At 38.0% G+C, this 115,698-nt stretch overlaps 1 protein-coding gene across 2 annotated transcripts; it reads left to right on the forward strand.

Moving 5' to 3' along the window:
- Nucleotides 1-4,921: 4,921 nt before the first annotated feature.
- On the forward strand, nt 4,922-93,091 carry yap1 (Yes1 associated transcriptional regulator). 2 transcript variants are annotated; one of them, XM_061877977.1, is made up of 8 exons: nt 4,922-5,605; nt 14,680-14,915; nt 40,293-40,411; nt 52,217-52,330; nt 74,660-74,814; nt 81,970-82,097; nt 82,326-82,438; nt 86,471-93,091. In XM_061877977.1, the coding sequence occupies exons 1-8, from the start codon at nt 5,405-5,407 to the stop codon at nt 86,704-86,706; spliced, it is 1,302 nt and encodes a 433-aa protein (XP_061733961.1). In that variant the 5' UTR covers nt 4,922-5,404; the 3' UTR covers nt 86,707-93,091. The 2 variants fall into 2 exon arrangements, with proteins under 2 accessions (XP_061733961.1, XP_061733962.1); XM_061877978.1 differs by lacking the exon at nt 52,217-52,330.
- Nucleotides 93,092-115,698: the final 22,607 nt, after the last annotated feature.

Consider the following 115,698-nt stretch of genomic DNA (forward strand, 5'->3'; position numbering starts at 1 on the left):
ACTTAAATCCATCGATTGGTAAGTGTTTGTTTGGCATTGAATGTGGATGAGGGAAAGGCTGGATGCAAATATAGCTACAAATGAGGCATAATGATGCAATATGTACATACAGCTAGCCTAAATAGCATGTTAGCATCGATTAGCTGGCAGTCATGCCACGACCAAATATATCTGATTAGCACATAAGTCAATAACATCAACAAAACTACCCTTTGTGATTTAGTTGACTTTATCGTTGGGAATGCATCTGCTTTGAGTGTCGCAGGATATCCAGACATTCTTGCCATCTCTGTGCCATCTCTGTTGTAGCATCGCCGGGAAAAACCAAACGAGGGTCTTTCGCATCTCTTGACACTGGAGCAACTTAAATCCATCGATTGGTAAGTGTTTGTTTGGCATTGAATGTGGATGAGGGAAAGGCTGGATGCAAATATAGCTACAAATGAGGCATAATGATGCAATATGTACATACAGCTAGCCTAAATAGCATGTTAGCATCGATTAGCTGGCAGTCATGCCACGACCAAATATATCTGATTAGCACATAAGTCAATAACATCAACAAAACTCACCTTTGTGATTTAGTTGACTTTATCGTTGGGAATGCATCTGCTTTGAGTGTCGCAGGATATCCAGACATTCTTGCCATCTCTGTGCCATCTCTGTTGTAGCATCGCCGGTAAAAACCAAACGAGGGTCTTTCGCATCTCTTGACACTGGAGCAACTTAAATCCATCGATTGGTAAGTGTTTGTTTGGCATTGAATGTGGATGAGGGAAAGGCTGGATGCAAATATAGCTACAAATGAGGCATAATGATGCAATATGTACATACAGCTAGCCTAAATAGCATGTTAGCATCGATTAGCTGGCAGTCATGCCACGACCAAATATGTTTGATTAGCACATAAGTCATTAACATCAACAAAACTCACCTTTGGGATTTCGTTGACTATATCGTTGGGAATGCATCTGCTTCGAGTGTCGCAGGATATCCAGACATTCTTGCCATCTCTGTGCCATCTCTGTCGTAACATCGCCGGTAAAAACCAAACGAGGGACTTTCGCATCTCTTGACAATGGATCACCTTAAATCCATCGATTGGTAAGTGTTTGTTTGGCATTAAATGTGGGTGGAGGGAAAGGCTGGATGCAAATATAGCTACAAATGACGCATAACGATGCAATATGTACATACAGCTAGCCTAAATAGCATGTTAGCATCGATTAGCTGGCAGTCATGCCGCGACCAAATATATCTGATTAGCACATAAGTCAATAACATCAACAAAACTCACCTTTGTGATTTAATTGACTTTATCGTGGGGAATGCATCTGCTTTGAGTGTCGCAGGATATCCAGACATTCTTGACATCTCTGTGCCATCTCTGTCGTAGCATCGCCGGTAAAAACCAAACGAGGGACTTTCGCATCTCTTGACACTGGAGCAACTTAAATCCGTCGATTGGTAAGGGTTTGTTTGGCATTAAATGTGGGTGGAGGGAAAGGCTGGATGCAAATATAGCTACAAATGAGGCATAACGATGGAATATGTACATACGGCTAGCCTAAATAGCATGTTAGCATAGATTAGCATGCCGTGCTAATCGATGCACATTCTACGTAAATCAACTTGAATCCGTCCCTGATCGTGTTGTTACACCCTCCGACAACACACCGACGAGGCATGATGTCTCCAAGGTACCGAAAAACAGTCGAAAAAACGGAAAATAACAGAGCTGATTTGACTTTGCATGTAATGTGGTGGAGAAAATGGCGTTGACTACCTAGGTGACGTCATGTTCTGACGTCATCGCTCCGAGAGCAAATAATAGAAAGGCGTTTAATTCGCCAAAATTCACCCATTTAGAGTTCGGAAATCGGTTAAAAAAATATATGGTCTTTTTTCTGCAACATCAAGGTATATATTGACGCTTACATAGGTCTGGTGATAATGTTCCCCTTTAAAGTACCAATGATTGTCACACACACACTAGGTGTGGTGAAATTTGTCCTCTGCATTCGACCCTTCCCCTTGATCACCCCCTGGGAAGTGAAGGGAGCAGTGGGCAGCAGCGATGCCGCGCCCGGGAATCATTTATGGTGATTTAACCCCCAATTCCAACCCTTGATGCTGAGTGCCAAGCAGGGAGGCAATGGGTCCCATTTTTTTAAATAGTCTTTGGTATGACTCGGCCGGGGTTTGAACTCCCAACCTACCGATCTCAGGGCGGACACTGTAACCACTAGGCCACTGAGTAAAGTGACCGGATAACATCTTTAATCAACTTTGTCTGCCGATTCTACTTTGAAATGTATATTTATTTAATAAACTCAGGAAATACGTCCCTGGACACATGAGGACTTTCAATAAGACCAATGTATGATCCTCTAACTCAGGGGTGTCAAACTCATTTTAGATCGGGGGCCGCATGAAGAAAAATCTACTCCGAAGTTGGCCAGACTGGTAAAATCATGGCACGATAACTTAAAAATAAAGACAACTTCAGATTGTTTTCTTTGTTTAAAAATAGAAAAAGCACATTCTGAAAATCTACAAATCATAATGTTGTTGGGGTTTTTTTTTACACGTACATGTTGTGGTTACTAGTATTCTATATACTTGTCATTATTTATACTTTCTGAATAAATGACGAGATAATGTTTATCACTCAGCTCATTGGTGTTCCTTTTTTAATCTATAAAGATAAAAAAAATAATTTCAAAATCAAATTACAGGATGTTATTTATGTACTTTGCTCATTTTCCTCAACTGGTGCACCAACATGTGGTTTATTTCTTTTTTACATATGTAGCATCATTTACAAAGATACAAAGAATTGCTATTGCGGCATCTAGTGGACAAATTTAGAACAGCAGTTTCTTTCATTAAAAAAATTCGGCTCATTTTTATACTTAGCAAACTCATCCCGCGGGCCGAATAAAACCTGCCGTACGTTTGACACCCCTGCTCTAACTATTTGGTATCGGATTGATACCGAAACGTGTGGTATCATCCAAAACTAATGTAAAGTATCAAAGAAGAGAAGAATAAGTGATTATTACATTTTAACAGAAGTGTAGATACAACATGTTAAAACTGAAAATAAGCAGTTATTAACAGTAAATGAACAAGTAAATTAATAATCCATTTTTACAGTTTGTCCCTCATAATGTAAACAAAATAATAGAATGATAAATGACACAATGTGTTTTTGCATACGTCAGCAGACTAATTAGGAGGCTTTGTTTGTTTACTTACTACTAAAAGACAAGTTGTCTAGTATGTTCACTACCGTATTTCCTTGAATAGCCTCCGGGGCGCGAATTAATCTAAAACCTCTTCTCACCCCTTCGCTTATTCAAGGCATGCAGTAAAAGTAAGCAGGCGCTAAAAATTTTAAAACCTCTTCTCACCCCTGCGCTTAGCAATGGAATGCAGTAAAAAAAAGAGAGTGACTTAAACTAAAATTAATTCAATTTCTTCGGTAGCCGCGGCCCGGTGGTTGGGGACCACTGTTCTACAACATGTCATTGCGCCCACCTCTGCACCATGATAGCTGCGTGCTGGTGCATACTTGCTCAACAGCCATACCGTTTACACTGATGGTTGTGATTCAAACAACTTTAAAACTCTTACTAATATGCGCCACACTCTGTGAACCCACACCAAACAAGAATAACAAACAGATTTCTGGAGAACATTGGCTCTGTAACAGATTATAAACGCAACATAAGATTTACCCAGAATTCCAACGCATCCATGACTGTTCAATCAATCAATCAAAGTTTATTTATATAGCCCTTAATCACAAGTGTCTCAAAGGGCTGCACAAGCCACAACAATATTCTCAGCTCATATCTTGTACAGGAGAAAATGATGTCCAAGTGTAAAGTTAGAAACGGAGGGGTCACCAGGTTTTAAAGACAAGGGGAGACTTCACTGGCAGGAAATGCACTGATAAAATGCAATCATAATAATATTTATTATGTGTGTATCAACTAATCTCTACTTTACAATCCAAAGTAAAGAAAAAGTTGAAAAGTTTATAATCATATCCAAGTGAATAATGACTGGATATACTGTATGCTCATTCAAATTCATAGTATGGCCATTTATCAATCAATCAATCAATCAATCAATGTTCATTTATATAGCCCTAAATCACTAGTGTCTCAAAGGGCTGCACAAACCACAACACAAACCACTATGACATCCTCGGTAGGCTATATTATACACGTGCCCCCAACCCCGCCCACCTCAACCGACACATGGAGAGGGGGGGGGGGGGGGCTTAGCGGGGTGTATAATATAGCCAAGAGTCATGGATGCATTGGAATTCTGGGTAATTCTTATGTTGCGTTTATAATGTGTTACAGAGCCAATGTTCTCCTGTTTGTTATTATTTTTTGGTTAGGGTTCACAGAGTGTGGCGCATATTAGTAAGAGTGTTAAAATTGTTTTATATCACAACCATTAGTGTGATCTGTATGGCTGCAAATTCAAACTACTCCTCCAGTGTGAAAATGACGTCAGGGAGAGCATCACTTGTGATGTCACGAATTTGACCTGGCGGTGCTAATAAATTTGGTGAGCGAATTTTACCCGGCAGTAATTCAAGGCAGGCGCATAATACATGCCCGGTGGCTATTCAAGGAAATACGGCATTTAATTTAAGGACTAAATTGCAATAACAAACATATATTTCATGTACCATAAGATTTTTTGTGAAAAAAAGCCAATAATGCCATTTTTTGTGGTGCCCTTTCTGTAGAAAAGAATGGAAATACATGAGACCAGTTGGTCAATAAAAACCTGAATGGTACTGTGTCTTTAAATGCCTCTGTCCCGGTTGGAAGCCTAGCCCCGCCCCCTGGATGAAGCCTAGCCCCGCCCCTGGAGACTGGAACTTTTTTTTTTTTTTTCCAAAGTTGACTAAAGTCGACAAAGTGAGCAGCAGAGATTTATTTCCCTCTGCCAACGATGCGCCAATAAGATTCGCTAAAGTGACCGAACAACATTTTTAATCGACTTTTTCCGCCGATTCTTGGACTTTTGTAAGTTGTTTTTTTTTCCCCACTTTTTTTTTTTTTTCCCCTGCGCCAAGTTCGCGTGCAGGAATATATATTTATATATTTATTTATATGTGCTCTTTGTTGCTGTGTGAGAATGCTGGCGACGAACCAAGCAAGACTTTTGACAGCCAAGAAACTTCTAGTGCGACTTTAGGATGAACCGGGAGGACTTTTGCTGACTGGCGTCGACTTTCGCGTTTCCTGCTGCGCCAAAAGTTCAGGACGAACACGCTCAAGTTCCACGCACTTTGCAACTTTTGCAACTTTTACCACCCCCCAAAGTTGGAGAAGGACTTTTTTTTTTTTTTTTTTTTCCCTCCTAGCGGACCATGGATCCGGGCCAGCACAACCCTCCCGTCGGACACCAGATCGTCCACGTCCGGGGCGACTCGGAGACCGATCTGGAGGCTCTGTTCAACGCCGTGATGAACCCCAAGACCGCCATCATGCCGCCCTGCGTTCCCATGAGGATGAGGAAGCTGCCGGACTCCTTCTTCAAGCCGCCGGAGCCCAAGTCGCACTCCAGACAAGTAAGTCCGCCTGCGGGCCTGGTCCGACCCGACCCAGACTGCAGGCCCGTCCTGTGGGGGGAAGGGGGAGGGGGATGCATGGGAGGGGGGGGGGGGGGGGCGGGCCTCTCCGCGTCCCATTATTTAACTTTATCAAACTTTATCAAACTTTATCAAACTTCATCAAACTTCATCAAACTTCATCAAACTTCATCCAACTTCATACAACTTCATCCAACTTGATCCAACTTGATCCAACTTGATCAAACTTCATCCAACTCGATCAAAGTCGATCCCACTGGTGAAAAAAAGTGACAGCTCCCACCTGTACACCAACTTGTTTTCCAGAGCGGAGGAAATGACGTCACGGTGAATCATTGTCTAATTGTCACCATTTAAGATGAGTCAGCGTCATTTCTCCTTCTGAACATTTTTGTCCCAAAACTTCGTGTTCCTTCTCCTCCCCCACCCTGCCAGCCACAAGTGCGCATGCTCGCACCCCCCCCCCACGCACACACACACTCCTCCCTCCCCCTGAAGCCTGCCTCCACAAGTCACACTGGGAGTGAAGAATGTGGAAAAGAAAAACAACACAAACTAAGTTCAATTTAAAGAACATTTACCTGACAGGGCCTATAAGGTAAAACTTGGTACAAATTGGTGTAAGACCCGTTCTGGACCCCGGGGGTTTCCTAAACGGACTCCGGGTACCTTTTTAAGCGGGCCAAGCATAAATGTCAGGCACCTTTGAGGGACCCCCCAAGTGACAAGTCTTTGGTCCCCAGAACGTCTGCTAAACATTTTACTGTGTTTCCATTGGCAAGAGCCACTATATTTATAAATTATGAACATATGTATATATGGATGAATCATATGTATGTGTATGTATATATATATATATATATATATATATATATATATATATATATATATATATACAGTATTTCCTTAAATTGCCGCCAGGGCGCTAATTAATTTAAAACCTCTTCTCACTCCTGCGCTTACCAAAGGCATGCGGTAAAAGAAAGCATGCGATAATTATTTTAAAACTTCTTCTCACTCCGGCACTTACCAAAGGTATGCAGTAAAAATTTGAGTGTGATGTAAGCTTGGACCTTAAATCCTACTGAATAGCTCTTAATCTTCTTCCCTTTATGCAATTTCAAATTACCGGTATTGAAATCAGCCTCCTCCATTTTGAAAATGATGACAGGGGAAGTGTCACGAGTTTGACCAGGCGGTAATACTAAGCATGCGCTAATTATTTTGGGAAGTGAGTTTGACCCGGCAGTAATTCAAGGCAGGCGCATACTATATGCCCTGCGGAAATTCCAGGAAATACTATATATATATATATATATGTATATATATATATATATATATATATATATATATATATATATATATATATATATATAGGCCCTGCGATGAGGTGGCGACTTGTCCAGGGTTTACACCGCCTTCCACCCGATTGTAGCTGAGATAGGCTCCAGCGCCCCCCGCGACCCGAAGGGAGTAAGCGGTAGAAAATGGACATATATATATATATACATATATATATATATATATATATATATATATATATATATATATATATATATATATATATATATATATATATATATATATATATATATATATATATATATATATATATATATATATATAAACCCCGTTTCCATAAGAGTTGGGAAATTGTGTTAGATGTAAATATAAACGGAATACAATGATTTGCAAATCCTTTTCAACCCATATTCAATTGAATGCACTACAAAGACAAGATATTTGATGGTCAAACTCATAAACCTTTTTTTTTTGCAAATAATAACTAACTTTGAATTTCTTGGCTGCAACACGTGCCAAAGTAGTTGGGAAAGGGCATGTTCACCACTGTGTTACGTCACCTTTTCTTTTAACAACACTCAATAAACGTTTGGGAACTGAGGAAACTAATTGTTGATGCTTTGAAAGTGGAATTCTTTCCCATTCTTCAGTCGTTCAACAGTCCGGGGTCTCCGCTGTCGTATTTCACGCTTCATAATGCATCACACATTTTCGATGGGAGACAGGTCTGGACTGCAGGCGGGCCAGGAAAGTACCTGCACTCTTGTTTTACGAAGCTACTCTGTTGTAACACATGTCTTGCTGAAATAAGCGGGGGCGTCCATGATAACGTTGCTTGGATGACAACATATGTTGCTCCAAAACCTGGATGTACCTTTCAGCATTAATGGTGCCTTCACAGATGTGTAAGTTACCCATGCCTTGGGCACTAATACACCCCCATACCATCACAGATGCTGGCTTTTGAACTTTGCGCCTATAACAATCAGAATGGTTATTTTCCTCTTTGTTCTGGAGGACACCACGTCCTCTGTTTCCAAATATAATTTGAAATGACCACAGAACACCTTTCACTTTGCATCAGTCCATTTAGGTGAGCCAGCTGCGTTTCAGGATTTTGTTGATAAACGGGTTTGGCTTTGCATAGTAGAGTTTTAACTTGCACTAACAAATGTAGTTACTGGCAGTGGTTTTATTTAGTGTTCCTGAGCCCATGTGGTGATATCCTTTACACACTGATGTCGGTTTTTGATGCAGTACCGCCTGAAGGGATCAAAAGTCCGTAATATCATAGCTTACGTGCAGTGATTTCTCCAGATTCTCTGAACTTTTTGAGGATTTTACGGACCGTAGATGATAAAATCCCTAAATTTCTTGCGATAGCTCGTTGAGAAATGTTGTTCTAAAACTGTTCGACAATTTGCTTACAAAGTGGTGACCCTCCCCCCATCCTTGTTTGTGAATTAATTAGCATTTCATGGAAGCTGCTTTTATACCCAATCATGGCACCCACCTGTTCCCAATTAGCCTGCACACCTGTGGGATGTTCCATATAAGTGTTTGATGAGCATTGCTCAAATTTATCAGTATTTATTAGATAGATAGATAGCTAGATAGATAGATAGATAGATAGATAGATAGATATTTAAATAAAAGTAAATCCATCCATCCATCCATCATCTTCCGCTTATCCGAGGTCGGGTCGCGGGGGCAACAGCCTAAGCAGGGAAACCCAGACTTCCCTCTCCCCAGCCACTTCGTCTAGCTCTTCCCGGGGGATCCCGAGGCGTTCCCAGGCCAGCCGGGAGACATAGTCTTAATGGGGGTTTAAATGGAAACAAAATAGAGAAATATTAAAATAAGAATAAAAACTAAAAAGCAACAATGGGAATAAAAATATAACAGTAAAATAAGAATATAACAAGACAAAGTAGGCAGTAGTGACCATGTTATGAAAACGTATCGCACCGTTATTGTTTTGCATCCCCTGTCATCCTAATACCCCCCGCCCCAGAAAGGAGTTGTACAGTCTAATGGCGTGTGGGACAAAGGAGTTTTTGAGTCTATTAGTCCTGCACTTGGGATGAAGCAGTCTAGCACTGAACAGGCTCCTCTGGCTACTGATAATGCCATGCAGAGGGTGACTGGCATCATCCAGGATGCTCTCTAGTTTGTCAATTATTATTATTACCACCTTTCCCAACTTGTTTGTCACGTGTTGCTGGCATCAAATTCTAAATTTAATGATTATTTGCAAAAAAAAAAAACGTTTATCAGTTTGAACATCAAATATGTTGTCTTTGTAGCATATTCAACTGAATATGGGTTGAAAATGATTTGCAAAAGGTAAATGGGTTGTATTTGTATAGCGCTTTTCTAGCTTCAAGGTACTCAAAGCGCTTTGACACTACTTCCACCTCATGCACCCATTCACACACACATTCACACACTGATGGAGGGAGCTGCCATGCAAGGCGCTAACCAGCACCCATCAGGAGCAAGGGTGAAGTGTCTTGCTCAGGACACAACAGACGTGACGAATGGGGATTGAACCAGGGACCCCCGGGTTGCGCACGGCCACTCTCCCAACTGCGCCACGCCGACCCATCGTATTCAGTTTATATTTACATCTAACACAATTTCCCAACTCATATAGAAACAGGGTTTGTGTATATGTATATATGTTTATATATATATGTATATATATATGTGTGTGTATGTATGTATATTATTTCTATTTATACATGTTTATTTCTATACATATTTATGTATAATATATATTTACTATGCATATTTATACATATGTATTCATATACATATTTGCATATAAATATGTATATATTTGAAAATGATGACAGTCCATGATCCCTTTTGTTTTGATTAAACAGTCGGATTCCCCTGGTCCGCACCAGTTCTAAGTCAGCTGACTTATTTATACACATGTATAAATACAAACAGATACATATATATATATATATATATATATATATATATATATATATTGGCCCTGCGATGAGGTGGCGACTTGTCCAGGGTGTACACTACCGCCTTCCGCCCGAATGCAGCTGAGATAGGTTCCAGCGACCTCAAAAGGGACAACTGGGAGAAAATGGATGGCTGGATGGATACATAAATTTATATAAATATATATATATATGGATGGATGGATATATATATACATACATATATACACAGAGATACTGTACATATATACCTAATACACATACATACTATTTACACTGTATCAAACACTAAATACATATAATCTAAATATTATCTCAAAAAGACAAAAAACTCTGAATGAATCGAATTATTTGATTTACATGATGTTTATATTATATATTATATGTATATGATTTACATGATGTTGTTTTGGTTAGTCGTTTAATGAGTGAAAGTAATCAAATTAAATGCATATTGTGGACTTAGTTTACACACCATCGTGTGTGGGTGTGTGTGTGTGTGCGTGCGTCTGTGTCTGTGTTTTTCTATATCTACCCTTCTTGAGACACCAATAGAAAAGTAGCTTCCATATGAGGAGGTTGTGAACAAGTGATGACAAACATCATGGTCCCAATACGGACAACCATTGCATCTGATAGATGTCTGTGAACATTGCTCCAAAGTCAGGATTTTTTTGTTGATTTAATGTGCATACAAAAGTAAAGATTGACAGGTGCAAAGGCAGCAATATATGATAAAACAAGACGGCAGCTAAAGAAGGACTTCACTATTCATCCCCGAAAAAAGGGCCAGGTGTACAGTTGATTTTACGACTTCTGGTTCTGACGTAAGACAACCCACATGTGACCATAGGATGAACAAATACACTACGGTACTAAGACTATAGTGGCCATTAACAGTTAGCTTCTTCAGCTGGGTTGCCCAGTGTGCGGCACAGGGGCCAACTGTGGTCCATCACTTCTTTGTCCTCGGCCTTAAGCACATTACAAAAACAAAAAAATAGAGATCTCATTTGCACCCCTGCTGGTGAAATCTATGATAATGAGGGTGGTCCCAAAAAAGGAGGATTTTTCAAATGGACTGTGTGTCGCTTTTAAAAGTGCTCCCTCCCTCTGGTCAACATATGAAATAACAAGTCCGTGTAAAAATGTTAATTGCTCCACCTCTGGCCAACATATGAAATAAAAAGTGTGTGTAAGAATTTGAAATGCGCCCCCTTTGGCCAAAATTAATGGAAAAATTTAAATATAAAAAAATATATAGAGACATACTGTAATAACTTGAAGTAAATAATGAAAATTAAAAACCAATTACAAAAAACAATAATTTACTAACAGCCTTACATTTTTTATATTTTCATAGTATGTATATATTATTAATGTGGTAAAAAACATCTCTTATTTATCTAGAAAGGGTGGTCCTTAAAGGGTAACATTATCACAATTTCAGAAGGGTTAAAACCAATAAAAATCAGTTCCCAGTGGCTTATTTCATTTTTCGAATTTTTTTTCCAAATTTTACCCATCACGCAATATCCCGAAAAGTGCTTCAAAGTGCCTGATTTTCACCATCGCTATATCCACCCGTCCATTTTCCTGTGACGTCACTACGAGATGCCAATACAAACAAACATGGCAAATAGAACAGAAAGATATAGCGACAATAGCTCGGATTCAGACGCGGATGTCAGCGGCTTAAGCGATTCAACAGATTACGCATGTATTGAAACAGATGGTTGAAGTACGGAGGCAGATGGCGAAAACGAAATTGAAGAAGAAACTGAAGCTATTGAGCCATATCTTGACGGACAACAGCAACGATGACGAATTCGGCGATCGCCTTCTAACCAACGATTGCATCTTTTGACAACTGCTGCAACTTGAATCCGTTGATTGGTATGTGTTTGTTTGGCATTAAATGTGGGTGGAGGGAAAGGCTGGAGGCAAATATAGCTACAAATGAGGCATAATGATGCAACATGTACATACAGCTAGCCTAAATAGCTGGCAGTCATGCCGTGAGCAAATATGTCTGATCAGCACATAAGTCAATAACATCAACAAAACTCACCTTCGTGATTTCGGTGACTTTATCGTTGGAAATGCATCTGCTTTGAGTGTCGCAGGATATCCACACATCTCTGTGCCATATCTGTCGTAGCATCGCTATCGTCGGTAGCGATGCTACGACAGAACAGAACAAACGAGGGACTTTCGCCTCTTTCGACAACTGGTGCAATTTGAATCCGTCGATTGGTATGTGTTTGTTTGGCACTAAATCTGGGTGGGTGGAGGGAAAGGCCGGATGCAAATATAGCTACAAAAGAGGCATAATAATGCAATATGTACATACAGCTAGCCTAAATAGCTGGCAGTCATGCCGTGAGCAAATATGTCTGATTAGCACATAAGTCAATAACAGCAACAGAACTCACCTTTGTGATTTTGTTGACTTTATCGTTGGAAATGCATCTGCTTTGAGTGTCGCAGGATATCCACACATCTCTGAGCCATCTCCGTCGTAGCATCGCTATCGTCGGTAGCGATGTTACGACAGAACAGAACAAACGAGGGACTTTCGCATCTTTTGACAACTGGTGCAACTTGAATCCGTCGATTGGTATGTGTTTGTTTGGCATTAAATGTGGGTGGAGGGAAAGGCTGGATGCAAATATAGCTACAAATGAGGCATAATGATCCAATATTTACATAGAGCTAGCCTAAATAGCATGTTAGCATCGATTAGCTTGCCGTGACCATTGATATATCTGATTAGCACACTCCACGTAAGTCAACTTGAATCTGTCCCTGATCGTGTTGTTACACCCTCCGACAACATGTTAGTGATTGTGTGTGTGTGTGTGTGTGTGTGTGTGTGTGTGTGTGTTTTGATGTTTTTTTAATGAATAGACACTTGATAAAAGTTTCAATGTTGATGATGTGTATTTAATAAATATCAAAGAAAGTTATAGTAGGCACAAACACTTGTTTTGATTCGATGTTCCCTAAAATCTACATTCAGGCTATAAATAGTATCATGTGTGTGTGAAACAATGTTGTAAGTACACCTCTGCACCACTCTGTGTCCTTGTCAACATTGACGGTAAGGTAAATAAGTTAGTTTTCAGTGTGGAACATAAATATTAATGTTCCCAAAATGAAATTCCTATTTTTTGACCGACTTCAACTATTTGATACTGACTAAATCATGAATCCACAACATTTGTATATAAAACACTTGAGGAAGTCAGGATTAATGTGCACCTGTTGTCTGCTTTTGGAGGCGGGGTTTGAAGGATGATACTGATGAAGTATATAATACTGCATGATACTGATCAAGCACATGGTACTGATAAAACACATGACACTAGATGATACCGATAACGCACATGATACCGAAAATACATGATACTGATAAAGAACATGATTCTGATAAAACATATGATACTGATAAAGCACCATGATACTGCATAATATTGATAAAGCACACAATACAGATAAAACACATGATACTGATAAAACAGATGATACTGCATGATATTGATAAAGCACATCATACTGTATAAAACTGATGAAGCACATGATACTGATAAAGCACATGATACTACATGATACTAAAAAAAACAGATGATACTGATTGATACTGATAAAATGCATGATATTCCATGATACTTATAAAGCACATGATACGGATAAAGCTCATTATACTGATAAATCACATGATTCTGCAGGATACTGATAAAGCACATGATACAATACGATACTGATAAAGCACATGATACTCAATGATAGTGATAAAGCATTATCATTGATACACAATACTGATGAAACACAAAATACTGATAAAGCACACGATTCTGATAAAGCACATGATACTACACGATACTGATGAAACACATAATACTGATAAAGCACATGATACGACACGGTACTAACAAAGCACACAATACTGATAAAGCACATGATACTGATAAAGCACATGATACTACACGATACTGATAATGCACACAATACTGATAAAGCACATGATAATACACAATACTGATAAAGCACATAATACTGATAAAGCACATGATACTACATGATACTGATGAAGCACATACTACTGATAAAACACATGATACTACACGATACGGATAATGCACATAATACTGATAAAGCACATGATAATACACAATATTGAAAAAGCACACGATACTCATAAAGCACATGATCCTGATAAATTACATGATACTACCCGATACTGATAGAGCACACGACACTGATAAAGCACATGATACTAATTAAGCACATGATACTACACAATACTGATAAAACACACGGTACTGCATGATACTGATAAATACATGATACTACATGATACTGATAAAACACACAATACTGATAAAGCACATGATCTACAAGAGAGTGATAAAGCACACAATACTGATAAAGCACACAATACTGATAAAGCACATGACACTACACGATACTGATGAAGCACATAATACTGATAAAGCACATAATACTGATAAAGCACATGATACTACACGATACTGAAAAAGCACATGATACTGATAAAGCCCATGATACTACCCAATACTGATAAAGCACACGATACTGATAAAGTGGAAGGATATAATGGACCGGTGACTCAAATGGTGTCGATCTGCCGTTGCTCCTTTCAGTCACTGTGGTACACCCGATTACTTTCCATCAGGGCGGAGCTTAACCCCCTGCCATCACAGGTGACTCAGGATGTGTCGTCATGACAATGTTAAAGTCAGACATGTTGTTTTTGTGCGGCAGGCGAGCACGGACGCAGGCGGCGGCGGCCCCCTCACCCCACACCACGTGCGCGCCCACTCCTCGCCCGCCTCCCTGCAGATGGGCGCCGTCTCGGGGGGCTCCCTGGCCGGCATGGGGCCACCCGGCACCTCCCCCCAGCACCCGCGCCAGTCCTCCTACGAGATCCCCGACGACGTGCCCTTGCCTCCGGGCTGGGAGATGGCCAAGACCGCCTCGGGCCAGAGATACTTCCTCAAGTAAGGCCACGCCTCCTCGCCACACCTGAAGGCAGCAGGTGTGGCGCCCTCACCTGCACGCTCCTCTTGTTAGCATGCTAGCAAATGTCTGGGAACTCTCCAGCCATTGGCCGCGTCTCCATGTTGGTCAAACACCTGTGCTGCCTCCAGGTGTGTGACACAAGTGTACCACACAGGTGTGTGCCACAGATGTTTGACACAGGTGTTTGACACAGTTGAGAGCCACAGGTGTGTGCCACAGGTGTTTGACACAGGTGAGTGATGTATCACAGGTGTTTGACACAGGTGTTTGACACAGGTGTTTGACACAGGTGTGTGACACAGGTGTGCGCCACAGGTGTATGACACAGGTGTGTGCCACAGGTCTGTGCCACAGGTGTGCGACACAAATGTGTGCCACAGGTCTGTGAAAAGTGTGTGCTACAGGTGTGTGACACGTGTGTGCCACAGGTGTGTGACACAGGTGTTAGACACAAGTCTGTGAAAAGTGTGTACTACGGGTGTGTGACAAGTGAGTGCTACAGGTGTGTGAAAGGTGTGTGACAAGTGAGTGTCACAGGTGTGTGACACATGTGTGTGCCACAGGTGTGTGACACAGTTGTATGGCACAGGTTTTGGACACAAGTGTATGACACAGGTGTTTGACACAGGTGTGTGACACAAGTGTACCACACAGGTGTGTGCCACAGATGTTTGACACAGTTGTGAGCCACAGGTGTGTGCCACAGGTGTTTGACACAGGTGTATGACACAAGTGTGTGCCACAAGTGTGGGCCACAAGTGTATGACACAGGTGTTTGACACAGGTGTATGACATAAGTGTGTGACACAGGTGTGTGCCACAAGTGTGTGCCACAAGTGCATGACACTGGTGTGTGCCACAGGTGTGTGACACAAATATGTGCCACAGGTGTGTGAAAAGTGTGTGCCACAAGTGTATGACACAGGTGTGTGCTAAAGGTGTGTGACACGTGAGTGCCACAGATGTGTGAAAAGTGTGTGCTACGGGTGTGTGACAAGTGAGTGCCACAGGTGTGTGACACATGTGTGTGCCACAGGTGTGTGAAAAGTGTTTGCTACAGGTGTGTGACAAGTGAGTGCCACAGGTGTGTGACACAGGTGTGTGAAAAGTGTTTGCTACAGGTTTGTGACAAGTGAGTGCCACAGGAGTGTGACACAGGTGTGTGTTTTGTGCCAGAAATGTGTCTGACACTTAGAAAAGAGCGACACCATGTGTTGTGTTTTTCATGAAGCCAAAAGCAGGCATCATTTCATCCTGGTGACATCACCATCTGTTTTTCACAATAACATGTTTTTTTGTTTTCTTCTTGGAGGCATTCAAGGGGCCAAATACTCAGAAGTATGCAGGGGCCAAAAACAGAAATATTTATCTATAGGTGACAAAGTATATTATTATTATTTTTTTCATTCCACTGGAAGTTGACGTACAAATTTAGGTGTTGAATTTTATATATATATATATATGTATGTGTGTGTGTGTGTGTGTGTGTGTATATATATATATATATATATATATACACACATATATATATGTATATGTATGTATGTATATATATATATATATACACACACACACACATATATATATATATATATATATATATATATATATATATATATATATATATATATATATATATATATATATATATGCTCAGAGAGTATCGGACTGTCTGATTGTGGCAGTCTGCTCCCTGTATGATCCGTGTCAGAGCTTGGTCCGCATTGGACCCGTTTCCAGTGAGGGTTGGATTCCGCCAAGGCTGCCCTTTGTCACCGATTCTGTTCATAACTTTTATGGACAGAATTTCTAGATGCAGTCAGGGTGTTGAGGGGATCCAGTTTGGCGGCTGCTGGATTAGGTCCCTGCATTTTGCAGTTGATGTGGTCCTGATAGCCTCATCTGGCCAAGATCTTCAGCTCTCACTGGATCAGGGTTGCAGCCGAGTGTGAAGCGACTGGGATGGGAATGAGCACCTCCAAGTCTGAGTCCATGGTTCTCGCCCGCAAAAGGGTGGCGTGCCATGTCCGGGTTGGGGAGGAGACCCTGCCCCAAGTGGAGGAGTTCAAGTACCTAGGAGTCTTGTTCACGAGTGAGGGAAGAGTGGATGTTGAGATCGACAGGCAGATCGGTGCGGCGTCTTCAGTAATGCGGACGTTGTATCGATCCGTTGTGGTGAAGAAGGAGCTAAGCCGGAAGGCAAAGCTCTCAATTTACCGGTCGATCTACGTTCCCATCCTCACCTATGGTCATGAGATTTGGGTTATGGCCGAAAAGACAAGATCACGGGTACAAGCGGCCTGAAATTAGTTTCCTCCACCACCCTCACGCTCTCTTTTAGAGATAAGGTGAGACGCTCTGTCATCTGGGAGGGGCTCAAAGTAAAGCCGCTGCTCCTCCACATCGAGAGGAGCCAGATGAGGTGGTTAGGGCATCTGGTCAGGGTGCCACCCGAACGCCTCCCTAGGACACGTTGGAAGACTATCTCTTCCCGGCTGGCCTCGGAACGCCTTGGGATCCCCCTGGATGGAGTGGTTGGAGATAGGGAAGTCTGGGCTTCCCTGCTTAGGCTGCTGCCCCCGCAACTTTGGATAAGTGGAAGAAGATGTATATATATATATATATATATATATATATATATATATATATATATATATATATATATATAATATAAAACTTTAGACTTGGACAGTATGACATCATGAGTTAAGAAGATCTCCTTAAAGTTGGCCTTTTTTTGTCTTTGGTGCAACAAACTTTATCAAAGTTGACTCCAGCAAACATCATATATTCACTTGGCAGTCAGAGAAACTACGTTTTCACTCCAGATGTTGGAAGGTTTCACATCTGGACCACATCTGTAGTGTTTCAAAGAAGTGTGTGTGTGTGTTTGTGTGTTTGCGTGTGTGTGCGTGTGTGTGTGTGTGTGTGTGTGTGTGTGTGTGTAAAAGGACAATGAGTTGAGTAAAAGTCAGACTTGTGTACTTATTTTAGTATTTCTGCGTGACTATTTTGCCCAAGAAGACAAAGAGCAGCCAAGGAGTGCACAAGTTTGTTGCAATCCCATTTTGGAATGTTTTTCTGCGTTCGCGTCTGATGTCGTCCGGGCGGAGTTCCCGTCCTGCAAAGCTGTCACCCAAGTGCAAGAAAAGATGTGCGGCAGAAGACACTCCCCTATTTATAAACATGTCACACGGGTGTGTGCAGGCGGGGTAGGGGAGGATCGGGTTTCACTCACTTGTTTTGAGCTCCGCATCACACCCGGCCAATGTTGTGCTGAGGAATTTCCCCCGCAGTTGTTTATTAGCATACTGTAGGATGGGGGCGGGGCCAAAGATGCAGACATCTCTGTCCCTTTAAGAATAGGCCATGTGGAGACGAGCAGAAGACTCCCTTTTGTGTCGCCACCAAACACCAAACTTGATTCGCACCGCAGTCTCCCAGAATAGTCTGAAGAAGAATTTGTGTAAATCCTACTCACTAATTACCTCCACCAAGACTTCACTAATTACCTCGACCAAGACATCCTGCTTTCATCTCGCTACACTCGTTAGCGAGCTAGCATCAGATATGACTCCATGAACAGAAACTACTAAGATACAGTATTCACATTATACATAAACAACTGAGATACAGAATTTACATTGAACATAAACTACTACTATATAGTATTCACATTGAACATATACAACTAGAATACAGTATTCACATTAAGCATAAACCACTAAGATACAGTATTCATGTTAAACATAAACAACTAAGATACATAATTTACATTGAACATAAACAACTAAGATACAGTATTCACATTGAAAAAAACAACAACAACTAAGATACAGAATTCACATTGAATGTAAACCACTAAGATACAGTATTCATATTAAACATAAACAACTCAGATAAATGATTTACATTGAACATAAACAACTAAGATACAGTATTCATATTGAAAAAAAAAACAACTAAGATACAGAATTCACATTGAATGTAAACTACTAAGATACAGTATTCACATTACACATAAACCACTAAGACACAGTATTCACATTAAACATAAACCACTAAGATAAATTATTTACATTGAACATAAACAACTAAGATACAGTATTCATAGTAAAAAACAACAACAACTAAGATACAGAATTCACATTGAATGTAAACTACTAAGATACAGTATTCACATTACACATAAACCACTAAGACACAGTATTCACATTAAACATAAACCACTAAGATACAGTATTCATGTTAAACATAAACAACTAAGATAAATTATTTACATTGAACATAAACAACTAAGATACAGTATTCATAGTAAAAAACAACAACAACTAAGATACAGAATTCACATTGAATGTAAACTACTAAGATACAGTATTCACATTAAACATAAACTACTAAGATACAGTATTCACATTGAACAAAAACTACTAAGATACAGTATTCACATTGAACATGTACAACTAAGAGACAGTATTCATATTGAACATAAGCTGTTAAGATACAGTATTTGCATTAAACATAAACTACTAAGATACAGTATTGAAATTAAACATAACAAACTAAAATACAGTATTCACATTGAACATAAACCACTAGGATACGGTATTCAGATTAAAAAAAACTACTAAGATACAGTATTCACATTGAACACAAAAAATTGAGATACAGAATTCACATTGAACATAAACTACTAAGCTACAGTATTCACATTGAACATGTACAACTAAGATACAGTATTCATATTGAACATAAACTGCTAAGATACAGTATTCACATTGAACATAAACTACTAAGACACAGTATTCATATTGAACACAAACAACTAAGATACAGTATTCACATTGAACATAAACTACTAAGATACAGTATTCACATTAAACATAAACTACTAAGATACAGTATTCACATTGAACATAAACTACTAAGATACAGTATTCACATTGAACATAATCTACTAAGATACAGTATTCACATTGAACAAAAACTACTAAGACACATTATTCACATTGAACATGTACAACTAAGATACATTATTCATATTGGACAAACTACAAAGATACAATATTCAGATTTAACATTTACTACTAAGATACAGTATTCACATTAAACATAAACAACTAAAATACAATATTCACATTGAACATGTACAACTAAGATGCAGTATCCATTAAGAGTTCTCCAATCTAAGATGGAGGCTCCATGAAGAGTTCTCAAACCAAAGAAGGAGGCTCCATGAAGAATTCCCTTACCAAAGAATGAGGCTCCTTGAAAAGTTCTCCAACCAAAGAAGGAGGCTCCATAAGAGTTCTCCAACCAAAGAAGGAGGCTCCATGAAGAGTTCTCCAACCAAAGAAGGGGGCTCCATGAAGAGTTCTCCAACCAAAGAAGAAGGCTCCATGAATAGTTCTCTAACCAAAGCTGAAGGCTCCATGAAGAGTTCTCCAACCAAAGAAGGAGGCTCCATGAAGAATTCTCCTACCAAAGAAGGAGGCTCCATGAACAGTTCTCCAACCAAAGCTGGAGGCTCCATGAAGTGTTCTCCAACCAAAGCTGGAGGCTCCATGAAGAGTTCTCCAACCAAAGAAGGAGGCTCCATGAAGAGTTCTCTAACCGCAGCTGAAGGCTCCATGAAGAGTTCTCTAACCGCAGCTGAAGGCTCCATGAAGAGTTCTCCAACCAAAGAAGGAGGCTCCATGACGAGTTCTCCTACCAAAGAAGGAGGCTCCATGAAGAGTTCTCCAACCAAAGCTGGAGGCTCCATGAGGAGTTCTCCGACCATAGAAGGAGGCTCCATGAAGAGTTCTCCGACCAAAGAAGGAGGCTCCATGAAGAGTTCTCCTACCAAAGAAGGAGGCTCCATGAAGAGTTATCCAACCGAAGAAGGAGGCTTCCTGAAGACTTCTCCAACCAAAGAAGGAGGCTCCATGAAGAGCTCTTCAACCAAAGATGGAGACTCCATGAAGAGTTCACCAATTAAAGATGGAGGCTCCATGAAGAGTTCTCCAACCAAAGAAGGAGGCTCCATGAAGAGTTCTCCAACCAAAGATGGAAGCTCCATAAAGAGTTCTCCAACCAAAGAAGGAGGCTCCTTAAGAGTTCTCCAACCAAAGAAGGAGGCTCCACGAATAATTTTCCACCCAAAGAAGGAGGCTCCATGAATAATTTTCCACCCAAAGAAGGAGGCTCCACGAATAATTTTCCACCCAAAGAAGGAGGCTCCACGAATAATTTTCCAAGCAAAGAAGGAGGCTGCATGTGCAGTTCTTCAACCAAAGTTGGAGACTCCGTTAAGATTTCTCCAATTAAAAATGGAGGATCCATGAAGAGTTCTCCACCCAAAGATGGAGACTCCATGAAGATTTCTCCAACTTAAAATGGAGGCTCCATGAAGAGTTCTCCAATTAAAAATGGAGACTCCATGAAGAGTTCTCCAACCAAAAATGGAGACTCTATGAAGATTTCTCCAACCAAAGATGGAGGCTCCCTGAAGAGTTCTCCAATTAAAAATAGAGACTCCATGAAGAGTTCTCCAACCAAAGCTAGAACTCCATGAAGAGTTCTCCAACCAAAGAAGGAGGCTCCATGAAGAGTTCTCCAACCAAAGAAGAAGGCTCCATGAATAGTTCTCCAACCAAAGCTGGAGGCTCCATGAAGAGATCAAGTTGCACAAGTGTTGCCTGAGAAGAAGAAAGGTCTCAGATTTAAAGAGTGCCCCAACGTCAACACAGTCTGTTGACCTTTCCTCCTCCTCCTGGCAGCACTTTGATTCATGGCAGCATGGGGGTTAGGTCACCTTGCTGGGGGGGCTGGGGGTGGGGGAGGGGGGCGGGGTCATAAACTAATGAAGCTTTCGGGTTTAGACACGGCGGCCGACTAGGCGCCGTAATCACTGTTTCCGGACGCTTATTAAACGCAGCTTTCAGTCCGTGGGAAGTCGGCCCTAAGCTGGGGGTCGGCTCTTGTGTGTGTGTGTGTGTGTGTGTGTGTGTTTGGGGCGGGGGGTACTTATTGTGGGCCCCCAGGGGCAGGTAGAGCTGTATGTTGACGGACCCTTTTGTCTCTTCCCAATTGGATAAAACACTCTAGGTGACTTGTTCCCGCGCCCACAATGGCTCAGTCGCTGTTTTTTAAAGGGAATGGGAGACATGAACATGTTTGTTTTTACCTTTTTATGCATTCTAAGTAGTGAAACACGGCAAGAAGAAGTGACTGACAGGACTACATTATTGTGTCCATAAAGTCCCCAGAAAACACCAACAGTACTCCATGTACATGTGGTGACCTGAATATCAACAAGTATTAGTGATATTGTTATTATAAGTGCTGACACAGAGGAACAAATTTTAGAGAGCTAACGAGCTTATGCTGCTATATTGACATATTGAGCTGCTGGATGGCCTCTGAGTTGGTGAAAGCTAATTCGAGATGGTAAATCATGTCTCTCACCTGGATAGTAGAAGGTTGAGGACATAAACCCACAAGTTGGTCAACTATGACATCCAAGTAGACCCGGAGATGGCCAGAAAGACACAAAAGTAAAACTCGTTTTTTGAGGATTATGAAGAATTGTTGATTTAAGGGGGAAGATACAACCATCCCATCAGTCTTTATCCCATGTTAATATGAATGTTACTACAATGTATGTATATATATATATATATATATATATATATATATATATATATATACATTTAAAAATATACATATTTGTATACATACATATATACATAGATGTGCATATATATATATATATATATACATACATACATCTATATATATATATATATACATATATATATTTATATAGATATATATATGTATATATATACATATACATATATATATATGTATATATATATATATGTATATGTATATATACATATATCTCTCTCTCTCTCGCTCTCTCTCTATATATATATATATATATATATATATATATATATATATATATATATATATATATATATATATGCATGTGCGTGCGTGTGTTTGCACAAGAGTGCACAATAAGCAACTAACATTTTGCATTAATATTACTGGGATAAAATATCCAATCATCCATTCTCTACTGCTTGTCCCTTTCGGGGTCGTGGGCAGGAGAGAAGCCATGATGTCCGTATCCAAACAGGGGTGGAGGATCGGGGGAGGCAGTCCAAAGTCCAGAGAGGAGTCGAGGCACAAAGCTGGATCGCAGGGAAGATGAATGACACTGCGGAAGACACAAGTGACATTAACTAGGGACACAAGGAAGGAACACTGAGAAAGTGAGCAAGGTACGAGAGCGGGTTGCCAGACGTGATGTTTACTGCGAAGATAGGCTACGTTCTGGCATAGGTTCCACGGGTCCGCTGGTCTTTGTGCCGCTCCCTGTCATTATTACCAGATGCGCTGATTCCTGATTGCCTGCAGCCTTGTCGCTGTGTGGGCGTGCTGCGCCCAGCGCAAGCAGGGGCGTGTCTGGGCGCGCTGACAGCGGATGGGAAAAGTCCGCGCTGTGACAGATTAATAGCTAAACTTTGATCATGTCTAGTGTGTGTGTGTGTGTGTGTGTGTGTGTGATAAAGAAAGATGACTAAATAAGAACAAGGAGAACGTAGACACCAGAGAAGCTGTCAAAGGTTTTCTTTTTATCGTTCTTCAAAAATGATGATAATGATAATAATAACAAATATAATAATGATAGTAATAATGACAATAACAATACCAATTATAATAATTATAATATTAACGATGATAATCAAATAGTAAAAATGATTGTAATAATAATTCAAATAATAATAATGATTAAAAATTATAATGATGACAATGATAATAATGATAATAATAATAATAATAATGATAACAATATTAATAATAATAATGACAATACCAATGACAATAATTATAATAATAATAATGATGATAATGATAGTAGTAATAATATTTGTAATAATAATAAAAGTAATAATAATGATAATAAAATAATAATAATGATAATTATAATAATAATAATGATGATAATGATAATAATAATAATGATGATGATAATAACAATAATATAATAATGATGATAATAATAATAATGGTAATAATGTAATAATAATAATAACAATAATAGTAGTAATAATAATAATAGTAATATAATAATAATGATGATAATAATAATAATGATGATAATAATGACAATATTGATAATGATAATATTTATAATGATGATAATGATAATAACAATAATAATAATAATAATAGTAATAATGACAATACAAATGATAATGATTATAATATTAATGATGATAATCGTCATAGTAATAATAATTGTCATGATAATAAAAAAAACTAATAAAGATAATATTAATGATGACAATGATAATAATAATAATAACAGTAATCATAATGATGATAATAATAATAATGATGATAGTAATAATAATGATAATAATGTAATAATAATAATAATAACGATAATGGTAATAGTTATAATGATTATACTAATAATGATGATAATGATAATAATTATAATAATGATGGTAATAATGACATTAATGATGATAATAATAATGATGATGATGATAATAATAATAATAATGGTGATAATAATCATAATAATAATAATAACAATAATACTACTAATAAAAACAATACCAATACTACTACTACTAATAATAATAACAATAATAATAAAAGTAAAAATTATAATAATAGTATTAATGATAATGATATGAGGTGGTGTACGCCGCCTTCCGCCCGAATGCAGCTGAGATAGGCTCCAATGAGCCCCCGCGATCCCAAAAGGGACAAGCGGTAGACAATGGATGGATAATGATAATAATAAAGGGCTGTGAATCTTTGGGCACCACACAGTTTGATTCTTGGGGGTAAATATTCGATTTAGAATCAAATCGATACTTTTCAATAACATCGGGTGCCAGTCCTAGGATGAACTACATCAAATATATGTGATACATTTCGATATGACTTCTAATAAAACTGTTATGATGAAAAACATTCTTACCAAACATTTAATAAAGTCAAACACAAATAGGGCAACAATGTTTGTATCTTCTCTTATGTAAAGTAAATGTATTCAGCTGATTTAGATCATCTACAGTTTGTACATCTACTAGCTACAAAATAATTAATTCAACTTAATAATACTTTGCAAGACTACAGAACTATAAATAACACAAAAATGGCCAACACACTGCAGTCCTGGGTTCAAATCCAGGCTCGGGATCTTTCTGTGTGGAGTTTGCATGTTCTCCCCGTGAATGCGTGGGTTCCGTCCGGGTACTCCGGCTTCCTCCCACTTCCAAAGACATGCACCTGGGGATAGGTTAATTGGCAACACTAAATTGGCCCTAGTGTGTGAATGTGAGTGTGAATGTTGTCTGTCTATCTGTGTTGGCCCTGGGATGAGGTGGCGACTTGTCCAGGGTGTACCCTGCCTTCCGCCCGATTGTAGCTGAGATAGGCGCCAGCGCCCCCCGCGACCCAGAAAGGGAATAAGCAGTAGAAAATGGATGGATGGATGGATGGCCAACACACTACGTTTACTATGTATTGTTGTACTTCATACATGCTAACATTACTGTCGTATAAACAACATTTATTAATGTGCTTTACACATTCTACATCGCTAGTTGTGAAGGTTGCAGAGCAAATACTTCCTTAGCGGCACTAACTACACATGGTTAATGCTAATGCTAACGACCGCGAGACCTTTGCTCCAAAGAAATGAAAAGTGTTGTCAGTGGTTTGGTTTTTTGGTAACAGACGTGGGACAATTGACTGCACATGATGATACTATGCATGATAATTACCATGCATGATGATACCAATCATGATGATAGCATTTATGATTACCATACATGATGGTACCATGCATGATGATACCATGTATGAATATACCATGCATGATGATACCATGCATGATGATACCACCCATGATGATGGCATCCATGCATGATGATTACCATGCGTGATGATACCATCCATGTATGATGATACCATGTATGATGATACCATTAATGATGATATAATTTATGATAACACATGCATGATGATATCATGAATGATGATAGCATCCATGTATGATGACACCATGTATAATGATACCATGTATGATGATACCGTGTATGGTAATACCATGCATGATGATACCATCCATGTATGATGATACTGTGCGTGATGATACCATCATTGAGATCATACATGATACCATCTATGAGAATGCCATGTATAATGGTATCATGCATGATGATACCATGTAAGATGATACTATGCATTATCATACCATGTATGATGATACTATGCATGATGATATTATGATGCTATGTATGATATCATGCATGATGATACCATGTATGAAGATACCATGTACGATGATTACATGTATGATGATACCATGTATGATGATACCATGCATGATGATACCATGTATGATGACTACATGTATGATGATTACCATGTATGATGATACCATGCATGATGATACCATGTATGAGATCAGGTGTTAGAGTCATGTTATAAAGTCTGTAAAGTTCTACTCAGGTGGGATTATCAGTAATAAGTGAACTGCAGACAAGTTCCCCCCCCTCACTACGGCACGGCCCGAGGGTCAAAAAGGAAGTGTTTAACGGTCAAACGAGTGCCCTTATTGAAATGTATATTTAAGAAATTGTGTTAGATGTAAATATAAACGGAATACAATGATTTGCAAATCTTTTTCAACCCATATTCAATTGAATGCACTACAAAGACAAGATATTTTATGTCTAAACTCATAAACTTAATTTTTTTTGCAAATAATAATTAACTTTGAATGTCATGGTTGCAACACGTGCCAAAGTAGTTGGGAAAGGAAATGTTCACCACTGTGTTACATCACCTTTTCTTTTTACAACACTCAATAAACGTTTGGGGACTGAAGAAACTAATTGTTGAAGCTTTGAAAGTGGAATTCTTTCCCATTCTTGTTTTATGTAGAGCTTCAGTCGTTCAACAGTCCGGTCGTATTTCACGCTTCATAATGCGCCACACATTTTCGATGGGAGACAGGTCTGGACTGCAGGCGGGCCAGAAAAGTACCCGCACTCTTTTTGTACGAAGCCACGCTGTTGTAACACTTGTCTTGCTGAAATAAACAGGGGCGTCCATGATAACGTTGCTTGGATGACAACATTGTTACGACTTGGAAATGAGAGGACCCAGATACAGAGAGGAAGTTTCCAAAAATAACAGCTTTTATTTTGAAATAACTTTTTAACCTCCGGTAAAAAAGTATTTCACCAAAATATATATAACGTACAGAAAATAAATCCGAGGATAAACACTAAACTCAAAAATCACTCCAAAAAATAAGGAGGAATACTACTTTAAGAAAATAACCTAACAAAATTAGAATATCAAGAAGAATGAACAAAAAGCACTCCAACAGGAGGAAAAATAACTCTAATGATATATACAAATACAATATCTATGAATAAACAAAAAATCACTCAATCAATGAGGAAATAAAACAAAATTTGGAATAACAAATAATTAGGTCGACGAAGGAAAACTAAGGACGCATGAAGGAGGAAAAAGTAAACTCAAAATTGCAGCAAAAAAAATAACTGCTTTGATCAAACATTAAGGAGAACAAGAAAAAACAGGAGCAAGGCAAGGAGGGAATCAAGGACATGGACTTGGACGCTAGAAGGCACGATAGACGAGACGATCTGGCAAAGGACAAACGGAGAAGTGAGCTTAAATAGGATGTGGGAGTGATGGGGAACAGGTGGAAACAATCAGGAATCAAGGATGACGTCAGACTGGGGACACAAGAGGAAGGACCCGTGATCTGAAACAAGAGGGTAGCTTTTCAAAATAAAATACATAGATCACAAGACAGAACCGCGGTGTGACAAACATATGTTGCTCCAAAACCTGTATGTACCTTTCAGCATTAATGGTGCCTTCACAGATGTGTAAGTTACCCATGCCTTGGGCACTAATACACCCCCATACCATCACAGATGCTGGCTTTTGAACTTTGCGCCTATAACAATCCGAATGGTTATTTTCCTCTTTGTTCTGGAGGACACCACATCCTCTGTTTCCAAATATAATATAAAATGTGGACTTGTCAGATCACAGAACACCTTTCCACTTTGCATCAGTCCATCTTAGGTGATCTCGGGCCCAGTCAAGCCAGCAGCATTTCAAGATATTGTTGATAAATGGGTTTGGCTTTGCATAGTAGAGTTTTAACCTGCACTTACAGATGTAGCGACCAACTGTAGTTACTGACAGTGGTTTTATTAAATGTTCCTGAGCCCATGTAATGATATCCTTGACACACTGATGTCGGTTTTTGATGCAGTACCGCCTGAGGGATCAAAAGTTTGTAATACCATCGCTTACGTGCAGTGATTTCTCCAAATTCTCTGAACTTTTTAATGATTTTACGGACCGTAGATGGTAAAATCCCTAAATTCCTTGCAATAGCTCGTTGAGAAATGTTGTTCTAAAACTGTTCGACAATTTGCTCACAAATTGGTGACCCTCACCCCATCCTTGTTTGTGAATTACTTAGCATTTCATGGAAGCTGCTTTTATACCCAATCATGGCACCCACCTGTTCCCAATTAGCCATATAAGTGTTTGATGAGCATTCCTCAACTTTAACAGTATTTATTGCCACCTTTCCCAACTTCTTTGTCTCATGTTGCTGGCATCAAATTCTAAAGTTAATGATTATTTGCACAAAAAAATTTTTTTTATGAGTTTGAACATCAAATATGTTGTCTTTGTAGTGCATTCAATTGAATGTGGGTTGAAAAGGATTCGCAAATCATTGTATTCTGTTTATATTTACATCTAACACAATTCTCCAACTCATATGGAAACAGGGTTTGTACTTGCCAACCCTCCCGATTTTCCCGGGAGACTCCCGAATTTTAGTGCCCCTGCCAAAAATCTCCCAGGGCAACCATTCTCCCGATTTCCACCCGGACAACAATATTGAGGGCGTGCCTTAAAGACCCTGCCTTTAGCGTCCTCTCTCACCTGAAAAGGAGACTATCACATATGTCTCCGTTATCCACGCGCAACATCCGGATTCCCATCATGCATTGCTTCAAAACTACGGCAAGTAGTTATGTCCAAAAACATAACAGAGACGAAGCAGAAGAACGAAGAAGAGACATGGCGACGGCAAGTAAGAAGAAGAAGTACGCTTGCAAGGTCCAAAATGGTTGGAAAAAATAATTACAGTTCATCCAGGACATCTCGAAGCAAATTTTGTCGATCAGACTTCTCCATTGAACACGGTGGACGAACGGTTATACTCATTCATGAACGGTATAAAAAATACTTGAAAATATATACTACTAAAGACAGGATATAAACTAACATACAACATTTAAAGGGGAACATTATCACCAGACCTATGTAAGCGTCAATATATACCTTGATGTTGCAGAAAAAAGACCATATGTTTTTTTAACCGATTTACGAACTCTAAATGGGTGATTTTGGCGATTTAAATGCCTTTCAATTGATAGCCTGTCAAGCAATGACCTTTGACCTGTGACGTCACAACGTGAAACGATCCGCCATTTTCTCAATCTTATTACACGCACCAAGTCAAATCAGCTCTGTTATTTTCCGTTTTTTCGACTGTTTTCCTGTACCTTGGAGACATCATGCCTCGTGGATATCCTGCGACACTCAAAGCAGATGCATTTCCAATGATAAAGTCAACAAAATCTGCAATATTGGAAAATAGACCACCACTGAATCTGCCCGAGTGCGAGCTATTCAGGCACGACGGCAGTCTCTTCCTGCAGACGAGCGAGGTAAACCCCCTGGATATGATTTATGCCACTTCTTTTTCTGTCTCATTTTGTCCACCAAACTTATAAGGTTGTGCATGAATGCATAAAGGTGAGTTTTGTTGATGTTATTGACTTATGCGGAGTGTGCTAATCAGACATATTTGATCACGGCATGACTGCAAGCTAATCGATGCTAACATGCTATTTAGGCTAGCTGTATGTACATATTGCATCGTTATGCCTCATCTGTAGCTATATTTGCATCCAGCCTTTCCCTCCACCCACATTTAATGCCAAACAAACACATACCAATCGTTGTTTAGAAGGCGATCGCCGAATTCGTCCTCGCTTCCTCCTGTGCCGCTGTCTGTCGTGATATGGCTCAATAGCTTCAGTTTCTTCTTCAATTTCGTTTTCGCTACCTGTCTCCATAATCCAACCATCCGTTTCAATACATGCGTAATCTGCTGAATCACTTACAGCGCTGAAATCCGAGTTTAAATCCGAGCTAATATCGCTATACCTTTGTGTGCTATCCGCCATGTTTGTTTCTGTGTGGTCACGCTGTGACGTCACAGGATAATGGACGGGTGGATATAACGACGGTTAAAATCAGGCACTTTGAAGCCGTTTTTTGTTATATTGCATGATGGGTAAAATTTTCAGAAAAACTTCGAAAAATAAAATAAGCCACTGGGAACTGATTTTTATTGGTTTTAACCCTTCAGAAATTGTGATAATGTTCCCTTTTAAGCTAACAGATCAAATTCAAGTCGCTGTCAGCTTGAACAAAGTCTAAGATAAGATTCAAGGTGAAGTAGAACAATTTGGCGTTTGGTGCCCCCGGGGGTACGGAGGTGGGGGTGTGGTGGGGATGTTGCGGTGGCACAGGCGGCTAACGACAACAGCGAGCAGTTGCGTCCACCGCGTCGGCTTTTTGTGGATCATCAGCAATTCCTCACGGCAACTGGTCCCCCTCCCCCCGCCTCCCCGCCCCCCCTCCATGACAGTTGTTTCATGTGGGGCCGACAGGAAGTGACCATATTGGGCGAGTGGATTATCTCTGACTCTCCAGCCTGCTGATCATCCACTTTGTCACAAAGTGGGAGGGGGGCGGGGCTTGGAGCAGCAGAGCAACTCGAGCGGCCAATCAGAGGGGAGCTTGTTTTTCTTTTTTTTCCTTTCACTTCTTTTCCCTCTTCCACACTTTTACCCCCCTGACCCCTCTTTCTCAAGGGGGGCCCCTCTAGTGTGTGTGTGTGGGCCACAAGGGGGAGGGGGACTTGGCAGCTCCTTTGATCAGCAAAGCATAAACAAGAGGGGGGCTTGAAAATAGCTTGCATTGTGGTGGTGGTGGGGGGGGGGGGGGGGGGGTACTGAGTCAGACTCTCTCTCTCTTTGGGATGAAGGGCGAGTGGCAGGTTGGGCCTAAAAACAAGACTTTGGTGCTCCGGGACCCAGTGAAGGTAGTTTTTTCGGCCATGTTGTAAACATAGGAGTGGCCCCCCCCTGACCCCCCCACATAAACAATGTGTTGTGTTGGAGACGAGGGCGTGAAGAAGAGAAGAAGAAGAGGTCTGAGGTCGTAGCTCAGTCTGCGCTTTTGTCCAGCAGGTGAAGGCTTTGTCAAAGTGGCGCCGGAGCAGCGACACCGTGCCCCAGGGGGGCCTGGGGGGACCCCTGTGTTGAGCCCTGGGACTGACCCTCCCTCAATAGAGAGGAGGTTTCCATCTTCATCTTGTTCAGCTGCACTATTACCTCCGTCAAGGCCCCAAAATGCACTTGCACAAACAGGAAGTTGTTTTGTTGACTCTCATTTTGCTGCAACACCAAACAGGAAGTAATTTTGTTGATTTTCATTTTGCTGCAACACCAAACAGGAAGTAGTTTTGTTAAATTTAATTTCGTTGGAACACCGAACAGGAAGTAGTTTTGTTGACTTTCACTTTGCTGCAACACCAAACAGGAAGTCGTTTTGTTGACTCATTTTGCTGCAACACCAAACAGGAAGTAGTTTTGTTGACTTAAATCTTGGTGCAACACAAAATATGAAGTAATATTTTCGACTTTCATTTTGCTACAACACCAAATAGGAAGTAGTTTTGTTGACTTTTATTTTGCTAGAACATTAAACAGGAAGTACTTTTGTTAACTCGCATTTTGCTGCAGCACCAAACAGGAAGTAGTTTTTTTGACTTGCATTTTGCTGCAACACCAAACAGGAAGTGGTTTTGTTGACTTTCATTTTTCTGCAACACCAGACAGGACGTACTTTTGTTGACTTGCGTTTTTCTGCAACACCAAACAGGATGTAGTTTTGTTGACTTTCATTTTGCTGCAACACCAAACAGGAAGTAGTTTTGTTGACTTTAAGGTTTTACTACTTACGTATAAAATACTACACGGTCTAGCTCCATCCTATCTTGCCGATTGTATTGTACCATATGTCCCGGCAAGAAATCTGCGTTCAAACGACTCCGGCTTATTAGTGATTCTCAAAGCCCAAAAAAAGTCTGCGGGCTATAGAGCGTTTTTCGTTCGGGCTCCAGTACTCTGGAATGCCCTCCCGGTAACAGTTCGAGATGCCACCTGTGTAGAAGCATTTAAGTCTCACCTTAAAACTCATTTGTATAGTCTAGCCTTTAAATAGACTCCCTTTTTAGACCAGTTGATCTGCCGTTTCTTTTCTTTTTCTCCTATGTCCCACTCTCCCTTGTAGAGGGGGTCCGGTCCGATCCGGTGGCCATGTATTGCTTGCCTGTGTATCGGCTGGGGACATCTCTGCGCTGCTGATCCGCCTCCGCTTGGGATGGTTTCCTGCTGGCTCCGCTGTGAACGGGACTCTCGCTGCTGTGTTGGATCCGCTTTGGACTGGACTCTCGCGACTGGACTCTCGCGACTGTGTTGGATCCATTGTGGATTGAACTTTCACAGTATCATGTTAGACCCGCTCGACATCCATTGCTTTCCTCCTCTTCAAGGTTCTCATAGTCATCATTGTCACCGACGTCCCACTGCGTGTGAGTTTTCCTTGCCCTTATGTGGTCCTACCGAGGATGTTGTAGTAGTTTGTGTTGTGGTTTGTGCAGCCCTTTGAGACACTAGTGATTTAGGGCTATATAAGTAAACATTGATTGATTGATTGATTGATTGACTTTCCTTTTGCTGCAACACCAAACAGGAAGTTGTTTTGTTAACTTGCATTTTTCTGCAACACCAAACAGGAAGTAGTTTTGTTGACTTTCATTTTTCTGCAACACCAAAAAGAAAGTGGTTTTGTTGACTCATTTTGTTGCAACATCAAACAGGAAGTACTTTTGTTGACTTCCATTTTTCTGCAACACTAAACAAGAAGTAGTTTTGTTGACTTTCATTTTGCTACAACACCAAACAGGAAGTAGTTGTGTTGACTCTCATTTTGCTGCAACACCAACAGGAAGTAGTTTTGTTAACTTTCATTTTGCTGCAACAACAAATACTTTCATTAGTGATGGCACATTTTACATTTCCACACATACATTACCAATAACCCATACCAATTTTTTATACTTTATTTTGTATTCATGCTAATTTGTTCAATAGTAAAATGTAGTGATTTTCCGGGACTGTGGAGCCACACCCACTAAATTTTGGAAGGAAAACAAATTGTTTCCATATATAAGTCGCACAGGACTATAAGTCACATAAATATACATAGTGAAATGAGTTATTTACACAGAAATATTTCTTCACATACCTAAATTGTTTCCAATCAGTGTCTGTAACAGGGCATTAAAACGGCTGATCAAACAAAACGTCGGTCATGGTCATGGACCCATGTCGTGAGTGTGTGTTTGTAACCATATGTGACGTCATGTGCGACAAAGGCATCAAAATATTGTTTTGTTTGATTCGATGCAAGTTGGTAACCGTTGGAGTTCGTTGGGTCAAAGGCAGTGGTTCTTAACCTTGTTGGAGGTACCGAACCCCACCAGTTTCATATGCGCAGTCACCGAACCCTTCTTTAGTGAAAAATAAATGGTTTTATTTTTTTTTCATATTCAAGAAAAAGCTATATTTTTTACTAGTGCACAAAATGAACCTTGCATGAACATCACCTTGTTCAAAGAACAAAACCAACACAGTGCATGAACTCACAACATTTTACACACCTTACACACATTTCCATGAATTGATTAACGTGGACCCCGATTGAAACAAGTTGAAAACTTATTTGGGTGTTACCATTTTAGTGGTCAATTGTATGGAATATGTACTGTACTGTGTAAACTGTACTGTTTCATATAATGTATTCTCTTCCTTTGCAATCTGCTAGTAAAAGTTTCAAATCGATCAATCAAACAACCTGCAAATCAGGTGGAAAATTTGAGGGAACATTGTTTGGGGGTATCCATAATACGCTGATAGGGAGAACTTTTTATTTACCCCTGAGGCCAACTCAACGAACCCCTAGAGTTCGATTGAACCCAGGTTAAGAACCACTGGGCTAAGGTCTTACATCAGGGGTCTTACATCAGGGGTCTCAAACCCGCGACCTGTGGGCCAACACAAGAAGAAACGCAAAGAGCAACTTCCTGTAAGCAAGCTGATGCGTCCGTGATGTTTTCCTGGGAACCCTACAAATATACGTGTTGTACCTTCTTGAAATATACCTTTATATAGGAATGGATTCTTGGTTCAAACCTACTTTTGATCCAGAATCGATTCTTGATCCAGTATCGATTTTTGATTCAGAATTGATTCTTGATTCAGGATGGATTCTTGATTTAGAATGGATTTTTGATTCAAACAGATTCCTGAATCGGATTTGATTGTTGATTCAGAATCGATCTTTGATTCATAATCAATTCTTTATTCAGAATCGATTCTTGATTCAGAATGGATTTTTGATTCAGAAGGGATTCTTAGATTTCAAAGAGATTTTTGATTCAGAATCGTTTCTTGATTCAAACTAATTCTTGTTCCAGAATTGATTCTTGATTCAAACAGATTCTTGATTCAGAATCGATTCCTAATTCAAACAGATTTTGACAATGTATTATTTGGTATAACAATTTTGATAACATTTTTTCAAACGCATGAAGATGGCCCAAAGCCGTCTTTTTAAAAATGAATTCTTAAAAAAAGTATTTTTTTTTTTATTTCAATCGATTTTTGGACCTTCTAATCAGGAGGAATAAGACTTGGCATTGGGAGGTGAAAGGATGAAGGATGGAGTCAGGTAGTGATAAGGTGATTTTGGAGTGAACACTGAGATGGAGAAAGTTGATTCTTCAAAGTAGTCCACACAAACATGTTGTGAGTCATATTGCACACCTGAGGAGATGTGTTATTTTAGTGGACTAATGAGGGTGAAGGTTGGCTCACAGCAAAGGTCACTCATTGACTGCCTTGTTGTCGGAGCGCACGCGTATGACTGCAGAAATGTTTGCTAACTGTGGTGAGGAAAACATCCTGACACTTGAGTTGCAGCAGACTGGTCACTTCCTGCTTGAATAAAGTCATTGTCTGCCACTTCCTGCTTGACTTAAGTCATTGTCTACTGCTCACTTCCTGTTTGACTAAAGTCAATGTCTTCTCACTTCTGTTTGATTTAAGTTATTGTCTGCTCACTTCCTTCTTGACTAAAGTCATTATCTGCTCACTCCCTGTGTGACTAAAGTAATTTTTCTCACTTACTGTATGACTAAAGTCATTGTCTGCTCACTTCCTGTTAGCCTAAAGTTATTGACTGCTCACTTCCTCCTTGACTAAAGTCATTTTCAGGTCACTTCCTGTTTGACTAAAGTTATTGACTTCTCACTTCTGTTTGACTTACGTTATTGTCTGCTCACTTCCTGTTTAATTAAGTCATTGTCTGCTCACTTCTTGCTTGACTAAAGTCATTGTCTGGTCACTTCCTGCTTGACTAAAGTGATTTCCTGCTCACTTCCTGCTTGATAACATATTTCTTCTCACTTCCTGTTTGACTAAAGTCATTATCTGCTCACTTCCTGCTTGGCTAAAGTCCTTCTTCTCACTTCCTGTATGACTAAAGTAATTGTTTGCTCACTTCCTGTTTGCCTAAAGTCATTGTCTGTTCACTTCCTACTTGACTAAAGTCATTGTCTGCTCACTTCTTGTTTGACTAAATTCATTTTCAGGTCACTTCCTACTTGAATAAAGACATTGTCTGCCACTTCCTGCTTGACTTAAGTCATTGTCTATTGCTCACTTCCTGTTTGACTAAAGTCATTGTCTGCGCACTTCCTGATTGACTAAAGTCATTGTCTGAGCACTTCCTGTTTGACTAAGGTCATTGTCTGCTCACTTCCTGCTTGACTAAAGCAATTATTTTTCATTTCCTGCCTGACTAAAGTCATTGTTTGCGCACTTCCTGTTTGACTAAAGTCATTGTCTGCGCACTTCCCGATTGACTAGAGTCATTGTCTGAGCACTTCCTGTTTGACTAATGTCATTGTCTGCTCACTTCCTGCTTGACTAAAGTAATTGTCTCCTCACTTCCTGTTTGAATTAAGTCATTGTCTTCTCACTTCCTGTTTGACTTAAGTTATTGTCTCCTCTCTTCCTGCTTGACTTACATCATTGTCTGCTCACTTCCTCTTTGACTTATGTCATTGTCTGCTCACTTCCTGTTTAAATAAAATCATTGTCTGCTCACTTCTTGCTTGACTAAAGTCATTGTCTGCTCACTTCCTCTTTGACTTATGTCATTGTCTGCTCACTTCCTGCTTGACAAAAGTCATTGTCTGCTCACTTCCTGTTCAAATTATCAATCAATCAATCAATCAATGTTTACTTATATAGCCCTAAATCACTAGTGTCTCAAAGGGCTGCACAAACCACCACGACATCCTCGGTAGGCCCACATAAGGGCAAGGAAAACTCACACCCAGTGGGACATCGGTGACAATAATGATCCAGTGGGACGTCTGTGACAATAATGATTATGAGAACCTTAGAGAGGAGGAAAGCAATGGATGTCGAGCGGGTCTAACATGATACTGTGAAAGTTCAATCCACAATGGATCCAACACAGTCGCGAGAGTCCAGTCCAAAGCGGGTCCAACTCAGCAGCGAGAGTCCCGTTCACAGCGGAGCCAGCAGGAAACCATCCCAAGCGGAGGCGGATCAGCAGCGCAGAGATGTCCCCAGCCGATACACAGGCAAGCAGTACATGGCCACCGGATCGGACCGGACCCCCTCCACAGGGGAGAGTGGGACATAGAAGAAAAAGAAAAGAAACAGCAGATCAACTGGTCTAAAAAGGGAGTCTATTTAAAGGCTACAGTATACAAATGAGTTTTAAGGTGAGACTTAAATGCTTCTACTGAGGTGGCATCTCGAACTGTTACCGGGAGGGCATTCCAGAGTACTGGAGCCCGAACGGAAAACGCTCTATAGCCCGCAGACTTTTTTTGGGCTTTGGGAATCACTAACAAGCCGGAATCCTTTGAACGCAGATTTCTTGCCGGGACATATGGTACAATACAATCGGCAAGATAGGATGGAGCTAGACCGTGTAGTATTTTATACGTAAGTAGTAAAACCTTAAAGTCACATCTTAAGTGCACAGGAAGCCAGTGCAGGTGAGCCAGTACAGGCGTAATGTGATCAAACTTTCTTGTTCTTGTCAAAAGTCTAGCAGCCGCATTTTGTACCAACTGTAATCTTTTAATGCTAGACATGGGGAGACCCGAAAATAATACGTTACAGTAGTCGAGGCGAGACGTAACAAACGCATGGATAATGATCTCAGCGTCCTTAGTGGACAGAATGGAGCGAATTTTAGCGATATTACGGAGATGAAAGAAGGCCGTTTTAGTAACGCTTTTAATGTGTGCCTCAAAGGAGAGAGTTGGGTCGAAGATAATACCCAGATTCTTTACCGTGTCGCCTTGTTTAATTGTTTGGTTGTCAAAGGTTAGAGTTGTATTATTAAATAGAGTTCGGTGTCTAGCAGGACCGATAATCAGCATTTCCGTTTTTTTGGCATTGAGTTGCAAAAAGTTAGCGGACATCCATTGTTTAATTTCATTAAGACACGCCTCCAGCTGACTACAATCCGGCGTGTTGGTCAGCTTTAGGGGCATGTAGAGTTGGGTGTCATCAGCATAACAGTGAAAGCTAACACCGTATTTGCGTATGATGTCACCTAGCGGCAGCATGTAGATGCTGAAGAGTGCAGGGCCAAGGACCGAACCCTGGGGAACTCCACACGTTACCTTAACGTAGTCCGAGGTCACATTGTTATGGGAGACACACTGCATCCTATCAGTAAGATAAGAGTTAAACCAAGACAGGGCTAAGTCTGACATACCAATTCGTGTTTTGATACGTTCTAATAAAATATTATGATCGACGGTATTGAAAGCAGCGCTAAGATCGAGGAGCAGCAACATAGATGACGCATCAGAATCCATCGTTAGCAATAGATCATTAGTCATTTTTGCGAGGGCTGTCTCCGTCGAGTGATTTGCCCTGAAACCGGATTGAAAGGTTTCACATAGATTGTTAGACGCTAAGTGTTCATTTAACTGCTCCGCAACAATTTTTTCGAGGATTTTTGAAATAAAGGGAAGGTGAGACACCGGTCGGTAGTTTACCATGAGGTCAGGATCAAGGTTAGGTCTTTAAAGAAGAGGATGAATAACCGCTTTTTTGAATGCTAGGGGAACAGTGCCCGAGGAAAGTGATAAGTTTATAATATTTAGCACTGATGGACCTAATAATACAAAGAGCTCCTTGATCAGTTTCCCAGGAAGAGGGTCAAGTAAACATGTTGTTTGTTTTATTCCATTTACACGTTGTAACAATTCCTCTAATGTTATTTCCTCAAAACGAGAGAAACTATTTTGGAGGGCAGTATCCGCCGTATATACAATCGTGTCAGTGTTAATAGAACCCCGTTGTAGCTGGGACGCATTGTCTTTAATCTCCTTTCTAATGACTTCAATTTTCTTACTAAAGAATTGCATAAAGTCATCAGCTGAGTGGGTGGAGCTACTGGAAGGAGTCCCTTGTTGGGTAAGCGATGCTACCGTACTAAACAAAAATTTAGGATCGTTTTTATTACGGTGGATGAGATTTGAGTAATAATTAGCTTTAGCTAAGGTAAGCATGCGTTTATAAGTTATTAAACCATCACTAAATGCTTGATGGTGCACCTCAAGTTTAGTCGTGCGCCATTTGCGTTCCAGCTTTCTGCATAATAATTTCTGAGCTCTAGTTTCTTCTGTAAACCACGGGGTGCGCTTTTTTGGAGCCTTTTTTAACTTTAGCGGTGCTATGTTATCAATGGTTTCGCGCAGGGCGTCGTTAAAGTTGTTAGTGAGGTTATCAATAGAGCCCACATACTTAGTCATTGTCTGCCACTTCCTGCTTGACTTAAGTCATTGTCTACTCACTTCCTGCTGGACAAAAGTCATTGTCTGCTCACTTCCTGCTTGACTAAAGTCATTCTCCTAATTTCCTGCTTGACTAAAGTTATTGTCAGCTCACTTCCTGCTTGACTAAAGTCATTGTCTCCTCACTTCCTGCTTGAATAAAGTCTTTGTCTCATCACTCCCTGTTTGACTAAAGTTGTGGTCTCTTCACTTTCCGCTTGACTAAAGTCATTGTCTGCTCACCTCCTGTTTGACTTACATCATTGTCTGCTCACTTCCCCTTTGACTTATGTCATTGTCTGCTCACTTCTTGTTTGAATAAAATCATTGTCTGCTCACTTCTTGCTTGACTAAAGTCATCTTCTGCTCACTTTCTGCTTGACTAAAGTCATTGTCTGCTCACTTCATGTTCGAATTAAGTCATTGTCTGCCACTTCCTGCTTGACTTAAGTCATTGTCTACTCACTTCCTCTTGGACGAAAGACATTGTCTGCTCACTTCCTGCTTGACTAAAGTCATTCTCCTAATTTCCTGTTTGACTAAAGTTATTTCCTCCTCACTTCCTGCTTGACTAACGTCATTGTCTCCTCACTTCCTGTTTGACTAAAGTCACTGTCAGGTCACTTCCTGTTTTACTAAAGTCATTGTCTGCTTACTTCCTGTTTGACTAAAGTCATTGTCTGCTCACTTCATGTTCTAATTAAGTCATTGTCTGCCACTTCCTGCTTGACTTAAGTCATTGTCTACTCACTTCCTGTTGGACGAAAGACATTGTGTGCTCACTTCCTGCTTGACTAAAGTCATTCTCCTAATTTCCTGTTTGACTAAAGTTATTTCCTCCTCACTTCCTGCTTGACTAACGTCATTGTCTCCTCACTTCCTGTTCGACTAAAGTCATTGTGTGCTCACTTCCTTCTTGACTAGTCATTCTCCTCATTTCCTGTTTGACTAAAGTCACTGTCAGGTCACTTCCTGTTTGACTAAAGTCACTGTCTGCTCACTTCCTGTTTGACTAAAGTCATTGTCTGCTAACTTCCTGCTTGACTAAAGTCATTGTCAGGTCACTTCCTGTTTGACTAAAGTCATTGTCTGCTTACTTCCTGTTTGAGTAAAGTCATTGTCTGCTTACTTCCTGTTTGATTAAAATGGTGGTCTCATCTCCCTGCAGCCACATTGACCAGACCACCACTTGGCAGGACCCCCGCAAGGCCCTCCTGCAGATGAACCAGGCCCCCCCGCCCAGCTCGGTGCCGGTCCAGCAGCAGAACCTGATGAACCCGGCCAGCGGTGCGTGTTTGCTCCTCTCCCATACTTGTGTCTGCTTGCTAGTCGTTGCACCTCAGCCAGGTTCCTCACTCTCGCGCCGCACTGCTGGAATTCACCCGGGGCGAGGTGAGACCGAGGCAGAACGTGACAAGTCCTGTCTAACATGTTTTGGACTCCCACACTTGGCACGTCATACATCTCCCTTTCACTCAGGAGCCACACTTTCATATTTGGGCGTTCAGCCTTCTTTACTTACTGGAAAGGAAGTGCTGCACAATGACCCACAGCAGTACAGTGGAACCTGCTGAAGTCCTGGAACATCTCCAAGTCCTGCTTCAGTGTATAAGCCACACCCACTACATCTCAGAAAGAAAAAAACATTGTTTTCCATATATAAGCCACAGGTATATACGTTATGGAATGACTTATTTACGCAGAAATATTTTTTAATATACTGTACCTGAATTGTTTTCAAACAGTGTCTGCAACACAGCAGTAAAACGGCTGATGAAACAAAACAGAAGTCATGGTCATGCGCAAGATAGCTCTCCAATCAGCTAAACCGACTCAATAACTCCACGGTGATGTTTTGGTGAATTTACTGAAGAATTTTTGAAAGTGAAACTATATAAAAAGTTAATAATACTAACACAGACACTCGTAGACCTGTTAGCATATGAGCTAATGCGAACGACGCTAGCTTTGTTAAATCATGATAGCAGGTACAAATATGCATGTAAACACACCTGCAGACATCACACATGGGACACTTTAGTCAGTAAGAATTGTTTTAGTTATATGGTAGAACTTGCTTGGGCCGATGAACGAAGAATCCATGCAAGTAGAAATGCAATTGACGACTCGAAGACCAAACAAAAATATAAAATCAATAATAGTAAGCAAATGCTGCTAAACAGACTCAATATTTCCACGGTGACGTTTTGGTTAAATTTACTGAGGAATTTGTGAAAGTGAAACAATACAAAAAGAATCTAAGTTAATAATACGAACACGGACACTTGTAAACCTGTTAGCATGTTAGCTAGCAAATACATTACGATAGCATGTACAAATATGCATGAAAACCCTCCTACAGACAAAGAATTGTTTTAGTTATATTGTAAAACTTGCTTGGACCGATGAATGAAAAATCCATACAGGTAGAAATGCAATGGACGACTCGAAGACCAGACAAAAATATAAAATCAATAATAGTAAGCAAATGCTGCTAAACTGACTCAATATTTCCACGGTGACATTTTGGTGAATTTACTGAAGAATTTGTGAAAGTGAAACAATACAAAAAGAATCTAAGTTAATAATACGAACACGGACACTTGTAAACCTGTTAGCATGTTAGCTAGCAAATACATTACGATAGCACATACAAAAATGCATGAAAACCATCCTACAGACAAAGAATTGTTGTAGTTGTATTGTAAAACTAGCTTGGACCGATGAACGAAGAATCCATATAAGTAGAAATGCAATGGATGACTCGAAGACCAAACAAAAATATAAAATCAATAATAGTAAGCAAATGCTGCTAAACAGACTCAATATTTCCACGGGGACGTTTTGGTGAATGTACTGAGGAATTTGTGAAAGTGAAACAATACAAAAGGAATCTAAGTTAATAATACAAACACGGACACTTGTAAACCTGTTAGCATGTTAGCTAGCAAATACATTACGATAGCACGTACAAAAATGCATGAAAACCATCCTACAGACAAAGAATTGTTTTAGTTGTATTGTAAAACTTGCTTGGACCGATGAACGAAGAATCCATATAAGTAGAAATGCAATGGACGACTCAAAGACCAAAGAAAAATATAAAATCAATAATAGTAAGCAAATGCTGCTAAACAGACTCAATATTTCCACGGGGACGTTTTGGTGAATGTACTGAGGAATTTGTGAAAGTGAAACAATACAAAAGGAATTTAAGTTAATAATACAAACACAGACACTTGCAAACCTGTTAGCATGTTAGCTAACAAATACATTACGATAGCACTTACAAATATGCATGAAAACCCTCCTACAGACAAAGAATTGTTTTAGTTATATTGTAAAACTTGCTTGGACTGATGAATGAAGAATCCATACAAGTAGAAATGCAATGGACGACTCGAAGACCAAACAAAAATATAAAATCAATAATAGTAAGCAAATGCTGCTCAACAGACTCAATATTTCCACGGTGACGTTTTGATTAATTTACTGAGGAATTTGTGACGGACAAAGAATTGTTTGTTATATTGTAAAACTTGCTTGGACTGATGAATGAAGAATCCAAACGAGTAGATTCGCTATTGACGGCTACTTCCAGTTTGAATCTTTAAACAGCGGGAATTCACATTCACCCAAAAAAGATGGCGCCATGTCCCAAACAATGACGCACTTCTTCAGTGTCTCTGCTTGTGTTTCATGACAACTATTTGCATTATGGTCGTCAGCAAAGAATAAGCCATAGATTAGCCGCAGAGCTCAAAGCGCAGGAAAAAAAGTAGCGTCTTATAGTCCGGAATTATTGTCACCAATGTCCCACTGGGTGTGAGTTTTCCTACCGAGGATGTCGTGGTGGTTTGTGCAGCCCTTTGAGACACTAGTGATTTAGGGCTATATAAGTAAACATTGATTGATTGATTGAATTTAGGGTAATGGGCATGAAGGTTTTAATAGGAGCGATGAATAATCGTAAAAGGTTGTTTCTTTTTCCTTCGCCCTCGCCGCCATTTGAGTGACAGACACCTTGATCCTGGCGTTTGTTTGTCTTCAAACAGGAAGACAGAGGTCTCACTCTGTGCATCGCTCCCAGCACCTTCATTTAAAAGTAAGATTAACTGAACGCAGTGAGCTCTCTTTTCACTCAATCTTCGTCTGAGTGGGTGGAGAGTGGGAGGGCCATCTTTACACAGACAGGAAGTACAGAAGGAGAACCTCTCTACAAGTCACCAAAATAAGAGACAGATGGTGATTACAAAGCAAAATGTCCCGTTGTGTAATATTTCATCTTCGGATCAGATAGGCAATATGAGCCCATCAACACGAATAAACCAGCAAGAATGCCGTGATTACGTGATGGAAATAAACAAAAAGACAATGTATGACCTTTATGTTCAATATTTATTTAAGTTAAAGCTTTGCTGACATAAATAAGTACATTTTATTTTAGTGTTTATTTATTTATTGAGGATTAAGTTATTTACCGTCCAATTACAGCACAAAGATAAACAATTCTACAGTAATAAAAAAAAATTAATGTATCGTTAATATCATACATTATGATTATCCATCCATCCATCCATCCATCCATTTTCTACCGCTTGTCCCCTTTTGGGGTCGCGGGGGGTACTGGAGCCTATCTCAGCTGCATTATATAACATTATAAACATTATTAATGTCATATATTATGATTATATGACATTATACATATTTTTAATATCACATATCATTATATTACATTATAAACATTAATAATGTCATACATTAGGATTATATTACATTATAAACACTATCATATATTTTGATTATATTACATTATAAACAATGTTATCATATATTATGATTATATTACATTATAAACATTATTAATATCATATATTATGATTATGTTACATTATAAACATTATTAATATTGTATATTATTACTATATTACATTGTAAACATTAAAATTTCATATATTATGATTATATTACAGTATAAATATTATCATATATTATGATTATATTACATTATAAACATTATTAATATCATATATTTTGATTATATTACATTATAAATATTATTGATATCATATATTATGAATAAATTACATTATAAACATTATCTTATATTTTGATTATATTACATTATAAACATTGTTATCATATATTATGATTATATTACATTATAAAAATGAATATCATACATTATGATTATATTACATTATAAACCATATTAATATCATATATTATGACTATATAACATTATAAATATTAAAATGTCAGATATTATTATCATAATATTACAGTATAAATGTGATCATATATTATGATTATATTACATTATAAACATTATTAATATCATATGTTATGATTATATTACATTGTAAACATTATTAATATCATATATTATAATTAAACTACATTATAAACATTATTAATACCATATATTATGATTAAATTGCATTATAAAGATTATCATATATTTTGATTATATTACATTATAAACATTGTTATCATATTTTAGGATTATATTACATTATAAACATTATTAATATCATATATTATGACTATATTACATTATAAACATTAAAATGTCATATATTATGATTGTATTACATTATAAACATTATTATTATCATATATCATGACTAAATTACATTATAAACATTAAAATGTCATATATTATGATTATATTACAGTATAAACATTATCATATATTATAATTATATCACAATATAAACATTATTAATATAATTTATTATGATTATATTACATTATAAACACTCAATCTGCACCATTTTGAGGAAAAACCTAATTGCTATTTTTCTCTCTAAAATTGCAATTGGGTCCGCGATTTTTATATTTTATAGATAAAAATGCATAAAAGTGTGGAAAAAAAGGAGAAAAGGAAGACATTTAGACTGTCAGTCAACTTAATCTTGTCTCAAGGTGCCACACATTACAACAATATGCAATCATTTACTTTCGTCATTCAGATGTTGCTTACGTCATGCTCTTATTCTGAAGAAATACTCTTTAACAACTATACAGTGTTTATAATATAATCATAATATATAATAATAATAATAATAATGCAAGTAACCATTTAAAAGGATGTAAACTTGTATTTCTCGTTACTGTAGAATTGTTCACCTTTGTGCTGTAATTGGAAGGTAAATAACTTTTATTTTGAAATAATAAACAAAAAATAAAATAGACTCTTATTTCTGTAAGCAAAGATACTATTTAACATCCTAACGTGAGTTTTTTTTCACAGTTAGAACAACTAGGTTGGACTTTTGTTTGTTGTCATCACGTGATCATGGCATTGCCGCTTGTTCGTTGATGGGCTCATATTGCCCATTGAAACGGAAGCTGTAATATTACCACCACGCTTTGTAATCGTGTTCCATTTTTCCTTCTTTGCAGTCCTCTCTGTCCGTACTTCCTGTGTGTGTCGGGCTAACGACAAAGATTGTGAATGAGTGAAAAGAGGGCTCACTGCATTCAGTTAATTATACCGCTGAATGAATGGTGCTGTGAGAGCGATGCACAGAGTGAGACCTCTGTCTTCCTGTTTGATTGCCACTTTTGCGATAACGTTATGGCACCCACTTAAAAGTACAAGTTGCCTCTGTATCAAAGATATTATTATATTTATCTCATTTATGACACCAAAAGATTGCAAATAAATAGATATGATCAAAATAGTATCAATCTTATGGAGATTCCCCAGCCATTTTGAGAGATGAGTAAGCACAGATCCCTTCCCCATCAACAACAATGCTAATCAAGCAGACTTTGTGGGATTACTTTGGAAGAAATGATGACCCAGAAACTTCTATTTTTGAGCCTGAATATAAGATGGATGACGTACAAGTTTTAAAGTGAAACACTAAGCATCATTTAGCAGTACTGCTAAGTGCGAAAAAAGAACGTAATACAACAACCACTTACTGTACAATGTCTGCTCTCACTAAGATACAGACTGATGGGATGTTTATATCTTTCCCTTTACATCAACAATTCAAAAGGGTTAACAAGGGGAAGTCTTCCTGCAGACTCTGTCTTGGGTTATTGTGTTTGTATCCTTCCCGAGTATCAACTGAGTGTCACAAATGATCAACTTGTAGATTTTTGTCTAAATCCTGCTAATATCCTGATGAGAGGCATGATTTATAATGTAGAATAATACAATCCACCGCTAAAAAAATTGTTAACGCTTATAGTAGCAACATTGCTAATATTTGGTTAATATTCAGGTCACGATATGTACATGGAGTATTGTTGGCGGGTTTTGAATTGTTATTTAGAGGGTTTTGTTGGCGAAATAGAGAGCCCCCATTGACCACATTATTGGCGGAGTTTTTACATATTTTATTTCTTTAGAATGCATACAAAAAATAAAACGTGTTCATGGCTTCTATAGAGATTGTGAATGATGGACATCACGTCTGTCTAATGTTTGCATATTTCCAGTGTGACTGATCAAATAACATGGTCAGGAATATTCAGAATGGCCGACTGAATTTGTGGCATTTTCTGATGGTTTGACGGTATTTTCACATACTTTGTGAATTGTAAATACATTTGGTTTAATAGACACAATGAAACACAATCAAGCATATATAGTCAACTTGTTTTTACACACTTTAAAATATGCACACATGCTCACTTTCTGCTCAGTGCAAATTCACCTTAAAAAAAGCATTTACCGACAGTAGTAGATTCGACTCCATCAACAAAATTCCTTCTATTTGACTAAAGCCGTTTGCAAAAGGTAAAAATGCCAAGCTATAGGCTACTAGGCGCTAGCAGCTACACAACAGCTGAGCACACAATAGCACACAAGCAAGCATAGGTAATAATCATTGAACAACAAAAGTTGACATTTGTCAATACAAACAAGTATCAAATAATTATATTTACATATTACTTACACATACAAAGTCTCCTAGGCAGTATTAGAACGTATCCAGTAACAAACGTGTCAGCATTTTCCCACTTACTGCTATTTCTTGGATTTGAACCCAGGACTGCAGGACCTTCGTATTGTGAGGCAGACACACTAACCCCTCTTCCACCGTGAAGCTCGGATCTTTCTGTGTGGAGTTTGCATGTTCTCCCCGTGAATGCGTGGGTTCCCTCCGGGTACTCCGGCTTCCTCCCACTTCCAAAGACATGCATCTGGGGATAGGTTGATTGGCAACACTAAATTGGCCCTAGTGTGTGAATGTTGTCTGTCTATCTGTGTTGGCCCTGCGATGAGGTGGCGACCTGTCCAGGGTGTACCTCGCCTTCTGCCCGATTGTAGCTGAGATAGGCGCCAGCGCCCCCCGCGACCCCAAAAGGGAATAAGCGGTAGAAAATGGATGGATGGATGGACTGCTATTTCTTCTATTTGATCAAAGCCATTTACAAAAGGCAAACATGCCAGGCTAAATAGGCGTCTAGGATCTAGCAGCTACACAACAGCTTAGCACACCATAGCACACAAGCTAGCACAGGTAATAGTCATTGAAAAATAAAAGGTGACAGTTGTCAATATAAACAAATATCAAATATTTATAGTTGTATATTACTTACACATACAACGTCTCCAAGTCATATTACAACATATCCAGTTACAGATGTCTGCGCATCTTTCCCCTTACTGCTTAACTTCATGAATTTCATCTATTTGACTAAAGCCATTTACAAAAGGTAAACATGCGAGGCTATAATGGCTACTAGGATCTAGCAGCTAAACAACAGCTAAGCACACAATAGCACACAAGCTAGCGTAGGTAATAATCATTGAACAATACAAGGTGACACTAGTCAATACAAACAAGAATCAAATAATTATAGTTACATATTACTTACACAATGCAGTATTAGTACGTATCCAGTAACAAATGTGTCTGCATCTTTCCACTTACTGCTTAACTTCATGAATTTCTTCTATTTGACTAAAGCCATTTACAAAAAGTAAACATGAGAGGATATATTGGCTAGTAGGCACTAGCAGCTACACAACAGCTGAGCAAACAATAGCACACAAGCTAGCGTAGGTAATAATCATTGATCAATAAAAGGTGACATTAGTATAAGGTGCTGGACATTGAGTCCGAGTGGACCTCTATTGTCGAGGCCGCTGATTGGAGCTGTGGCCGCAAGGTAGTTGGTGCCTGTCGTGGCGGTAATACTCGAACCCGTTGGTGGACACCGGCGGTAAGGGATGTCGTCAAGCTGAAGAAGGAGTCCTATCGGGTTCTTTTGGCTCATAGGACTCCGGAGGCAGTGGACAGGTACCGACAGGCCAAGCAAAAACTCGGACATGGGAAGAGTTTGGGGAAGCCATGGAAAACGACTTCTGGACGGCTTCGAAGCGATTCCGGACCACCATCCGCCGCCTCAGGAAGGGGAAGCAGTGCACTGTCAACACTGTGTATGGTGTGGATGGTGTTCTTTTGACCTCGACTGCGGATGTTGTGGATCGGTGGAAGGAATACTTCGAAGACCTCCTCAATCCTACCATCACGTCTTCCTATGAGGAAGCAGTGCCTGGGGAATCTGTGGTGGACTCTCCTATTTCTGGGGCTGAGGTTGCCGAGGTAGTTAAAAAGCTCCTCGTGGCAAGGTCCCGGGGGTGGATGAGATCCGCCCGGAGTTCCTTAAGGCTCTGGATGCTGTGGGGCTGTTTTGGTTGACAAAACTCTGCAGCATCGCGTGGACATCGGGGGCGGTACCTCTGGATTGGCAGACCGGGGTGGTGGTTCCTCTCTTTAAAAAGGGGAACCGGAGAGTGTGTTCCAACTATCGTGGGATCACACTCCTCAGCCTTCCCGGTAAGGTCTATTCAGGTTTACTGCAGAGGAGGCTACGCCGGATAGTCGAACCTCGGATTCAGGAGGAACAGTGTGGTTTTCGTCCTGGTCGTGGAACTGTGGACCAGCTCTGTACTCTCGGCAGGGTCCTTGAGGGTGCATGGGAGTTTGCCCTACCAGTCTACATGTGCTTTGTGGACTTGGAGAAGGCATTCGACCGTGTCCCTCGGGAAGTCCTGTGGGGAGTGCTCAGAGAGTATGGGGTATCGGACTGTCTGATTGTGGCGGTTCGCTCCCTGTACGATCAGTGTCAGAGCTTGGTCCGCTTTGCTGGCAGTAAGTCGGAAACGTTTCCAGTGAGAGTTGGACTCCGCCAAGGCTGTCCTTTGTCACCGATTCTTTTTAAAACATTTATGGACAGAATTTCTAGGCGCAGTCAAGGCGTTGAGGGGTTCCGGTTTGGTGGCCGCAGGATTAGGTCTCTGCTATTTGCAGATGATGTGGTCCTGATGGCTTCATCTGGCCGGGATCCTCAGCTCTCACTGGATCGGTTCGCAGCCCAGTGTGAAGCGACTGGGATGCTAATCAGCACCTCCAAGTCAGAGTCCATGGTTCTTGCCCCAAAAAGGGTGGAGTGCCATCTCCGGGTTGGGGAAGAGACCCTGCCCCAAGTGGGGGAGTTCAAGTACCTCAGAGTCTTGTTCACGAGTGAAGGAAGAGTGGATCGCGATATCGACAGGCAGATCGGTGCGGCGTATTCAGTAATGCGGACGCTGTATCGATCCGTTGTGGTGAAGAAAGAGCTGAGCCGGAAGGCAAAGCTCTCAATTTACCGGTCGATCTACGTTCCCATCCTCACCTATGGTCATGAGCTTTGGGTCATGACCGAAAGGACAAGCTCACGGGTAAGATCAAGGGTACAAGCGGCCGAAATTAGTTTCCTCCGCCGCGTGGCGGGGCTCTCCCTTAGAGATAGGGTGAGAAGCTCTGCCATCCAGGAGGAGCTCAAAGTAAAGCCGCTGCTCCTCCACATCGAGAGGAGCCAGATGAGGTGGTTCAGGCATCTGGTCCGGATGCCACCCGAACGCCTCCCTAGGGAGGTGTTTAGGGCACGTCCGACTGGTAAGAGGCGAAGGGAAAGACCCAGGACACGTTGGGAAGACTATGTCTCCCGGCTGGCCTGGGAACGCCTCGGGATCCCCCGGGAAGAGCTAGACGAAGTGGCTGGGGAGAGGGAAGTCTGGGCTTCCCTGCTTAGGCTGCTACCCCCGCGACCCGACTTCGGATAAGCGGAAGAAGATGGATGGATGGCTGTATGGACATTAGTCAATATACACAAGTATCAAATAATTATAGTTACATATTACTTACACAAGGCAGTATTAGTACGTATCCAGTTACAAACGTGTCCGCATCTTTCCACTTACTGCTTAAACGGGAACATTATCACAATTTCAGAAGGGTTAAAACCAATAAAAATCAGTTGACCGTGGCTGATTTTATTTTTCAAAGTTTTTTTAAAAAATTATACCCGTCCTGGAATACCCCTAAAAAAGAGCTTTAAAGTGCCTGATTTTCGCTATCTGCGAAGCCACTGTCCATTTCCCTGTGACGTCACATAGCGATGCGAATACAAACGGATGGTGGATAGCACAGCAAGATACAGCAACATTAGCTCGGATTCAGACTCAGATTTTAGCGGCTTAAGCGATTCAACAGATTACGCATGTATTGACACGGATGGTTGGAGTACGGAGGCAGATAGCGAAAACGAAATTGAAGAAGAAACTGAAGCTATTGAGCGAATAGCTATTGACACAATTCGGCCATGTTTGCCTTAGCATCGCCGGTAAAATGTGCAGACCAACGATTGGAAGTTTCGCATCTTATGACACTGGATCAACTTAAATCCGTCAATTGGGAAGTGTTTGTTTGGCATTAAATATGGGTGGAAGGAAACGCTGGATGCAAATACAGCTACAAATGTACATACAACTAGCCTAAATAGCATGTAAGCATCGATTAGCTGGCAGTCATGCCTCGACCAAATATGTCTGATTAGCACATAAGTCAATAACATCAACAAAACTCACCTTTGTGATTTAGTTGTCTTTATCGTTGGGAATGCATCTGCTTTGAGTGTCGCAGGATATCCAGACATTCTTGCAATTTCTGTGCCATCTCTGTCGTAGCATCGCCGGTAAAAACCAAACGAGGGACTTTCGCATTTTTTGACACTGGAGCAACTTAAATCCGTCGATTGGTAAGTGTTTGTTTGGCATTAAATGTGGATGGAGGGAAAGGCTGGATGCAAATATAGCTACAAATGAGGCATAACGATGCAATATGTACATACAGCTCGCCTAAATAGCATGTTAGCATGCCGTGCTAATCGATGCATCTGTTACACCCTCCGACAACACACGGACGAGGCAAGGTACCGCAAAACAGTAGAAAGAACGGAAAAATAACAGAGCTGATTTGACTTGCTGAGTGTAATGTGGTGGAGAAAATGGCGTTGACTACCTAGGTGACGTCACGTTCTGACGTCATCGCTCCGAGAGCGATAAATAGAAAGGCGTTTAATTCGCCAAAATTCACCCATTTAGAGTTCGGAAATCGGTTAAAAAATAATATGGTCCCTTTTCTGCAACATCAAGGTATATATTGACGCTTACATAGGTCTGGTGATAATGTTCCCCTTTAGCTTCATGCTTTTCTTCTATTTGATCAAAGCCATTTACAAAAGGCAAACATGCCATGCTAAATGGGCTTCTAGGATCTAGCAGCTACACAACAGCTTAGCACACCATAGCACACAAGCTAGCGCAGGTAATAATCATTGAAAAATAAACGGTGACATTTGTCAATATAAACAAGTATCAAATAATTATAGTTACATATTACTTACACATACAAAGTACCTGAGGCAGTATTAGAAAGTATACAGTAACAAATATGTCCGCATCTTTCCACTTACTGCTTAATATAATAATAATAAATAAGTTAGTTTTTTTTTTTATCACTACCATTGTTCTGTTTGACTCATTTCTAACATCCCACATAATTAGATAATACACCTATGTATGATTCCTGCTGATATCGCATCAGATCAGTATCGTATCGGCCATTACCCAAGAAAAAAGTGGAAGCGGACACCAATAATCATCACCCGATCTTATGTCGACGTGAGTCAACATAAGCTGGGCTCCAACCAGCCGTGCCAGCTCGTCGATGCTAAGTGTAGATCAGCGCCTATCATAGCAAGCATGAGAGAGTCACAGCCTGTCACTGTCCTCCTCAGGTCCTCTCCCTGAAAGCTGGGAACAAGCCATTACGTCCGAGGGTGAGGTCTACTACATCAACCACAAGAACAAAACCACTTCCTGGCTGGACCCACGACTCGACCCGCGTTTCGGTGCGTTGCCGCTCAGTCTCACTGTCAACAAAAACAAGGCTGTTGCCGTAGAAACGGCTCGGCAGAGCACGTTTACGTCTGCTTGCTTAAACTACCTCACCACTCTGTCGACCATTTTGGTGCTCAATCGACAGCTGAGGTGGCCATTAATGCTAACACACACATTATTGTACTTCTGAACTTCTGGGGACCTCTTTAGGGCCACCCTTTCGAGATATATAAAGATGTGTATTTACAACATTAATAACATATACATTTTATGCAAATATAAAAAGGTAAGCTTTTTTTGGAATTGTTTTTAATCTTCATTATTTACTTCAAGTTATTACAGAATGTCTCTATATCATATTTATTTAGATTTTTGTAATTAATTTTGGCCTAAGGGGGCCCTTTTCAATTTCTGACACACACTTGTTATTACATATGTTGACCAGAGGGGGAGCACTTTTAAAAGCGACACACAGTCAATTAGAAAAAAATCTCTACTTTTTGGGACCACCCTCGTTTTGATAGATTTCACCACCAGGGGTGCAAGTGAGATGCAAGAGTTTTCCATATTGGGACCATGATTTATGTCCTCACTTGTTCACACCTCCTCATATGGACGCTACTTTTACTTCCTGATGTCTCAAGAAGGGTATAAAAAACAAGAACACACACACACACACTTCACTTGTTTAACCAAGTGAAGTGTTGACATTTAGTCATTGTCTCTGAATGAAACTACGAGCAGGAGATAAGATCCTTGGTCATTGGTGCGTACAAATAAATAAATATAAGGTTTGTGCCGAGGTGAACACGACAGACTGGATTGTCAGTGCGCACACACAAACACACACGCGCACGCACACACACACGCACACACTGGGCATGATGAGATATTAGTTATTATCTTAACTATTACTGCATGTATATTTTATCACAATAACAATGCAAATTTTTTAGTGGCTTCTTGTGAACTTTCTTTGTGTATGTGCACGTGCCACCTGTGCGCATGTGTATCTACGTGTGCACATCTTACAGTGATGAGTGAAAAGCATTAACGTCAGACTACAGACTACTATTAGCGATAGATAGATAGATAGATAGATAGATAGATAGATAGATAGATAGATAGATAGATAGATAGATAGATAGATAGATAGATAGATAGATAGATAGATAGATGGATATATATATATACATAAATGTGTATGTATATATATATGTATATATATATACACATATATATATATATACATATGTATACACATATATATATAAACATACACATATGTGTATGTATATGTATATGAATATATACACATATATACGTGTACATATATATGTTTATATGAGTATATTTACACATATACACTGTATATTGAATTGCCGCAGGGCATATAGTATGCGCCTGCCTTGAATTACTGCCGGGTCAAACTCGCTTCCCAAAATAATTAGCGCATGCTTAGTATTACCGCCTGGTCAAACTCGTGACGTCACGAGTGACACTTCCCCCGTCATCATTTTCAAAATGGAGGAGGCCGATTTCAATACCGTTAATTTGAAATTGCATAAAGGGGAGAAGATTAAGAGCTATTCAGTAGGATTTAAGGTCCTAGCTTACATCACACTCAAATTTTTACCGCATACCTTTGGTAAGTGCTGGAGTGAGAAGAGGTTTTAAAATAATTAGCGCATGCTTACTTTTACCGCATGCCTTTGGTAAGCACAGGAGTGAGAAGAGGTTTTAAATTAATTTGCGCCCCGGTGGAAATTCAAGGAAATGCGGTATAGTATATGTATACATATATGTGTATGTGTATGGATATATATATATACATACATACATATATATATATATAAATATAAATAAATATATATATATATATACGTATACTGTACCTACACACATATGTACATACATGTACACATACAGTACACACCTATATAGTATACGTTCATATTCATACATACATACTTACATATGTATACATACACACACATATATACATACATATATATGTATGTATATATGTGTGTATACCCATACACATCTATATATACATATATATATATTAGGGCTGCGAATCTTTGGGTGTCCCACGATTCGATTAAATATCGATTCTTGGGGTCACGATTCAATTTAAAATCGATTTTTTTTTCAATTCAACACGATTCTCGTTTCAAAAACGATTTTTTCCCGATTTAAAAGGAGTCTGTATTCATTCAATACATAGGATTTCAGCAGGATCTACCCCAGTCTGCTGACAGGCAAGCAGAGTAGTAGATTGTTGTAAAAAGCTTTTATAATTATAAAGGACAATGTTTTATCAACTGATTGCAATAATGTAAATTTGTTATAAATATTATACGAACCAAAAATATGATTTATTTTATCTTTGTGAAAATATTGGACAAAGTGTGTTGTTAAGCTTATGAGGTGCGATGCAAGTGTAAGCCACTGTGACACTATTGTTCTTTTTTTCTTTTTATAAATGTCTAATGATAATGTTAATGAGGGATTTTTAATGACTGCTATGCTGAAATTATAACTAATATTGATACTGTTGTTGATAATATTCATTTTTGTTTCACTACTTTTGGTTTGTTCTGTGTCGTGTTCGTGTCTTCTCTCAATTGCTCTGTTGATTGCAGTTCTGAGTGTTGCTGGGTCAGGTTTGGTTTTGGAATTGGATTGCATTGTTATGATTGTAGCTGAGATAGGCGCCAGCGCCCCCCGCGACCCAAATAGGGAATAAGCCGTAGGAAATGGATGGATGGATGGATGGTATTGCTACTGTTTTGTTGGATTTATAAAAAAAAATTTTTTTTTTTAAATACATTTTTAAAAAATGAGAATCGATTTTGAATCGCACAACGTGAGTATCGCGATTCAAATCCAAATCAATTTTTTCGCACACCCCTAATATACATATATGCATATATATATATATATATATATATATATATATATATATATATATATATATATATATACATATATATATACATATATATATATATATATATATATATGTATATATATATATATATATGTATATATATATATACATATATGTATATATATATATATATATATGTATATATATATATATATATATATATATGTATATATATATATATATATATATATATGTATGTATATATATATATATATGCCCTTATGTGGGCCTACCGAGGATGTCGTGGTGGTTTGTGCAGCCCTTTGAGACACTAGTGATTTAGGGCTATATAAGTAAACATTGATTGATTGATTGATATTGATATATACATATATATATATACATATATATATATATATATATATATATATGTATATATATATGTATATATATATATATATATATATATATTGATATGTATATATATATATATATATATATATATATATATATATATATATATATATATATATATATGCATATATATATATATTGGTCTTGGATGTTTTTGTGGTTTAGTAGTTGTGTACTTGTTCACTTGGTCTTTGTTTTTGTTTCTGTTGTTTAGTAATTGTGTACTTGGTTGTTGTTTCTGTTGTTTAGTAATTGTGTACTTGTTTACTTGGTCTTGGTTGTTGTTTCTGTTGTTTAGTAGTCATGTACTTTTTTTACTTGCTTTTGGTTGTTGTTTTACTGTGGGTCACCTATGAATGTGTGTCAAATATTTGACTTTTATGTATTGATTTGATATCATTCACTCATTATACAGCCTGAAATTGATAATATTTGTCAGGACTGCCTAGTTTGTAGTACTTGGTACTCAGGAAGTACTCGTCAACATTTTGTCTCCCATCCGGTTCCTTGGCATCCCATCACATCCAGTTGTGTGTGTGTGTGTGTGTGTGTGTGTGTGTGTGTGTGTGTGTGTGTGTGTGTGTGTGTGTGTGCGCGTGTGTGTGTGTGTGTGTGTGTGTGTGTGTGTGTGTGTGTGTGTGTGTGTGTGTGTGTGTGTGTGTGTGTGTGTGTGTTGCGGCCGCAGACAGGCTTTGAGTGCGTGCCATCTTTTTATTGCTAATCTCTTGCAGACTTTTTCCTCTCCAACAAGTCCAGCCTGAGAGAGGGCGGGGCTAGGAGGCGGGGTTTAGGGAAGAAAGTAAAAGTGAGAGGATAAGCATGTGGTGTTTTAGTTCTTTGTCAGCGCCTACGTGTCACATGATGTGCCGCTTCTCCGTGATGTCATCCTCTAACTCTCTCTGGATTCTTTCTGTGGGGACTAACTTAGTCTTGGCAAGGACATATTCATCAACTTCATCCATCTTTCCTGTAATGTTGATCAAGGAGATCCATCTTTACTCAAACATTGATCAACGAGATCCATCTTTACTCAAACATTGATCAACTACATCCATCTTTACTCAAACATTGATCAACGACATCCATCTTTACTCAAATATTAATCAACTATATCCAACTTTACTCAAATATTGATCAACTACATCCATCTTTACTCAAACATTGATCAACTATATCCATCTTTACTCAAATATTGATCAATTATATCCATCTTTACTCAAATGATGTTCCACTACATCCATTGTTACTCAAATATTGATCAACTGTATCCATCTTTACTCAAACATTGATCAACGACATCCATCTTTACTCAAATATTAATCAACTACATCCATCTTTACTCAAATGATGTTCCACTACATCCATTGTTATTCAAATATTGATCAACTACATCCATCTTTACTCAAACATTGATAACTACTTCCATCTTTACTCAAATATTGATCAACTACATCCACCTTTACTCAAACATTGATCAATTACATCCATCTTTACTCAAACGTTGATCAACTACATCCATCTTTACTCAAATATTGATCAACAACATCCATCTTTACGCAAATATTGATCAACAACATCCATCTTTACTCAAATATTGATCCACTACATCCATCTTTACTCAAATATTGATCAACTACATCCATCTTTACTCAAACATTGATCAACTACATCCATCTTTACTCAAAATTTGATCCACTACATCCATCTTTACTCAAAAATTGATCAACTACATCCATCTTTACTCAAACGTTGATCAACTACATCCATCTGTACTCATATTGATCAAATACATCCACCTTCACTCAAATATTGATCAACTACATCCATCTTTACTCAAACATTGATCAACGACATCCATCTTTACTCAAATGTTAATCAACTACATCCATCTTTACTCAAATATTGATCAACTACATCCATCTTTACTCAAATGATGATCCACTACATCCATTGTTACTCAAATATTGATCAACTACATCCATCTTTACTCAAATATTAATCAACTACATCCATCTTTACTCAAACATTGATCCTCTACATCCATCTTTACTCAAATATTGATCAACGACATCCATCTTTACGCAAATCTTGATCAACAACATCCATCTTTACTCAAATATTGATCCACTACATCCATCTTTACTCAAACATTGATCAACTACATCCATCTTTACTCAAATATTGATCCACTACACCCATCTTTACTCAAACATTGATCAACTACATCCATCTTTACTCAAACGTTGATCAACTACATCCATCTTTACTCAAACATTGATCAACTACATCCATTTTTACTCAAATATTGATCAACTATATCCATCTTCACTCAAATATTGATCAACTACATCCATCTGTACTCAAATATTGATCAACTACATCCATTTTTACTGAAATATTGATCAACGACATCCATCTCTACGCAAATATTGATCAACAACATCCATCTTTACTCAAATATTGATCCACTACATCCATCTTTACTCAAATATTGATCCACTACATCCATTGTTACTCAAAAATGGATCAACTACATCCATCTTTACTCAAACGTTGATCAACTACATCCATCTTTACTCAAATATTGATCAACTACATCCATCTTTACTCAAACATTTATCAACGACATCCATCTTTACTCAAATATTAATCAACTACATCCATCTTTACTCAAATATTGATAAACTACATCCATCTTTACTGAAATGATGATCCACTGCATCCATTGTTACTCAAATATTGATCAACTACATCCACCTTTACTCAAATATTAATCAACTGCATCCATCTTTACTCAAACATTGATCCACTACATCCATCTTTACTCAAATATTAATCAACTACATCCATCTTTATTCAAATATTGATCAACTACATCCATCTTTACTCAAATATTGATCCACTACATCCATCTTTACTCAAATATTGATCAACTACATCCATTTTTACTGAAATATTGATCAACGACATCCATCTTTACGCAAATATTGATCAACAACATCCATGTTTACTCAAATATTGATCCATTACATCCATCTTTACTCAAATATTGATCCACTACATCCATCTTTACTCAAATATTGATCAACTACATCCATCTTTACTCAAACATTGATCAACTACATCCATCTTAACTCAAACGTTGATCAACTACATCCATCTTTACTCAAACATTGATCAACTACATCCATTTTTACTCAAATATTGATCAACTATATCCATTTTCACTGAAATATTGATCAACGACATCCATCTTTACGCAAATATTGATCAACAACATCCATCTTTACTCAAATATTGATCCACTACATCCATCTTTACTCAAATATTGATCAACTACATCCATCTTTACGCAAACATTGATCAACTACATCCATCTTTACTCAAATTTTGATCCACTACATCCATCTTTACTCAAACGTTGATCAACTACATCCATCTTTACTCAAACGTTGATCAACTACATCCATCTGTACTCATATTGATCAAATACATCCACCTTCACTCAAATATTGATCAACTACATCCATCTTTACTCAAACATTGATCAACGACATCCATCTTTACTCAAATATTAATCAACTACATCCATCTTTACACAAATATTGATCAACTACATCCATCTTTACTCAAATGATGATCCACTACATCCATTGTTACTCAAATATTGATCAACTACATCCATCTTTACTCAAACATTGATCCACTACATCCATCTTTACTCAAATATTGATAAACTACATCCATTTTTACTGAAATATTGATCAACAACATCCATCTTTACGCAAATATTGATCAACAACATCCACCTTTACTCAAATATTGATCCACTACATCCATCTTTACTCAAATATTGATCAACTACATGCATCTTTACTCAAACATTGATCAACTACATCCATCTTTACTCAAAATTTGATCCACTACATCCATCTTTACTCAAACATTGATCAACTACATCCATCTTTACTCAAGCGTTGATCAACTACATCCATCTGTACTCATATTGATCAAATACATCCACCTTCACTCAAATATTGATCAAATACATCCATCTTTACTCAAACATTGATCAACGACATCCATCTTTACTCAAATATTAATCAACTACATCCATCTTTACTCAAATATTGATCAACTACATCCATCTGTACTCAAATGATGATCCACTACATCCATTGTTACTCAAATATTGATCAACTACATCCATCTTTACTCAAATATTGATAACTACATCCATCTTTACTCAAATATTGCTCAACCACATCCATTTTTACTCAAATATAACTCAACTATATCCATCTTTACTCAAATATTGATAAACTACATCCATCGTTACTCAAACATTGATCAACTACATCCATCTTTACTCAAATATTGATCAATTATATCCATCTTTACTCTAATATTGATCAACTACATCCATCTTTTCTCAAATATTGATAAACTACATCCATTTTTACTCAAACATTGATCAACTACATCCATCTTTACTCAAATATTGATCAACTACATCCATCTTTACTCAAATATTGATCCACTAAACCCATCTTTACTCAAACATTGATCAACTACATCCACCTTTACTCAAACGTTGATCAACTACATCCATCTTTACTCAAATATTGATCAACTACATCCATCTTTACTCAAATATTGATCAACTACATCCATTTTTACTCAAATATTGATCCACTACACCCATCTATACTCAAATATTGATCCACTACACCCATCTATACTCAAACGTTGATCAACTACATCCATCTTTACTCAAACGTTGATCAACTACATCCATCTTTACTCAAACATTGATCAACTATATCCATCTTTACTCAAATATTGATCAACTACATCCATTTTTACTGAAATATTGATCAACGACATCCATCTTTACGCAAATATTGATCAACAACATCCATCTTTACTCAAATATTGATCCACTACATCCATCTTTACTCAAATATTGATCAGTTACATCCATCTTTACTCAAACATTGATCAACTACATCCATCTTTACTCAAATTTTGATCCACTACATCCATATTTACTCAAACATTGATCAACTACATCCATCTTTACTCAAACGTTGATCAACTACATCCATATTTACTCAAACATTCATTAACTACATCCATCTTTACTCAAACATTGATCAACGGTATCCATATTTACTCAAATATTGATCAACAACATCCTTCTTTACTCAAATATTGATCAACTGTATCCATCTTTACTCAAACATTGATCAACGACATCCATCTTTACTCAAATATTAATCAACTACATCCATCTTTACTCAAATATTGATCAACTACATCCATCTTTACTCAAACATTGATCAACTACATCCATCTTTACTCAAACATTGATCAGCTACATCCACCTTTACTCAAATATTTATCAACTACATCCATCTTTACTCAAACATTGATCAACTACATCCATCTTTACTCAAATATTGATCAACTACATCCATTTTTACTCAAATGTTGATCAACTACATCCATCTTTACTCAAATATTGATCCACTACATCCATCTTTACTCAAATATTGATCAACGACATCCATCTTTACTCAAACATTGATCAACTACATCCACCTTTACTCAAATATTTATCAACTACATCCATCTTTACTCAAACATTGATCAACTAAATCCATCTTTACTCAAATGTTGATCAACTACATCCATCTTTACTCAAATATTGATCAACTACATCCATCTTTACTCAAATGTTGATCAACTACATCCATCTTTACTCAAATATTGATCCACTACATCCATCTTTACTCAAATATTGATCAACGACATCCATCTTTACTCAAACATTGATCAACTACATCCACCTTTACTCAAATATTTATCAACTACATCCATCTTTACTCAAACATTGATCAACGACATCCATCTTTACTCAAATGTTGATCAACTACATCCATCTTTACTCAAATATTGATCCACTACATCCATCTTTACTCAAATATTGATCAACGACATCCATCTTTACTCAAACATTGATCAGCTACATCCACCTTTACTCAAATATTTATCAACTACATCCATCTTTACTCAAACATTGATAAACTACATCCATCTTTACTCAAATATTGATCAACTACATCCATCTTTACTCAAATGTTGATCAACTACATCCATCTTTACTCAAATATTGATCCACTACATCCATCTTTACTCAAATATTGATCAACGACATCCATCTTTACTCAAACATTGATCAACTACATCCACCTTTACTCAAATATTTATCAACTACATCCATCTTTACTCAAACATTGATCAACTAAATCCATCTTTACTCAAATGTTGATCAACTACATCCATCTTTACTCAAATATTGATCAACTACATCCATCTTTACTCAAATGTTGATCAACTACATCCATCTTTACTCAAATATTGATCCACTACATCCATCTTTACTCAAATATTGATCAACGACATCCATCTTTACTCAAACATTGATCAACTACATCCACCTTTACTCAAATATTTATCAACTACATCCATCTTTACTCAAACAGTGATCAACGACATCCATCTTTACTCAAATGTTGATCAACTACATCCATCTTTACTCAAATATTGATCCACTACATCCATCTTTACTCAAATATTGATCAACGACATCCATCTTTACTCAAACATTGATCAACTACATCCACCTTTACTCAAATATTTATCAACTACATCCATCTTTACTCAAATGTTGATCAACTACATCCATCTTTACTCAAATATTGATCAACTACATCCATCTTTACTCAAATGTTGATCAGCTACATCCATCTTTACTCTAATATTGATCCACTACATCCATCTTTACTCAAATATTGATCAACTACATACATCTTTACATCTTTACTCAATTTCTATATACAGTATGTATATATATTAGGGGTGTGGGAAAAATTGATTCTCATTTTTTAAAAAATCTATTCTTTTTTTAAAACTTTTTTTTTTTTATCAATCCAACAAAACAATGAAAGTGAAAGAATTATTATTTATTATTATTTTACTTTAACATTTTATAAAATGACATATTGTTTTACCTAAAAAAGTGTCTCATCAGGAGACCATCTTATTAACATTTGAAGTTTCCTAACCTGAACTACTTTAAATGTAATACAGTGTGTGTGTGTGTGTGTGTGTGTGTGTGTGTGTGTGTGTGTGTGTGTGTGTGTGTGTGTGTGTGTGTGTGTGTGTGTGTGTGTGTGTGTAGCATGATGGTCTGATAAGCGAGCGTGAAGAAGACAAAAGGCAGACGGCATTAACTTAGTTTCTTATCTCCTCCCTCAGACCAGCACCTCCAGCCGCCCTCATGTATGCTACACACCCACACACACACACACACACACACACACACACACACACTCCGCCTCCTTGTGTGCGCTATCAGGCTGGCCGTGAAATGAACCTGTCCTTGGTCTACTATCTCCTCCTCAGACCCAGCGTCCATGTTCCTCATTGTTAGCGCCCACTTGACTGTTTGGTCTAGCAGAAGCTGCGTTATTCCAATGTTATTCCATGACATGAAAAAAGTTAGCTTGCTAGCACGTTTGCATGCTACCAGTTAACAAGTGCCATGTACCAAGTCAAATGACTCTTGGGTAAACAGTTGCATATTTTGCTCAAAAAGTTTGATGTTAATTTTAGCATGCTAGCAATATAACTAGCATGCTATCAGTTAGCATGTGTCACATACCAAGTATGGCTATCTAATTAAAGAAATCAACGTAAAGTTAGCAAAAAGTTAGCATGTTAAAGTTAGTATGCTGGCATGCTTACATTAGCGTGCGAGCAGTTAGCATGTGTCACATAGCAGGTAATATGGCTGTAAGGTGTATGGCTGCAGAAGTAGAGAAAAAAATGACAAATAAGCCAAAAAAAGTTAACCGTTAAGCATGTGTCACATACCAAGTATGGCTGTCTAATTGGAGGAAACAACGTAAAGTTAGGAAAAAGTTAGCATGTTATGCTATCATGCTAACATTAGCATGTGAGCAGTTAACTAGTGTCCCATACCAAGTTATATGACTCTGGGGGAAATGGTTGCAAAATTACCTAAAAAAGCTAGCACTTTACTGTTAGCATTCTAACATAAACATGCTAACAGTTAGCATGTGTCACATACCAAGTTATCTGACTGTAAGTTGTATGTCTGTGTAGTTAGAGGGAAAAAAACGTAAAGTTAGCAAATAAGTGAGCATGTTAATATGCCAGCATGCTAACATTAAAATGCTATCAGTTAGCATATGTCACATACCAAGTAATATGGCTGCAGAAGTTAAGAAAAAAGTGAAAAATAAGGCAAAAAAAAGTTAACCGTTAAGCATGCGTCACATACCAAGTATGGCTGTCTAATTGGAGAAAACAACGTAAAGTTAGCAAAAAGTTAGCATGTGAAAGTTAGTATGCTAGCATGCCAACATTAGCATGCGAGCAGTTAACTAGTGTCACATACCAGGTTATATGACTCTAGGGTAAATAGTTACAAAATTAACTAAAAAAACTAGCACTTTACTGTTAAAATGCTAACGTAAAAATGCTAACACTTAACATGTGTCACATACCAAGTTATCTGAATGTAAGTCGTATGTCTGTCTAGTCAGAGGAAAAAAATGTAAAGTTAGCAAAAAAGTGAGCATGTTAGTATGCTAGCATGCTAACATTAAAATGCTATCAGTTAGCATGTGTCACATACCAAGTAATATGGCTGTAAGGTGTATGGCTGCAGAAGTAGAGAAAAAAGTGAAAAATAAGCCAAAAAAAGTCAATCGTTAAGCATGTGTCACATACCAAGTATGGCTGTCTATTAAGAGAAAACAACGTAAATTTAGCAAAAAGTTAGCATGTTAAAGTTAGTATGGTAGCATGCCAACATTAGCATGCGAGCAGTTAACTAGTGTCACATACCAAGTTATATGACTGTAAGCTATATGGCTGTCTAGTTACAGAGAAAAAATGTAGAGTTAGCATAAAAGTGAGCACGTTAAAGTTAGTAAACTAGCATGCTAACATTAGCATGCTATCAGTTAGCATGTGTCACATACCAAGTATTATGGCTGTAAGGTGTATGGTTGCAGAAGTAGACAAAAAAGTGAAAAATAAGCCCAAAAAAGTTAACAGTTAAGCATGTGTCCAATACCAAGTATGGCTGTCTAATTAGAGAAAACAACATAAAGTTAGCATGTTAAAGTTAGTATGCTAGCATGCCAATATTAGCGTGTGTGCAGTTGACTAGTGTCACATACCAAGTTATATGACTCTAGGGTAAATAGTTACAAAATTACCTCAAAAAGCTAGCACTTTACTGTTAGCATGCTAACAGTTTGCATGTGTCACATACCTAGTTATCTGACTCTTAAGTTGTATGTCTGTCTAGTTAGAGGAAAAAAAATGTAAAGTTATCAAAAAAGTGAGCATGTTTAAGTTAGTATGCTAGCATGCTAACATTAGCATGCGAGCAGTTAACTAGTGTCGCATACCAAGTTATATGACTCTACGGTAAATGGTTGCAAATTTATCTCAAAAAGCTAGCACTTTATGTTAGCATGCTAACGTAAACATGCTAACAGTTATCATGTTTCCCATACCAAGTTATATGACTGTAAGGTGTATTGCTACGTGAAAGCAATGCTGAGCTACAAGAGGAGGTAATCTTGTCTTTTTGCAATCGTCCATTATAAGGGTATGTACCCATTAAATTGGCCTTTTTTTTTAAAATCCGTGAATAGCGTCGCCATGGTAACACGAAATGTTCCCAACGTAAAGTACCGCCGTAGGCGTGAGTGAGACCTTTCTGAGGGTATGACATACGTGGGGGGTTGCTGGCCGAGCTGTCTCGTATTAATCGTAAGAGAAAGGTGCGGAACTATAACAATATGTCTGCTTGCTCCGTAATCATATTTAATATCTATATTTCACCCATTTTATCCTAAATGAAACATTTCCAAGCGTAACAATGGCCTGATGATGTAAAATAATAATACTGCAGTCGTATAACCTATTAAGTATCGTGGCCTGTGATTGGCTCAGCCTCAAGCAGCATGGCTAGAATGGAACAAAGTGCCTATGCAGGGGTTGGTTCATGTTCAAAGGGCTCTCATCACCTCTATCAAAACTGCAATTAGAAGCTCATAAATACATTTTTAATGCTCTAACTAGTCAAATTCTTGGTTGATAACGAATGATTCCTACTTTGTATCATGTAGCACAAAATAAGAGTAATATTGACTGAAACTATAGACACAATTAATTAAAATATATACTTATGTATGCATAAATGGTTCAATTAGTTTTATTTGAATTGAATACTGGTTGAAAAGAAACATAATGATCATGCTCCGGAATACAAGCCCCGCTCATAAAATATAGGACACCCCCCCCCCAAAAAAAAAAAATAGCTACACCGGACTATGAGCTGTATGTTGTAAATACATATTAGCTCATATATATAATAATATTACCTGGCATATATAAAAGACGTCAGCAAATGCTAACAACGCTAGCTTGATTACAAAAAAGAATGTAAGCTAGAAATGCTAACACAGACACTAATAAACCTGTTAGCATATTAGCTCGTGCTAACAACGATAGCTTGATTACACTACGAAAGCACGTACAAATATGCATAAATACACTCCGACAGACGTCACACGTGGGAGGCTTTAGTAAGAAGGCGTAGTTTTAGTTATATAATGAAACTTTAGTAAGAAGGCATAGTTTTAGTTATATTGTGAAACTTTAGTAAGAAGGCATAGTTTTAGTTATGTTGTAAAACTTTAGTAAGAAGGCATAGTTTTAGCTATATTGTAAAACTTTAGTAAGAATGCATTGCTTTAGTTATATTGTAAAACTTCAGTAAGAAGGCATAGTTTTAGTTATATTGTAAAACTTTAGTCAGAAGGGCTAGTTTTAGTTATATTGTAAAACTTTAGTAAGAATGCATAGTTTTAGTTGTATTGTAAAACTTAAGTAAGAAGGCATAGTTTTAGTTATATTGTAAAACTTTGGTAAGCAGGCATAGTTTTAGTTATATTGTAAAACTTTAGTAAAAAGGCTTAGTTTTAGTTATATTGTAAAACTTTAGTAAGAAGGCGTAGTTGTAGTTATATTGTAAAACTTTAGTAAAAAGGCATAGTTATAGTTATATTGTAAAACTTTATGCATAAAAACACTCCGACAGACGTCACACGTGGGAGGCTTTAGTATGAAGGCGTAGTTTTAGTTATATTGTGAAACTTTAGTAAGAAGGCATAGTTTTAGTTATATTGTAAAACTTTAGTAAAAAGGCTTAGTTTTAGTTATATGTAAAACTTTAGTAAGAAGGCGTAGTTGTAGTTATATTGTAAAACTTTAGTAAAAAGGCATAGTTATAGTTATATTGTAAAACTTTATGCATAAAAACACTCCGACAGACGTCACACGTGGGAGGCTTTAGTATGAAGGCGTAGTTTTAGTTATATTGTGAAACTTTAGTAAGAAGGCATAGTTTTATTTATATTGTAAAACTTTAGTAAGCAGGCATAGTTTTAGTTATATTGTAAAACTTTAGTAAAAAGGCTTAGTTTTAGTTATATGTAAAACTTTAGTAAGAAGGCGTAGTTGTAGTTATATTGTAAAACTTTAGTAAGAAGGCATAGTTATAGTTATATTGTAAAACTTTAGTAAGAAGTCATAGTTTTAGTTATATCGTAAAACTTTAGTAAGAAGGCATAGTTTGGTTGTATTGTAAAACTTTAGTAAGAAGTCAGTTTTAGTTATATCGGAAAACTTTAGTAAGAAGGCGTAATTTTAGTTATATTGTAAAACTTTAGTAAGAAGGCATAGTTTTAGTTATATTGTACAACTTTAGTAAGAAGGCGTAGATTTAGTTATATTCTAAAACTTTAGTAAGAAGGCATAGTTTTGGTTATATTCTAAAACTTTAGTAAGAAGGCATAGTTTTAGTTATATTCCAAAACTTTATTAGGAAGGCAGTTATAGTTAGATTGTAAAACTTTAGTAAGAAGTCATAGTTTTAGTTATATTGTAAAACTTTCGTAAGAAGGCATAGTTTTAGTTTTATTGTAAAACTTACAAATGTCGCTTGGAGTGATGAATAAAGAACCCATACGAGTAGAATCGCTACGGACAGCTAGAAGACGGAACGGCACGTTCCCCTCTGGTTTAAAGCTTTAAACAGCATGAACCTCTAGTAGGCATTGCAGTGAGCAAAGTTTTCCAAAAGATGGCGCCATAGCACAAACAATAACCATTTAAGTGTGCGTGCATGTGTTTGATGAAATGTATTCGCCTTGTGGCCGTCAGCGGAAAAAAAATCCATAAATTAGTGGCACCGTTTTATAAGCCGCGGGTTACAAAGCGTAGGAAAAATGTTCGGCATTTACGATGTGTTGATTTTAGTGATGCAGCTAACGATCCTGTTACGATTCTTGGGGTGACGAATCGATTCAGAATGGATTGTTGACTTGAATGGATGATGGATAAATGTATATATTTATATAAAGTGTCAAATTAATTCAAAAAACATAATGCCCCGCCCCTCCAAATGTGTCATGTGACTGGGGGGCGGAGGGATCCGTCCACAAAAGGCCCGCAGTGTGTGGGAGGCGGCCATGTTGCTTGTTATTGGCGATGACCCCCATCTTCCCAGGGAGCGTTCAGTGCAAACACGTGGTTGGTAGGTGGCGAGCGGGGGAGGGGAGCAGGAAAATGGGGCTTTGTTTTGGTCGGGAACACACATTTACTCTTACTTGCAACTGTTGTGGGAAAACATGTGACCTGTTTGGCATGCACACAACTCATCTCCATTAGCAACCAACGCCCCACAACAACAACAACAACAACAACTCATCGTGCTAGCACACATTTATGCAACAACAATCACAGATATTAATTGTTGTAAACATAATATTAGCAACCACTATTTGCCAGTCAAGCTTCACAATCAGATTGGGTTCTTATTGTTACACTATATACAATTATATACGTTTATTTACACTATATACAATTATATAAGTTAAAGTTAAAGGACCATATTGTCACACACACACCAGGTGTGGCAAAATGATTCTCTGCATTTGACCCATCACCCTTGATCACCCCCTGGGAGGTGGGGGGAGCAGTGAGCAGCAGCGGTAAACCGCGCCCGGGAATACTTTTTGGTGATTTAACCCCCAATTCCCCACCCTTGATACTGAGTGCCAAGCAATAACATATAAGTTGTATAAGTATAAGTTTATTTACAGTACATAAAACTATACAATTCGTTCTACTATATATAATTATGTATGTTTATTTACACTTTAAAAAACTATACAACTATTTACACTATATAAAATTGTAATCGTTTATTTACACCAGGGGTCACCAACCTTTTTGAAACCAAGAGCTACTTCTTGGGTACTGATTAATGCGAAGGGCTACCAGTTTGATACACACTTAAATAAATTGCCAGAAGTAGCCAATTTGCTCAATTTACCTAAAAAAATGTATATAAATAAAAAAATGGGTATTTCTATCTGTTATTCCGTCGTACATTTTTTTTCCTTTTACGGGAGGTTTTTTGTAGAGAATAAATGATGAAAAAAACACTTAATTGAACGGGTTAAAAGAGGAGAAAACACGAAAAAAATGAAAATTGAATTTTGAAACATAGTTTATCTTCAATTTCTACTCTTTAAAATTCTAAATTCAACCGAAAAATATGAAGAGAAAAACTAGCTAATTTGAATCTTTTCGAAAAAATTAAAAGAAGAATTTATGGAACATCATTAGTAATTTTTCCTGATTACGATTAATTTTAGATATTTGATGACATGTTTTAAATAGGTTAAAATCCAATCTGCACTTTGTTAGAATATATAACAAATTGGACCAAGCTATATTTCTAACAGAGACAAATCATTATTTCTTCTAGATTTTCCAGAACAAAAATTTTAAAAGAAATTCAAAAGACTTAGAAATAAGATTTAAATTTGAATTTACAGATATTCTAGATTTGCCAAAACTATTTTTTTGAATTTTAACCACAATAAGTTTGAATAAATATTTCACAAATATTATTCGTTGAAAAAACAGAAACTAAAATGAAGAATAAAATTAAAATGTATTTATTATTCTTTACAATAAAAAAAAAATAATTTACTTGAACATTGATTTAAATTGTCAGGAAAGAAGAGGAAGGAATTTAAAAGGTAAAAAGGTATATGTGTTTAAAAATCCAAAAATTATTTTCAAGGTTGTATTTTTTCTCTAAAATTGTCTTTCTGAAAGTTTTAAGAAGCAAAGTAAAAATAATAAATGAACTTATTTAAAAAAGTGAAGACCAAGTCTTTAAAATATTTTCCTGGATTTTCAAATTCTACTTGAGTTTTGTCTTTCTTAAAATTAAAAATGTCAAGCAAAGCGAGACCAGCTTGCTAGTAAATAAATACAATTTAAAAAATAGAGGCAGCTCACTGGTAAGTGCTGCTATTTGAGCTATTTTTAGAACAGGCCAGTGGGCGACTCATCTGGTCCTTGCGGGCTACCTGGTGCCCGCGGGCACCGCGTTGGTGACCCCTGATTTACACTATATAAAACTATATAAGTTTATTTAGACTTTATAAAACTATATAAGTTTATTTACACTATATACTATTATATACGTGTATTTACACAATATAAAAGTATATAGGTTTATTTAAACTATATATTATTATATAAGTTTATTTACACTGTATACTTTTATATAAGTTTATTTACACTATATAAAATTGTATAAGTTTATTTACACTATATAAAACTATATAAGTTTATTTAAACTATATATGATTATATACGTTTATCTAAACTATATAGTATTTTATAAGTTTATTTAAACTTGTATAAGTTTATTTACACTGTATAACACTATATAGGTTTATTTAGACTATATAAATCTATATAAGTTTTTTTTACACTATATATGATTATATAAGTTTATTTACACTATATACAATTATACAACTTTATTTACACTATTTAAAACTATGTTTATTTAGACTACATAAAACTATACACGTTTTTTTACACTACATAAAACTTTATAAGTTTATTCAAACTATATACAATTGTTCTAAGTTTATTTACACTATATAAAATTGTATACGTTTATTTACACTGTATAAAAATATATAACTTGATCTACACTATATAAAACTATGTATGTTTATTTAGACTACATAAAACTATATACGTTTTTTACACTACATAAAACTTTCTAAGTTTATTCAAACTATATACGATTTATAAAAGTTTATTTACTTATTTACACTATGTACAATTATATACATATATTTACAATATATAAAATTATATAAGGTTATGTACACTTTATAAAATTACAATAATATTTACACTATAGCAAATTGTATAAGTTTATTTTACACTATATAAAACTATCTATTTTTATTTTTATTCTTATTCCGATTCTGGTTTTACTCTATACAAATATATCTTTTTTTTTTACGCTATATACAATTATATAAGTTTATTTACACTTTTTAAAACTATATATATATATATATATATATATATATATATATATATATATATATTATGTATACGTTATTTAAACTATGTTTGATTTTTTAAGTTTATTTACACTATATTACAATTATATAAATTAATGGACACTATATACAATTACAAATATTATTTACAATATATCTAATTGTATACGTTTATTTAAACTATATAAAACTATATAAGTTTATTTAAAGTATAAAATATTATATATGTTTATTTACACTATATACAATTATATAAATTTATTTACACTATATTAAATGATATACATTTATTTACACATAAAAGCTTTTTGTCTTGGTCCAAAATTAACTAAAATGAGAATTCAAAATATATTGGATAATTACAAAAAAATGCAATGTAAAAAGTATAAAAAGTTTTTTTTTATAAAAGTACAATGCATTTTTATTAGGACTGTGATTCTCGGGGGTAACGATTCAAATCAGAATCGATTTTTGATTCCAAACAATTCTCTTTTCAAAGTGAACACATTTTTAATAGTATTTTTAATAACATAATGCATTAAATAAATAGAGTTATAATTTGTTGTAATTGACAAGGAATGGCTACAACTACAAATTGTGGTCCAGTTGAAAAGTGATGAGTTTTTGACTCCTAATCTCTGATGTGATGTTTGATATCACACAGTAATGTGTGCCTAATCAAGTGTCCTGGGGGAGGGAGATAACGTGACGTGTTTAGGCGGGAACAAAAGTCAGAATGAAAGATCAGCAACGTGCGTGTGGGAGGTGATCAGGTCTTTGTGTGGGAGGTGATCAGGTCTTTGTGTGGGAGGTGATCAGGTCTTGCAGGAACCTGGTCTTGTTGGGGACGGCCCAGACAAAAGTCTCACTGACACTTTTTGTATGCGACACAACCTGCTCTGCTTGTCAACTTGTAAGTCCTGTTGTGTTACACACACACGCACGCACACACGCACACACAGACTTTCGACCTCCACAAACTGGAGTGAAACTCATAAACACAGCAGCCAGCTTTACATGACTGCAGGTTATTACAGCACGAAACTAGCATGCTAACTTCTCCACATCATGAAAACTAGCATACTAACTTCTCCACGACATGAAAACTAGCACGCTAACTTCTCCACATCATGAAAACTACCATGCTAACTTCTCCACTTCGTGAAAACTATCACGCTAACTTCTCCACAACATGAAAACTAGCTCGCTAAATTCTCCACATCATGAAAACTAGCACACTAACGTCCCCACATAATGAAAATTATCATCTAACTTCTCCACGACATGAAAACTAGCACGCTAACTTCTCTACATCATGAAAACTAGCATACTAACTTCTCCACAACATGAAAACTAGCACGCTAACTTCTCCACATCATGAAAACTACCACGCTAACTTCTCCACTTCGTGAAAACTATCACGCTAACTTCTCCACAACATGAAAACTAACACGCTAACTTCTCCACATCATGAAAACTAGAACACTAACGTCCCCACATAATGAAAACTATCATCTAACTTCTCCACAACATGAAAACTAGCACGCTAACTACTCCACGTCATGAAAACTAGCACGCTTACTTCTCTACATCATGAAAACTACCATGCAAACTTCTCCACTTCGTGAAAACTATCACGCTAACTTCTCCACAATATGAAAACTAGCACGCTAACTTCTCCACATCATGAAAACTAGAACACTAACGTCTCCACATAATGAAAACCATCATCTAACTTCTCCACAACATGAAAACTAGCACGCTAACTACTCCACATCATGAAAACTTGCACGCTTACTTCTCCACATCATGAAAACTACCATGCTAACTTCTCCACTTCGTGAAAACTATCACGCTAACTTCTCCACAACATGAAAACTAGCACGCTAACTTCTCCACATCATGAAAACTAGAACACTAACGTCTCCACATAATGAAAACTATCATCTAACTTCTCCACAACATGAAAACTAGCACGCTAACTACTCCACATCATGAAAACTAGCACGCTTACTTCTCCACATCATGAAAACTACCATGCTAACTTCTCCACTTCGTGAAAACTATCACGCTAACTTCTCCACAACATGAAAACTAGCACGCTAACTTCTCCACATCATGACAACTAGCACACTAACGTCCCCACATAATGAAAACTAGCATGCTAACTTCTCCACATCATGAAAAGTAGCACGCTAACTTTTCCACATCATGAAAACTAGCATGCTAATGTCTCCACATCATGAAAACTAGCACGCTAACTTCTCCACATCATGAAAAGTAGCACGCTAACTTTTCCACATAATGAAAACTAGCATGCTAACTTCTCCACATCATGAAAACGGGCATGTTAACTTCTTCACATCATGAAAACTAGCATGCTAACTTCACGTCATGAAAACTAGCATGCTAACTTCACCACATCATGAAAACTAGCATGCTAACTTCACATCATGAAAACTAACATGCTAACTTCCCATCATGAAAACTAGCATGCTAACTTCTTATCATGAAAACTAACACGCTAACTTCTCCACATCATGAAAACTAGCACGCTAACTTCTCCACATCATAAAAACTACCATGCTAACTTCCCATCATGAAAACTAGCATGCTAACTTCACATCACAAAAACTACCATGCTAACTTCACATCATGAAAACTACCATGCTAACTTCACATCATAAAAACTAGCACGCTAACTTCTGCCCATTATGAAAACTAGCAAGCTAAAGTCTCAACATCATGAAAACTTTCATTCTTTCTTTCTTTTTTGTTTTCTTAGTTTATTTTGAACATGAACTTCCCCACATCATGAAAACTAGCATGCTAACTTCTCCAAATGCAGAAAAAGCCACCACAACTACTCAACAATACTAAACATGGAGAAGTGTGGAAAGAGGGTTTCACATTTTTCCCACCATGCATATTGATTGATTTAAATTGGTGTAATTTAAACATTTTTATTCTGCGTAGTCATTTTTCATAAAACCCACAAAGCTCAGTGGGCAGGTTGTGTTATGTGTGTTGACTTTTTGTGTTGGTTGCTTTTTCTATTTTTTGCGCCATGACTAGGGAAGGTTGTTTTGATTTGGCTTTAAGAAGTAATTCAATTCTATCATTATCATATTCAATACCTATTGAAACTGCTAGTTTTTGCGGCGTCTTCCCGGTTTACATCATGCTGACTGTCAATGCGATTTTGCGAAATGCTGACATGCTTAAGCTATCACCTAGCAAGAAGGTTGCTTAAATACTAAAGCGCTAACTGTCCGTTATAGATGTGGGGGAATCCCAACAAACATGTAAATGCTAACAATGCTAATAGCTAGCATGCTATCATGTCAAATAAATACACATTATTTGCTGTAAGTCCTTAATAATAGGCAGTCATGTGACTTTGTGTAAAGATAAAGAACAGAAGAGAAGAGGTACTCATGTGGTCTCTGTGTGTCTTTGGTCTCCAGCCCTGAACCAGCAGAGGATCTCCCAGAGTGCACCAGTGAAGGCGGGCGGCCAGCTGCCCCCCAGCATCCTCAGCGGGGTCAACCAGATGAGGCTGCAGAAGATAGACAAGGAGAGGCTGAGACTGAAGCAGGAGCTGCTGAGGCAGAGACCTCAGGTTAGCATCTGGGCAAACATGGGTAGCACACACACACACACACACACACACATACACACACACACAAGCACCCATTCAGTATATACATATATACCTACATATACACACATATTACTACACAGACAAACGCATATTGCTACACAAACACATAAATATTACTACACAGACACATACATATTACTACGCAGACACAAATATTACTACTCAGACACATACATATACACACATATTACTACACAAACACATACATATTACTACAAAGACACATACATATTACTACACAGACACAAATATTACTACACCGACACATAAATATTACTACACCGACACATACATATACACACATATTACTACACAAACACATACATATTACTACACAGACACAAATATTACTACACCGACACATACATATACACACATTTTACTACACAAACACATAAATAGTGTATTACTACACAGACACATTCATGTACAGACACATTACTACACACACACATAAATATTACTACACTGACACATACATATACACACATATTACTACACAAACACATACATATTACTACACAGACACATAAATATTACTACAGCGACACATACATATACACACATTTTACTACACAGACACAGAAATACTGTATTACTACACAGACACATTCATGTACAGACACATTACTACACAGACACATAAATATTACAACACCGACACATACATATACACACATATTACTACACAAACACATACATATTACTACACAGATACATAAATATTACTACACCGACATATACATATACACACATTTTACTACACAAACACATAAATCTTCCTACGCAGACACATAAATATTACTACACCCACACATACATATACACACATATTACTACACAAACACATACATATTACTACACAGATACATAAATATTACTACACCGACATATACGTATACACACATTTTACTACACAAACACATAAATATTCCTACACAAACACATAAATATTACTACACAGACACATTCATGTACAGACACATAACTACACAGACACATAAATATTACTACACCGACACATACACACATATTACTACACGAACACATACATATGACTACACAGATACATAAATATTACTACACTGACACATACATATACACACATAATAATAATAATAATAATAATAATAATGGATTAGATTTATATTGCGCTTTTCTATTGTTATATACTCAAAGCGCTCACAGAGAAGTGGGAACCCATCATTCATTCACACCTGGTGGTGGTAAGCTACATCAGTAGCCACAGCTGCCCTGGGGTAGACTGACGGAAGCGTGGCTGCCAGTTTGCGCCTACGGCCCCTCCAACCACCACCAATCATTCATTCATCCATTCACCGGTGTGAGCGGCACCGGGGATAAAGGGTGAAGTGTCCTGCCCAAGGACACAACGGCAGCGACTTTGATGTCCATAGGTGGGAAGCGAACCTGCAACCCTCAGGTTTCTGGCACGGCCGCTCTACCCACTACGCCATACCGCCCTATTACTACACCGACACTTACATAGACCCATACATATGACTACACAGACACATAAATATTACTACACAAACACATACATATACACACATATTACTACACTGACACATACATATACACACATATTACTACACAGACACTTACATGGACACATACATATTACTACACAGACACATAAATATTACTACACTGACACATACATATACACACATATTACTACACTGACACTTACATAGACACATACATATTACTACACAGACACATACATATTACTACATTGTCGAGAGCCGGCTGACGTACTGCATAACAGTGTGGTACGCCAGCTGCACTGAAGCAGACAAACAGGCGATTCAGAGCGTCATGAAGTCTGCACAAAAAATCTTCAGCTGCCCCCTGCCCTCCCGTTGCCTCAAGAAAGCAAAAACCATCACCAAAGACAGCACACACCCTGGCTACCACCCGTTCCACCTGCTACCATCGGGCAGGCGCTACAGGTGCATCAGAGCCAGAACAAACAGGCTCAGAGACAGCTTTTTTCCCAGAGCTGTCACCATGTTGAACTCTAACTTATAATAATAATAATTCATCCCTGTACAATATCCTGCGCTAATACCCTACTGTGCAATACTACCCTTCGAGTGCAATACGTCCGACACAGATTGTTATTTATTACTTCGGTACTCTTGTCTTGTTCTGTATATTGTACAGTATTTTGTATTTTTACAGTGTTTTGTATATTGTACAGGATAGCTTGTTATTTTTATTGGATAGTAGTCTGTTTATTTCAATTGTTAGTTTTTCCTCTTGTGTTATTTATTTTACCCCATATTTGTTCCCACAACCGCACCTTAAGTTGGAGTCTTTAATCTCGTTATATGCAAATATAATGACAATAAAGTCTATTTTATTCTATTCTATACACACATATTACTACACAGACACATACATATATTACTACACAGTCACATACATATAGACACACATTACTACAAAGACACACACATATACACACATATTACTACCTATACACACATATAAAAAAGTAATGGCGTATTATAGGATGTATCAAAATGTGTGTGCTAAAAAAGATGTGTGTGTAAAACAGATGTTATTATTAGAACTTTCTAGCACACATGTTGAAAGATGAGTCATCGCAGGAAGGATGACTTTGATCAACCTTCCCTGCCATGAAGTCTGGTGACTCACAGGCAGTAATGTGATGTGTTGCTAGCGGTGGTGTGTCACAGAGTGTGTGGGCGCCGAGAGTTCAGGAGTTCAGTGAAGGCACCACCATCACATTTATGATGAATGAAGGACTTTGTGTCACATTGTTTGGACTTCATGGGAAGTGTAATGTTACTATGTGTTACTACGTAACACCTGATTGTAACTTTATGTCATGTTTACTTGCTACATGGCTTCTACACCTGGACATGTTGCATTGTGTCAATGTACACATTATTTTATTATTATTAATATTTTTATTATTACTATTATTATCATTTATACTATTATTATTGTTATTATTACTATTATTATTGTTACTGTTCTTATTATTATTATTACTACTACTATCATTATTGTTACTGTTCTTATTATTATTAATGTTACTATTATTATGATTATTGTTGTTGTTATTATTATTACTGTTGTTGTTATTATTATTATTATTATTATTATTATTATTCCGGCACAAAACTTTGGTGCTCTCCACAGCCCAGTTTTTCTTTGATTGGAACAGTTTGAGTATCAAAACGTTCAGCTCGACCGGGAAATGTAAATTCCCTCCAAATTTTTATTAAATATCCCCGATTACCAAGAATTCTTGGTTTTCCAGGAAATTTTGCCCATCCAAAATGAATGAGCCATTTTTTTTTATCTTGCAAAACTCTACATTTCCCACCTGATTTGAACCCTCCTACCACCCACACACTCCACTCACCTTGGATAATCAAACTACCATTTTCTAAGTTCCAAAAAATTCCAGGAATTCTTAGATATCCCTGTTTTCCGAAGCCCTATTTTTACCTCTTCCTGGAAAGTTTTCACAGTCTACATTTTTCACTCGTTTTTGACCATTCCACCTTCAAAACATTCCTCTTAGTTTTCTTTTTTTTTCTGTACAAATTCCCAGTTTTCTCAAAATTCCAGGAATTACCCAATTGCCAATTCAAACTGTTACTACGTCAACATTTTTCCACCATTTTCAAAAATTCTGACAACAAACAAGGACAATTGTGCTAGTATGAATATTTTTTTAAATTCCCAGTTTCCCCAAAATTGTGAAATTTCCAGGAAATTTGCATTCAAATTAATGGTTCCACAATGCCCTAAATTAAAAAAAAAAAAAAAAAAGGTTTTAAACCCGATTCTGACCTTTCAACCATTCACACACACTACTCTTCCAATATATCTAACACAAAACATGTTTTCCCTTTCCCAAAAGTCCAGGTTTTCCTGGAATTTCCTGAAATGTTTTCCTCATTCGAAAATGAATGGGCAATGTACAATATACTGCATATCCCACATTTCTCGAACCGTTCCAACATCCACACAGTCCACTCACCTTGGACAATCAAACTACCATTTTCCCAGTTCAAAAAAATTCCAGGAATTCCAAAAATTCCTATTTTTTTCTCATACAAATACCCAGTTTTCTCAAAACTCCAGAAATTATCCATTGTCAATTCAAACTTACTACATCAACAGTTTTCAGAAATTCCAACACCAACCCCTTCGTACCACCTTGGAAAATTGTGGTAGTATCAATATTTTCAAAAATTCCAGGTTTCCACAAGTTACCAGGAAACGTCATCCATTCAAATGAATGGATGAAGCGCTACAAGGCCCTAAATTCTCCACATTTTACAACGCTTTTAAACCTGATTCCGACCTTTCAACCATCCACACACGCTACTCTTTCTATAGATCAAATACAAAACATGTTTTCCCTTTTCCAAAGTTCCCGGTTTTCCTGGAATTTCCCGGAATTTTTCTCCCCATTGAAAATGAATGGGCAACATATAATCCCACATTTTTCATCTGATTCCAACCATTACCAACATGCCCACACTTCACTTCCCTCGGACAATCAAATTACTAATTTCCAAGTTCATAAAAATTCCAGGAATTCCCAGATATCCCGGTTTTCCAAATCTTTATTTTTTAGCTCTTCCTGGAAAGTTTTCCCAGTGCACATTTTTCAATAATTTTTGACCATTCCACCTTCAAAACATTACTCATAGTTTTCTACCTTTCTCCCGTACAAATTCCCAGTTTTCTCAAAATTCCAGGAATTACCCATTGTCAATTCAAAATGTTACTACGTCAACATTTTTCAACCGTTTTCAAAAATTCTGATACCAACCCAGTACAATTGTGCTAATATTAATATTTTCATTCCCGGTTTTCCCAAAATTCCCAAATTCCCAGGAAATTTACACTCAATTGAATGGATGTATTCATAGTTGTACAATGTACAATTCTCACACATTTTTTTTAACCCGATTACGACCTTTCAACCATCCACACACTACTCTTCACATATATCCCTTTCCTAAAATTCCCATTTTTTCTGGAATTTCCCGAAATGTTCTCCCCAATGAAAATGAATGGGCAATATACAGTCTACTCCATATCCCACATTTGTCACCCGATTCGAAGCGTTCCACCATCCACACACTCCACGCCATTCAGACAATCAAACTACTAATTTCCAAATTCAAAAAAATTCCAGGAATTCCAAGATATCCCGGTTTTCCGAAGCCCTATTTTTACCTCTTCCTGGAAAGCTTTGACAGTCCATATTTTTCAATAATTTTGGACCATTCCACCTCCAAAACATTACTCATAGTTTTCTATTTTTCTCCCGTACAAATTCCCAGTTTTCTCAAAAGTCCAGGAATTACCCATTGTCAATTCAAACTGTTACTACGTCAACATTTTTCAACCGTTTTCAAAAATTCTGATACCAACCCAGTACAATTGTGCTAGTATTGATATTTTCATTTCCGGTTTTCCCAAAATTCCCAAATTTCCAGGAAATGTACACTCAATTGAATGGATGTATTCATAGTTGTACAATGTACAATTCTCACACATTTTTTTTAAACCCGATTACGACCTTTCAACCATCCACACACTACTCTTCACATATATCCCTTTCCTAAAATTCCCGGTTTTCCTGGAATTTCCCGAAATTTTCTCCCCAATAAAAATAAATGGGCAATATACAGTCTACTCTATATCCCACATTTGTCACCCGATTCGAAGTGTTCCACCATCCACACACTCCACGCCCTTCGGACAATCAAACTAGTAATTTCCAAACTCAAAAAAATTCCAGGAATTCCCAGATATCCCAGTTTTCCAAAGCCCTTTTTTTTTTAACCTCTTCCTGGAAAGCTTTCACAGTCCGTATTTTTCAATAATTTTTGACCGTTCCACCTTCAAAACAGTACTCATAGTTTTCTACCTTTCTCCCGTACAAATTCCCAGTTTTCTCAAAATTCCAGGAATTACCCATTGTCAATTCAAACTGTTACTACATCAACATTTTTCAACCGTTTTAAAAAATTCTGATACCAACCCAGGACAATTGTGCTAGTATTGATATTTTCATTCCAGGTTTTCCCAAAATTCCCAAATTTCCAGGAAATTTACACTCAATTGAATGGATGTATTCATAGTTGTACAATGTACAATTCTCAAGAAACATTTTTTTTTTAACCCGATTACGACCTTTCAACCATCCACACACTACTCTTCATATATATCCCTTTCCTAAAATTCCCGGTTTTCCTGGAATTTCCCGAAATTTTCTCCCCAATGAAAATGAATGGGCAATATACAGTCTACTCCATATCCCACATTTGTCACCCGATTCGAAGTGTTCCACCATCCACACACTCCACGCCCTTCAGACAATCAAACTACTAATTTAAAAATAAATAAAAAATTCCAGGAATTCACAGATATCCCGGTTTTCCAAAGCCCTTTTTTTTACCTCTTCCTGGAAAGCTTTCACAGTCCATACTTTTCAATATTTTTTGACCATTCCACCTTCAAAACAGTACTCAGAGTTTTCTATTTTTCTCCCGTACAAATTCCCAGTTTCCTTAAAATTCCAGGAATTACCCATTGTCAGTTCAAACTGTTACCACGTCAACATTTTTCAACCGTTTTCAAAACTTCTGATACCAACCCAGGACAATTGTGCTAGTATTACTATTTTCATTCCCGATTTTCCCCAAATTACCAAATTTCCAGGAAATTTACACTCAATTGAATAGATGTATTCATAGTTGTACAATGTACAATTCTCAAGAAATATTTTTTTTAAACCCGATTCCGACCTTTCAACTATCCACACACTACTCTTCACATATATCCCTTTCTTAAAATTCCCGGTTTTCCTGGATTTTTCTCCCCAATGAAAAGGAATGGGGAATATCTATTCATTTTGGACAATTAAACATTTCACTTCCACTCAGGTGTATCGGTGGTTTTCGTACATCGAGCACTCACACGCAATTCCTACCGAAACTGCCAATTGTGCTTTCTGCATGTCGTTCTACCTATACGGAATAAATGATGCTAACGTAGCATGCTAACATCGGCCTCTCCCGTCCACAGGAGCTAGTTCTCAGGAACCAGCTGCCCACCAGTATGGATCAAGATGGCGGCACCAACCCCGTGTCCTCCCCCATGGCACAGGACGCCCGCACCATGACCGCTAACAGCTCGGACCCATTCCTCAACAGGTTGGTCGTCAGAAAGGATGTTTTTTTACAAAACCATAGAGAGAGAGAGAGAAAGAGAGAGAGCGGTCCAGTCAGTAGACGGGCGTCCTAATCCCCCCCCCCCCCCCCCCCCACCGCCCCCGTGCTCACAATGGCCTCATTCATGGCGTTTCTGCTGAACTCTGCCTACATGCGCTTATTACAGCAGCCAGCTAGTCGTGATACCAACTTCCTGTTTGTGTCCCTCAGCGGGACATACCACTCCAGGGACGAGAGCACGGACAGCGGCCTGAGCATGAGCAGCTACAGCGTGCCCCGCACCCCCGATGACTTCCTCAACAGCGTGGACGAGATGGACACAGGTATAGCTAACGATAGTTCTGGCCGATACTGGTGTGATGTCACAAGTTTGATAAGGAAAGTGGCCTGCTTGGTGCCTCCAACGTTATTTTAGACATGCAACTTTGTCACCATCTGGTGGACAATGTGAGTAATGCAGGTTGATGACCATGAATTGCAACATTTTTATGTATGACCCGATCCAAACAAAAGAACTAACAGAGAAAGTCAACACACACAACACAACATGCTCAATGAGTTTTGGAGATATTATGAAAAAAAATGTCCAAACACTCCACATAATTTAATACAACACCTATTTACAAACCCCGTTTCCATATGAGTTGGGAAATTGTGTTAGATGTAAATATAAAAGGAATACAATGATTTGCATATCCTTTTCAACCCATATTCAGTTGAATATGCTACAAAGACAACATATTTAATGTTCAAACTGATAAACATTTTTTTTGTGCAAATAATTATTAACTTTAGAATTTGATGCCAGAAACACGTGACAAAAAAGTTGGGAAAGGTGGAAATAAATACTGATAAAGTTGAGGAATGCTCATCAAACACTTATTTGGAACATCCCACAGGTGGGCAGGCTAATTGGGAACATGTGGGTGCCATGATTGGGTATAAAAACAGCTTCCCCAAAAAATGCTCAGTCTTTCATTAGAAAGGATGGGGTGAGGTACGCCCCTTTGTCCACAACTACGTGAGCAAATAGTCAAACAGTTTAAGAACAACATTTCGCAAAGTGCAATTGCAAGAAATTTTGGGATTTCAACATCTACGGTACATAATATCATCACAAGGTTTAGAGAATCTGGAGAAATCACTCCGCGTAAGCGGCATGGCCAGAAACCAACATTGAATGACCGTGACCTTCGTTCTCTCAGATGGGACTGTATAAAAAACCGACATCAATCTCTAAAGGATATCACCACATGAGCTCGGGAACACTTCAGAAAACCACTGTCACTAAATACAGTTCGTCGCTACATCTGTAAGTGCAAGTTAAAGCTCTACTATGCAAAGCGAAAGCCATTTATTAACAACATCCGGCGGCGTCTCTGGGCCTGAGATCATCTTCAAACCCCGTGTCCGTATGAGTTGGGAAATTGTGTTGGATGTAAATATAAACGGAATACAATGATTTGCAAATCCTTTTCAACCAATATTCAATTGAATGCACTACAAAGGCAAGATATTTGATGTTAAAACTCAAAAACTTTTTTTTTTTTTGCAAATAATAATTAACTTAGAATTTCATGGCTGAAAGACATGCCAAAGTAGTTGGGAAAGGGCATGTTCACCACTGTGTTACATCAGATTTTCTTTTAACAACAGTCAATAAACGTTTGGGAACTGAGGAAACTAATTGTTGAAGCTTTGAAAGTGGAATTCTTTCCCATTCTTGTTTTATGTAGATCTTCAGTCGTTCAACAGTCCGGGGTCTCCACTGTCGTATTTTACGCTTCATAATGCGCCACACATTTTCGATGGGAGACAGGTCTGGACTGCAGGCGGGCCAGGAAAGTACCCACACTCTTTTACTACGAAGCAACGCTGTTGTAACACGTGGCTTGGCATGGTTTTGCTGAAATAAGCAGGGGCGTCCATGATAACGTTTCTTGGATGACTACATATCTTGCTCCAAAACCTGTATGGACCATTAAGCATTAATGGTGCCTTCATAGATGTGTAAGTTACCCATGCCTTGGGCACTAATACACCCCCATACCATCACAGATGCTGGCTTTTGAACTTTGTGCCTATAAGAATCCGGATGGTTATTTTTCTCTTTGTTCCGGAGGACACCACGTCCAGAGTTTCCAGATATAATTTGAAATGTGGACTGGTCAGACCACACAACACTTTTCCACTTTGCATCAGTCCATCTTAGATGAGCTCGGGCCCAGCAAAGCCGGCGACGTTCCTGGGTGTTGTTGATAAATGGCTTTCGCTTTGCATAGTAGAGTTTTAACTTGCACTTAAAGATGTAGCGACCATCTGTAGTTACTGACAGTAGTTTTATGAAGTGTTCCGAGCCCATGTGGTGATATCCTTTACACACTGATGTCGGTTTTTGATGCAGTACCACCTGACGGATCAAAGGTCCATAATATCATCGCTTACGTGCAGTTATTTCTCCATATTCTCTGAATCTTTTATTGATTTTACGGACCATAGATGGTAAAATACCTAAATTCCTTGCAATAGCTCATTGAGAAATGTTGTTCTAAAACTGTTCAACAATTTGCTTACAAAGTGGTGACCCTCACCCCATCCTTGTTTGTGAATTACTTAGCATTTCATGGAAGCTGCTTTTATACCCAATCATGGCACCCACCTGTTCCCAATTAGCCTGCACACCTGTGGGATTTTCCAAATAAGTGTTTGATTAGCATTTCTCAACTTTATCAGTATCTATAGCCACCTTTCCCAACTTCTTTGTCACGTGTTGTTGGCATCAAATTCTAAAGTTAATGATTATTTGCACACAAAAAAAGTTTATCAGTTTTAACATCAAATGAGTTTGAACGTCAACTCTCTTGCCATTGTAGCATAGTCATTTGAATATGGGTTGAAAAGGATTTGCAAATCATTGTATTCCGTTTATATTTACATCTAACACAATTTCTCAACTCATATGGAAATGGGGTTTGTAAATACCATGCAATGCATGATGGGAAAATGCCAAACTCTCTCCTCACTTATCCATGTTTGACTTTTAGCTGCTTGATGTCTGATTGATTACAAAACTTTAAAGTAAACAAGATAGGAGTCAACTGTCACATGCTCTTAAAGGCCTACTGAGATTTTCTTATTCAAACGGGGATAACAGGTCCATTCTATGTGTCATACTTGATCATTTCGCGATATTGCCATATTTTTGCTGAAAGGATTTAGTAGAGAACATCCACGATAAAGTTCGCAACTTTCGGTGCTAAAAGAAATGTCCTGCCTCTACCGGAAGTCGCATGTTGATGGCTCCTCACATATTCACATTGTTTTTAATGAGAGCCTCCAACAAAAAGTGCTATTCGGACCAAGAAAACGACAATTTTCCCATTAATTTGAGCTAGGATGAAAGATTCGTGTTTGAAGATATTGATAGGGATAGACTAGAAAAAAAAAAAAAACTACTTAAAAAAAAAACGCGATGGCATTGGGACGGATTCTGATGTTTTTAGACACATTTACTAGGATCATTCTGGGAAATCCCTTATTTTTCTATTGTGTTGCTAGTGTTTTAGTGAGTTAAATATTACGTGATAGTCGGAGGTGTACGTCCACGGTTGTGTTGACACTCAGTGTTTCAGGGAAGTCGACAGCAGCTGTATGGGCGGCACAAACTCAGCTGATATATGGTAGGAAGCGACTTTTTACCACAATTTTCTCACCGTAACCTGCTGGTTGACATTCGGTTGGGATCCATGTTCGCTGTGATCCATAGTAAAGTTTCACCTCCGTGAATTTTAAACAAGGAATCACCGTGTGTTTGTGTGGCTAAAGGCTAAAGCCTCCCAACTCCATCTTTCTACTTTGACTTCTCCAATATTAATTGAACAAATTGCAAAAGATTCAGGAACACAGATGTCCAAAAAACTGTATAATTATGCCGTTAAAGCAGACGACTTTTAGCTGTGTGTGTGTGCAGCGCTCATATTTCCTAACAGCCCGTGACGTCAAGCGTACATGTCATCATTACACGACCTTTTCAAGACGAAACTCCGGGGGAAATTTAAAATTGTAATTTAGTAAACTAAAAAGGCCGTATTGGCATGTGTTGCAATGTTAATATTTCATCATTGATATATAAACTATCAGACTGCGTGGTGAGTAGTAGTGGGTTTCAGTAGGCCTTTAAAGTTGAATTAATCTTGCTGTGCCAGCAACTTGAAGGTTCCAGAAAAGATGGCGTCCGACACATTAGACCTGCTAAATAGCTGTGATGATGTCTAAATCGCTGATGTATTGCCAATAAGGGGAGGGCCAGTCATACAGGAAGTAGACTTTTTTCCCTAACGCCGCCTTGTCTCCAGGTGACCCCCTGCCCACCTCCATGGCGTCGCAGCCCAGCCGCTTCCCCGACTACCTGGACGCCATCCCGGGCACGGACGTGGACCTGGGCACCTTGGAGGGTGAGAGCATGGCGGTGGAGGGGGAGGAGCTTATGCCCAGCCTGCAGGAGGCGCTCAGCTCGGACATCCTCAACGACATGGAGTCCGTGCTGGCGGCCACCAAGATCGACAAGGAGAGCTTCCTGACGTGGTTATAGAGCCCCGCCCCCCCCGCCTTCTCCCCTCCCCGGCCCCCTCCCCCGCCAGCGTGTGAAGGATTCGTGCTCCACGGTTCTCCTCCCTTCCTGTCGTCTGCGTCTCCAAGGCTGGCCCGTGAGCAGACAATAACCAAGCAAAGCGTCCTCGGAGGTTTTCACACGCCGCCCCCCCTCCCCCGCCATGGCGTGTGCGTGCTGTGTCGCCGTCTTCTTCTCTTGCAGGACAGCTTTAACTCGCCAGACATGATGTATCGGAGGACCGTACGGATTTGGAGCAGCAGGATAAGGGAGGCCCCCGGCGAGGACGCGTGTGATTGGTCAGGAGGGTCCTGGGGGGGCGGGGCCACCACGCCGCTGCTTGGCTGTGCCAGCAAGTCTAAGTTAAACTTTTTTAGTCAGGCCTTTTTTTCTGAAGAACATGCGAGCGACGCGAACAAGCGACGCGAACAAGCCACGCCTTCTCTTGCTCATCTCCTCCAATCAAAATGTATTTTTCATTTATGAACACATTTTAATGGGTTTTTTTAGGGATTTGTTAGCTTCTTGTATTATTCTTTTAGATGTATGATCTTTTCTTTCTGGCATCAGCAGACCAAGAACAAAATATCTCCCGACTATAGAGTGCAACGCTATATAAGCCACACCCACAATTTTTTTTTTAAGAAAAAACATAGTGTTCCATATACAAGCCGCACCGGACTATAAGCCGCAGGTATACACGTTATGGAATTCCTAATTTACACAGAAATCTTTTTTACATACCTTAATTGTATGCAAACGGTGTTTGTAACAGGGCAGTAAAACGGCTGATCAAACAAAACACAAATCAAGGTCATGGACCCACTAGCTACGCAAGCTAGCTCTCCAATCAGCTAAACAGACTCCATAACTTTAGCTAACATTTTGATGAATTTACGTAACAATTTGTGAAAGTGAAACACTACAAAAAGAATGTAAGTCAATAATACTAACACAAACACTAATAAACCTGTTAGCATATTAGCTAACCATTTCATTACGAAGGCACGTACAAATATGCATGTAAACACTCCTACAGACATCACACATGGGACGATTTAGTAAGTAAGAATTGTTTTAGTTTTATTGTAAAACTTACAAATGTTCCTTGGAGTGATGAATGACGAATCATTACGTGTAGAGATGTTAGGGATGACTAGAAGACCAAACAAAAATATGAAATCAAGAACAGTAAGCCAATATAACATACCTAAATTGTTCCCAAACAGTGTCTGTAACACGGCGGTAAAACGTCTGATCAAACAAAACAGAAGTCATGGTCATGGACCCACTATCTGCGCAAGCTAGCTCTCCAATCAGATGAAAAGACTCCATAACTTTAGTTGAGGTTTTGATTAATTTACTGAACAATTTGTGAAAGTGAAACACTACAAAAAGAATGTAAGTCAATAATACTAACACAAACATTCATAAACCTGTTAGCCTATTAGCTAACCATTACATTAGGATAGCAGGTACAAATATGCATGTAAACACTCCTACAGACATCACACATGGGACGATTTAGTAAGTAAGAATAGTTTTAGTTATATTGTAAAACTTACAAACTTTCCTTGGTGTGATGAATGAAGAATCATTACGTGTAGAAACGTTATGGATGACTAGAAGACCAAACTAAAATATGAAATCAAGAATAGTAAGCAAATATAACATACCTTAATTGTTCCCAAACAGTGTCTGTAACACGGCAGTAAAACATCTGATCAAACAAAACAGAAGTCATGGTCTTGGACCCACTATCTGCGCAAGGTAGCTCTCCAATCAGATAAACAGACTCCATAACTTTAGTTGACGTTATGATGAATGTACTTAACAATTTGTGAAAGTGAAACACTAAAAAAAGAATGTAAGTTAATAATACTAACACAAACATTAATAAACCTGTGAGCATATTAGCTAACCATTACATTACGACGGCACGTACAAATATGCATGAAAACACTCCTACAGACATCACACATGGAACGGTTTAGTAAGTAAGAATACTTTTAGTTATATTGTAAAACTTACAAACGTTCCTTGGAGTGATGAATGAAGAATCATTACGTGTAGAAACGTTATGGATGACTGGGAGACCAAACAACAATATGAAATCAAGAATAGTAAGCAAATAAAATATACCTAAATCGTTCCCAAACAGGGCAGTAAAACGTCTGATCAAACAAAACAGAAGTCATGGTCATGGACCCACTATCTTGTGCAAGCTAGCCCTCCAATCAGATAAAAAGACTCCATAACTTTAGTTGAGGTTTTGATGAATTTCCCAAATAATTTGTGAAAGTGAAACACTACAAAAAGAATGTAAGTTAATAATACCAACACAAACACTCATAAACCTGTTGGCATATTAGCTCACCATTACATTACGACGGCACGTACAAATATGCATGTAAACACTCCTACAGACATCACACATGGGACGATTTAGTAAGTAAGAATAGTTTTAGTTATATTGTAAAACTTACAAACGTTCCTTGGAGTGATGAATGACGAATCATTACGTGTAGAAACGTTATTGATGACTGGAAGACCAAACAAAAATATGAAATCAAGAATAGTAAGCAAATATAACATTCCTTAATTGTTCCCAAACAGTGTCTGTAACACGGCAGTAAAACGTCTGATCAAACAAAACAGAAGTCATGGTCATGGACCCACTTGCTGCGCAAGCTAGCTCTCCAATCAGATAAAAAGACTCCATAACTTTAGTTGAGGTTTTGATGAATTTACTGAAGAATTTGTGAAAGTGAAACACTACAAAAAAGAATGTAAGTTAATAATACTAACACAGACACTCATAAACATGTTTGCATATTAGCTAATGCTAACGACGCTAGCTTGGTTACATTAGGATAACACGTACAAATATGCATGTAAACACTCCTTCAGACATCACACATGGGACGCTTTAGAAAGTAAGAATTGTTTTAGATATATTGTAAAACTTACAAATCTTACTTAGAGTGATCAATGAATAATCCTTATGTGTAGAAACGTTACAGACAACTAGAAGAACAAACAAAAACATAAAACCAATAATAGTAAGCAAATAATTCCATCGCTGCGCAAGCTAGCTCTCGTCAGCTAAACAGACTTATTAATTCCACAGTGTCGTTTTGGTTATTTACTGAGGTTTTTGTGACAGTGAAACAATACAAAAAGAATGTCAGTCAATAATACTAACAAAGACACTTGTAAACCTGTTAGTATATTAGCTAACTATTACATTATGAAAGCACATACAAATATGCATGTAAACATTCCTACAGACATCACACATGGAACGCTTTAGTAAGTAAGAATAGTTTTGGTTATATTGTAAAACTTACAAACGTTGTTTGGAGTGATGAATGAAGAATCAGTACAAGTAGAAACGTTATGGATGACTGGAAGACCAAACAAAAATATGAAATCAAGAATAGTAAGCAAATATAACATACCTAATTGTTCCCAAACAGTGTCTGTAACACGGCGGTAAAACGTCTGATCAAACAAAACAGAGGTCATGGTCATGGACCCACTAGCTGCGCAAGCTAGCTCTCCAATCAGCTAAACAGACTCAATAACTTTTGTTGACGTTTTGGTGAATTTACTGAAGAATTTGTGAAAGTGAAACACTACAAAAAGAGTGTAAGTTAATAATACTAACACAGACACTCATAAACATGTTTGCATATTAGCTAATGCTAACGACGCTAGCTTGGTTACATTAGGATAGCACGTACAAATATGCATGTAAACACTCCTTCAGAGATCACACACGGGATGCTTTAGAAAGTAAGAATTGTTTTAGTTATATTGTAAAACTTACAAACCTTACTTAGAGTGATCAATGAATAATCCTTATGTGTAGACACGTTACAGACAACTAGAAGAACAAACAAAAACATAAAACCAATAATAGTAAGCAAATAATTCTATCGCTGTGCAAGCGAGCTCTCATCAGCTAAACAGACTTAATAATTCCACAGTGTCGTTTTGGTTATTTACTGAGGTTTTTGTGACAGTGAAACAATACAAAAAGAATGTCAGTCAATAATACTAACAAAGACACTTGTAAACCTGTTAGTATATTAGCTAACTATTACATTATGAAAGCACATACAAATATGCATGAAAACACTCCTACAGACATCACACATGGAACGCTTTAGTAAGTAAGAATAGTTTTGATTATATTGTAAAACTTACAAACGTTGTTTGGAGTGATGAATGAAGAATCATTACAAGTAGAACGTTATGGATGACTGGAAGACCAAACAAAAATATGAAATCAAGAATAGTAAGCAAATATAACATACGTTAATTGTTCCCAAACAGTGTCTGTAACACGGCAGTAAAACGTCTGATCAAACAAAACAGAAGTCATGGTCATGGACCCACTAGCTGCACAAGCTAGCTCTCCAATCAGCTAGACTCAATAACTTTTGTTGACGTTTTGGTGAATTTACTGAAGATTTTGTGAAAGTGAAACACTACAAAAAGATTGTAAGTTAATAATACTGACACACTCATAAACCTGTTAGCTAACGACGCTAGCCTGGTTACATTACGATAGCACGTACAAATATGCATGAAAACACTCTGACAGACATCACACACGGGATGCCTTAGTAAGTAAGAATTGTTTTAGATATATTGTAAAACTTACAAACGTTTGAGTGACGGATGAAGAATCATTTACAAGTAGAAATGCTATCGATGGCGAGAAGACCGACCGGCACTTCTACTTCTGGCTCGGCGCTTTAAACAGCAGGAAACACTGGTTGGCATTCACCCAGCAGTATTAGCTAACAACGTTCAAATGTAAACATTTACAAACGTTGCTTGGAGTGACGAATGGAGAATCCTTATGAGTAGGAACGTTATGGACGGCTCAGACGACCAAACAAAAATATGAAATCAAGAATAGTAAGTAAATATTATGTTACAGGTCTTGCCTTGGGTACCTGGTTACAGCTTATAGGTATCCCGCAATATGGACACAAGGATCCCAGATTGAAACGTGTTGTCGTTACAGGATTGTGTAGTTTGGGCGGGAGTACGTCAGTATACAGGAGAACTCCCAGGGTGAAACAGACCAACACTGCCCCCTACTGTCAGTAGTTAGTTGTGGTTTAGAAATCTGTTGAGATCCTAGTGTCACCATTACAACTCATTCACATGAATGCTATCAAAAACAAATGATAAAACAATAACAACTTTTTGTGGGTGTAACAATGACATACCTTAATTGTTTCCAAATGGTGCCTGTGCCAGGGCAGTAAAACGTCTGATCAAACAAAACACAAGTCATGGTCATGGACCCACTAGCTGCGCAAGCTAGCTCTCCGATCACATAAACAGTTAAGAATTGTTTTAGTTATATTGTAAAACTTCCAAACGTTGCTCGGAGTAATGGACGAAGAATCATTCAAAGTAAAAATGCTATGGATGGCACCCGCAGTGAGCGGACTCGTCCAAAAGATGGCGTCGTAGCACAAACAATAACACCTTTTCATTGTCTTTGATTGTGTTTCTAAAAAAAAATATTTGGCTGCCAGAATCCATAAAAAGTAGCGGCTTACAGTCCGGAATCTCTGGCATTATTATAAGACCTCACTAATATTCCTGAGCTGGAACCAAAAACGATGTGTTTGAGAGGTTCGTGAAGGGGGGCGGAGCCAACAAAGCTCAGACTTTTACTTCCTTTTTTGTGACGACGACTGAAGAAACAATCGCTTGTGGTCTCATCACCACTTCCTGTGGCGGACTCCAAAGATCTTCCAGGACTTGTGGTCCACTCGGACGGTCCGGGAGAGAAGGTTAACGAACAAAGTATAAGCGAGCCCGGAACAAAATGGCCACGGGAGGTTCTTTCTTTCTTTTTTTTTAGGCCTTTTTAAGGCAGAGCTTTTTTTTTCTTTCTCCACTTTTCCCTCATCTTTTTTTTTTTGGACCGTGTTTACGCCACAGCGCCCCCTGGTGGTGGGAGGAGGCTTTGGTCACGCTAACCCCCGAGTAGCATTAACGTGGAACATTTGAGGTATGTGGTGTAGTCTTTGAGGAGCGTGCCGGGAGAAGAAGGCGACTAGAAGAAGGTACGCCATTAAAAAGTCTGATTTGAGGCTTATTTAGCTATTATGGTAGCCCTAGAACTAATCACAGCCCTTTTGTATTTAGTTGTTTTCCTAAATGCACGTGAGATGAATTCATACCCAGTGATTCATTTTGTTGTTGTTTTTTATATAGATATGTGCATGTGTTGTAGAAGATCTGTTACATGATATAAATATATATATCCCTTCATATCAAACACTTTGAAATTGGCTTGAAATAAAGTATATACTTTGTGGTAAAACCTCCACTCTTTGGGCACGCAGTCGTCTTTATTTCTAATAATTGTGGATTTTTAACCCTTGAGTGGTGTTCGGGTCTGTGGGACCCGTTTTCATTTTTTTTTATTAAAAGAAAAATGATACAATTAATTAATTTTTCAAACTGAGACTAACTGACTTTGGCTCATTTTCTGTGATGATCATATATCAAAATACATATTTAATGACCATACACCACCCTAAACATTTCTATTACATATAAGATGACCCGGAGCTAATTGAAGTGTGGAAATTGATGTTCTGTGTACCACACGCAACCCCCACCCCCAACTCCCTCAACACACACACACACACACACACAGCAGGCCTAGACAGTAAGAGGACAGAGTGTTGGTATACCGAACATCAGAGAGTCAAATGTGCGAGAAAATGAGAGCAGACAAGGTTGACAAACAATTTTGCACACATACACAGCAGGCCTAGACAGGAGGACAGAGTGTAGGTACACAGAACATCACAGGGTCATATGTGCGATAAAATGAGAGCAGAGAGTGTTGACAAACATTGTTGCACGCACACACACAAACACACACAGCAGGCCTAGACAGGAGGACAGAGTGTAGGTACACAGAACATCAGAGGGTCATATATGCGATAAAATGAGAGCAGACAGTGTTGACAAACAATGTTGCACACTTACACACACACACACACACACACACACACAGCGGGCCTGGACAGGAGGAGGACAGAGTGTAGGTACACAGAACATCAGAGGGTCAAATGTGCAAGAAAATGAGAGCAGACATTGTTGACAAACATTGTTGCGCGCACACACACACAGCAGGTCTGGACAGGAAGAGGACATAGTGTAGATACACAGAACATCAGAGGGTCAATTGTGCGAGAAAATGAGAGCAGACAGTGTTGACAAACAATTTTGCAGACACACACACAAACTCACACAGCAGGCCTAGACAGGAGGAGGACAGAGTATAGGTACACGGAACATCACAGGGTAAAATGTGCGAGAAAACGAGAGCAGACAGTGTTGAAAAACAATGTTGCACACACACGCACACACACAGCAGGCCTAGACAGGAGGGGGACAGAGTGTAGGTACACAGAACATCAGAGAGTCTAATGTGCGAGAAAATGAGAGCAGACAGTGTAAACAAACAATGTTGCGCACACACACATAGTAGGCCTAGACCGGAAGAGTACAGAGTGTAGATACACAGAACATCAGAGGGTCAAATGTGCGAGAAAATGAGAGCAGACAGTGTTGACAAACAATGTTGCAGACACACACACGCACACACAGCAGGCCTACAGGAGGAGGACAGAGTGTAGGTACACAGAACATCAGGGGGTCAAATGTGCGAGAAAATGAGAGCAGACAGTGTTGACAAACATTTTGCATACACACACACACAAGTTCTAGACAGGAGGAGGACAGAGTGTAGGTACACAGACCATCGGAGGGTCAAATGAGTGAGAAAATGAGAGCAACAATGTTGCACACACACACACACACACACACACACACACACACACACACACACAGACACACACACACACACAGCAGATCTAGACAGGACGAGGACAGTGTAGGTACACAGAACATCAGAGGGTCAAATGTGCGAGAAAATGAGAGCAGACAGTGTTGACAAACAATGTTTAAACCTGGTGTGGGAATTGCAGGTGCAGAAACCCGAAAGAAGAATCCCTGTGTGATGCAGAAACTGGCAGAGAAATTTTCCGTCAAATGTTCATTTTGTTGTTACTCAGCCGGCGTTTGTGGGTCTGATGGAGCCGTTGCATTTTGTGGCTTTTAATGCCTCACAATCAAACACTTCTATGTTAAAATACTGAACAGATGTTTATTGAGATAAGGTAAACATCTGTTTAGTATTTTACCATAAAAGTGTTTTTATTGTGAAGCATTTAACGCCACAAAATGCAACGGCTCCATCAGACCCACAAACGCCGGCTGAGTAACAACAATATGAACGTCACACAAGGGTTAAACCTTTGGCGGCACATTCCGCATATTTTTAACTTCAATTAAAGGGTATCTGTACTTTTTTTAGGCATTTTTGTCAATCATTCACAATCCTTCTGTAAGACCAAATCTCTTTTTTCATGCATTCTAACTCGTACAACGCCAACAGTGCTCAATGTACATGTGGTGACCTGATTATTAACAGGTACTACTCATATTGTTATTATATGTGTTGATGCAGACAGACTATTTTAGCCAACCTAACTAGCTTATGCTGTTTTGTTGACATATTGAGCTGTTGCATGGTCTCTGAGTTGGTGAAAGTTAATTCTAGACAAGTGTTTTCAACCACTGTGCCGCGGCACACTAGATACAGTCTGGTGTGCCGTGGGAGATTATCTAATTACACATGTTTGGGTTGAAAACATTTTTTGCAAACCAGTAATTATAGTCTGCAAATGATGTGTTGTTGTTGAGTGTCTAAAGCTCGGCAGAGTAACCGTGTAATACTCTTCCGTATCAGTAGGTGGCAGCTGGTAGCTAATTGCTTTGTAAATGCTGGTAAAAAGGTGTCTTATGCTTAAACCAAAAACAAACCAAAGGTGAATGCCCTTTAGAAAAGGCAGTGAAGCTCAGGGGAGGCTATGCAGACAAAAAGTAAAACTGAACTGGCTACAAAGTGAACAAAAACAGGAATGCTGGACGACAGCAAAGACTTACTGTGAGCATAGACGGCGTCTACAATGTACATCCAAATATGACATGACAATCATCAATGTCCCCTCAAAGAAGGATAAAAACAACTGAAATATTCTTGATTTCTAAAACAAAGTACAAACCCCGTTTCCATATGAGTTGGGAAATTGTGTTAGATGTACATTCAAACGGAATACAATGATTTGCAAATCATTTTTAACCCATATTCAGTTGAATATGCTACAAAGACAACATATTTGATGTTCAAACTGATAAACTTTTTTTTTTGCAAATAATCATTAACCTTAGAATTTGATGCCAGCAACACGAGACAAAGTAGTTGGGAAAGGTGGGATTAAATACTGATAAAGTTGAGGAATGCTCATCAAACACATATGGGACATCCGACAGGTGTGCAGGCTAATTGGGAACAGGTGGGTGCCATGATTGGGTATAAAAGCAGCTTCCATGAAATGCTAAGTAATTCACAAACAAGGATGGTGTGAGGGTCACCACTTTGTAAGCAAATTGTCGAACAGTTTAAGAACAACATTTCTCAACGAGCTATTACCAGGAATTTAGGGATTTTACCATCTATGGTCCATAAAATCATCAAAAAGTTCAGAGAATCTGGAGAAATCACTGCACGTAAGCGATTATATTACGGACTTTGGATCCCTCAGGCGGTACTGCATCAAAAACCGACATCAGTGTGTAAAAGATATCACCACATGGGCTCAGGAACACTTCATAAAACCATTTTCAGTAACTACAGTTGGTCGCTACATCTGTAGGTGCAAGTTAAAATTCTACTATGCAAACCCAAACCCATTTATCAACGATAACCTGAAACGCTGCCGGCTTGGCTGGGCCCGAGCTCACCTAAGATGGACTGATGCAAAGTGGAAAGGTGTTCTGTGGTCTGACGAGTCCACATTTAAAATTATATTTGGAAACAGAGGATGTGGTGTCCTCCGGAACAAAGAGGAAAATAACAATTCGGATTGTTGTAGGCGCAAAGTTCAAAAGCCAGCATCTGTGATGGTATGGGGGTGCATTAGTGCCCAAGGCATGGGTAACTTACACTGAAAGGTCCATACAGGTTTTGGAGCAACATATGTTGTCATCCAAGCAATGTTATCATGGACGCCCCTGCTTATTTCAGCAAGACAAGTGTTACAACAGCGTGGCTTCGTAAAAAAAGAGTGTGGGTACTTTCCTGGCCCGCCTGCAGTCCAGACCTGTCTCCCATCAAAAATGTGTGGCGCGTTATGAAGCGTAAAATACGACAGCGGAGACCTCGAACTGTTGAAAAACTGAAGCTCTACATAAAACAAGAATGGGAAAGAATTCCACTTTCAAAGCTTCAACAATTAGTTTCCTCAGTTCCCAAACGTTTATTGAGTGTTGTTAAAAGAAAAGGTGATGTAAGAAAGTGGTAAACATGCCCTTTCCCAACTACTTTGGCACGTGTTGCAGCCATGAAATTCTAAGTTAATTATTATTTGCAAAAAAAATAAAGTTTATGAGTTTGAACATCAAATATCTTGTCTTTGTAGTGCATTCAATTGAATATGGGTTGAAAAGGATTTGCAAATCATTGTATTCCGTTTATATTTACATCTAACACAATTTTCCAACTCATATGGAAGCGGGGTTTGTAGATGCGGGAAATAGAAGAGATGAAAATTCTATATTGACATGTTGAGCTGCTGCATGGCCTCTGTCTTGGGGAAAGTTAATTCTAGATGATAAATCATGTCTGTCACCTGAATAGTAGAAGGTTGTGGACTTTAACCCACAAGTTGGTCAACTTTGACATCCAACTTGAACCTGGAGATGGCGATAAAAACACAAAAATACACTTTTTTTTTCACCTTTGTGGGGAGTATGTTGAATTGAGGGGAATATATAAACATCCTATCAGTCTTTATCCCCAGTGAGAGCAGACATTGTACAATAAGTGATCGTTTTATTACGTTTGTACGTATATCTTGTTTAACACTTAGCAGTACTGCTACTTGATGCTTAGTGTTTGACTAAAGCTACATCTGTTTAGCACACAGCTTCTAAAACTTGTAGGTCATCCTCCTTATATTCAGGCTCAAAAATAGAAGTTTCTGGATCATCATTTGTCCCAAAGTAGTTTTTGTTGTCTCTCATCAAGTCTTGTTTTTGTTGAAGGGAAAGCGAACGTTGTGATGCATCTGTGAAATTAATACTTCAAATGATCGAAATATGTAAATATGACATGTAATTATGAATGTTACTCGATACTACATATATACTTACAGAGTGTATTTAAAATATGTAAATAGTACACGTTATTATGAATGTTACTACATTATATGTATACTTAGAACATGATGAATATTTGTAAATATTACATTTTATTATGACTGTTACTAGATACTACATATGTATTTACATTATGATCAATGACATGCACCTGGGTATAGGTTGATTGGCAACACTAAATGGGCCCTAGTGTGTGAATGTGAGTGTGAATGTTGTCTGTCTATCTGTGTTGGCCCTGTAATGAGGTAGCAACTTGTCCAGGGTGTACCCCGCCTTCCGCCCGATTGTAGTTGAGATAGGCACCAGCGCTCCCCGCGACCCCAATAGGGACAAGCGGTAGAAAATGGATGGATGATTAAAACATGTAAATATTACATGTTTTTATAAATGTTACTACAAACCCTGTTTCCATATGAGTTGGGAAATTGTGTTAGGTGTAAATATAAACGGAATACAATTATTTGCAAATCCTTTTGAACCCATATTCAATTGAATGCACTACAAAGACAAGATATTTGACGTTCAAACTCAAAAACTTTATTTTTTTTTTGCAAATAATAATCAACTTAGAATTTCATGGCTGCAACACATGCCAAAGTAGTTGGGAAAGGGCATGTTCACCACTGTGTTACATCACCTTTTATTTTAACAACACTCAATAAACGTTTGGGAATTGAGGAAACTAATTGTTGAAGCTTTGAAAGTGGAATTCTTTCCCATTCTTGTTTTATGTAGAGCTTCAGACGTTCAACAGTCCGAGGTCTTTGCTGTCGTATTTTACGCTTCATAATGCGCCACACATTTTCGATGGGAGACCGGTCTGGACTGCAGCCGGACCAGTAAAATACCCGCACTCTTTTTTTACAAAGCCACACCATTGTAACACGTGGTTAATGTGGCTTGGCATTGTCTTTCTTAAATAAGCAGGGGCGTCCATGAAAAAGATGGTGCTTGGATGGCAGCATATGTTTCTCCAAAACCTGTATGTACCTTTCAGCATTAGTGGTGCCTTCACAGATGTGTAAGTTACCCATGCCTTGGGAACTAATGCACCCCCATACCATCAAAGATGCTGGCTTTTGAACTTTGCGTCGATAATAGTCTGGATGGTTCGCTTCCCCTTTGGTCCGGATGACACAATGTCTAATATTTCCAAAAACAATTTGAAATGTGGATTTGTCAGACCACACAACATGTTTCCACTTTGCATCAGTCCACCTTAGATGATCTCGGGCCCAGAGAAGCCGGCAGCAATTCTGGATGTTGTTGATAAATGGCTTTCGCTTTGCATAGTAGAGCTTTAACTTGCACTTACAGATGTAGTGACAAACTGTATTTAGTGACAGTGGTTTTCTGAAGGGTTCCTGAGCCCATGTGGTGATATCCTTTACACACTGATGTCGGTTTTTGATGCAGTGCCATCTAAGGGATCGAAGGTCACGGTCATTCAATGTTGGTTTCCGGCCATGCCGCTTACGTGGAGTGATTCCTCCAGATTCTCTGAGCCTTTTGATGATATGGATGGACCGTGGATGTTGAAATCCCAAAATTTCTTGCAACTGCACTTTGAGAAATGTTGTTCTTCAACTGTTTGACTATTTGCTCACGCAGTTGTGGACAAAGGGGTGTATTTTTTGGGAAGCGTTTTTTTATACCCAATCATGGCACCCAACTGTTCCCAATTAGCTTGCACACCTGTGGGATGTTCCAAATGAGTGTTTGATGAGCATTCCTCAACTTTATCAGTATGTATTGCCACCTTTCCAAACTTCTTTGTCACGTGTTGCTGCCATCAAATTCTGAAGTTAATGATTATTTGCAAAAAAAAAAAATGTTTATCAGTTTCAACATCAAATATGTTGTCTTTGTAGCATATTCAACTGAATATGGGTTGAAAATGATTTGCAAATCATTGTTTTCCGTTTATATTTACATCTAACACTATTTCCCAACTCATATGGAAACAGGGTTTGTGTGTATATATATATATATATATATATATATATATATATATATATATATATATATATATATATATATATATATATATATATGTCCATCGCCTCAGATGACATATGTGATTATCTGGCACCCTCTTGTGGTAGGAGAAAATTGCGTAATTACTTCCGGTTCCCAATCCGGAGACGCCACATTTCATACAATTTTTCAAGTTAAAATATTGACTTGCAACATATTTTTAAACCCAGAAGAATCCTTTGAAGTAAAACGATGGCGACTTTAGCTCACACAAAAGATTGGTGGTTTTCTATGTGAAATTACAAAAAATTGACGTGTGAAGTTACACAATGTTACATTGATCATGGCAAATGTATTCCTGATTTGGAAATAAGTCTACTTGACACTTTTTAGTACTTGGAATTATATTCAAAGAAGTTGTAAGAGGGACATTCATTCGTAAATAATTATCATTTGTGTTATTGTGAGAAATCACGTCCAGCAATCTATGCGTTTTTTACATGAGTTCATCGAATAAATACAGTAAGAGCAGTCAAATTGGAACATGGGGCCCCTTATTACATTTTTACAACAGTTAAATTGACTTAAATGAGCTTTTAATGCAAAACTTACGTGACATGCTGCCATATTCGGGAACAGTCACGCGACCTTTATGTGACATCCCAACGATTTCTTCCATTTTTAAAAAAAATGTTTATTTATAAATTACAACATTTACAAACAGTTGAGAAACAATAATCAAAAGAAGTCCAACAACAGTATAAACATTACAAAACATTATGAAAACAGTACAAAACAGCGCCAGGGGGTCGTAAATTCAAAGTAACAAAAATAGAATACTATATATATATATATATATATATATATATATATATATATATATACACACATGATTCAGATTCAGTAAATAACTTAAATTTGGAACACATCATCATCGTTTTCAAAGCTTTTTTGTTGTTAGAGGTAGAGAGCGTTTTGATGTAAAGTTCAAAATCATTTTTAAAGGCACAAAAGACAGGACGGGTATTGAGAAACTTACATTTATGAATATAAAACTTAGTCAAGAAAATAATTAGGTTGCAAGGGTAGAATTCCTTTTCAAAGTTTTGTTCATGGAGTGTAAAACCAAAAATCACATCTTTAAAACAAAGCACAAATTTGTCATGAATTTTGTCCAGGATGAAGCAACAGATGCCCTGCCATAGTGATGGAGTGTTTTCACAAGTCCAAAAACAAGTGGTTAACAGTCTGTGGATGCATGTTACAAAAGGTGCAGGTAACATCAATGTCCTTCTTGTATCCAACCATCACAGTCTTTACAGGGTAATAACCATGAATGATGTTAGAATATATGTCTTTGACTTTGTTGGTAAGTAAATACCTGTTAGGAAGTGACCACGATTTGACCCAACAGACGCATACTTGCCAACCCCCCGGATCTTCCGGGAGACTCCCGAAATTCAGCGCCTCTCCCGAAAACCTCCAGGGACAAATTTTCTCCCGAAAGTCTCCCGAAATTCGGAGCTAGAGGCCACGCCCACTCCAGCTCCATGAGAACCTGACTCAATGTTGTGACCCTCTTAAACAGGAACATACTGCCATCTACTGTACATAGAATAGAATGTCTGTTCTGAAGCCCACAGTAAAGAGACGCCTGGTTATTGACTCCAACCCAATATATTACACCATCGACGAGCAAAATGAAGAAATACGCTTGCAAGTTCCAGAACGATTGGCAATAAGAATTTCAGTTTATCCAGGAGAGGAAGGGGTGTGTTGCCTGTAAATTTTGTAGAACAGACTTCTCCATTGAACACGGCGAACGAATATACTCAGCCATGAACGGTCAGTCAGCAAAGCACAAAGCGTCCGCAGCGCAGCATCGTTCACAACCCGGTATTATGGGCCACCTCGCAAAATGGAGACCCAATGGTGTAACTTATGCTGAGACAAAGATGGCTATGCTGATAGCTGGAAGCAACATCCCGTTCTCATTTGCGGATGTCTACAACAAATCCGGGAAAGATGTTCCCGGATTTGGAGATCGCTCGCCAATACGCAAATGGCAGAACAAAGGTTACTCAAATAGTGAAAGGTAAGTGTTGTTGTTTTTTAGTAACCAGCAAGCACAGTACAGTTAGTAGAACAACTGTGTTTTTATTACTGTGTATTTGATAGGTGCCCTTCTTTTATTTATATATATATAATAAAATAAATATGTACAGCTAGAATTCACTTAAAGTCAAGTATTTCATACATAAACATATATATATATGTTGTAGCAGGGGCATGGTCCAACATAATAACACCTTTTGGAATGGCATCAAATACAATGGCAAGTTGTTTGGGAGTCACAGGTATCTTAAAATGGTTGAGAAATTCTTGGTAATTAATAAAGTTGACCTTCCTTATTGAAAAGCTGACTCACTAAAATAATGTTTTTGTTGAACCAATTGTTGAGGAAAAGAGATTTCCTTTTGGAACATATGTCTTCATTGTTCCAGATGAAATATTTGGTAGGTGAAAAATTGTGCTTGTATATAAGAGAGCATGCTAGAAGTGTAACGGCTGGTTGGCATATTGTTGCCGGACTTGTTCCCCCGTGGATGCGTCGACATGAACACAGCAAAGGTGAGATTAAATGATTTATTAAAGTAACAAAAAGGAGCTAAAGAACAAAAACACTGGAGGTAAGCAAAAGGGCAAACACAAGGCGCTAGCATAGAAGCTAGTAATAATAAACAGAAAAATTAAACTTGGCACGAAGGCACACAAAAGGGAAAAACAAATCATTAGCATGAGAGCTAGAATAAAAAACAAAGGCTTAGAGTGAAAAGCTAGCGAGAATATACATACGGAAATGTCAGTCGTCACTGTTGCTCAAAGGCAAATTAGAATCCCATAATGAATAACAAAAATGAGCAGGCTTATATATGGCAGTAATCAAATGTAACAGGTGTGCGGGAACCGAGAGTAGCAGGTGAAACTAATAAGAAACCATGGAAACAGACTAAACAGGAACTAAGCAGTCAAATGACGGAGAGTGATACAAAACAAGGAAACAAAACAACAAACTGTGAAGATCTGAACAGTGGATCGCAACAAGAAGGGCTTGTTTGTGGAAGTTTGAGAGCGCAACAGGAATCTTATCAATGTTATAATTACACTATAGCAAACATTTTAGGCCTCCAAGTTTAGAAAATACTTGATGAGAAATGAAGTTCAAAATTGAGGTAGGGTCTTTCAAGTAGTGTCTTACCCAATTAATTTCAAAGGTGTTGTTTAGTGTAGTGAAATCAAGAAAGTTTAGACCACCCTGATTGCAATTGTTCATTTTAACAGATTTCTTAATATAATGAATTTTGTTTTTCCAAATAAAGTCAACCAGTATTTTGTCAATAGTATTACATATTTTTTTGGTTAACATCTAAAGAAATAGCCGCATACGTAACCTGGAGATACCTTCTGCTTTGGAAAGCAAGGTTCTGCCTTTTAAAGGGGAACATTATCACCAGACCTATGTAAGCGTCAATATATACCTTGATGTTGCAGAAAAAAGACCATATGTTTTTTTAACCAATTTCCGAACTGTAAAAGGGTGAATTTGGCGATTTAAACGCCTTTCAATTGATGTCGGAGCGATGACCTTTCACCCGTGACGTCACAACATGAAGCAATCCGCCATTTTCTCAATCTTATTACACGCACCAAGTCAAATCAGCTCTTTTATTTTCATTTTTTTTTACTGTTGGAGACATCATGCCTCGTCGGTGTGTTGTCGGAGGCTGTAACAACACGATCAGACAAATTCAAGTTGCACCAGTGGCCAAAAGATGCGTAAGTCCCTCGTTTGTTCCGCACACTTTACCGACGACAGAGATGGCAAGAATGTGTGGATATCCTGCGACACTCAAAGCAGATGCATTTCTTTTTCTGTATCATTTTGTCCACCAAACTTATAACGTTGTGCATGAATGCATAAAGGTGAGTTTTGTTTATGTAATTGACTTATGTGGAGTGTGCTAATCAGACATATTTGGTCACGGCATGACTGCAAGCTAATCGATGCTAACATGCTATTTAGGCTAGCTGTATGTACATATTGCATCGTTATGCCTCATTTGTAGCTATATTTGCATCCAGCCTTTCCCTCCACCCACATTTAATGCCAAACAAACACATACCAATCGTTGGTTAGAAGTCGATCGCCGAATTCGTCCTCGCTTCCTCCCGTGCCGCTGTCTGTCGTGTTATGGCTCAATAGCTTCAGTTTCTTCTTCAATTTCGTTTTTGCTACCTGTCTCCATACTCCAACCATCCGTTTCAATACATGTGTAATCTTCTGAATTGCTTACGCCGCTGAAATCTGAGTCTGAATCCGAGCTAATATCGCTATACCTTTCTGTGCTATCCGCCATGTTTGTTTCTGTGTGGTCACGCTGTGACATCACAGGATAATAGACGGGTGGATATAACAACGGTTAAAATCAGGCACTTTGAAGCCGTTTTTAGGGATATTGCGTGATGGGTAAAATTTTTAAAAAATTCGAAAAATAAAATAAGCCACTGGGAACTGACCATGAATTGATTAATGTGGACCCCGACTTAAACAAGTTGAAAAACTTATTCGGGTGTTACCATTTAGTGGTCAATTGTACGGAATATGTACTGAACTGTGCAATCTCCTAATAAAAGTATCAATCAATCAATCAATCAAAACTGATTTTTATTGGTTTTAACCCTTCAGAAATTGTGATGATGTTCCCCTTTAAGGATAAATCTCTCTGTAGCCATTGTTTAAATATTTTCTTATTTTTTTCTACAATTGGATTAAAGTTCAAGACCGATCTAGGACTTTGATTTTTAGTGATAAGTATTCCTAGGTAATTAATACTATCCTTAACTGGAATTTGACAAATAGAGCTCATTTCACATCTCTTCGTAGCCATTAGTTCACACTTATTCACATTTAGACGGAGACCAGAAGCCAAGGGAAAAACATGAATCACATCCAGGGCTAGGGGAATTTGAGAAGGGTCTTTCAAAAAGAGTGCTGTGTCGCCAGCCAGTTGGCTGATAATTATCTTTCTGTCTAATACAGAGATCCCTTTTAAACGACTAGTTTTTATAGGAACCGATAACAGTTGGGTGGCTAACAAAAATAAATATGGAGAAATAGGACAACCTTGTCGTATCCCACGGTTTAATTCGAATCTTGGAGATGTACCAAATTTGAGCTTTATTGAGCTATTACCATTGCAGTTCAAAGTCTTGAATGTTTTGCGGAAAAAATTGCCAAAGCCAAATTTCTCAAGTGTCCTGAAGATAAATTCATGTTCGATCGAGTCAAAAGCTTTGTAGAAGTCCAGGAAAAGAAGGAAGCCTTCATCATTAATGACCTCTGGGTAATCCAGAATGTCGAGTACAAGCCTGATAATGTTAAATATGTGTCTCCCTCTCATAAAACCAGACTGTGTCTCATCAATTATGTCATCCATAACCAATATTAAACGTTTAGCAAAAATATTAGCTACAATTTTATAGTCATTGTTTAGGAGGCTAATTGGACGCCAATTATCAATGACTAGTAAATCTTTGTTTGGTTTGGGTATAAGGGAAATAAGGCCTTTGTTATGATCCGCTGCCCGGATCATATTATGTACAGGTTTTGAGTCTTTTTTGTATTATGTTCTGCTATTGTTTGCCTTAGTTCCTGGTTGCACTTCCTTGTTTGTTCTGTCACCATAGTTACTTATTAGTTTCACCTGCCACTTGTTTACGGACACACACCTGCTTTTGTAATTACTGTCCTGATTTAAGCCTGCCTCCTTCGTTCATTCGACCTTGCTTCTTAGTTTGTGTTTCACAACAGTGACGACTCTGATTTCAGATCTGTACTTACTAGCTTCCGCGCTAAGCCTTTGCTCCTCTAGCTCCCATGCTTGTAGTTTTTTTTTTGCCTTTTGTGCCTTGTGCAAGTTTTTCTGTTCAGAGTCTGTTTTAATTTTAAACAAATCAGTATTTCTTACCTTCACGCTGTGTCCGAGCCGGACTGCATCCTCGAGAGAACGAACCTGCATCACGATGCCACGCAAATCGTCACAGCCTTGTGGTAAAGTTGGAGGAAGTGCACCTGTATCAATACTTTCACAAAACACTTCTAGTAAGAAAGGAACTAGCTCTTCTGAAAATAATACCATCCACTCCAGGAGATTTGTTATTTTTTAAACTATTAATTGATTCCACTACTGAGACGGATTGGACGGTCACAGAATACTTGGTCAGTTTCAGTTAAGGCATCCATAAACTTAACAGCATCACTTTCACAGTATTGATTATTGTATAATGTTTTGTAAAATTGAGAACAAAAATTTGCAATCTGTTTTGCATCATTGCAAACAACATCGTTTATTTTCAATTGATCAATTGTGTTGTTTTGAGCCTGCGATTTTTCTAAACAAAAGAGATACCCAGAATTTTGTTCACCTTCCTCCAGCCATTGTTCTCTAGATGTTACAAAGGCTCCTTCTGCTTTTAATTGATACATTTTGTCTAATTTATTTTGTTTTTTTAAGAGACTTTCTTTTTCTTCTGCTGACATATTATGTGGACATATAGAGCAGTGGTTCTCCAACAGGGATACGCGTACCCCTGGGGGTACTTGAAAGTATGCCAAGGGGTACGTGAGATTTTTTTTTTTAATATTCTAAAAATAGCAACAATTCAAAAAATGTTTATAATATATTTATTGAATAATACTTTCAACAAAATATGAATGTAAGTTCATAAAATTTGAAAAGAAATGCAACAATGTGTCAGATTTTTTTGTGGACATGTTCCATAAATATTTATGTTAAAGATTTCTTTATTTGTGAAGAAATGTTTAGAATTAAGTTCATGAATCCAGATGGATTTCTATTACGATCCCCAAAGAGGGCACTTTAAGTTGATGATTACTTCTATGTGTAGACATCTTTATTTATAAATTAATCACTTGTTTATTTTTCAACAAGTTTTTAGGTAATTTTTCTTTTTTTCCAAATATTCCAGGAAAGAACACTACAAATGAGCAATATTTTGCACTGTTATACAATTTAATGAATCAGAAACTGATGACATAGTGCTGTATTTTACTTAACCTCTTTTCTGCTTTGCTCTGATTAGGGGGTACTTGAATTAAAAAAAAATTCACAGGGCGTACATCACTGAAAAAAGGTTGAGAACCACTGATATAGAGGATAATGCAGTAATGATGGAAATCACATTTTCTTCTTCAGAACGCTTATTCTTAGCTAGATTACTGCAACATTGTCTAATAAATTTACCTACCTCATATTTAAAGGGGAAAATTATCTAAATTTCAGAAGGGTTAAAACCAATAAAAATCAGTTCCCAGTGGCTTATTTTATTTTTTGAAGTTTTTTTTTTTAACATTTTATACATCATGGAATATCCCGAACAAAGGCTTTAAAGTGCCCGATTTTGGCTATCTTTAAATCCATTGTCCATTTTCCTGTGACGTCATCCAGTGATGGAAACATGGCGGATAGCACAACAAGATATAGCGACATTAGCTCGGATTAGAACTCGGATTTCAGCGGCTTAAGCGATTCAACAGATTACGCATGTATTTAAAACGGATGGTTGAAGTATGGAGGCAGATAGCGAAAACGAAATTGAAGAAGAAACTGAAGTTATTGAGCGAATAGCTATTGATGCTATTCGGCCATGTTTGCCTTAGCATCGCCGGTGAAATTTGCAGACCAACGAGCGGAAGTTTCGCATCTTGTGACACTGGAGCAACTTAAATCCATCGATAGGTAAGTGTTTGTTTGGCATTAAATATGGGTGAAGGGAAACGCTGGATGAAAATATAGTTTCAAATATACATACAGCGAGCCTAAATAGCACGTTAGCATCGATTAGCTGGCAGTCATGCCGCGACCAAATGTCTGATTAGCACATAAGTCAACAACATCAACAAAACTCACCTTTGTGATTTCGTTGACTTTATCGTTGGAAATGCATCTGCAGGTTATCCATACATCTCTGTGCCATGTCTGCCTTAGCACCGCCGGTAAAATGTTCAGACACTCCGGTACATTCGATGGGGGTCTGGCGGCAGATTTCTTTGACTTTATCGTTGGAAATGCATCTGCTTTGAGTGTCGCAGGATATCCACACAATCTTGCCATTTCTGTAGTAGCATAGCTTTCGTCGGTAAAGTGTGCGGAACAAACGACTGACCATTTCGTCGACTTTCCCCACACTCTCGTATTTTGAACAAATTTCGTCCAATTTCTTGCCACTTTCGCATCTTCGGGCCAGTGGTGCAACTTGAATCCCTCCCTGTTAGTGTTGTTACAGCCTCCGACAACACACCGAAGAGGCATGATGTCTCCAAGGTTCCACAAAATAGTCGATACAACGCAAAATAACAGAGCTGAGAGCCGTTGTTTTTAATGTGTTTGAGAAAATGGCGGCTTTATTACCTAAGTGACGTCACGTTCTGACGTCATCGCTCCAAGAGCGATAAATAGAAAGGCATTTAATTCGCCGAAATTCACCCATTTAGAGTTCGGAAATCGGTTAAAAAATATATATGTTCTTTTTTCTGCAACATCAAGGTATATATTGACGCTTACATACAGTAGGTCTGGTGATAATGTTCCCCTTTAAAGCCTGAAAGGTGTATCCTCAGACTGGAGGAAGGATTTATTTTTTCTCGATAAAAGCCTGACAAAGTAGGCAATTTTCCCTGCCTTGCGAGCTTCATCTACCAGTGGCCATAACTTCATTCTTGCTTCTCTGTCGACTTTGCAGAGATCCTCGGCGAAGCGCAGTTGTCTTGCAGGTAAGAGGAGTTCTTTGTCGCGGCCCAGATTGCAGCTCTGTGCACCCGGGAGGAAAACTGCAGCAAAACACACCTGTAACCTTTCGGCTTCTTCATTCCAACGCAGTGCACGGCAGAGGTGTGGACTCGAGTCACATGTCTTGGACTCGAGTCAGACTCGAGTCAAGAAGTTGGTGACTTTAGACTCGACTTGACAAAATGTAAAAAGACTTGCAACTAGACTTAGACTTTAACATCAATGACTTGTGACTTGACTTGGACTTGAGCCTTTTGACTTGACATGACTTGCTACTTTCCCCAAAACCCAACAATTAAAAAGTTATTCAGGAGCGCTCCGTATCTTTCATTTTGTATGTGTTTGTCAACGCGTGTGCGATGACAGCCTGTGCGCTACTTGTCAATACAACAGCCAATCAAATTACATCCACGTTGTGTTCGTCACACAGCATTCACCCAATCAAATTGCAGGAAAACCAACAAAGAAGAGCTTTCAAACAACAGAAGAATAAGTGAAGATAATTATGCCATAAAGTGTTTCGTTCGGGTATTAAAAGTACGACTTGGTCAACAAAACAGGAATTGCCGTAAGCAAAACATGCGGTTGGAAGATTACAGACGGAGACGCATCAATTTACAACTTCGTTCGACATTTGAAGTTGCACAAAGAAGGGTAAGTTTTGAATGTAAGCTAACGTTTATTAGCTGACTAACGTGACTTTTATTTGCTGTGTAGTTAAATGAGTGAGGCTGTAAACTCACTGCTAGCGTTATAACCACAGACATCTTATAAGTAGACGCAGCATCGAGCGCTATTGCCGCAGACGAGACGCGGAGACGCCATCTTGGAGTGGTGATCCACTCCACTCAGTGCAGTATATTTGGCAGGAGCAATGAACTGTCAGCACATTTAATTCATCATAACTCACTGAATACCACTTATATTCACGCGCTTTTTTGTCATACGTGTAACTATGATAAAGGACACATGTCTTGGCGTGTTCATAATTTACTTAACAGTAATAGAATATTCTTATATGCTATAAGTGACCAAACGTCTGAGATCAAAACTGGGAATATAATCCCAGAGAAGGGGAAAAAAACAGTCAGCTATTTTTAAGTTAAAGAAACAATATGATTAGGTTATATATAGATGCATATATCCTACATAAACAATGTATGAATACATTAAATATCTATATATCTTACGGACCTATAGACCAGAAGTTCTCAAATGGGGGTACTTGAAGGTATGCCAAGGGGTACATGATATATTTTTTTAAATATTCTAAAAATAGCAAAAATTCAAAATCTTTTACAAATATATTTATTGAAAATTACTTCAACAAAATAAATGATAAATGGGTTGTACTTGTATAGCGCTTTTCTACCGTCAAGGTACTCAAAGCGCTTTGACACTACTTCCAAATTCACCCATTCACACACACATTCACACACTGATGGAGGGAGCTGCCATGCAAGGCGCTAACCACCACCCATCAGGAGCAAGGGTGAAGTGTCTTGCTCAGGACACAACGAACGTGACGAGGTTGGTACTAGGTGGAGATTGAACTAGCGACCCTCGGGTTGCGCACGGCAACTCTGCCACTGCGCCACGCCGTCCCATATTCAGGTGTCATATTTTTTCCACATAACTATGTATTTTTGTGTCAGCTAAGTATTCTACTTTCGGACTCCTGCACACAAAAGGGTATACATGGATCATCTAGAAAAATACCCACTGTAAATTACAGGTGTTCAGCCAAAAAAGCATTACATTTATTGCATACATTGGGTCGACTGATTTACAAATGTCTATAAAATTTAAGCAACATTGGTTAAAAAACAGGGCAAACATTTAAGCTTTTTTTCAGTGAGTTGGGAGGGACAGATAGCCCACAAGACTCTGACCATTTGGTTGTACAAATTTGAAAATATCTTTATAAAAAATCTAAAAAAACAGCCATCTTACTATATATATTATATGAATTATATATGAATTATATTATATGAATGTAAATTCATAAACTGTGAAAAGAAATGCAACAATGCAATATTCAGTGTTGACAGCTAGATTTTTTTGTGGACATGTTCCATAAATATTGATGTTAAAGATTTCTTTTTTGTGAAGAAATGTTTAGAATGAAGTTGATGAATCCAGATGGATCTCTATCACAATCCCCAAAGAGGGCACTTTAAGTTGATGATTACTTCTATGTGTAGAAATCTATATTTATAATTGAATCACTTGTTTATTTTTCAACAAGTTTTTACTTATTTTTGCATCTTTTTTTTTTCAAATAGTTCAAGAAAGACCACTACAAATGTGCAATATTTTGCACTGTTGTACAATTTAATGAATCAGAAACTGATGACATAGTGCTGTATTTGACTTATTTATCTCTTTTTTCAACTAAAAAATTCTTAGCTCTGACTAGGGGGTACTTGAATTAAAAAAAATTTCACAGGGGGTACATTACGGAAAAAAGGTTGAGAACCACTGGTCTAGACTTTATCTCTGTTGCTGCAGCAGCAGAGAGTTTATTCTCTCTTGACACTTTGTATTGATATTTTCTATTACATTCTTCCTTTAAATGATCACGTTTACAGTGATTGTTTTATATGTATTTTTCATGTATGTTGCTTTGGATAAAAGTGTCTGCCTAATACTTAAACATATATAAACACCTGAAAGTCTTTATTTCAGCTAAAACCACTGATCTGTTTCACTGGATTCAGAATAAAACCAAATTCTGTGTTACCCACCAAAGTTAGTATTTGAATATTGTTACTTGAAGACTTATCTGTGGTTACAATAAAATGAGAATTCATCATAATCAGTGGTGGCTGGTGAATTTTGTTTTAGGTGGGCCTGAAAGTTTGTAAACCAAATACCTGTAGGGGGGTCATCCTCCCACAGAAGATTTCTTTGTGGTTTTCACATACAAATATTGTAGTTCTTTGCTCCTGCTTAACTCTGTGGTAATATTCTTTTCACAAAATACAACCAATAGTATGTTAATGTAAATTCTTACTTGTGAAAAGTAATCCTCCAATTCCTATTTTCAACAGTCCGCTCAATTGAGCAGGAAAACGCTGAATACCAGCCCAGCATCTTTGTTTTCTACCTGTCAAATGTTAGTTTAGGCTGCTTGCCGGTTCCTCATCACCACTTCAAGATGGCGGCCAAATTGCTTGCGTCACAGCAGCCAATTCTGCGTCTACTTATAATATGTCTATGGTTATAACATCATTGCAAACACGGCAATCTGTTGCGTCCACTGCAGTTCGCTACCTTATTCATACTTATTGTCAAGTGATTTTTTTTTAAGCAGGGTTGCATGAGGTACCTACACATAACGTTACGTTAATGAATGTATCACACACAGTAACGTAACATTAGACGGCGGTCAGCAGCACCGCATATTTTAGCCACCTACAAAAAGACAAACATAGTCAAATAAAGGTCAGTTAAAATGTATACTATATTAAGAATATGTGTACATATACCATAGAGCCCTGACATCTAACAAGTACAGCACTGTTCATTGTTATGTTCATGTATTTGTTGTTTTTCATGTGTACGCACACATAAACACATACAGTATGAGATGAGATCAATGAGATAAGGTAACAACATGACATAAACTGCTCATGAACTAGTTACAATGCAATATTCCATGGAAATACAATGTTAACACTTTTGTGCAAATAAGTACAGTTGCACTTGTTTTTTCAAATGTGTTTATACTGTAAAGGAATGAGTTAAATGTTTAGAATAACTGGTTAATAGTGCTATTATGAAGTGCAATGTCAGCACTGTTTTTTTTTAATAATAACTACATACAGCGTTTTAAAAGCATACACAATCTGTGTACATATATAGGTCTGTGGTTAAAAAGACTTGAAATGACTCGAAACCCAAAATGCAGGACTTGGGACTTGACTTGAGACTTTCCAGTATTGACTTTGGACTTGACTCGGACTTGCCTGTCTTGACTCGGGACTTGACTCGAGACTTGAGGGGAAAGACTTGAGACTTACTTGTGACTTGCAAAACAATGACTTGGTCCCACCTCTGGTGCACGGTGTCGATAACATTCGGGAACCGTTCAGCATCGGACAGCAGCAGAGCCTGGCAAACTCGGATCACCTGTTCACGTAAATCTCGGTCCTCCACACGCTCGGCCACACCGTGCATCTCAGGTTCCATCGTCTTGAATATCTATCCATCTCAGTGATGCGTTCTTGAAGTGTATTGATTAGCTTCTTGTCCCCTTCCACAAGCAGTTCTAGCCCAGACACTCTCCCCATAATCTCGCTTACTTGTTTGCAAACTTGTTCCACTTTGGCATTTCCGCGAGCAATTTGAACAGCATTGGCCTGGATCAACTTCTTCAGCTCCTCCGAGCGGGCGACTCTTTCTTCCATTTGCTTGAATGCGGGGCAGTAGCGATGACATCACTAGAGGAGTCCAACACCAAGCTGTTTAAGACACATCTCATATGCGATACCAGGTCAAATTTAAGCTGCTACTGGCGATACCGATCCGATCTGCTTAAATGTTAAAAGTTGTGTATTTTCAAATAACATCCATCCATCCATTTCTACCGCTTGGCCCATTCGGGGTCGCGGGGATCGCTGGAGCCTATCTCAGCTGCATTCAGGCGAAAGACTGATTAAGTGGTTTTGTAGACTTGCCTTTTGCTGCATAACCAAAAAGGAAGTAGTTTTGTTGACTTTTATTTTGCAGTAAAACCAAACAGGAAGTAGTTTTGTAGACTTTCATTTTGCTGCAAAACCAAACAGCAAGTAGTTTTATTGACTTGCATTTTGCTGCAACACTAAACAGATAGTGGTTTTGTTGACTCTTATTTTGCTGCAAAACCAAACAGGAAGTAGATTTGTTGATTTTCATTTTGCTGCAAAACCAAACAGGAAGTAGTTTTGTTGACTTTCATTTTGCTGAAACACCAAACAGGAAGTAGTTTTGTAGACTTTCATTTTGCTGCAAAACCAAACAGGAAGTAGTTTTATTGACTTGCATTTTGCTGCAACACTAAACAGATAGTAGTTTTGTTGACTCTTATTTTGCTGCAAAACCAAACAGGAAGTAGATTTGTCGATTTTCATTTTGCTGCAAAACCAAACAGGAAGTAGTTTTGTTGACTTTCATTTTGCTGCAACACCAAACAGGAAGTGGTTTTGTCAACTTCCATTTTGCTGCAAAATCAAACAGGAAGTAGTTTTGTTGACTTTTATTTTGCAGTAAAACCAAACAGGAAGTAGTTTTGTAGACTTTCATTTTGCGGCAAAACCAAACAGGAAGTAGTTTTATTGACTTGCATTTTGCTGCAACACTAAACAGATAGTGGTTTTGTTGACTTTTATTTTGCTGCAAAACCAAACAGGAAGTAGATTTGTCGATTTTCATTTTGCTGCAAAACCAAACAGGAAATAGCTTTGTTGACTTTCATTTTGCTGCAACACCAAAGAGGAAGTAGTTTAGTCAACTTTCATTTTGCTGCAAACCCAAACAGGAAGTTGTTTGGTAAACTTTCATTTTGCTGCAAAACCAAACAGGAAGTAGTTTTATTGACTTGCATTTTGCTGCAACACTAAACAGGAATTGGTTTTGTTGACTTTCATTGTGCTGCAAAACCAAACAGGGAGTAGATTTGTCGATTTTCATTTTGCTGCAAAACCAAACAGGAAATAGCTTTGTTGACTTTCATTTTGCTACAACATCAAACAGGAAGTAGTTTTTTCAACTTCCATTTGGCTGCAAAACCAAACAGGAAGTAGTTTTGTAGACTTTCATTTTTCTGCAACACCAAACAGGAAGTAGTTTTGTCGACTTTCATTTTGCTGCAAAACCAAACAGGAAGTAGTTTTGTCGACTTTCATATTGCTGCAAAACTAAACAGGAAGTAGTTTTGTTGACTATCATTTTGCTGCAAAACCAATCAGGAAGTAGTTTTGTTGACTTTCATTTTGCTACAAACCCAACAGGAAGTAGTTTTGCCAACTTTCATTTTTCTGCAACACCAAACAGGAAGTGGTTTTGTCGACTTTCATTTTGCTGCAAAACCAAACAGGAAGTAGTTTTGTAGACTTTCATATTGCTGCAAAACTAAACAGGAAGTAGTTTTGTTGACTATCATTTTACTGCAAAACCAATCAGGAAGTAGTTTTGTTGACTTTCATTTTGCTACAAACCCAACAGGAAGTAGTTTTGCCGACTTTCATTTTACTGCAACACCAACCAGGAAGTAGTTTTGTCGACTTTAATTTTGCTCCAAAAATGTCATGAGTAAAGGCTGAAATTGTTAAATAATCAATAATAATATAGTTAGTCACCTATAATGGCATGTTGTTTCATCTGACCACATGACATTCTCCCAATCCTCTGCTGTATCATCCATGTATCCATTTTGGTATAAACTCAACTTGTCGTGTTTGGAGGAAGAAGAATACTGAGTTGCATCCCAGGAACACCAGACCTACTGTGAAGCATGGGGGTGGAAACATCGTGCTTTGGGGCTGTTTTTCTGCTAAAGGGACAGGATGATTGATTCGTGTTAAGGAAAGAATGAATGGGGCCTTGTATCGTGAGATTTTGAGACAAAACCTCCTTCCATCAGTGAGAGCTTTGAATGATTGACCAAATACTTATTTTCCACCATAATTTACAAATAAATTATTTAAAATTCCTATAATGTGAATTCCTGGATTTTCCCCCCACATTCTGTCTCTCACAGTTGAAGTGTACCTATGACGAAAATTACAGACCTCTGTCATCATTTTAA

Source organism: Nerophis ophidion, linkage group LG18, assembly GCF_033978795.1.
Source record: "Nerophis ophidion isolate RoL-2023_Sa linkage group LG18, RoL_Noph_v1.0, whole genome shotgun sequence".
Lineage (NCBI taxonomy): Eukaryota > Metazoa > Chordata > Actinopteri > Syngnathiformes > Syngnathidae > Nerophis > Nerophis ophidion.

What these genes read in the sequence shown, in the direction of transcription:
- yap1 (XM_061877977.1), top strand. Translation starts at nt 5,405, where the DNA reads ATGGATCCGGGCCAGCACAACCCTCCCGTCGGACACCAGATCGTCCAC. An exon ending in CCAAGTCGCACTCCAGACAA is followed by an intron (nt 5,606 to 14,679) that starts GTAAGTCCGCCT and finishes TTTGTGCGGCAG; the next exon opens with GCGAGCACGGACGCAGGCGG. An exon ending in TCGGACCCATTCCTCAACAG is followed by an intron (nt 82,098 to 82,325) that starts GTTGGTCGTCAG and finishes TGTGTCCCTCAG; the next exon opens with CGGGACATACCACTCCAGGG.